The 144,179-nt window shown below is 39.0% G+C and overlaps 3 protein-coding genes and 1 long non-coding RNA gene across 16 annotated transcripts; 2 read left to right on the top strand and 2 right to left on the bottom strand.

Annotated features, from left to right (window-relative positions):
* Positions 1 to 20,750: 20,750 nt before the first annotated feature.
* Positions 20,751 to 21,499, bottom strand: LOC145790523 (uncharacterized). The gene is made up of 4 exons (XR_014329307.1): positions 21,403 to 21,499; positions 21,201 to 21,302; positions 21,008 to 21,080; positions 20,751 to 20,862 (listed from the first exon to the last, which is right to left on the bottom strand). It is a non-coding gene; the product is annotated as an uncharacterized LOC145790523 (long non-coding RNA).
* A 5,182-nt stretch (positions 21,500 to 26,681) lies between these two features.
* LOC145822300 (uncharacterized) lies at positions 26,682 to 51,721 on the bottom strand. Its single transcript, XM_082918966.1, has 4 exons — positions 51,149 to 51,721; positions 50,623 to 51,067; positions 27,259 to 27,733; positions 26,682 to 27,135 (listed from the first exon to the last, which is right to left on the bottom strand). The coding sequence occupies exons 1-4, from the start codon at positions 51,719 to 51,721 to the stop codon at positions 26,682 to 26,684; spliced, it is 1,947 nt and encodes a 648-aa protein (XP_082775092.1).
* A 16,891-nt stretch (positions 51,722 to 68,612) lies between these two features.
* On the top strand, positions 68,613 to 134,408 carry LOC114306220 (uncharacterized). 13 transcript variants are annotated; one of them, XR_014343062.1, is made up of 18 exons: positions 73,218 to 73,290; positions 74,037 to 74,323; positions 75,501 to 75,574; positions 78,075 to 78,148; positions 83,474 to 83,550; positions 83,875 to 84,176; positions 84,341 to 84,386; positions 84,608 to 84,667; positions 84,920 to 85,082; positions 85,409 to 85,503; positions 86,034 to 86,113; positions 88,645 to 88,719; positions 89,114 to 89,218; positions 89,309 to 89,464; positions 89,569 to 89,621; positions 89,755 to 90,082; positions 90,205 to 90,393; positions 99,613 to 99,828. XR_014343062.1 is itself a non-coding variant. In XM_082893159.1 (17 exons), exons 13-17 carry the CDS (start codon positions 89,138 to 89,140, stop codon positions 90,319 to 90,321), a joined length of 735 nt encoding a protein of 244 aa, XP_082749285.1. In that variant the 5' UTR covers positions 73,218 to 73,290; positions 74,037 to 74,323; positions 75,501 to 75,574; positions 78,075 to 78,148; positions 83,474 to 83,550; positions 83,875 to 84,176; positions 84,341 to 84,386; positions 84,608 to 84,667; positions 84,920 to 85,082; positions 85,378 to 85,503; positions 86,034 to 86,113; positions 88,645 to 88,719; positions 89,114 to 89,137; the 3' UTR covers positions 90,322 to 90,777. The 13 variants fall into 13 exon arrangements, 2 of the variants coding, with proteins under 2 accessions (XP_082749285.1, XP_082749297.1); XR_014343060.1 differs by having other exon boundaries at positions 85,378 to 85,503; XR_014343061.1 differs by having other exon boundaries at positions 85,378 to 85,503; positions 99,610 to 99,828.
* Positions 90,340 to 98,474, top strand: LOC145822298 (uncharacterized). The gene is made up of 6 exons (XM_082918961.1): positions 90,340 to 90,393; positions 90,523 to 90,645; positions 90,892 to 91,016; positions 91,102 to 91,228; positions 91,592 to 91,678; positions 91,762 to 98,474. Exons 1-6 carry the CDS (start codon positions 90,340 to 90,342, stop codon positions 91,894 to 91,896), a joined length of 651 nt encoding a protein of 216 aa, XP_082775087.1. The 3' UTR covers positions 91,897 to 98,474.
* Positions 134,409 to 144,179: the final 9,771 nt, after the last annotated feature.

Genomic DNA, 144,179 nt, shown 5'->3' with positions numbered 1-144,179 from the left:
ATCACCTTTATCACCATTGTCGTTATTACCATGAACATCACCAACACACGCCACCACTGCCACCACCACCACTATGCCACTCCACCACCACCACCACCACCATTATAATATAAAAATCAAAACATTCAATTGAAAAATAATAAATTTCAAATTTTATCTTACATATATCAAACAACTTATTTTTAATTTACCACTTAAATTTTTATTAAATAGTTTTTCAACTTAAAAAATTCAGCATTCAGTATTCAATTTTCAATATTTAATTTTTAGTCTTTAATTTTCAATTTTATCAAACATCACTGAAATCGTACACTGTTTACTATTTTCCTATATAGAACTTTCATAGGTAAAATATTTAAATCATACACTGTTGCCCTCGTGTTGTTGCCAACGTCCATCTTATCTTACCATCACATGGTATCTCTCTGTTGTTTTCCTGTGATGTGTAATTTTAATTTTATAAATATTTACCTGGAAGTCCACTAGCTGTTTCTGATCCTACACGAGAGAGAAATATATAGGGGGTGTTTGGCAAAGGCTATTTTTTGGTATTTGGGGTTAAAATTTACAAAAAACCAAAATAAGTTAAAACAACTAATAAGACAAAATGTCACATTAAACCCATAATCATTTCACTTTTTCTCTCAATAACATCAAATCCAACTATAAAAAAATCCAACTATCTTTCTAAACATAAAAATTTTAACCTAATAAAATAGTCAAAAACTAAACAAAAATGATTTAGAGCTCGAATATTTTGGCTCGAAATGGCTTGAAAGTTTGAACTCACTCGCTACTTCTCTATCTTCGTCTCTCAGAGCCAAAGTTTGAGGGCTGATTTCCCTGACTATGCTATTTTTAAAACTTTAGTCCCACTTTAGGGTGTGTTTTTAACTTTAATCCCATAGTAGGGTAAAACGGCTTTAGTAATGCCGTTTTCTAGAAAACGGCTTTTCAAAAACCGTGTTTTGCGATTAAAATAATAATAAATTTTGAACGTAGAAAACGGCTTTAGAAAAGTCATTTTTAATTAATTTTTAATTAATTTTTAATTAATTAAAAACGATTTTGGTAAAACCGTTTTTGCATTAATTTTTTTAATTTATATTTTCAACATAAATATATTTTCATCAAAAATATTTTTAATAAAAAAATGGTGTTAGAAAAACCATTTTTGCATTATTTTTTTTTAATTTATATTTTCAACATAAATATTTTTTGACCAAAAATATTTTTAATAAAAAACGGTGTTAGAAAAACCGTTTTTGAATTAATTTTTTTTAATTTATATTTTCAACATAAATATTTTTTGACAAAAAATATTTTTAATAAAAAACGGTGTTAGAAAAACCGTTTTTACATTAATTTTTTTTAATTTATATTTTCAACATAAATATTTTTTGACAAAAAATATTTTTAATAAAAAATGGTGTTAGAAAAGTCATTTTAGAAAACATATTTTCAAAAGCCGTTTTTACATTAATTTTTTTTAATTTATATTTTCAACATAAATATTTTTTTACAAAAATATTTTTAATAAAAAACGGTTTTAGAAAAGTCGTTTTAGAAAACGTATTTACAAAACCTGTTTTCACAACAAAAAAAAATTAATTATTTTTTCTCATGTGATGAGTAAGAGAGCAGCAATTCCAATACATTCAAAGATGGGTTTCTTTAGAAAATTATAGCACAAATAAAAATAAAAATTAAAACGTAATGCTTGGTTTGAGTTTTCTAAAACATTTTTTACAAAATTCTACTTTCTTATTTTTCATATTTTTTTGTTTTTGTTGAATTTTTTAATATTTTAAGTTTTTAAACACACCTAGCATAAATACACTAAATACCAAAAATACAAAAAAAAAATGAAAATTCAGTACATTTTTCATATTTTTGTGTATTTATTAATTTTTTAAAATATTTTTTTACAAAAATTTTACTTTTTAAACACATCTAAGTAAAATGCATCTAAAAAAGTTTTAAAAAATTGCTTAAAATTTTAAAAATATTCACTAAAAACAAAAAACTCAGTTTTCAAAAAACTTAATTCAGAAAACTCAAACCTAGGGCTTGTTTGGTTTGTATCTTAAGATGTAATTGTTGAGAAATTTTTTTAAAATTTTGTGTAGTTCAAATTTTTTGGAAAAAAAATTCCAAAATCACTTTTCAAAAATTTCCAAAATTTCAAAGTGTTTACAAAACCCACCCTAGAGTGGGAATAAATATTTTATGTTTTAAATATTTATTTATTTTTTTAATGTGCACTATATTTCGGGGCTTTTCCCATATTAAGCGAATTTATCATCTTAATTCCCAAACTAGTCCTAGTTTGGACGGAATTCCCAAACTAGGCTAAAGCGCTATTACAAATCATGCTTTCACTGTTTGGGGCCGAAAATTTGATGAACATTGAAAGCACTTTTAGAAACCACGCTTTTAATTAAGAAAGCGTGGTTGCAAACCACGCTTTTAACATAGTTTTTTTTTAAATTAAGAAAGCGCTATTGGTAGTATAGTTTTTTGTAAGAATGAGAACGTTATTTGTTATATTCAATGAATAATGGTTAAATTATTGGGTTCTCATGATTGAGAAGATGAACAAGTTCAGAGAATGGGTATTTCTCCTAAAATAAATTTTGTCAACATTTTTGTAATAAAACTTAATACATAATATACGAAGTCACTAATTTACTAAATACTCATACAGGCATGAAAACAACATAATTGAAATTGCAAATGTAACAGTTTTCAGTTACATAGGTAGTACAGACATAAGTCTCCCACAAAAATATATTCTGGACACCATGAACTGAACACACAATACATACATCCTAGACACCCTGAACTGAACACACAATACATAAACATAACAGTTAGACAGACAAATATTAGGCAGACAATCTGACAAACTCATTACGGAAACACTTAGTCTAACACAGACATTACATATTAATGCATGACCTTATATTGCCGAAGTGTAGACATTAACACCTAATTCGCGCTTAAATCGGCAGGTGGCTCAGAGTTTGAATTGTAACGCCCTCAAAATAAACCCATAAATCATCCAACAATAGCATGCTTAGACATAAGAAAATAAAGCATAAATATATTCCATCAGAGTAATCATTACAAAATGTATTACATGTTGACAACGAAAGTAAATGCCCTATGGGCTTACAACTTTCCAAGTCAACATTTGGTTACAAAAAGAGAGTACTAACTCTATACAAAGAAAGCCCTTGGCTTGATATACATGTAATACATCAAAAGAAAACAAAACAACAGAAACAATATGTCTGCCTCTAGCCTCCCAAGCTATGTCCTTGGAGGTGGCATGCTACCTGTACCTAAAAACTATGTCCCATAAAGAGTGAGCCACAGCCCAGTAGAAATATACTAAGCCAACTATAAACAATGACTAAAATAATAACATTCAATAGATGGTCCACACTTGTACTTCAACATATGTCGTATTACAGTTTCACGACAATCATGCCCATGGCACACTTGAGTTTCCATTTCTTATTCAACTTTGAGTTTGAAAAAAAGGCTTAGAACCTAGCCAGATAACTTAATGAGATTAAGACTCATCTTTAAAACACTTTCGAAATTCATGATGGATACACATTTTGGTGCTGTATCAATAACACATAGAAACATTTCTATACTTCACAATTGATAACGATATACATTTTAGTGCTATATCAAATCAATTCAAACACTTCCATAATCCACACTTGATACACATTGTAGTGTTGTATCAATGTCACACAAAATCCGGTTTAGAGGTCCATCCCCTATCTTCCCCTAAATCGTGGAGTACATCCCCTATCTCCTCCCACACACAATGTATATAAACCTAGATCATATACACAATCAATCAATACATAAAGTTAATGTTTTATTCCAACCGATATACTCGATGGCATACTCAATCGATTAGTTTTAGTTTGCCTAATCATCATGCATTGTCTACAACAATCAAGACTATCCTCCACCGATAGCCCAAAGCAGTTATTTCTAAACAGAAAATAAATGCACCAAATGGATAAAATATCAACATTTCAACTAGGTGAGTGATAAATGATCCAACTACACCCTTTAATCCCATACGTTCCCAATTTCAACATTCTCAATTCAACTTCTCATTTCTCAAAACAAATTTCACAAATTAATTCATCAATGTAATTAGGGCATTTTCCTTAATTAACAAAACAACCCTAAGGTTCCATTTCTATCAATAACCCAACATTTATCTCATTTCTCCATGCTAAACATGCATATAGGCTTATATAAATAAAACCCCATCTTTTGTAAAATTACACAAAGACTCAAACTTTCTCAAAATTACCCAACAATCCCCAACATATCAAAATGCTAAAATTTAAAGACAAAGCTCATAAGGAGGAGTAGGATATCCCTACCTCGAAGTTAGAGCTCAATTGGAGGAGATGAAGAAAATGAAAATGCTCTAAACACCAAGATTCTCGGATCAAAACGTAGCCTTCAACGATCAACACACTTTTTACAAAGGCCGAAGGATAGGAAGACACTCTAACTAGATCAAACCCTAGAGAGAAGGAAGATCCTAGAGAGAGAGGCTCTCAAAAACGATTTTGGGAAAGTAAGAGAGAGAAAGGAAATGTAAAAAGTGATTCAAAATTACCCAGCTGCCCACTGATATATGACACTCCCACTCGAGCGGATAATAGAACGCTCGAGCGTCAAGCACAAAAATCTGGACACGCTCGAGCGCAAGAAGGACCGCTCGAGCGCCATGACACAAGAATAAAATACATCCGTTCGAGCGCGAAAATCAGTCCGCTCGAGCATAGATTTCTCCCTCTCAGAACTTTCACAGACAAAGCACTACCCGCTTGAACGCCAATATACCCGCTCAAGCACGACCCGCTCGAGCATAGAAAACCCGCTCGAGCGTGAAAAACATACCTGCAGAAGTTTTGCAGGGACACGAGATACTAGGAGTTTGTAAATCCCGCTCGAGCGCAATAAGGCCCGCTCGAGCGGTCAATCAAAAACCAAACTTCGCTCGAGCACAGAATGATCCGCTTGAGCGTAACACCAAAAACCTGGGCAACTACACTTGAGACCAAAACTCAACCTACCTGTTCAGAACATGCCCAACACATCCTATAACTCAAATATAAGGTATGAAAGGATGTAAACAAGATATAAACAATTGCTAACATCCACAGAACCAAGTCCGGATCACTGCACAATAAGGGGTAAAACCCGGAATTGCTATATGAATAATCCGAAAGCTCAGCGTCAGAGACAAGTTCCAGATCCTCCATGATACCCTTGATAGCTGCAACATTTGGTTCTGTTCTGTTCTTCTGGGCATCCTTCTTAACTATGTATAGCTGCATATCGTGGGCTAACCTACGGCGCATTTGAGAAATCTCACGTTGTAGTCTTTCACATAGTCGATCAACATTATCAGGATCTTCCTTTTGGATCTCTACAGAACGTGCTTTTGGCACCTTCAGTCAATTTTCCCAACATAATCTTTCCATTTGCACTCGCTCTATAAATAGTGCGGGCCACTTCAGAAGTCTAGCATTTGCTAAACCATATCCTGTTTGATTATCTGATGGATCCATACATGAACCTCCTTGAACTGGATAATACTTGGGCATCAAAAAATGTCGCTTCCCAAACCTATCATGATAACCACAAGCATAATCTAAAACAGGTATTCCCACTCCCTCCCATGAATCATCTTCAGCATTGCCACGTCCCCTTCTCCCTCCTCGTCGTGAACTGCCACCCCTTTGCAAGTTCCTACCATCTCTGCGATTCCCACTCTCTCCCACGAACCATGTAGCCATGCTAATTTTTTTAAAACAAATGAATGATAATTTCGTAGGGGGAAATGAGTTGTAAGGTTGTGTCTTCGCCATTAGTTGTTTATATAGTTGGTTATGAACGGCTTTAGAAAGATGCCTCTGTATGACAATCCCACATATACGAGCAAGGTATGAGTTGTCACTAGAATGAAAAAATAGAGAAAAGAAAATACTATGCACCAAGTCACGTGACTTGACAATCCATCTACATATACTGACAAAGTAAGGGCATGCTCACTGTAAGGTAAATCAGTGAATTCACTGTTGCCATGTGACTTTCTGAATTGAGAATCCCACATATATCAATAAGAGATGAGTTGTCACTGTAATAAAAAAATCGAGCAACAAATTGAGAAAACCAAAGCCTGTGCACCAAGTCACATGACTTGACAATCCATCTGCATATACGGACAAAATAAGGGGCATGCTCACTGTAAGGTAAATCAGTGAATTCATTATTGCCATGTGACTTTCTGAATTGAGAATCCCACATATATCAATAAGAGATGAGTTGTCACTGTAATAAAAAAATCGAGCAATAAATTGAGAAAACCAAAGCCTGTGCACCAAGTCACATGACTTGACAATCCATCTGCATATACGGACAAAATAAGCGCATGCTCACTATAAGGTAAATCAATGAATTCATTGTTGCCATGTGACTTTCTGAATTGAGAATCCCACATATATCAATAAGAGATGAGTTGTCACTGTAATAAAAAAATCGAGCAAAAAATTGAGAAAACCAAAGCCTGTGCACCAAGTCACATGACTTGACAATCCATCTGCATATACGGACAAAATAAGGGCATGCTCACTGTAAGGTAAATCAGTGAATTCACTGTTGCCATGTGACTTTCTGAATTGAGAATCCCACATATATCAATAAGAGATGAATTGTCACTGTAATAAAAAAATCGAGCAAAAAATTGAGAAAATCAAAGCCTGTGCACTAAGTCACATGACTTGACAATCCATCTGCATATACGGACAAAATAAGGGCATGCTTACTGTAAGGTAAATCAGTGAATTCACTGTTGTCATGTGACTTTCTGAATTAAGAATCTCACATATATCAATAAGAGATGAGTTGTCACTGTAATCAAAAAATCGAGCAAAAAATCGAGAAAACTAAAGCCTGCGCACCAAGTCACATGACTTGACAATCCATCTGCATATACGGACAAAATAAGGGCATGCTCACTGTAAGGTCAATAAGTGAATTCACTGTTGCCATGTGACTTTTTGAATTGTCACTGTAATAAAAAAGAAAGCTTATGTAGGCAATGTTGTGTTTCACTTAGCTATGCGTCATTCGTTGTTACGACCAACAATTTGTATCTCATTGAAAAGTATGACTATTTGAATTTTGGTGTTCATTTGGAATTATTTTAAAATCAACTTTTGAATATTGAATTTGTAATATTTTGGGAAACATTTACAATCTCAACTTTTGAAATAAACTTTAAAATAATGGTGGATCTTGTGAGTGAAATGTGGGTTACATAGGAGTACTTGACTGGACTTCTAGGAATTGGAAGGTGACTCTTTCTTCTTTCCTGATGGAGATTGAAATTCTTTACGTAGAGGATCCCTATTTCACGAGCCCCAGCTAAGGGAAGCTTTTCACCGAGCTACCTGTTCTGTTTTATGTGTTGTTGAAGGCGGTAGTTCGTTTGTCTGAACTTTATTAGTCCCCCAACTGGACCAACCACTTGGCTTTGAGCTTGTTTGTCCAGCCCCCCAAGTTTAGTTTTCTGTCAACCCCCCATTCCTTACCAGAGTCATCATTTTGACTGGACTTCCAGGAATTGGAAGACGACTCTTTCTTCTTTCCTGATGGAGATTGAAATTCTTTACGTAGAGGATCCCTATTTCACGAGCCCCAGTTAAGGGAAGCTTTTTACCAAGCTACCTGTTCTGTTTTATGTGTTTTAAGTATTCACATAATTCAACATACATTAATCTATTCATTAATCCAAAACATTCATTAACTCATTGCAATTCAATAAAGAAAGTCATGAACTAATAAATGTGCAGTTATAAATGTAGTTATTTCATAAACTTCAGGTTCATAAAACAAATACTTGAAATACATCCGTATGTTAGATGAACAACAACATTGACTTACACTCTAGTAACGAAGATACGAGACAACATACAAACATATATGAAAGATAAAAGTGTTTGATTTCTCATTCCTCATTTGACATGTAGTAGTTAGAGAGATATTTTTCATTGTTTAAGACATTGTTTCGCTCAACCACTGTCAAATCTCTATTGCTTGTTTCTGCCATTTCGGTGGCTAGCTGAAGCATGAAATGTCGACATCTCCGCATCAACATTCTGTTATTCTCCTTCTTAATTCTGCTAACTGCTTTTTCATAGTCACTCACATTTCATCTAGCCATGGTCAATGAATGACGATGAGGTATCGGTGCCCCAAAGTTACGTAGATCATTAAACAATCCTTCTTGCTCCATTACCCTGAACGCCCATTCTGCTCGGATACCAGCATAATAATCCTTCGAACTCAAGTACTTTTCGCTCTTGTAGTCATAAGTAAATGGAGGTAACAGCCACACTTTCGAATTTCTTTGCCGGCGTGAACTTTCTGCACCTCTTGAAGACATTGTTCATAAAATGAACAAACAAATAATAATAGTAATTGTAGATATATTACTATTGTTATGACTTGAACAAACATCATACTGGGGGTATCGGTATTTATAGACATCATAGTGGGGGTTAACTAGAGATGATCTAGTGACGATAATGCATGCTGGGGCACTATGGAAGAAGCGATACCCGTGATATTATTTTATGTTATTCATTTCATGCAATCTTGAGTACCCGTGACGAAGTGTACCTGTGATGTTGTAACGCCCTTAAAATAACAACATTAAACCCATCAGATAAGACATGCATTTACATATAAACTAACCACATTCCTTTATTCCTTAGAGTTCCATTACATAAGTATTACATGTTAACATCATAACAAAATGCCCTACGGGCTTACAGCTTTCCAAGTTAACACTTGGTTACAACAAAAGAGTACTAACTCGTTTACACATTAAGCCCTTGGCTTGAGGTTACATGTAATACATCAAAAGTTAAGCAACAAAAGTATGCCCGCCTCTAGCCTCCCAGCTATGTCCTTGGAGGTGGCATGCTACCAGTACCTGAAAATGATATTCCCATATAGGGTGAGCCACAGCCCAGTAGAAATACACTAAACCAACCATGAACAATGACTAAAATGTTAGCAATTGATAGATGGCCAACACAGATACATTCACATAAATTACACATTTATGTCATACAACTTATGAGTCTAAGTTACCTTTCATTTTTCCTTTTTCAACAGATAAGCATGCTAGCTCTATCATCATTTCCACAGATATGTATAAAAACTATATCCCACATTCAGATAAGCATATAAGCTATATCCACATTCTCAACAGATATGTATAACAACAATATCCACATTCTCAGATAAGCAAATAAGCTATATCCACATTCTACAACAGATATGTATAACAACAATATCCACAGATAAGCATAAAAGCTATATCCACACATCACAAAGATAAGCATATAAGCTCTATCTTCACTTCTTTAGACAAGCATATGAGCTGTATCTACGGAGTTCATCCCCTATCTTCTCCCATCACTATCCGGTTTAGAGGTACATCCCCTATCTTCCCCTAAACCGCGGAGTACATCCCCTTTCTCCTCCTCTACTCATAACGTATACAAACACAATGGTTCTATATACAATCACTCAATACATATAGTTAATGTATTCTATCAACCGTCAAATTCCATGACACATTTCATGATTAGTTTCAGTTTGCCTAATCATCATGCATTGTCTACAACAATCACGACTATCCTCCACTGATAGCCCAAAGCTGTTATTTCTAGACAGAAACTAAATGCACAAATGGATACTCAATCAACATTTCATTTCCTCATTTCTCCCAATTAATTATCCCAATTAATTAAACAATGTAATTAGGCCATTTTCCATAATTACCATTTCAACCCTTTGGTCCCATTTTCATCAATGATTTAACATTCATTCAATTTCTCTATGCCAAACATGCATTCAGGTTTATTATGAATAAAACCCCAACTTTTGTAAAATTACACAAAATCCCCAAACTTTCACAAAATTACCAAACCAAGCCCAACATCTCAAAATACCAAAATTTAAAGACAAAATCCATAGAGAGGAGTAGGATATCCCTACCTTGAAGTTTTAGCCAAAAAGGAGATGAAGACTCGAAGATCAACTTGCTCCAAATCCAAACTTTTTTAGATTAAATCGAAGCTCTCAACACTCTCTATCTTTTTAACAAAGGCCCTAGGCTAGATTCACACTCTAGGGAGATCAAATCTTAGAGAGAGTATAAGTGTAGGGAGAGAGAGGCTCGGATTTAGGGTTTAATCAAAGAAAGGAAGTGAAAAAGTGATGTTTAAGACGCTGCTGTCCGCTGATATAAAACACGCTCGCTCGAGCGAAGGCTTGGTCGCTCGAGCGACCAGACACAGAAAACTCTCGCTCGAGCCAAGAAGTTCTCGATCGAGCGAAGAAAAACCCAGACCGCTCGAGCGAAGGAAGCTCGCTCGAGCCAAGAAAGACAGCTCTCAGGTCTAGAACCAGGTGCAACCGCTCGCTCGAGCGAGCCACTCTGGCTCGACCCACCAGACACGAACCCCACTCTCGCTCGAGCAACCAACTCCTCGCTCGAGCGAAGGTCCAAAATTCTGGGCCGCAACACTAGGCTCCCGAACACAACCAACCTGTAACAAACCTGCCCAACACATCCTATAACTCAAATATGAAGAAAAAGGAATGTAAACACGATAATAACCAACTACCAACATCCACGGACACATGTCCGGATCACTGTACAACAAGGGTAAACCCGGGATCGCTATAGATGTAGTCACGGACGTGGTTGTCAGATAAAATCATAATTGTAGGCCAAAGGATCACAATGCAATCCCTTCATATTCGAGTAGTGAGTTGTCAAATAAAACAAATTGCAGTGAGTTGTCACATCGCCACATGAAACTATTTTTTCATGCTTACTTTTTTAATATAGTAAGTAGTCACTTGGAATTGACGATTTCAGTACAAATTGGTGTTTTCAAAAAATTATAAATGAAATTATAAAATGAAACAGCGGCTTTAATTTTCTTTGTTTTAAAGTAATATTGTTCGTAAACAACTATGAAACAGAGTGCAAGTAAATACACAACCGTTCAACTCACTTCGACCTGCAAAACTATCATTGTTTTTTTCACCAAAATTATAAAATGGTCACCTGATATGTAAATACATTTGGAACTTTGCAGCCTATATTTTATCTTATTTTCACTTAATGAACTTCACTGTCATCCTACTTTCTCCTCTTTGCATTTTCTGCTTCTTTTTATATTCGGTAAATTACACTTCAATCCTTCAGTCCATCACATAATTGTTTATCAACACTATTGCCATGTGGTTGCATTAATGTGACTTAGATGAATTCCGAAATGTGAGGAAAAAACAAAGCATGTAAGTTGCGCTGCACAAAGTCACATGCATCACGTAATGTGACGAAAAAAGTCACAACGTATACAAGCATGGCAAAGTCAGAAAGTGACATGCATTACTGCATCACTGCATGAAGTGACATGCATCACTGCATCACTGCACAAAGTCACATGCATCACTGTATCACTGCACAAAGTCACATGCATCACTACATCGCTGCACAAAGTCACATAGCATCTGAGGAAAAAACAAAGTGTAACGCCCTCAAAATAACAACATTCTTTTATTCATTAGAGTTCCATTACATAAGTATTACATGTTAACATCAAAACAAAATGCCCTACGGGCTTACAGCTTTCCAAGTTAACACTTGGTTACAACAAAAGAGTACTAACTCGTTTACACATTAAGCCCTTGGCTTGAAGTTACATGTAATACATCAAAAGTTAAGCGACAAAAGTATGTCCGCCTCTAGCCTCCCAGCTATGTCCTTGGAGGTGGCATGCTACCTGTACCTGAAAATGATATTCCTATATAGGGTGAGCCACAGCCCAGTAGAAATACACTAAACCAACCATGAACAATGACTAAAAGATTAGCAATTGATAGATGGCTAACACAGATACATTCACATAAATTACACATTTATGTCATACAACTTATGAGTCTAGGTTACCTTTCATTTTCCCTTTTTCAACAGATAAGCATGCTAGCTCTATCATCATTTCCACAGATATGCATAAAAACTATATCCCACATTCAGATAAGCATAAAAGCTATATCCACATTCTCAACAGATATGTATAACAACAATATCCCACATTCACAGATAAGCATATAAGCTGTATCCACACTTTACTAAGATAAGCATATAAGCTTTATCTTCACTTCTCTAGACAAGCATATGAGCTGTGTCTACGGAGTTCATCCCCTATCTTCTCCCAACACTATCCGGTTTAGAGGTACATCCCCTATCTTCCCCTAAACCGCGGAGTACATCCCCTATCTCCTCCTCTACACATAACGTATATAAACACATTGGTTCTATATACAATCACCCAATACATACAGTTAATGTATTCTATCAACCGTCAAGTTCCATGACACATTTCATTGATTAGTTTCAGTTTGCCTAATCATCATGCATTGTCTACAACAATCACGACTATCCTCCACCGATAGCCCAAAGCAGTTATTTCTAAACAGAAAATAAATGCACAAATGGATATTCAATCAACATTTCATTCCCTCATTTCTCACCATTAATTATCCCAATTAATCAAACAATGTAATTAGGCCATTTTTCATAATTACCATTTCAACCCTTAGGTCCCATTTTCATCAATGATTTAACATCAATTCCATTTCTCCATGCCAAACATGCATCTAGGTTTATTATGAATAAAACCCCAACTTTTGTAAAATTACACAAAAGCCCCAAATTTTCACAAAATTACCAAGCCAACCCAACATCTCAAAATACCAAAATTTAAAGACAAAATCCATAGAGAGGAGTAGGATATCCCTACCTCGAAGTTTAAGCCAAAAAGGAGATGAAGACTCGAAGATCAACGTGCTCCAAATCCAAACTTTTTCAGATTAAAACAAAGCTCTCAACGCCCTCTATCTTTTTAACAAAGGCTCTAGGCTAGATTCACACTCTAGGGAGATGAAATCTTAGAGAGAATGTAAGTTTAGAGAGAGAGGGTCTCGGATTTAGGGTTTGATCAAAAAAGAAGTGAAAAACTGAAGTTCAAAATTGCTACTGTCCGCTGATATAAAACACGCTCGCTCGAGCGAAGACTTTGTCGCTCGAGCGACCAGACACAGAAACTCTCGCTCGAGCCAAGAAGTTCTTGATCGAGCGAAGAAAAACCCAGACCGCTCGAGCGAAGGAAGCTCGCTCGAGCCAAGAAAGGCAACTCTCAGGTCCAGAACCAGACGCAACACTCGCTCGAGCGAAGCCACCCTGGCTCGACCCACCAGACACGAACCTCACTCTCGCTCGAGCGACCAACTCCTCGCTCGAGCGAAGGTCCAAAAATCTGGGCAGCAACACTAGGCTCCCAAACACAACCAACCTGCAACAAACCTGCCCAACACATCCCATAACTCAATATACAAAGTAAAAAGGATGCAAACAAGATAATAAACAACTACCAACATCCACGGACACATGTCCGGATCACTGTACAACAAGGGTAATCCCGGGATCGCTATACAAAGCATCCAAATTATTACGTCTGTTCAAGTCACTGGCGAGCATCACTGAGAAATATTGGACATATCACTGCGTTGAGCTACAATTTATTATCATACCATACCTACTGTGCCCATGTGAATTATGCAATTCATAAAAATTTTGAGGGGGTGTCAGAACAAAATAACAATAAATTAATAAATATTTCAACACACCTAAAAAGTAAAAAAAAAAAATTGATCGTAAAATATTTCAAAAAATTAATAAATACATAAAAGTAAAAAATATTGTAGAAAAAGTGGTTTGAACAATGGGTAGAAAAATATATTGTAGAAACATATTGTAAAAAGACAAAAAATACACTTATTTAGATCATCCTAAACAACCTCTTAATTTTCAACTTGCCTTTGAAAGAAGGTAAAGTTACATTTTTACACTAGCCAGGCTGACACCATCTACGACACAATAGCCGATGCTACAGGCCTTAGATTCGTTCATGACTTGACAACAGTGGAGCCCTGGCAGCCGAATGCACTGTATAAGGCCAGTGACATGCATGTGATCGAACAGGAAATGCTCTATTAATTTTTTGCACTTGCTTTATTAATTTTTTGAAATATTTTTTCACAAATTTTTTACTTTTTGTTTTGAAATAACAATAAATTATGCAATTCATAAAAGTCGAAGTGACAACTCCTATCAAGTTGATGCATAGTTGTTCAGGTCATAAAAGTTGACGTGACAACTCTGATGCATAGTTGTTTACAATAATTTCATACATACAGCTACCATGTGTATATATGGTATAACTATCACATCATACCACAACAAAAGTTTTACAGCTATTTCGAGCGATATCATCATGAGATATACGGTGGTTGATCTATATTCAGCAATGGGTCGCTATTGGGTTGCAGGTGGAGATGAATTTCAATGCCCATCAAATCCAAATTTGCATTACTCACGTGCCACCATCAATACCATGAGAGTTGAGTCGGAATTTCGCATAACTCGAGCAAACGTTCTCGTTGAGTTATGTCGTGAAGTTAATATTAAATTTCCTCGCCGGTTAGTCATGCGTATGCCAACTGACACTCCACAGTTGTTGCAAAGGGCATTACATCATATCTGCGACGAAGTTAATCGTATGACCCAACGTTTGCAAAGGTCCTCACTAATGAAGACTGCAAATGAGCGTGCCGAAGATGGGTTAATGGATGATGCACACCAGTACTTCACCTGGAGCATGGATGTTATGTATGAATCTGATATTGAGATGTCAGATGATGATGATAATGAATGAAATTGTTTGGATGAATGACCAAACCATTTATATTGTAATGGATTTGTAATGCTTATCCACGACTTATCAATGAAAGGAGATATTTCAATTGTTTTCGAATAGTTCTTGTAATTCTACAAATAGTTCAATTAATGGATTTGTGTACTTATAAATGTAGTGATTTCATAAACTTCAGGTTCATATAACAAGTAGTTGAAATACATCCGTAAGCTAGATGAACAACAACATTGTCTTACACTCCAGTAACGAAGATACGACACAACATACAACATTGTTTAAGACGTTATTTCGCTCAATCACTATCAATTCTCTGTTGCTTGCTTCTGGTTAGAAGATTTAAGAAAAGAAATTCTCTGCCATTTGCTTAGAAGATTTAAGAAAAGAAAAAAAAATATGCGTTGCTGCAACATTTTGTTTGGATATAATAAAAAATACATGAAAAAAAAAAGTGAATGCAATCATATAGAAAAGTGAAAGAAAAGGGAAAAAAAATTATGTGTTTGTTTAGATAGATTGAGTCCTATAAAATAATAGAACTAGTTTGTTAGATAGGCTAACAATTTTTTACAAAATATATATGAAATTTTATTTTTTCTCACAATTGGAAGGTGACTCTTTCTTTTTTCCTGATGCAGATTGAAATTCTTTACTTAGAGGTCACGATTTTGAGGAGCCCCAGTTAAGGGAAGCTTTTGACTGAGCTACCTATTCTGTTTTCTGTGTTGTTGAAGGCGGTAGTTCGTCTGTCTGAACTTTATTACTCCCCCAACTGGACCAACCACTTGTTTTTGGGTAATGTTTGTCCAACCCCCAAGTTTAGTTTTCTGTCAACCCTCCATTCCTTACTAGACTCATCATTTTGACTGGACTTCCAAGAATTGGAAGGTGACTCTTTCTTCTTTCCTGATGGAGATTGAAATTCTTTACGTAGAGGTCACTATTTGAGGAGCCCCAGTTAAGGGAAGCTTTTGACTAAGCTACCTATTCTGTTTTCTGTGTTGTTGAAGGCTGTAGTTCGTCTGTCTGAACTTTATTACTCCCCCAACTGGACCAACCACTTGTTTTTGCGTAATGTTTGTCCAGCCCCCAAGTTTAGTTTTCTGTCAACCCCTCATTCCTTACTAGACTCATCAATTTGACTGGACTTCCAGGAATTGGAAGGTGACTCTTTCTTCTTCCTTGATGGAGATTGAAATTCTTTACTTAGAGGTCACTATTTTGAGGAGCCCCGGTTAAGGGAAGCTTTTGACTGAGCTACCTATTCTGTTTTCTGTGTTATTGAATGTGGTAGTTTGTCTGTCTGAACTTTATTAGTCCCCCAACTGGACCAACCACTTGTTTTTGGGTAATGTTTGTCCAGCCCCCAAGTTTAGTTTTCTGTCAACCCCCCATTTCTTACTAGACTCATCATTTTGACTGGATTTCCAGGAATTGAAAGGTGACTCTTTCTTCTTTCCTGATAGAGATTGAAATTCTTTATGTGGAGGTCACTATTTGAGGAGCCCCAATTAAGGGAAGCTTTTGACTGAGCTACATGTTCTGTTTTTTGTGTTGTTGAAGGCTGTAGTTCGTCTGTCTGAACTTTATTACTCCCCCAACTGGACCAACCACTTGTTTTTGCGTAATGCTTGTCCAACCCCCTAGTTTAGTTTTCTGTCTACCCCCCATTCCTTACTAGACTCATCAATTTGACTAGACTTCCAGGAATTGGAACGTGACTCTTTCTTCTTTCCTGATGGAGATTGAAATTCTATACTTAGAGGTCACTATTTTGAGGAGCCCCAGTTAAGCGAAGCTTTTGACTGAGCTACCTGTTCTGTTTTCTGTGTTGTTGAAGGCGATAGTTCGTCTGTCTGAACTTTATTAGTCCCCCAACTGGACCAACCACTTGTTTTTGGGTAATGTTTGTCCAGCCCCCAAGTTTAGTTTTCTGTCAACCCCCCATTCCTTACTAGACTCATCATTTTGACTGGACTTACAGGAATTGGAAGGTGACTCTTTCTTCTTTCCTGATGGAGATTGAAATTCTTTACGTAGAGGTCACTATTTGAGGAGCCCCAGTTAAGGGAAGCTTTTGATTGAGCTACTTGTTCTGCTTTCTGTGTTGTTGAAGGCGGTAGTTCGTCTGTCTGAACTTTATTACTCCCCTAACTGGACCAACCACTTGTTTTTGGGTAATGTTTGTCCAGCCCCCAAGTTTAGTTTTCTGTCAACCCCCCATTCCTTACTAGACTCATCAATTTGACTGGACTTCAAAGAATTGGAAGGTGACTCTTTCTTCTTTCCTGATGGGGATTGAAATTCTTTACGTAGAGGTCACTATTTTAGAAGCCCTTATTGAGGGAAAATTTTGACTGAGCTACCTGTTCTGTGAGAGCCTGAATATAAAAATTAAGTAAATAATTAAATAATAATCTTATTACAATCTCAAATATTTTGGTGGTCAATCCTAAAGTGCAAATTAAATATTTGGAAGGTCTTTTAATTAATTTTTAAACGTAAAATAAATTTATGGTGGAAATCTCTAAAAAATTTATGGTGGAAATCTCTAATTAATGTTTAATTTAATTATTGAAAATTCAAAAACCAAACATGAAAATTCCAAAGCATTAAAGATACCTGAGAGAGTCCATTCATTAATCTAGAACATTCATTAACTCATTGCAATTCAATAAAGAAAGTAATGAACTAATAAAGAATTGCAATTCAAACAAAAAATGTATACAAATCTATTTGTATGTTTGGTGAGTAAAAATATTGTATTCACCCATTTGAGTAAGATGAAAAAAAAAAAGCTATATAACAACAGCCCAATACAAGTCTACATTAACTTGGAGTTTTTTTGGGAAGCTCAACCCATTAAGAAAAAACAACACGCCTGTTCAAACACCAAATAACACTACAAGAAATAATACTCTCTGTCACCTGTAACCTGTGCATATACAAAATTATTCATCCATCCATCATTCATTCAATTCTCAACCATTGAATAAAAATATTTCTCCACAACCTGTAGCATACACAACTTAACTATTAACCGTACATATCAAAGAAAATAAGAATCCATAAACATAGTATAATCTAACAAATACATATACTATCCGAACCAACAATTACAATTCAAACTAAAAAAAAAAAATCTTAATAACAAAACATATCAGTTGTACATGTTTTCCATAAACAAAAAATATAATGTAAATTGCGCCCATGCAAACATCATCAAGCTGTCCCAAAAACATCACTGTATCCATGCCAACATTTTCAATCTGCAACAAAAACTAGTGAGGTAAGTAATCAAAAATGCAGAGCTTGATTTTTGTTTAAACATAATATGGTTCAATTTATTTAACAAGTAATTTAGCTTATGGAGAAGGAAAAAATTAGATAACTAACTCAGTTGAATTTAGATGAATAACACAACGAAAATACCAATTGATATAGTAAGACTAAATAAAGAAAAATCAGTCAATGATTCCTTTTAGCTTAACATATTGTCATTTCAAAGATTTCAACTAAAATAGGCAAATAACGATTTATGAGGATATAACACACAATATCAATTATACAGCAACAAAGTGAGTTTATCAATTAGCTTTTTCGCACCCTTAACGCCCTTTTCCGATTAAGTTTAATGCATTTTCAGCTGTAACTCCCAACCTACACGTGCTAATTACATTCCGTCTACTGTCACAGGTCCTATTTGTCATGGGAAAGCTGGCTGTGACATCTAAACGGTGGTTCAGAGGCTGTTTCGCAGTTTCGCCCCCTTAACGCCCTTTTTCGGTTAAGTTTAAGGCGTTTTTGGCTCTAACTCCCAACATACACGTGCTAATTACATTCCGTCTATTGTCACAGGTCCTATTTGTTACATAGAAGGTGGCCGTGACATCCGAACGGTGGTTTGGGGGCTGTTTCGCAGTTTCGCCCTCTTAGTGCCCTTTTTCGGTTAAGTTTAAGGCATTTTCGGCTCTAACTCCCAACCTACACATGCTAATTACATTCTGTCTGTTGTCACACATCCTATTTGTCACGGGAAAGGTGGCTGTGACATCCGAATGGTGGTTCGGGGGTTGTTTCGCAATTTCGCCCTCTTAATGCCATTTTCGGTTAAGTTCAAGGCGTTTTCGGCTCTAACTCCCAACCTATACGTGCTAATTACATTCTGTCTGTTGTCACATGTCCTATTTGTCACAGGGAAGGTGGCTGTGACTTCTGAATGGTGGTTCGGAGGCTGTTTCACCCCCTTAACGCTATTTTTCGGTTAAGTTTAAGGCATTTTTGGCTCTAACTTCCAACCTACACGTGCTAATTACATTCCATCTGTTGTCACAGGTCCTATTTGTCAGAGGAAAGCTGGCTATGATATCCGAACGGTGGTTCGGAGGCTGTTTTGCAGTTTCGCCCCCTTAACGCCCTTTTCAGTTAAGCTAAAATCATACTAAGTGTGAAGCTCTATTCCTATTCAATCATCTGTGACCCCAAACAACTAAGCAAGCACTATAATTTATGTAAAGTTGTGATTACATTCTCATGATCCATATGGCAAAGCAATTTGATTTCACGTGACGTCCTCATTGCTAAACAATTTCAAACTCAAAGGCAAGGGATATATCTATTCAATGAAAAAATAATCAAAGCAAAACAAGAAATAAACAAGGAGAATTCCATAGAAAAACTGTCAAGGACGAACTAATGGAAACATGGAAATCTACTGAAGTTATACGCACGGGAGAATGTATAACACGGACCAAGCTAAATTTTAGTGAATGAATGAGACCAAAAAGCTTTGCCCAGTTCAAAAGCTCCCTATTAGATTTAATAAAAAGGTTTCATCATTTATGAATTTAAACTGATTAAATTATAATCATGAAAGGTAACAACACAGTAAGCATTAAGGAAATATATACTGTACTACATTTTATTTGCTGCAAATAAAAAAGTTGTCCAACTTTAAAAAAATAATATGAAACAATAAAAGTTGGAATGATCAAAAAGTGCACATAATTGGGAAGGCCAAGCTTTCCTGTAGCAAAAAATAAAAAATAAAAAGAAGACAAGGGCTACAAATGTCCTACTAGTGGGTTTACAAAGTACTTAAATGGACTCTAGTAAACAAGATTGTAATTTTCCACATCATTCTGTTTTAAACCCTCAGTCCCTCACCAGATATGTGGTAGAAAAAGTTCGAATGGACACATTACGATGGGTTATCTCTTTTTCCAGAATATATACGCTTATAGATTTTGTGCCTTTGACTTGAAGAGGTAAGATCTTTTGCCCTCATGGAGAATTTGAGACATGCTCATGACCATAATGAATTGTAAGCCTCAACCTTGAATCCATGTAGAAAGAGCACAAAACCTTGCTCAAAGCTTAGAATGTGAACTCTTCCATAGAATGTCATCTAGCATTCAATTAGACATCCTAAAATCCAAGAAACCAACCTACTTCACCAAATGAATGTCAATGTGATAACATGACTAACTAGAACAATACCAAACAAACATAATATATATATGTATATATAAACCACAATAAAGAGGTCATGCTAAATGGTATTAATAGTCAGTGAATGGCTTCTCTATGAGAACCCAAAAGAGTTGCAAGTCGATCTGTTGGAATTGAGAAAATGGTATTAATAGTAAAAGACCAGCAATAGTGAAATTACTGAACAGCGACGAAAATATTAGTCGCCAAAAGTAATATTTGGCGACTAAATTTAAATTTAGTCGCCAATAAGTAATATTTATTGACTAAAAAATTTTAGTACTGGTATCTTGAACCAACGCCGACAGATTTGAATTTTAGTCGCCAAAAAATGTGCATCAGGTGCTGTTATATACATGTTGCATACCGAGAACAATAGGCCTCTCTTTTGACCAGGGAAAACTGAATATTTTTTCCATCCTATTTCCCTCCTCCAGTGTTGGAACTCTCCCTGCAAAATAAATACACAACATAATTAAGCCACAGGATATCAGAAAAGGGCCTTCATTTTATATGCATATGGGACTTGATGATTAAGTGAGATGATCAAATAACAGAACCCCATCAACACAGGTGAGTGGGGCACCTGTCCTAACCTGTCTTAAGGAAGGAATCTATAGCCACATTTAACCTGGCTCGATTCAGCGTACGCAACACAACAGATTTAACCTGAGCTAAAACAAAAACAAAAAAATTGAATACTTGGTAGGTAAAAATGACACACTTTGTTCCATATGGCACAAAAGTATATAAAGGGCAAAAAATTATTACTAATATACAAAAGACAACCTCTTGGTAGGAGCTACAAAGGTATCCACATGAAAGGAAGGCAAATGTTGTGACTAGGGAGGGATTTCTTTTTGCCATCATGATGCTCAACCCAGTTCCAAGCTTCAAAAAACAAGGGTTCAGCAACACTAGCTCTGAGTAAAAATGTTCAATGCATAAGTATGTGCATCATGCAAACTGCAAAAGACCATAAAATTCATACCCAATTCTCAGCTCACTGATCCAAGCCAGCAGCAGCAACACACAGTCGGCAGCAACCAGAATCAAGAAACAGCAAGCAACCAGCAACCAGCAACACAACAAACAGCTACCCCTTCCTTCAAAACAGTAACAAAAATAGCAACAACATCTAGAATCTTAGAAAATAAGCCACAATTACAAGATAAGATAAGCCAAAAGCCAGAACTATATAATAAGCCACACCTTAAACAACGTAGACTAATCCAAGTGAAAACACCACCTGAAGATAATGTTTGAATATGCTTACCAATGTTGGTTGTTCCTAATGTCCTAATTTTCCCCCTGTTCCATAACCCCTTCCATGGGTTTGTCTCCTGGGTCTCTTACTATATACTCTATGTATATCTTGCGCAGCTACACGTACGACTCCCTCGCCCGCTTCTGTAGAAGCTGGCTGCACATCACCAATGGCTGCAGTACAATCATTTGATACCACCTCCGGCACACCTTCACATACGGCACTAAGCTGTGAAACGCCATCATCCGCTGCATTACTGTCATGGTCTATTGCTTGGCGTCGCCCTCGCCCTCGCCCTCGGCCTCTACTTACACCACGACGGCTGCCACAACCTCTACCCTTACCTGTCCCCCTGGTAGGTGCATGGACCTGGTCGTCGCCCTTCCCGTCAATGTGAAAGTCATGGGTAATGAGTGGATCAACATGGTACGTGAAGGTTATATGTGGTGTAGGAGATAATGGTGGGGTAGGAGATGATGGTACTATGAAAGGGTCGGGTGCAGTTAATGTCGACGCAGAGGGAATCATAGTAGACAGACATGTAGTAAACAGTGGTGCTAAGGGAGTCACCGGGGTACCAACCGCTGTCCTATATGAGGGTGGTGACCAGGAGGGGTCCAATATATGGCCATAGTGTGTGGAAGTATGTTCAGACATTAGAGGATCTACCTTAGGGGCAAATTGGGATGTGTAATTGGTACATTCAGGTAGGGAAGTCTGTGGTGTATGCATTGCTGTAGATGGACCACGAGGGGACAGGCCCATGGAAGGCCCCTCACCAAAGTGTTCCATATCGAAATAGTCCGATTGATGTGCATGAGGTGCGGTAGGATGTGGTGGAGGCATTGATGTCGATGGCATTGATGTCGATGGCTCAGTGGATGGCATATTCGGGTGCGGCATTGATGTCACTATAATAGCTACCCCCATATAAGGATCCTCGCCAAAGTGGCCGAAATCTAGTCGGTCACGTCGGTGTGCCTGTTGCAAACCATCGTATAATAACTCTCGTATCTCGGCAATGGCATCCAATCCCTCTCTACCATCGCGTGTAATATGGGTAGCGTCTGCCATGTGATATGCCCTCGCAACTCTACGAACCTGTAATGTAATGATAGCTGTGTTACATAACCATCAATGCCAAATAACAAACATACACAAACTTAAGCAAATGTTCATTTTGGAGAATATAAAGAACTTACCAATCCCTCTAAACTACCCCCAATGCCTTGGTATCCGAAGGCAGCAATGTCACTCGGATTACTAAGTACTAGACATGTATGACGGCGAAACCATAGCATGTATGGGTCTGAAGATGTAAGCACTTCATTGCTCCTCTCAGCATGGACAATGGTGTTGCGTCGGTTGTTCCACTCACCAATAAATGTCTGGTATTCCTTTGCCCAATCAATGGACATTTTGCCACGCCTATCTCTAAAATACATAGCCAAGTGGGCGTCAAAGCGATCAGGCACACTCTGAACTCGTCCAAATTGTCTAAGCACCCGGTCGGGGAGATGCCAATCAATGATATCAAAGCATATAAGTGGCACTTGTGCCATCCATATGTCTCGACCAACGGTACAATACGATAGGAAGCTGGTCATGATGTCATCCTCCGTCCTGTAAGACTCCCATATGAACTGCAATTGCAATGCAATAATTTAGAGATCTATTCATACAACGGAGGTTGACAAACAAAAAAATGGGTAAATTCACATGAACAAATTACAAACCTCCCCCTCCACCATGCGGTCGAACTGGTCCCGGAAGATGACACCGACATTAGTCGATATCACCTCATGGCTGAAGGGAACCCTCCACCTGCAAGCTCGCGGGCCAGGTGGTAACAACTGGTCGCCCTTCCCTATGGCACGCTCGCCAGCAGCAATGTTTGACTTCCGACTAGGGGCGATCTTGCTCAATCTCTCCCACGCCCAAACCTACAATGAATGATGCCATTATTAATTTATTACAGTAGGCACTTTAGAAAACATGGCAATTGAGAATATGAGATAAAACTACAAGTCATTGCAACTCACTTGTAACAACACTAGTGGGCCAGCTATCTCCTTTGTATCAGCCTTAGTTGCCCGACACAACATCCTGTACAAACATGCCAATGTGGCACCACCCCAGCTGTACTCCTGCATATGGTCAAAGTCTATAAGTAGTGGCAAAAACATCATCTTGACTATATTTTGTGACTTATCGGGGACGAGCACCCCCCCAATAAGCCACATAATATAGGCTTGAGCATAATAATGAACCGTCTCATCGGATGCATCATGTGGAAGGTGACGGAAATGCTCTGATATCCATTTCAACTTAAGCGATGATCCAATGAAGTCTTCTTGTGTAGGTGCTGCTCCTAACAACTCCACACATAGCGCTATCAAATCATCCAACTTATTTCCTAGGTCTTTTCCAGTAACTGTGTGTCCGTCAACCGGTAGGCCAAATAGAATAGTCACATCTTGTAATGTAACTGTGGACTCTCCAACAGGAAAATGAAATGTGCGTCTCTATGCGCCACCTCTCTACGAGGGTTGTAACGAGATGGTGGTCTAATCGAATAGGTCCGATCCGATACACCCCGTAGAACCCCGCATGGAGTAGGCAACGTAGGACTCTATGGTCCAAGGCGGTGACCCATATGCCCGAATTAGATCGTCGGCATTTCAATTTCGGCTGATCTTTTGCCAGCACAAGACAACGTTGTGTGTAAGAGACATAATTCTTGTACAAATGACAATTGAATTTTCATAATGAACCCATCTTCTATTAACTAAAACAGTGGGTGAGATAACCAACATTTTAGTGGTGCATAGTGCGTAAGTGGTGTAAATGTACAAAGATAAATACATACAGACACAGATTTGCAGTGTCGTGACATAGAAATAAAAGGCTCCATCAAAACTAATATAAGTTTTAGAATGTTTGGTACACCTGTTAACGAAGTTGGGTTGCACCCTTCACTGTAGACTGCAATGGGGGTTTATGTGGTTTTCAGTTAAATTAGAAGGGCGTAAAATATAACCAAGCCGTCATTTCATCATTGAGATAAGAATTAAATAAGTTGGGGATCAAATGAATACAATGACATATTACAGACTAATATAACATATAATGAATATATTTGGAAGAGTTTAAAGTCTTTTATTTTGAAATGAAAAATGTCGCTCGAACTATATTAATGCAAGTTGTGTAGTATGAAATAAGTTAAAAGTTATTTAAGTAAATGAACAAGCTAAAATAGTCACTTTGTCAATAATTGAAATTGTTTGTGTTCTTATTTTATATAATTTTTAGGACAGTAAAAATATAAAATAAGAAATCGCTGGCAAGTAGAAGATTATGTTATTCGGAATTGGCAAAACGCTTCACTGATGAATCAACAAATGAGAAATCATAACATATTAAGTGAATTATTTATTTTTCTTAATTATTTAACAAAAGTGAATCAACATATTTTTCCCCTAGAGTACTACATATTTCTTAATTATTCCATTTAATATAATCTTCGTCGTTCTCTCTCTATGGACTAACGTTTACACTTGGGGAAATTTGTCTAAACAATTGAAATGTCCAAATATGATGATCCATGGACTAACATTTACAATTTCACATTATATTATGTAACAACTATAGTTTGTGTAGTATTCAAATATCGATTTTAGGTAAATAATTCATACCGACTGACTCCATATCGTATCGGCTCGATGCTGATGAATCAATAATGGGATCTCCTTTGGTAAATGAGTCATAGACCGGCACAAGTTTTCATATATGAAATCGATATCCAATGACAAGAAGTTTGACAATAGTACATACATATGCTGACAAAATTAGAATATGACCTGACAGTATATCACAGGTATACATACTGCAACAAGTTAGGGAAAACAAAAAAAAAGGGTTGCCTGGAAAAATTTCTTGATAACTAAAAAACAATTCACCACCTAACAAAATGTGGCTACGCATTGAATATTACATGCATTTATATTGTTGATTAGTAATTCATTTCACATTATTGTGATAGGAGATAAGGTACACATGGTACCTGTGAGTTTAAAGATATTGTCAGCGCATTGTCACGTCAAGATTTATGACATGAAAACCCATGCTTTAAGTAGATTTCAAATCCACTACTCAAACTTTTTAGAACAACTAAGCATTTACCAATATGTACTAAATTTAAGACACATGATTGAATTGATAAAATGGTCTTCCCTCACGTAATGAATTTTTGGAAACTAAAAAAACAATTCATGACCTAACAAAATGTGGCAACACATTAAATATGACATGCATTTATATTGGTGATTAGTAATTCATTTGACATTATTGTCATAGGAGATAAGGTTCACATGGTACCTATGTGATTAAAGTTATTGTCAGTGTGTTGTCACGTCAACCTGTATGACATGAAAAAACGTGCTTTCACTTTAAAGGAGTTGTCATTTGGACAGGAAAGAAGTACGAAGGTTTGAAGAGGGTTTTATGTAGATTTGAAATACATTAGTCAAACTTTTTACAAGAACTAAGCATATACGAATACATAGTAAATGTCCGAGAAATGATTGAATTCATAAAATAGGCCTTCACCCACGTAATGGATTTCGAAAAAAAAATTAAAAAAAAATTAGTTTCCCATATAACAAAATGTGGCAAAACATTGAATATAAAATGCATTTATATTGGTGATTATCAATTCATTCTGTGAATATTTGCATTTTTCTAACATTAGATAAACTAGTGTCCATCGAGATCAGGACACAATCGACCATCAACGCACCAAAGTCTGCACAATCTAGTGCACAAAGGACACTTGCAACAACTAAAGCAATTGAAGAGATTTGCCACATTTGACCAAATCTATGTCATTAGTAATTGAAGTCGTAAATACATTATCAATTTACTAAATACTAATTCATTGAATATTACATTGACTCCAATTCAAAGAAAGTAGCGTGGAACTAATATGTAAAGAAGACAAAAAACTAATGTCGAATCGATCGAATTCTCGCTGGACATTTTGTCTTATCATGCCCTCTTTGCAAACACAAACTACAGTGGTGCAATCCACTTTGTCTGGAAGTATCCATTTCGTTGTGTATGCGGCTATGTTGAGGATAACCCGTTTTAACTTCACGTTGTCGAGCTGGAATAGCAAGCAAAGTTAGGTAATCATTGTCAGGCCAATATTGCTCATGCAGCATGGGCCTAAACTTCTGCGCGAAGATACGCTTGTGGACTTCCAACCTATACTCTAGTGCAACGAAAGGAAAAGGGTCATCGCTCAAGTCTGCTGTCACAGCAAGCATGTGGGAACATGGCAAGTGTAATAATGTGTACTTCCCACATGAACAACTTGGTGGTCGGAGACTAACTATTTGACAAGCACCACCCCCCATCCCATACGGTGCAGTCCTCACCTCATATTCCCCTATTCCCCTGCAGGAAAAATGTATGTACGTGGATTAATATGCATATATGTTTAAATATAGACGAACATCAATGATCGACGAGTGCGAAATGTTAATGTGTAGTGAATTCGGTGCATCCAATAAAAATTACCTATTGATCGGTACCAACATATGCACATTCGCTTTAGCTTGGTGCTCGTCAATCCATCGTTGAACATTAGTCGTGTACAAGTGACCCTGATTACTCGCATTTTCAGCAATGGTCTTGCCCTCGTCAAAATATTTCACGAGCCGATAAAAAGTTATCTCAACTAATGCTGTAATGGGAACACTGCATGCGCCTTTCAGTACACCATTGAAGCCCTCTATATGGTTTGTCGTCAATATGCCCCAACGACAACCACCATCATGGCACAATGTCCAATGAATAGGGTTCATCCGTCTAAACCACCGTTCAATATTCTTCTCGGGCTTGTAGATATCATCCATAATCTTGTTAAACTTCCGCACTTGCCGTGCAAAACCAGCTCTCCACGCAAGATCCTTCGCTACTGTATTACCGAATCTTTCATTGAAATTGCTACATATGTGTCGCAAGCAATACCTATGGTACCCTCTTGGTTGAACTGTTGGATTGTCCCAAATTCTTGACACGACACTAAGCAAAGCTGTGTGTCGATCGGATATCAATGTGACTGTAGACGTCCCCGAACGCCCCGGGAGGATGAGTCCCGTTCTGTTCATTTCGGGGTTACTACAGTTCGGACTCAACTTGTGTCACGGTTCTTAATCTGTACCAAAGAGTCCAAATCTGGCAAATCGTTTTGAGAAACAGATTTTTGAAAAAGTAGTGCCAAACATGGACTGCTTTGCCAGATACAGAGTCGCCACCTAAATATTTTTTTTAAAATGGGGAAATTTAGGAAACCCTGACTCGGTGCCGAAGGCCACATGTCCGTCATCACCGGAGTTGTCTCGGCTCGGGAGCTTGGGTACGATCGGGGAAGGTCAGCTATGAGCACCCCCTTTCGCCCGGTCCGAAGACCGGCCTCTACTAACCATGATATCCGATTTTGAAAACGCTATGTGTTCTTATTCCATTTATTAGATTAGAATTACTATGTTATGCGCGCAGCAAACAAGTATAGACTAGATTGCCTAATTTGGAAACAAACATTGCATATCCGTTCGGTTTGAAAATGCTTTGGAATTTGCTACTCGCAAGTAGGCTAAAATACGGATTTCAACGAGTTTTTCCAACTCAAACAATCCAACCTCCACCCACAGGCATTCAAAACAGTTTAACACATAAGCATCTAGCCACATGTTAAGCATACTGTCATGGCAACACTCACACGCATGCGGGATGTTAAAGCATAAACACTTACATAGTACTCCATGCCAAAACAAAGAACTTATTAGCAAACATGCATGATCCAAGTCCATGTTAAGTGCCTAATGTATTGCATACAGAATGTTGCTAGAATAGGCTCGGCTATCCTAAACATGTCATGTGAAAATGCACAATTATCACATACTCAATTTTTTGAATTGAAGTACGAATGCAGTTAGCGTGATGTACCGAGCCTAATGCATGTAATACAAAATGCATGAATGCACGCATGCATAGCATAAGTTATGCTGAATTAAACGTGCCCTAATACTAACCATTAAAGCAGGTAAGTAAAAGGGAAGAAAGAAGTGGGGATTGGGAGACATACACACCACCCACGCACACTTATTACAGATTTGCCCTCGCTCGGAGGGACCGAATAAATATTACAAATTAATTAACTACGCAAGCTAATTAATATTACAAATTGCCTAATTTAATTAACAAATTAAATAGGCTAAGGAAAACAGTAAAACGCCTCGAGAAGCGCGCCGCCATGCACAAGCTGCCTCTGTTTTCCTTCCTTCACTTCTCTGGAGGCTGTCAAAACCTCAAGGTTACATCCCTGGGCACTGGGGAGTACCACCGGCTGAGTGGGATCATCACCGGCACTGGTATGTGTCCATCGGCACAAAATTGAATCTGTCGGCAGAGAAAAGGTTGCCGGCCGGCACCTTACACTGCCGGTCGGCAAAGAAAGTCTGCAGGACCTGCAACTCACAGCAACAGAGGGCAAAACAAGGCATGGCAGCACAATTCAAGGCATGTATGCACCAACCATGTCTCTTATCATTGTAATGACTCAACGGGACATGTGCCTCGGTTTTCGAACCACCAATCACGTATTTCCATGCATGATGGCCCAAAGAACCAAGTATGCAACTTTGATTTCAAATGCATGCAAACCAATCAAACAAATTAGGCCCAATTCCCATCACCAATTCAAGGAACAAGGCATGCATGCAAGATGCAATGCAACCTAGGCATACAAGCTAAGGATGCAACATGGCATGGCAAGGCACTTATGCAAGCATACAAGCATACATATGGCAATGCAAATAGATGGAAAGATGGCCTTATACACGAATTAGGAAGCTCTAATAAGGCCTAAAACAGTGGCCATTAATGCCTAAAATGGATGCTAAGCACACATGCACACACACACATGTTAAGACCCAACACTTAGGCACAAAGCAAGCAACATTCAAGCACACTTGAAAGAGACATTCATGGACTAAAAGCATGCAACATAAGCTCTGAAAATCATGCTAAAACAAACCTCAAGAATCATTTAAATGGCATTCAAATGACTCAAAACAAAAGCATGAATAAGCACCAAAACATGGAGCATTGCTACACAAGCTTATGAGGCATTAAAGAGACATGCAAGGCAATCCAACAAGCATGGAAATGGGACTGAAATGGCGTATAGGATGATCCCAAATCACCAAAACAATGCAAAGATGGCATGCTACACATGCACATACTCAAGGCTAACAAGCCCAAATACAAAGGAGCTATATCAAGCATGCCAAAATCGACCCAAACACTTATGGACAGACCTAAAACATGGCAAAATAAGCACATAATCTTCACAAGACTAAGCCTAAAACATGCTCCAATAAAGGCTAACAACCTAAGACATGTTAAGGCATAAACAAGGCATTACATGGCAACTATGCTAAGCATGCATGGAGTTCCAAAACCAACTTAAAGTCATGTTATATTATGGATATATAAGCATGAAAAACAAACCAAACATGCTCAACACACACTTAAGCATAGGCTTCCTTAAGAGGCCAAAATGTGTCCTTTTCAAGGACAACAAGGAGAGGGGGTGGCCCTCTCCTTCTTGGGACTTCAAGGCATCATCTTCACCACTGAAATCCCTCAAGATTTCAGTGGTGAAGAGACCCCAACACCAAAATCCCGGAACTAGCACAAAATGGCTCAAAATGAGGCCTTTTAAGGCCTAAGGGTGGTCAACTACCCTCAAACAACAAAACACTCTTAATAAACAATAAAGAGGGCCTAAAAACAAAACTTTTTTATGTTATACAATAAGCACAAAAACAGCTCTAAGATAGGTATAAAATCAATGCAAAAATGGGGGAAAATGGGTCTAGATTCTCACCCTTGAAGCCTTCTTCACAAATGATGCTCCAATGGCCTCCTTTGGCTCCAAACCAATCAAGAAACTCAAGAACAAGCCTTTAGAACCCTAGTTTCAAGAGGAAGGTGAAACACTAGGTGTTTGTGTGCAATAGTAAGACACAAAGCACCTAGTGAACAAAAGGAGATGGAAAGAGAGATAGAGTGTGTATCTAACTCTAACCCTAGAACTCAAACCCTAATAATGGCTGTTCTTGCTCTCAAAAAATCCTAAGTCTCTAACCAAGCCTCCCTTTTTTTTGTCTTAGAGAGAGCCTCTCTCTATATCTCTTGTAAAGCTTACAAGACAAGCTTTGCAAGAGGGAGATCCCTCCATACACGTGTATGGAGGGGAGCAAAAGCAAGACAGCTGTCTAAAAATATCTGCAAAAGCAGATGAACAGCAATCGACCGGCCAAAAATGCCATCTTGGCCAAAAAGAGTGCCGGTCGGCAACAAATAGTGCTGACCGGCAACAAAGAGTGCCGGCCGGCAAACTATATTGCCGATGGCAGCAAAAACCAGCCGGTGGCCTCTAGCCAATGCCGGTGATGGGTGGGGATGGTCTACAAGCCCTACCCTGCCTCTCAAGGGCAAAACAAAAGTGTTTGGTGCAAAACCAGACACTAAACGGTCGAGTTCGGGGATCCTGAAGCAAGGCGCGTGAGCCGAGACTTCCGGAAACTCCAAACGAACACAAACATGGATAATCACCGAGTGTTCAAACGGTGATGTCCAAGTCTTGAGGACGGTCAAAAATGGGGTGTCTACAGTTGCCCCTCTTTGACAGAACTCGAAAGTCATAACAATGACGGGAGTGAATGTCAAAGCCCAGAGACGACCCATTTTTGACAAGGCCGAAGACTTAGACAAACATGCAAGACAATCAAGATATGTGCCCGAAGGCAGGGGCAAAATGCAAGACAATGCACAGAGCCGAGCATAACCTATGATCATGCAAAGAAAAGCTGTAATGAAGCAAACATGCGACAGTTTTAAGCTAGCATACACCGAACTACACTACAATGCAGAAAGGATGTAAGAGAATTATGCAATTCTCAATACGTCTCACTCGGAGGATACAATACCTGTGCGGCTCGTCTGGTTGCACCAGCTTCGAATGAACCGTACATACAATATCGTGCCTGCAAAGAAAACAAACTTAACAGGTACAATATTGTTAACAACATGCATGACAATGCAAGAATAGTGGTGTACTCGAAATGCATGACAGCGCAAAGCAAGTGGAGAGCATAACAATGCTGTGAAGATACAAATAGGTACGTGGAGCAAGCGGTCTACGCAGGCGACGAAATTGATCATAAGCACGCGGTCTACGCAGGTAACGAAACTAACAAGCGGTCTACGCAATTAAAACATGCGGTCTACGCAGGTGATGAAACTAAACATGCGGTCTACGCAATCAAAACATGCGGTCTACGCAGATATTGAAATTAAACATGCGGTCTACGCAAGTAAAGAATGATTACAAACATGCGGTCTACGCAAGTATTGAAATTAAACATGCGGTCTACGCAATCAAAACATGCGGTCTACGCAGGTACTGAAATCAAACATGCGGTCTACGCAAGTAAAGAATGATTACAAACATGCGGTCTATGCAAGTATTGAAATTAAACATGCGGTCTACACAATCAAAACATGCGGTCTACGCAGGTAATGAAATTAAGATGCGGTCTACGCAATCAAAGCATGCGGTCTACGCAGGTAATGAAATTAATAAAGATGCGGTCTACGCAATCAACGCATGCGGTCTACGCAAGTAATGAAATTAAACATGCGGTCTACGCAATCAAAACATGCGGTCTACGCAGGTAATGAAGTTAATAAGATGCGGTCTACGCAATCAAAACATGCGGTCTACGCAGGTAATGAAATTAATAAAGATGCGGTCTACGCAATCAAAACATGCGGTCTACGCACATGCGGTCTACGCAAGTAATGTAATGAACATGCGGTCTACGCAAGTAAAGAAATGATTACAAACATGCGGTCTACGCAGGTAATGTAATGAACATGCGGTCTACGCAATTAATGAAATTAATATGCTAAATATGCGGTCTACGCAAGGAAAGAAATCGAACAATTATGCGGTCTACGCAAGCAATACATGCGGTCTACGCAGGTAAAGAAATTGAACAATAAATATGCGGTCTACGCAAGTAAAGAAATGATTACAATCATACGGTCTACGCAGGTAATGTAATTAACATGCGGTCTACGCAAGTAAAGAAATTATTACAAACATGCGGTCTACGCAGGTAATGTAGTTAACATGCGGTCTACGCAAGTAAAGAAATGATTACAAACATGCGGTCTACGCAGGTAATGTAATGAGGTGCGCAAAACCGCGCAACGGAATGCAATGTACAAAACAGCGTGATGGTTTGAAATGCACAAAACAGTGCGCCGGATATGCGATACACATGGGGCAACTTTTGAATTTAAAAGGATACAAAAAGGATACACCTTGCACGAATTCGAGTGCCACGCACTGGAGACACGGCCCGCGGTCAGAACGGAGGCTGGTTGAGCGTCGGAGATGCACTTTCTTGCACTTTCTTGAGCTATGAAGACCCAAAACAACTCAAATGGCCTGAACAAGGCTGTCGGAACCCCACCGGCCGAAAGGGGAGGCCACCGGCTGGCCATCGGCATAAAAACAATTCTATCGGCACAAAAAGGTGCCGGCCGGCACAAAACACTGCCGACCGGCAAACAGTTGCTGATGCGGGGCAGTTTTGACTTTTCACTCTGGGCATTATAAAATAGGGTTTCTAAACCCTAACCCTCACTTCTCCACCACCGAAATCTCTTCCTTTCTCTCTCTAGAGCATTTCTCTCTCATTTTTCGCCCGTTTCTTCGCGTTCTATGCTCGTTTCGTCGTCGGATTCGCGATTCTCTTCGCGTTTCGGACATTTTCCACCGATCACATTTTTGTTTCGGTGCCTCGTTTGGCGTTCTCGCCTTTTAGGGGTTTGTTCCCCTCAATTTCCTCTTCATTTCCGTGCCTTTTCACATTCCGACCTTCCCGGCCATTTCCGACCCTCTCAGGGGTTGACTTTCCGGTTGACCCTTCGTATTCCGGTCCGGTTTTCCTTTTCCCGACCACTTTCACACCATTCTCTATATGGCGGACGACATTCCACGTGGCGGGACTCCCCCGGACCACGAGATGGATCCCGGGGTCGAGCTCTTACCACTGAGCGAGCGCCCGTTCGACCCGGCGACCTACCGGCCGGCGATCCATGTTCTATCCCCCGACGGCCTGCGTCAGTTCCGGAGCTTCGAGAGGCATGTGGTGCCTGAGCTACTGCTGCGTGAGCCTATCTCCCACCTTTCATTCGGCACTTCCGAGGTAATTCTCTTTCTTCTACTTTACTTTCCGCAATGTAGGATACAAAACTGCCATAGTTAGTTGTACTCTTTAACTGCTGAAATCTGATATGCCGTAGACCGTAGTTGACTGTAAGCATACATACAACTGATATCTGTTTGAGACTGACACATGCACACACACTGCACTAGCCCTGAATCACTCAAACACACTGCACTCACTGTATTCTACTGCACACACACTGGCACCCAGTATTTGTCTGAATCTGTTAGATTTGCACACATGCCATATCTGTTCTGAAACACCCAAACACGCTGACACAGCACACGTATTTCACTGCAAGCACACTGTAGACACCCCATTTTTGACCGACCTTAAGACTCAGACATCACCGATTGAGCGCTTGGTGATGTTGCATAATGTGCTTGTTCAGAAGCTTTAGAGTCGCGGCCGTGAGCCCTGCCTCCGGACTTCCGAACCCTCTTCTGTGCCTTGTCTCGGTTTGCGAACCAGGCTCAGTTTTCTCTGTTTCTTTTCCTGAGGGGGGGAGAGGTCCTGTAGACCATCTCTCAGTGGCCGTAGGCTACATTTGGTGGCCGTAGGCCATTTTGCCCATTTCGGAGTCCGGTTCCCGGTTTTCGGAGCCGTCAGGCCGTGTGCCTCGGTTCGGGACCGCTTAACCATCTCCTATTGCTCTAATTTTTGGCATACTTCCTATTTGCTCCCTTTTGAGGGACACTGGGGGCTGAGAAACCCACTTCGTGGCCGAACGCCACTTTCGGTGCTTGGCAGCCCATTTTCGGGACCCCGAACTGCGTGTTTTGGTCCCCGAGCATTCGTTTTGCAACGGTTTTCGTTCATTTTTGGCAGGTACCTCTGTTTTATCACCGGGGAGGTCACTGAAGGGTGGGAGGCCAGCAATTGTTGCAGCAACCAGTTATACATCCTCCGACGCCCTCCGGCGCCCGTTTTTCGCACTTCCGGGCTAATGTTGAACACCTTAGGCCCATTTTCTCGAACTTTGAACCACATATTTGTGATGTACACACATGAGAGGACCCTAAAAGTTCATGGCTGGCCATTAATTCAACTTGACCCTTTTGACCCCCTCCTTCCGGGCTAATGTTGAACCCCTTGGACCCTTTGTCTTGAACTTTGAACCACATATTTGTGATGTACACACATGAGAAGACCCTAAAAGTTCATGGCCGGCCAGTAATTCCACCTGACCCTTTTGAACCCCTCTTTCTGAGCTAATGTTGAACCCCTTGGATCCACTTTCTTGGATTTTGAACCACAGGGTTGTGTTGTACACACATAGGAGGACCCTACCAGTTGGTGGCCGGCCAGAAAATCTGATTGACCCTTTTGACCCCTAGCCGGCTGGCTAGGGGGTGTGGCCGGCCGGCCACCTGCAACAAAAGTACCAGGCCGGCCGTATTCCTTGCACTGTGCACTTTACAGCTGTGGAGCTTTATCCCCCAGAAAAGATCTTTATCCGGGGGATATTTCTTGGGGGAAAGTTACTCTCCTTTTCCCCCACCTTTACACCCCCTTTTTTACCCTTATAACCAGCTAGTGGCCTCCTTTGTTGGGGTTAGAAAACTTCATCTTCAAGCTTCCATATACAACTCCATTTCTATACCTCTCATTTCCTTGAAAAACCCTAAGTCCCTAACCATTATTTCTTCTACACCACCAAGCTCTACCACCACCACCTCATTTCCAGCAACAAGGAAGGTTTCTCAAAGGCCAAAGAAGCTGCAAATTGATCCAAGAAGCAACAAAAGTTTGAGTCTTCAAGGGTGAGTAACCTTTTCTTCACTTTGACCCTTTTTCTTGATCTATTTGTAAGCCCCACTTGCTTTTTGTTTCAAGCTCCGGCCCTAACTGAAAAAGACCCTCTTTTGAGCTCATCTTCACTTTTCATTAAGGGCTCAACCCTGTTTGAGCCCTCCATGACACACTTGCTTCATTGATCTTCTTATATGTCATAATCTTGCATGCTATTTTTGGCCCATGAGAAATTTGTTTTCGAGCATGTTGTAAACTGATATTAGGCTTATTTTGAGCCCCTCTTCAACATTGAAGAAGGGCTCAACACCATTTGGGACTTCCATGTTGTACCTACCTTTATACTCCTCTTTTCTTCCCCATTCTTGCATGCAATGGCAGCCTACCATGCTTTTGTTTTTGGCCGTTTTACAGTTCTGAAAAGGTGCTTATTTTGGTCCATTATTCATGTTTCATTTAGGTCTTTTCATGGTTTGGGGCCTCCATAGGTCACTTCATGTTATATCCCTCTTTTATTCCCCATTCTTGCATGTTTAGTTAGCCTACCATGCTTTTGTTTTTGGCCATTTTACAGTTCTGGAAAAGTGCTTATTTTGGTCCATTCTACATGTTTTATTAAGGGCCTTTGGCTGTTTCGTGATTATTTTGCATACCTCATGTTATAGCCACTTTTGAGTCTTATTTTGCATCACATTTTTAGCATGTTTTTATACTGATTTTGAGGCTGCCATAAACTGTAAATATTCATATTTTTGGTCCCTCTTCAGTGTTGTAGAAGGAAAATTTTCAGTTTGGGTTTTTCTTATATCACTTACTTCATTACCCCTCTTTTGGCCCCTATTCTTGCATGCCATTTTTGCCATACCTATGCTTGCTGTTTGGCCATGTTTATAACTGTGAAAGTGCATTTTTTTGGACTGTGTAGCTTCTGTCTTTGCATTGCATGTCCATATTGTGCACGTTTGGCATAGCTATAGGTCATTTCGGGTGCCTAAATTCACATTTCGGGACAATTCCATGCATTTCATGTCATTTCGCCTCATTTCGGGACTGTTTTCCCCCATATTTTAGTGCTGAAATTCCATTAGCATGCTTGCATATCATTTTTACCATATTTCATCGCATTCTGTCATTGCCTCGGTTTGCGTGCCCGTGTGCACGCATTTCGAGGCACCCATTTTTATCCGCCGGCATCCTATGAGAGTGTGGCTGAGGCTCACTCATGTTGGTATAAGCCCATATCACGTTTTCATGTCATTTCATCGCATTCCGCCATCGCCTCGGTTTGCGTGCCCGTGTGCACGCATTTCGAGGCACCCCATTTTTATCCGCCGGCATCCTATGTGAGTGTGGCTGAGGCTCACTCATGTTGGTATAAGCCCATATCATGTTTCCATATCATTTCATCACATTTTGCCATCGCCTCGATTTGCGTGCCCGTGTGCACGCATTTCGAGGCACTTCATTTTCACCCGCCGGCATCCTATGTGAGTGTGGCTGAGGCTCACTCATGTTGGTATAAGCCCATATCATGTTTCCATATCATTTCATCACATTTTGCCATCGCCTCGGTTTGCGTGCCCGTGTGCACGCATTTCGAGGCACTTCATTTTCACCCGCCGGCATCATATGTGAGTGTGGCTGAGGCTCACTCATGTTGGTATAAGCCCATATCATGTTTTCTATGTCATTGCATCGCATTATATCATCGCCTCGGTTTGCGTGCCCGTGTGCACGCATTTCGAGGCGCCTCATTTTCATAGCATTTTACCATTGCCTCGGTTCGCGTGCCCGTGTGCACGTATTTCGAGGCACCTCATTTTCATAGCATTTTACCATTGCCTCGGTTTGCGTGCCCGTATGCACGCATTTCGAGACACCTCATTTTTATAGCATTTTGTCATCACCTCGGTTTGCGTGCCTGTGTGCACGCATTTCAAGGCGTCTCATTTTCATTGCATTCATGCATTTTCTCGGTTTGCGTGCCCGTGTGCACGTATTTCGAGGCATCTCATTTTCATAGCATGGTGCATACTAGGTTGTATCTTAGATTGCATTTTGTCATTTACCCGGTTTGCGTGCCCGTGTGCACGCATTTGGAGGCATTTCATTTCCATAGCATTGTATATGTTAGGATTGTATCTTAGTTGCATTTCATGCATATCATGCATATTGCGTCATGTCCGGAATAAGAGTTAGCCCGGGCACGGGAAACGAGGTACATTTCGTACTCCGAGTGACGGAATGTGTCTCAATTCCCCAGTCACCGACACTCCGGATTATCCATGATGGAGTTAGGTTTTAGCTGTAGTTTCATGTGCATTCATTCTATATTGAGTTGTGCATTTCGACTCCTCGGCCATCATGCCTCGGTATCCGTGATTGGTGGCACGAGGATCGAGACATGCATATATCTGTGCAAATACATTGCTATGCCCCTTTCCTGCTCTCTGTTGCAGCAAAACGAAGAATCAGCAACCTTTTGGGGCTTGGCACGCATTTCAAGAACAGGTGTAAACAGAGACTAATTGGGGCATTCCGGTGGATTTCCGCGCAAGACAATCCGGACATGCATCATCCGTCAGAAGCAAGGCAGTCCCTGGCTTGCACGCCAGTTTTACTTGCTTTCTTAGTTAATTTGTTAATTAATTAGGATTCTGTAATATTTTGGACTGTAATATTCTTTTATTCGGGACTGTAATATTTGGACTGTATTATTTATTCGGACCCTCTCTGCGAGGGCATAATTGTAATAAGTGTGCGTGAGTGTGATGTATGTCTTCCAACCCCACGTCTTTCTTCCCTTTTATTTATCCGTTTATGATGGTTAGATTAGGGCATATTTAAATTAGCATACAGTATGACAGCATGTTTGCATTCATTCATCTGTATTGCATGCACCGGGCTCGGCGCATCATACTAACTGTATCGTACTTTCAATTTCAAAGTTGAATACATGATAGTTGTAACATTTCATATGCCATCTTAGAATAGCCGAGCCTGCTATAATTGCATTTTGCATGTGTTGCATTAGGCATTTCTGTATACTTAGGATCATGCATGATTTCTAATGAGTTTCTATTTTGGCTTGGAGTACTCGGTAAGCTTTATGCTTTAGCATCCTTGCATGCGTGTGAGTGCTGCCATGAATAGCATGCTTACCATGAGGCTATGTGCTTATCTGATATACCTGCCTGAATGCCTGTGGGTGAAGGTTGGGTTATCTGAATTGGAATAAATCATCAAATGTTTCAAGCCTACCTGCGGGTAGCAAACCATTTTCAAAAACAAGCATGAAATGTTTTGTTCCAATTCAGGCGACTCGGTCTATATTTGTATGCTGTGTGCATCACATAGTAACCTAGGCTAATAAACCGGAATAAGAACTCACAATGTTTTCAAAACTAGATATCATGGTTAGTAGAGGCCGGTCTATGACCGGGCGAGCGGGGGTGCTCACGAAGTGACCTTCCCTAATCGTACCCAAGTTCCCGAGCCGAGGCAACTTTGGTGATGACGGACACGTGGCCTTTTGGCACCGAGTCAGGGTTTCCTAAATTTCCCAAAATAAAATATTTAGGTGGCGACTCTGTATCTGGCAAAGCAGTCCATATTTGGCACTACTTTTTCAAAAAATCAGTTTCTCAAAACGATTTGCCGGATTTGGACTCTTTGGTTCAGATTAGGAACCGTGACATTTAAGAGTCCGAGCTGTAGTGGCCCCAAATGAACAGAACGAGACTTAACCCTCCCGGGGCGTTCGGGGACGTCTACACACACCGGCACCCGGTATTTGCCTGAAACTGACAAACTTGCATACATGCTATATCTGTCCTTTCAAAACTGCATTTTGAATGTTGTCTCGCAATTGTTATTTTATGTTTATAGGAGGGTTCCCATACCATTCGCGGGTATGGGAATACTGGTGCACGGGAGTGGTATGATGAGCTCCCTGACGCAGTCCGACGCATCGTAGACCGAGCGGGCTTCGGGACCTTCTGCTGAGGGCTCTCCAGATTGTCCACATGCAGACCTCTCCTCGCCGCTCTGGTGGAGAGGTGGTGGGACACCACCGATTCTTTTCATTTCCCTGCAGCAGGGGATATGACGATGACCCCTCATGACTTCTCGATGCTCACTGGCATCGGGGTATGGGGGGATCCGATCCCTTTTGACACAGACATGGATGAGTGGACCGCCGCTCAGGTCCATCTACTGGGGGAGGCGCCACCCCTAGCTCGCCCAGGTTTCGTCCGATACTCCTGGTTCGAGGTCCAGTTTCGGGTCCAGCCCGTGTTGGAGGAGGAGGCGCAGATGACCCCGGAGGACGAGGAGAGGTATGCTCGCGGCTTCCTCATGTTCTTGTTCGGGACTACCATCTTCGCCGACCGGGCGAACACCGTGCCTCTCTGTCTTCTCAGCGCACTGGTGGACGTCCGGGATATTCTGCACTACGACTGGGGCGGCGCTGCTCTGGCCACCCTTTACGGGTACATGAGCTCGGCTTCTCGCGGCAGCGGCCAGCTGCTTGGAGGCTACTGGCGGGCTTGGGAGGTACACTTCTTCTCCGCTTTTTCATTCATGTCTTGTACTTTCTGTACTCTGTACACTGCACACACTGTAGTCTACTCTATACTCGCTGTATACTGTACACACGGCACACACATACATTCTGCTTTACACTGACTGTACACTGCTCACACTGTACACTGCACGCAATACACGGCTCTGCCATTTCTGTTTTATTCTGTATATCCTGCTTTATCTGATGGTCATACTGACATCTGTTTTGCAGTTGTGGGTTTACGCCTACTTTCCTAGGCTTGCCCCCATGCCAGTTGCGGAGACTCCCCTGGCCGTTCCCTTCTCGAGTCGCTTCGACGGGAGGTGCACCCGGCGACCACGGGAGACGTTCGGCTTCTTCCGCCGATATTTCGACACCATCACCCCCGCGAAGGTATGCTTTACTTTCAGTTCATTTAAGCTTCGCTTTCCAACTGTATATTTCAATAACAGTAGATAACAAACTGTCTGTCATTTTCAGATCACATGGCGGCCGTGGGCTCCTATGCCGGCGGCGATGCGGGGTCGGTTCCCTGGTGCGGAGGAGACCTCGCGTTTCCGGATTCTGCTTGAGGGCCCGGTTTGTCGGGCTTGGTACCTGGGGGAGCGTTTTCTACGCCAGACCCTAGGGTTACCTGAGCAGATAGTCCCGGTTCCCCCTCCTGCAGACATGAGGGAGACCGAGGGGCTGACCACTGAGCAGTTGGATGATTACTCCATCGGCTGGGAGGAGGCCGGCTTCCGAGGCACTGGAGACTATCAGGAGTACGTGCGGACGTACCTGATGCGCCCCCTGAGCGGCCGTCGAGCAGATGGGGCCAGGCCTGTGGCATCGGCGGCTGGGGCCGGAGCAGGAGCAGGGGCTGGATCTTCGAGGAGGGCCCGGGTCCGTGGTAGCGGCAGAGTGCAGGGAGGACGAGGAGTTGGCTGGCCTGCCCTGCCCGCTGTACTGACTTTCCAGGGGCAGGGTGGGTCGACCTATCAGATCCCCTTCGCCCCTCCACCGGCTGGTCACGAGTTCATCGATGTCCCCGATCTACCACCGGTACGTATCACTGCATTTCGTACAGTCATTTCATTTCAGTTTACTTGATATTCCACAGAATACTAATGCATCTGATATTTTGCAGGCCTCTTCTGAGTACACCCGTCAGTCGTTGGCGATGAATGCCTCGATGATGGGGATGCTTCAGCGGACTTTTGATCTCCTGGCCCTCTACAGCATACCGGTATGTCCTTCTAACATTGGCCTCAAACCATTCATACACTGCTTTACATAATCTGATGCACGGCACAACACCTAATACACTGATCCCACAGTATCTGATACACTGCATACACTGCATTCTGCACTGCACTCTGTACTGATAAACTGCTCACGGCATCTACACACTGTACTCATACACTGCATTCTGCACCATTTAAACTGCTCACGGCATTCATACACCATACTCGGCATTGCATTCTGCACTGTTAAACTGCTCACGGCATTCATACACTGTACTCGACATTGCATTCTGCACTGATAAAATGTCTACAGTATATTGATGTATTTCCCTTTTGTGTACTTTTTCAGCCTCCTTTCCAGATTCCCATGGCAGGAGGTGCTCCAGCTGGGCCTTCCGTCCCTGCCCGGGGGAGAGATGAGGAGGGCCGGATATTTCCCCGTACCAGGGGAGGGCGTACTCATGTCGGGAGTAGCTCGTGAGCTCCAGTCCTGGACGATGATGATGACGAGGAGTCAGAGGCGGAGGCAGAGGCGGAGTCAGAGTCATCAGAGGAGGAGACCGGAGGCGGTTCTAGCTCGGGTTCTGACGACGATGCTAATGATGCTCCTGGACCCTCGTCCAGGAAGAGGACTAGGACGGACTGACGGCCCCCCGGAGTGCTCGACATGGATGCAGATTTTGCTATCTTCTTCTTTTTGTACTTTTCCTCTTTTCTTTGGTAGTTAGATTACCTTGTACTGCCGCAGGCAGATTTTTGTTTCCAAAACTTGTACATTTGAAAAGATAATGAAATGAAACGGACTTTTTATCTGAAAAAGTGTTTACATTTACACATTTCATGTATTGCATCGCATCTCATCATGTTACACCTCAATGTAAATGAAATTGATTGGTTATCTGAAAATTGAACACTCGCACTGTAATAACCAGACAACTTAAACAGCCAACAGCAAAATAACCCAAGCAACCCACCGCCTGATTCTTGGACACACAGCCCTTGCTCTACTGGGGGTTAATCTGCATACAGCCCATAACACAGCATTCAATTCATTCTGCACACGGCAAATTCTGAACAAACGGCCCAATCTAACAGGACGGACCTCAAAGATGGAACCGCTTGGAGTCGAAACACGTTCAAATGTAGAGAATGGCACAACATTCTGAGCATAAATGATTTTTGAAATTGAATGAGGTTTTTTTTCAAACCGGGATATCGAGCCTACAACTGAACACAGCAGGGAGGACTCAAATATAAAGGTACACGACCTAACACAACGAGACTCGCTCGGAAAAGACCTAAAACAAAGGTTGAGGTAAACAAAACCAAAGACACGACATACAGACGCATTAGCGAAGATGGGGGACCTTGGACCACGAGGAGCCAGTTTCTCTAGGCATTGTTTCCCACCTTTTCTGATTTGTGATTCTCACATCACTCGGCTCTCGAGCTCGGATTTTTTTTCTCAAAAACCCTTTTCCTCACTTTTCTCTCAACTTACACCTCTCTATTCTTCATTCTCTCATTTTTCATCCCTCCCCGGGGTGATTGATGGATAAATAGAACGGTGTGGGTTCATTCTCAATACCGTTAGCTCACAGCTATTTCTTCTGGCGGGCAGAGCGCTTTTCTGGCAAGTACGTCGATGACGGGGGAAAGACAAAACGCCTGGCTCAACTGTGCCCCTAGTTCATCATTTTAACCATTCTTTGTTTTTGCTTTCTTCTAAAACAACTTTGATCAAAATGAGAGTCGGATTAACGTACTTGTTCGATTTTTGATTTGAAAAGTATGCGAGTCAGGCTGCAAGCACTGAAAATTTTCCTTTTGGGTCCAAGACAATGGTCCAGTTTTGGAAAATGGAATAGTTTTCGAGAAAATAGTCAACCTCAGTAAAAATTTTCAAAAACTGTTTTTCAAACAGCTGATGCTTAACGAGCATGGCGCTTACTCTTCGAGATGCGCAACCTCGAATCGGAGGCAATGGAAAATTGCCCCTGGTTTGAAGAGGGGTGGGAGGCAACGGAAAGTTGCCCCTAGTTTGAATGGCGGCTCACGGCGGCTCGTGGCAACGGAAAGTTGCCCCTTGTTTGGGATGGTGCCGCAGCAATTCGCAGACAGTCTTCGTTAGCGGTGGTCAAACTCTCGGACACAGAGATAACGAAGACGGTCACAACAAATATATGGACACAGTCGCCTTGGAAGCGTTGGCGACTAGACTTTGGGGATGAAATCGAAACCATTGCATGGACTGAGACGCTATGAAAGCGTTAGGGGCTGGACTTCATGATGAAGTTGCCTACGTATCCCAAACATGGGAATCAAGCCTCACATAGTTCCGGGTAAGGTACACTCGGGTATTTTAACCTTTACTTTTTTTTAGGCTCTTACTTTTGCCAAGGCGCCCAATGCGGGTTTTCGACCTTGCGAGCTTCTTTTCATTTTCTATTTTTTCCCTTTTCATTTCTTTTTCTTCTTTCCCTTTTTTTTTCTTCTTTTTCATTCATTTTTCTTCTTTCTTTTTTGTATTTTTCTCTTGCTCTAACTTTTGCCTGGGTCGCCCTTCCGGGTTTTCGGCCCAGCGAGCCTCTCAAAGGGTAAAAGTGTAGCAAGTCCATGCCAAATGGTTTTTTGAATTGAAGCCCCTCTGTATCTAAGAGAACGGCTGTTGCAATGATTTGCGGAGAATCCATCTCGGTTACTCCACAAGCTTCTTCCGGCGAGATCCACTCCTTTTGATTTGGCTTTTGGTGCCTCTTACTCGAGGGCTGCTTCGAAACTGGCTATACGAGCCTTTCATGGCGTTTGTCCGTTGAACTTCCTGAACGTTCTGAACGGGCTCAAAGTCGGAAAACAAATAGGTTGAATCTTGAGGCTGAGAGCGATCCTAGGCTGCGCGACCTCAAGAGGGATTCCACACAAGTCTTCACAGGGTCGCGTAAAACATTTGTTTTTGAAAGTTTTTAAGAAAGCGACAAATCGCTCGCGCCGAAGATAGTGTGGAACCAATCTGGATCAGGCCAGGATCCTTCTCAGTACTCACGCTGACAAACATGGTTTCATTCATAAAAAGGCTTAGCACGCCTTTCTTTCTCTCAAAATGATCAAAATTTTGCAAAAGCCGAGGAATTCCTTCCTCTTCGTTTTTATCACCGCAGTGTTCAAAAGGTTTGTATTTTGAAAAACTTAGGTTAATGCAATGAGTTTGGCGCGTAGGAGAGCAGGCGAGATGTACTGTCAGCCCAATCAAATTCTCTGGCACTTATGCTGAAAGCAAGCATGAAGTTTGAGATAGCAACAGCTGTTTCATTCGGCTTTGTTGGTGCAACTGGCCCCTCGGCAGAAACAGACTCAAAACAAAAAAAAGATAATTACAAAACAAAACGGTGTTCGGGACAACAACCCCAGAATCACCTGGTATTATATACAACGGGGACTGACTCGATACAATCAGACAGACCCTTAAGCAAAAAAGACTGACTCAAGACAAAGAGACAGACTCAAAATAAAAGACTGACTCGATATCCAAGCCAGGATTTACAAAACTCGGTTTCACCGACGCTCAAAAATGCGTGCCAGACGCTTCAAAAATACACCAAATGTTGCCCGCAGGCGGTTCACTTTACATACTCACAGTATCTGAGCCCTCGAAATCCAACAACTGAGTGGTGACGGGCTTGCCTGAGGTGGGTGGTAGGATAACCTTGTTATCAATCAAATCCTGCACTTCATGACGAAGGCGGGAACATCCATCGGTACTGTGGCCGGACTGTTGGTGGTACGCGCAGTACAATGTAGCATCATGGGTGGCGGGGAGATTCTTCGGGAGTGGCCGGGGCTCCAAAGGCTTAAGGTGCCCATTCTTCGCCAGTATTAGCAATGCCCTAGATAAAGGCATGTGGAGGTCGTGAAAGACCCTACGCCCTCGGGGCAGATACTTTGCAGTTTGAGGATTCTTGCCAGATGCGCTGGCGAAAGGATCGGCTGGCACTGCCTTGGCTTTTTGAACCTTTCCCGGTGCAGGGTTGGGAACTACAGGAACTGTCTGGGCATGACGGGGCCCATCCCGGTTTTCTGCCTGGCTTGAACTGCCTTTGATTGGAGCGGGGAAAGCGTCATCTACAGCTTTGGTCACTATTGCAGATGTTTGTTGCTTGCTCATTCCGCTGACTTTCAGAGCCTTGACTGCCCACAGCAGTTGTTCAATAGGATCGGCGTCTACCTTTGCCTTGTCTTTTCCTCTGGCCTCAGCCTGATCAAGGGTCTGGGTTGGCGCTGGCATGCCGTGGCTATAGCCGGGAGCCACCTCTGGCTGGCTGAGCTCTATCACAATCCGCCCCAGTAGCGGGGGCTCCTGTGGTACGAAATTCCCGGCATATGGCGCCGCTGGCGGTGAAGCCGACATTCCATAGGCAAGGTCTGCCACAGACCTTTGGAGGTCACCTATCATTCCCATCAACTCAAAGGTGGTGGGCTCACGAGCCTGGTATAACTGGGGAGCCCAGACCGGGTGCACAACGGGCGACCTGGGCGGGTATGACATACTGATGCTGGCCTCACTCTGCGGAGCGGTCCCCTGCTCCAATGCAGCCGTCATAACCACAACTTCTTCTGAATTTTGTGCCGCCATGAATCCTGCCTCAGCAAGGGGAGACACTGGCTATTCTGTATCAATTCTGCCACTCTCTGAACTGAAAGAAAAACAGATATCATTTCAGCCCAAACTGATCAAACACGGGTGTAGCCAAACAACTGTACCCTAGTGCTGATCATTGTTCCCAGATTTCTGTTCCCAAAATACTGAATCTGATACCCGCGGATAACTGATTCTCACAACTGATACTGATACTGGTGTCCCCAGGTTTGATACTCAAACTTGCAAACTGACATGTGCGTTCCTGTAGAGCAACACTCTAAAAGCACATAGCAAATAAAGAGAGCTCAATCACCCCTATATTGGGGTATGGTTTCCCTGTCCTATTTTGTCAGGAGCTAGGGTTTCACTACGCACGCAGCAGTTCTCAAACAACCTAATATCGGGTAAGCAGCCTGTCCTAGCTTGGAATGGTCACTATGGATCCGATATGCACTAGGTCAAATGGTCAAAAAGGGTGCCCCGGTAAACCGGGGTTTGTGTTCCCACACTGTCAGAGCCCATAGCCGGTCAGCCTTATGGACATGCCTTGACAAGACAAGCCTCCGGCAAACCGTTCAGGAATGGCAGATGGCAAACACCGTGTTCCTAGGCGCACCAATGCACATGCAATGCAAAGAAACACACAAATGAAATCAAAACAGGATATCATGAGTTCGAGTCAAGCTCTCTAATTTTCCCCAGCAGAGTCGCCAGAAACTGTAGACGTCCCCGAACGCCCCGGGAGGATGAGTCCCGTTCTGTTCATTTCGGGGTTACTACAGTTCGGACTCGACTTGTGTCACGGTTCTTAATCTGTACCAAAGAGTCCAAATCTGGAAAATCGTTTTGAGAAACAGATTTTTGAAAAAGTAGTGTCAAACATGGACTGCTTTGCCAGATATAGAGTCGCCACCTAAATATTTTTTTTAAAATGGGGAAATTTAGGAAACCCTGACTCGGTGTCGAAGGCCACATGTCCGTCATCACCGGAGTTGTCTCGGCTCGGGAGCTTGGGTACAATCGGGGAAGGTCAGCTATAAGCACCCCCTTTCGCCCGGTCCGAAGACCGGCCTCTACTAACCATGATATCCGATTTTGAAAACGCTATGTGTTCTTCTTCCATTTATTAGCCTAGAATTACTATGTTATGCGCGCAGCAAACAAGTATAGACTAGATTGCCTAATTTGGAAACAAACATTGCATATCCGTTCGGTTTGAAAATGCTTTGGAATTTGCTACTCGCAAGTAGGCTAAAATACGGATTTCAACGAGTTTTTCCAACTCAAACAATCCAACCTCCACCCACAGGCATTCAAAACAGTTTAACACATAAGCATCTAGCCACATGTTAAGCATACTGTCATGGCAACACTCACACGCATGCGGGATGCTAAAGCATAAACACTTACATAGTACTCCATGCCAAAACAAAGAACTTATTAGCAAACATGCATGATCCAAGTCCATGTTAAGTGCTTAATGTATTGCATACAGAATGTTGCTAGAATAGGCTCGGCTATCCTAAACATGTCATGTGAAAATGCACAATTATCACATACTCAATTTTTTGAATTGAAGTACGAATGCAGTTAGCGTGATGTACCGAGCCTAATGCATGTAATACAAAATGCATGAATGCACGCATGCATAGCATAAGTTATGCTGAATTAAACGTGCCCTAATACTAACCATTAAAGCAGGTAAGTAAAAGGGAAGAAAGAAGTGGGGATTGGGAGACATACACACCACCCACGCACACTTATTACAGATTTGCCCTCGCTCGGAGGGACCGAATAAATATTACAAATTAATTAACTACGCAAGCTAATTAATATTACAAATTGCCTAATTTAATTAACAAATTAAATAGGCTAAGGAAAACAGTAAAACGCCTCGAGAAGCGCGCCGCCATGCACAAGCTGCCTCTGTTTTCCTTCCTTCACTTCTCTGGAGGCTGTCAAAACCTCAAGGTTACATCCCTGGGCACTGGGGAGTACCACCGGCTGAGTGGGATCATCACCGGCACTGGTATGTGTCCATCGGCACAAAATTGAATCTGTCGGCAGAGAAAAGGTTGCCGGCCGGCACCTTACACTGCCGGTCGGCAAAGAAAGTCTGCAGGACCTGCAACTCACAGCAACAGAGGGCAAAACAAGGCATGGCAGCACAATTCAAGGCATGTATGCACCAACCATGTCTCTTATCATTGTAATGACTCAATGGGACATGTGCCTCGGTTCTCGAACCACCAATCACGCATTTCCATGCATGATGGCCCAAAGAACCAAGTATGCAACTTTGATTTCAAATGCATGCAAACCAATCAAACAAATTAGGCCAAATTCCCATCACCAATTCAAGGAACAAGGCATGCATGCAAGATGCAATGCAACCTAGGCATACAAGCTAAGGATGCAACATGGCATGGCAAGGCACTTATGCAAGCATACAAGCATACATATGGCAATGCAAATAGATGGAAAGATGGTCTTATACACGAATTAGGCAGCTCTAATAAGGCCTAAAACAGTGGCCATTAATGCCTAAAATGGATGCTAAGCACACATGCACACACACACATGTTAAGACCCAACACTTAGGCACAAAGCAAGCAACATTCAAGCACACTTGAAAGAGACATTCATGGACTAAAAGCATGCAACATAAGCTCTGAAAATCATGCTAAAACAAACCTCAAGAATCATTTAAATGGCATTCAAATGACTCAAAACAAAAGCATGAATAAGCACCAAAACATGGAGCATTGCTACACAAGCTTATGAGGCATTAAAGAGACATGCAAGGCAATCCAACAAGCATGGAAATGGGACTGAAATGGCGTATAGGATGATCCCAAATCACCAAAACAATGCAAAGATGGCATGCTACACATGCACATACTCAAGGCTAACAAGCCCAAATACAAAGGAGCTATATCAAGCATGCCAAAATCGACCCAAACACTTATGGACAGACCTAAAACATGGCAAAATAAGCACATAATCTTCACGAGACTAAGCCTAAAACATGCTCCAATAAAGGCTAACAACCTAAGACATGTTAAGGCATAAACAAGGCATTACATGGCAACTATGCTAAGCATGCATGGAGTTCCAAAACCAACTTAAAGTCATGTTATATTATGGATATATAAGCATGAAAAACAAACCAAACATGCTCAACACACACTTAAGCATAGGCTTCCTTAAGAGGCCAAAATGTGTCCTTTTCAAGGACAACAAGGAGAGGGGGTGGTCCTCTCCTTCTTGGGACTTCAAGGCATCATCTTCACCACTGAAATCCCTCAAGATTTCAGTGGTGAAGAGACCCCAACACCAAAATCCCGGAGCTAGCACAAAATGGCTCAAAATGAGGCCTTTTAAGGCCTAAGGGTGGTCAACTACCCTCAAACAACAAAACACTCTTAATAAACAATAAAGAGGGCCTAAAAAAAAAACTTTTTTATGTTATACAATAAGCACAAAAATAGCTCTAAGATAGGTATAAAATCAATGCAAAAATGGAGAAAAATGGGACTAGATTCTCACCCTTGAAGCCTTCTTCACAAATGATGCTCCAATGGCCTCCTTTGGCTCCAAACCAGTCAAGAAACTCAAGAACAAGCCTTTAGAACCCTAGTTTCAAGAGGAAGGTGAAACACTAGGTGTTTGTGTGCAATAGTAAGACACAAAGCACCTAGTGAACAAAAGGAGAGGGAAAGAGAGATAGAGTGTGTATCTAACTCTAACCCTAGAACTCAAACCCTAATAATGGCTGTTCTTGCTCTCAAAAAATCCTAAGTCTCTAACCAAGCCTCCCTTTTTTTGTCTTAGAGAGAGCCTCTCTCTATATCTCTTGTAAAGCTTACAAGACAAGCTTTGCAAGAGGGAGATCCCTCCATACACGTGTATGGAGGGGAGCAAAAGCAAGACAGCTGTCTAAAAATATCTACAAAAGCAGATGAACAGCAATCGGCCGGCCAAAAATGCCATCTTGGCCAAAAAGAGTGTCGGTCGGCAACAAATAGTGCTGACCGGCAACAAAGAGTGCCGGCCGGCAAACTATATTGCCGATGGCAGCAAAAACCAGCCGGTGGCCTCTAGCCAATGCCGGTGATGGGTGGGGATGGTCTACAAGCCCTACCCTGCCTCTCAAGGGCAAAACAAAAGTGTTTGGTGCAAAACCAGACACTAAACGGTCGAGTTCGGGGATCCTGAAGCAAGGCGCGCGAGCCGAGACTTCCGGGAACTCCAAACGAACACAAACATGGATAATCACCGAGTGTTCAAACGGTGACGTCCAAGTCTTGAGGACGGTCAAAAATGGGGTGTCTACAGTGACCCCCTCTCGGTCACGGCACACATGTCGCCTAAGCAGAGTAATGAACCAACCCCAACTCTCGATCATCTCCTTGTCAACAATGGCAAAGGCATGAGGTACAATCTTGTCCGCAGCAGTCACTGCAGTGGCCGCAACAATCTTCCCTTCGTATTTCCCATACAAGTGTGTGCCGTCAATGCATATCACTGGACGACAATACTTGAAGCCTTCTATTGCAGGTTTAAATGCCCAGAACACATAGTTCATGTACATTTCAGTTCCGATTGAGGTAGAGTGCAAATTCAGAATCATGTCCCACATGACAACTGTGCTTGGATTGAATGCCTGCAATGCAGCCATATATCTATGCAACCTTCGGTGTGACTCGTCCCAGTCACCAAACACCATTGCAACTGCCTTCGTCCTTGCAAGCCACGCTTTCTTATATGATATAGTGAACTGAAACTTCTCCTTCATGACCTCAATTATGGTAGCAAGAGGCAATTCTGGTGATATCTGCAAATATAAATTATATTTGAATACATTACAGTCCTAATGAAATCCTAAAAACAATAATGTATCTAGCATGGCACTTACCACAATTTGTGCCTTGATGAAATGAGCAATGACCTCGGACTTGAGGTTGCAATTGTCCCTATTCATTCTAGGGTACACACACTGATGCGGCGCTTCAAACCTTCTAATTTGAAAGAAATCTTTGTCTTTCAACTTCGTTGCCCGAACCCTCCAGTTGCAGCCGTGCTTGCACTCGGCCACCCAACTGTTTCCTTTGGATTCTACGACCTTGCATTCTCGATTGCGCTTCAAGTTATACAACTGAACAGCGTGCACTAGTCTCTTCTTATTAGTAAATATCATTCCTTTCTCCAAATTAGCAGTTTCGAAGTCCCACAATGGCCAACGTTCGACAACATCACGGCTAGTGATGGAACCATCATTATCGAAGTGCAAATTATGGTAGAAAGGGATATGGACATTTGTGTGTACCTCCTGCATATCATGATGCCCTCCAACTTCGTCATCAGCGGAGTCATTGTCTGCACCTTCCCATGCGCCATCCACATCTTCCACAGAATCTTCGTCACTTACTCCAACCTCGTCAAACAATGGCACTGTATCATCGAAGGATGCATAATTTTGGACAGCCATCTCCGTTGTACATTGAACATTACAAACCGATGGACATTCTTCATTCTAGTGGGGGTATGGGGTTGTAAGAACCATCGAATTATACGTTGTCGGAGCACTTGAACCTGCTGTGGCACTGTAATAACCATCTACGTTCTGTGATGCATTAAATTGATTGTAACTTTGAGAATGATTGAATGAAGGGTAATCTTCAGGGAACACGTGTGCAAACTGTATAAGTGTATTGTCAGGGGATTGCGATTGTGTCAACATTTGAGTGAATGTCCCACCCACTAGAATTGGCATCTGTGTGCCACCAAAATTGCTATCCTTCTCCACATAGATTTCCAAAAAATAATCAGGGCCTAATTTATGCGGGAGCTCTAAGACATTACTTAAGGTCTCATTATCTTTGATTGGCAGCAACCTATACTTCCCCCGACATGGGAGTCTACATTTAAACTCTAATCGCATTATTTCCCCATGCGTACCAACCTTCGGCACCATCATAGCCTCCAACTCGCCCAATGTTATCCCCTAGTGCACATTATACAACCCTTGAGGTTCGGTGTCGTACAACACATTTTCATCGCGATTGCGCAAAATCTTTCCACCCCAATAGAACATAATGCTCACAACTTCCATACCAACACTTTGCATTCAAAGTAACTCAATTATTTCTAAATAATAAAGTAAACACATTTGAGAGCAAACACCACATATATTACACAGGAGTGCCTTTAGGCATGGGTCTTTTGGTATTACAAAATATTTAAGTGGCATATCGACATGAACATGGAAATGAAAGTTATTTGCTCCATATATAATAGCATCCTACATGACTTATATTTCTTGTATTATTTAGAAGGATTATCTATTTGTACATTTAAACAAAAAATCATGTGTCGGATCATTTCTCCAATTATCATGAATTAACATTTGAATTCTTTTGTTGTGATTTGTCATGATTTCTTCATCCCTTCTTACGAGCTTATGTTTTCCTTTACTCTTTGTTTTATGTTGTTATGCTTTCCCTTTGGTATTATTATTATTTTTTTAAATAATTTTTTCAATTAAAACTCTTTTTTTGGGGCTTTCATGGGTGGGTGTTTTCAAATGCTTTGAAAGAACCTTTTCCATATCTTTTATTGACATTTTGTTCAGGTTTATCAAACCCGTTTTCGTCATGTGTTCCGTGTGTAGTTGCTTTCATACTTTGATTTTTTTAATTTCACATTCTATGAAATAGCATGCACACACTGTAAGAACTCTTCCCACAACCTCACTGTGCGCACCATAATTTCTCATTTCATCTTCATGTATTGAACCATCCATGTAAGACATTATAACCAATAGGCCTTTGACACAGAAAAACTCTATTAAACTAATTCTTCATACTATAAGAACCTAATTTTACAAGCCCTAATTTTTCATACTATAACAACCTAAGAACTTCCAACAGGAAAATCCTAAATTGTTCACAAGTTCAAACTCTAAACTACCATGCCCACAATTGTTCAGTCTGAAACAATAGTATAAAATATTGAAATTCCAACTTTCCATGAAGAATAAAAAGTATCTTGCCTTCTAAAAACATAAACACATTAAGCTTTTGGGTCAATCGCTATTCTAATAGATTCATGTAGTTACAGCTAATCAATTCACGCATGGAGTTACAACACCTCAGTTTAGAAGAAGCTCTGAGGATTGTTGAATAAACATTTGTTTTCTTAACTCCGTTTGATTGGGCTAATTACATTGATAAAGAGGTTATCTTTGCAACTTGGTAAAGTAAATGCCAGTCAAACAGATGTCAGATCAAGTGCAAATCAATGACACATAGACCCTTTGAACTTCTTTTGACTAAAAATCACCACAAGAATTAAGACCAACCAAAAAAGATTTTTTGAGACTTTATTGTGATAACAAATTAGCTACCAATTGTGCTCGTAGTCTAGAATCCATTAAGGAGCAATGCACCGATTGTTTATTTTTCCATGCCTACTGTTACAAGAATTTCGCAATTTCTTTTAATATATTATTCTTAAAATGGGAAACCCCTTTATCCAACTAAGCATTCATAACACTCAACATGTTCAAGTAATTAACTATTCAGACTTTATTAACATCAATAAAAGTTTTTGTTTTTTTCCCTAAATATTTTCATACACTTTCAAATCCTTTTGTTATTTCTCATGTTTTCGAAAAGTTTGAAACGTTTCCAATTCTATTTTCATTTCCAACCTAACCGAAAGAACGTATGGAAACGAAATTTTGATCCTATTAGAGAAGACGTTAAAATTATCACATTTTAATAACAACATTTGATTTCTTTAACATCAATTTATAACCAAAGTTTGACATCACATATACACACCCATACAGTACCAGCGAACAAAGTACTAGCCAAAATTAACAATAAACAAAGAAAAAAGAAAAAAAAAAGCTTACTAAAAATAAAAATAAAAAGAAGAAAAAATAAGCACTTTTTCATATTTTTTATTTTTTAGTGAAATTTTTTTTAGACTTCTCATAAATATTAAAATTTTAAGTATATTTATATTAGGTGCATCAAAATAAATAGATTTTTAATTAAAATCTAAAAAAAAATCAAAAATAGATGAAGACAAAAATAAAAGCTCATTTTTTTTTTTAAATTTCTAAACTCTATTAGAATGTGTGTATTTCTTAAATTTAAATTTATCACAATAGTACCTGTAACCCCGTGCAAGGCATGGGCATTTTACCCTAGTATCTATATATTTGGCCCTAAAGGGTTGCACTCTATCACAAAAATATGGTTTTACCATAAAATTGTGTAACATCAGTAACAAAATGTATAATCTCGTTACAAATTAGCATAATAAAATGTCCAAAATTTTGTGGTTAATGATGTAAAAGTTTTTGGCTTAGTTACGATACTTTTTACTATGCCAATTTGTAGTTAGGTTATGCATAAAGTAAAAGTTTATGGTTTTGTTGCGGCATTTTTTGTTACGTCAATTTGTAATAGGATTACACATTTTGTGGCACGTGCATATGGTAGCATTTTCCATATAGGCTTGAATAACTCGATTTAGATCTGTTGTTATTGCATACGATGTAATGGGTTGGGCTAGGCTGTGGGCTCATACAAGAAAATTGTGGGCTTATTGTAGGGCTTGGTCCAAATGGGCCAGACTTCTATATCTAGAGGCTCTGAATTATAGGATTTTCCTTTTTTCAAAAAATGTTTGATTCCCTTATTAGATGTGGGCTTTTTCTTTTTATATTTGTTTTGAGGATCTTTTTTGCACATATTTATAATTTCCTTTTTATGTACTAAAAAAATGTAATTAAAATACAAGGAAAAATATGTTAAGTTTGTTGTGAAGTTTTCTCAAACCTATTATATTATTATTTGAAGGCATTTGTTATTCCCCAACTTTTAGATTTATGAACTTGTTCATCTTGTTTTTTCTTTTTCTTTTTTGCCATTTCTATTGACAAATTTAAAATCCAAATGTAGAAATTAAAATTAAATCTTCTAAAATATGCCCCTCTATTCCTCGGTCATTTGGCATATTAATTCCATGCTGATCATTCAAGAGGTAAAGTCTCAAAAAATTATGAAGTCCAAGTGTCCATCAATGGCCGTAGGGGGTTCGAGGACAACAATGTGATGTTGAATCACCAAAAACTCCAAGCAACTCATTGTTGTCCTTTGTTTTTAATCTTTCCTCAACCCACTTACAAAAATATATATATATATATATATATTTGTGTGAGTGATTTTCTGATCACACTGCCCAACTCAGTAATCAGCTAGAGAGCACTAACAGAATAGATGAGACCTGGCTGATCTGCAACAGAAAGAGAAGATTCCGACGGTGGTTCGTCCACCCGGGGGCACTCCGACGATCAAGTCAGTATATCTCTCAAAGATAATCAATAGTGCTAAACTTACTGTTCAGAATATAACTTGCGTATCTTAGACCCATGGGGGTGCCTCTCTTTTATAACAAACTCAATCCTTGTCCCACTAGAAGCCAAGCTTCAATGGACTCTTGCATAGTGCTTATCTTGGACTCCCTAAGAGATAAAGATAAACTCCCTAAGAGATTTATCCTTGTCTATGCCATAGTCCTTCATCATTCTAGGACTCTTGTCCCCTATCCGCTTATCTTAGATTCCGATATCTTTGGAGATAACCTCGGCGTCATAACTTGGACACGTGGCACCTCGGCTGACACGTCGGCGTCACCTTGGCCACGTGTTGGGACTCAAAAAATATATCCCCACAACTGCCGCTAGGTTCTATTACCTCGACATTCTGAGGTGATGGAACCTATATCAGTACTTCTTGCCAATACATCGGTTTAAGCCGAGCTCTTTACTATAAGCCGACATGTCTTCTTAACGACCAAGATTTTCAAGAACTTCTTCACGCGCATGAGCTGTCATGCATAACAACTCGACCATTTCTAACCACGTACTTTCCTCCTACTAGATCGTGCTTATGACGCACTTCTAAATCGTCTCACGCATACGTGCGCCGTCTGACGCTCACGTTGTTTTAGGCGCATTAATTCCGTCTGCCGCCGTTTCAAGTTTTAACAAAAACTTTTTCCCTCTCTTCGTCGTTTCACTGTTTGTTCAATCCTCTAGCTTTTTCTCTCTCTAGCTCCCTTCCTCTGATCCGCCATTACTCAAGCTTTCTGAGCTCTGTGACTTTGCTTCTTTTACCACCTCCGGCGTGATTTCCACCGATCTCCCGTCTTTGCAACTGTCGTCAGACTTCGGCAAATCCCATTTCGGCTTCCCTCTTTCTGGTAAGCCACTGTTCCTCCTGGTTTTTTATTTCTTGTTGCTTTACTGAACTTCACTGTTTTTTCCTGCTGTCTTTGCAATCTTGTTCATATTTCTGGTATTTGCATCTTGTATTCCATCGTATATTTGGACATGTTTGTTTCATGATTCTGTTTTAACCCAAATCATCTTCTTGAATGCACACTATTCACACACCAGTTGATTTCTGCCACTGTTCTTGGCCTGATACCTTTTTGTTCTTTCAATGTTCTTGACAATCCATCTTTGTTCTTGATTCTGAACCGCATCCCTATTTTTCTGTTTTCCAGATCCGTGTATCCAATCTTCGTTTCCATAGATCTAGGTTTGGGATTTACTTGTAGAACCTTTGATTTTTAGGAAAAACTAAAACTATTTCCACAAATCTTTACCCAGTACATTCTTTAGGTTTTTTGCTGAGGTCCCAATAACCCTTTTAAAACACCTTTCTGAAATCCAACCCCTTCAGTTACGCCGATATCATGGGTATGTGGAAGCATAGGGTAGACACCCCGACAAAATTAGACTACTTTAGGCAAGAGTTTTCCATCCCTGCCGACATTCATCTGAGGTTGGCTGGGGATGACGACTCCATCATGCCCACCACTGATTCTATGCCCTTCCCTGTAGTGGCCTTTATCGAGTGTGGACTTTGGCTTCCACTCAACATCCTTTTTCGTTAAATACTTCATTACTATAAGTTGAACCCTATGCAACTTGCCATTAACTCATACTGAGTTATTCATGGTATCATAGCCTTAGCCAAACAAGAGAACGCTAGGATCACCTTAGCTGACTTCCAGTTCTGCTACACCATGTGTGGCCTCAAAAAAGATACGGGCTATATTTACTACCTTAAGCCAAGGTCCACTAAATACAAAATCGTAGCCGACCTCCCAGACTCCAACAAGGGAACTGGAGACGATTACTTCATTACCTCGGGGAACTGGAAATTCACTCCAGACGAGGACCTCCATCTCTATCCTCTTCCTCGATCAGTTTTTGTAGAGGGCAATGGTAAGAGCCCTGTGTCCATACTTACTTGTTTGTTTCAAAGTCTTTGATACTCTTTATTTGTTTCTAATGTCTGTTTTTTCTTGCAACTCTTCCTCAGCCTCCAAAGGGTTTCCGTCAGTCCTTCTTTCCCAGCAAAGGCTTGAGGAGACTTTTGGATCTGCCAGTTCTCAAGCGAAAGGCCCCTTTGCTGCTTAATTTCATTCCGACGTATAAGTCGGCTCTTCCCGACGTCCCAAAGAGGAAGAAGAAAAGCCTTTCTCCACTTTCTGCCATAACTCCACAAGTCGCGTCCACATCTCGAGCAGACCAAGGATCAACCTCTGATCCTGCTGAGCAGCCGTCAACCTTGGCTCCATACCTGATTCTGATATCCCAACGACAACGCCGACAACGAATCATTTTTTCTGCTGAGATGGGCCGTCAAAAAGCTGTTGCAAAAGATCTCCTGGCCAGCATCCTATCAACTGTTGACGCTCAGCCAATGCAAACCCAGCCTCCACCAAAACAAAAGAGAATTAAAAAGGCTCAACCAAAGGCCAAGGTGACTCAGATTGACACTGAGGACACTTTGCCAATCTCCAAACTGGCTGGAAATGACAGGTCCCAGCCTACCACGGAGAAGAGGCGTGCCGAGGCCCAGCCATCTGATTCTCCGAAATCAAAGAGGCCGAGGTCATCCTCTGCAACCACCTCGGGGTCCAAAAAACATGACGCCTCCTGGGCCCCAAAAATCACTCTGGAAGATAAGCTAGTTATGGCAAATGATAGCGCTGATGACATCAACGTCGGCGTAGCCCTCAGTATTGCTCTGCTTCTCCCCGGCGATCTCGACCGAAACGCCGAGTTAAGCGAGTACGAAAACTACGCTCTGATGCTTCAACGCTCCATTCAAGTAAGTGTCTTTATCTGGCAACTTTTTTCTTTCTTTCTGTTCATTTCCACACTTTGTAATTTTTTCTAACAACTTTTGTTTTGTTTACTTTCAGGCCATCCAGCATGCCCATTCTTTCTCAATCCAATCTCTTGAGAATCGGGAAAAACTAGCCAAAATGAAGAGAGAGGTCTCCAGTCTTCAAAAGGCCAACAAAATTTTACAATAAAAAATAAAAAAACTAGAAGACCAGGTCGAGGCTGCCATCAAGGACCAAAACGATGCTGAAGAAAAGGTAGAATCTATTGAGGCCATCAATAAGGTTCTTGAGGCCCAAAAGAGAGAAGCCGAAGAAAAGATGGCCCAGGCCCAGATAGAACTGCAAGACGCTCTGGCCACAAAAGAGGCCGAAGTCAAGGCAGCCGATGAAAAGGGTTACAACGAAGGGGTGGCCGACATCACGGCGGATTTTGAAAAGCAAGTGAAGCTGGCATGCAACAAGGGTTTCACCCTTGGCTGGATGACGTTGCTGAAAAGGCTTGATGTCCCCGAGGACTCCCCCCTTAGGAATGCCGATGTCCTTCCTCTGCCATTCCCTCCAACTCTAAGCCAAACCGCCAACGATGACTCTGAGTCCGAGGAGGAGGTTTTGGTGAGGAAGCCCAAGGAAGCTGCTGGGGCCAAGTCACCTACTCAAAATGAGCAAGTCCTGGACTTGACTCAAGATGAGGAGGATGAGGAAGTCTCCAAGGATGCCACTCTAGAGAAGACGTCATCGGACGTGCCTCTTGCCGACAAGAGCATAGATGAAACCCTTCAAGAAATTGATGCTGAACTTGCGGCCGACAAGGTTGCCGAGATGTCTTCTCAGCAGTCTTCCGAGGTCCAAACCCAACCTGCTGCTGAAGACTCTTGATTTCATGTTTTTCTCTTTCTTTTGTGTACTTTGTTTCTTCTTTTAAAGTAATGTAAACTCTTTAAGTTGCCGATGTGCCTTTTAATGAATGTAACTTCCTTCTTTCTTGAATGTTTGCATTGTTTGTCTTCCATTTATTGCTTCTTGTATGACTTTCATACTTAGAATAATTTTGTGTTCTTCAAGATGCGCCATTGTCTTGTGCAATCTTCTCGGGGTGAAACACTTTAGTTTACATCGGCAAGTACATAAGTATTTAGCTCAATACTTCTTTGGTTTTAACTTGTAAATTTTTCTCAAATTTCAACAAGTGTTTTAACATTATCTCGGTTTTAACTTCAACTTGTAAACTTTTCTCAAGTTTTAAGAAGTGTAAAACATCATATCGGTTTAACTTCAACTTGTAAACTTTTTTCAAGTTTCAACAAGTGTTAAACATCATTTCGGTTTTAACTTGTAAACTTTTCTCAAGTTTCAACAAGTGTTAAACATTATTTCGGTTTAACTTCAACTTGTAAACTTTTCTCAAGTTTCAACAAGCATTAAACATCATTTCTCTTCTCTCTACCCCCTAATGTGAACCTAAGTTCCACTTAGGGTCTCATTATGCATGTATTCCAAAACAATCGTTATGTATCTTCATCAGTCACAAATATAGAAGAATTTTGCTAAAATTTTATTCATGACTTCGGCAAACAACAAGGAAAATTCAATGATAGAAAAACTTCAGATTACAAGTATTCCAGGGACTTGGCAACTCTTTGCCCTCATTATCTTCAAGCCGATATGCCCCATTGCCTAATATCGAAGTGATTCTGTAGGGCCCTTCCCAGTTTGGGCCAAGCTTGCCCTCCATGGGATCCTTCTTGTTGCCGACGACTTTTCTCAAGACTAGGTCGTCGGCTTGGAATTCCCTTGGGTTGACTCTTTTATTATAAGCTCTGGCGAGCTGCTGTTGGTAGGCTGCGAGCTGAATTGTAGCCTTCTCCCTTCTTTCTTCTAGTAAGTCCAGATCTCGGGCTAAGAGTACATCATTAGTCCCGTTCTCTACTCCCAGGGTTCTGATCCTAGGGATGCCGATTTCAAGCGAAATGACGCCATAGGTCATGGCAAAGGGCGATTTCCCCATTGATCTTCTCGGCGTAGTCCGATATGCCCAGAGTACATTTGGTAGTTCATCCACCAACTTTCCTTTTGCTGCTTGCAACCTCTTCTTTATCCCGTCTAGGATAACTTTGTTAGATGCTTCTGCTTGTCCATTGCTTTGAGGAAAGCTTGGGGTTGAAAAGTAGTTTTTGATCTTGAACTTTACACAGAAGTTCTTGATTAGTTTGCTGTCAAATTGTGTTCCATTGTCAGCAACTATTGCTCTCGAAATCCCAAATCTGGTGATGATGTTCCTCCATAAGAAGTTCTTCACATCTACATCTCGGATCTTGGCTAGGGGCTTAGCTTCTGTCCACTTGGTGAAGTAATCTGTTGCTACCAGCAGGTACTTCCTTTGTCCAGTTGCTTGGGGCAATTGCCCAACAAGATCCATGCCCCATTGGGCAAACGGCCAAGGACTGGATACTGGGTTAAGGTCTGCTGCTGGTTGGTGTATAAGTGGTGCAAACCTTTGGCATTTTTCTCACTTCTTGACATAGGCTTCTGCGTCCTTTTGCATGTAGGGCCACCAATACCCCTGGGTAATGGCCCTATGGGCTAATGATTTGCCCCTGGTGTGGCTTCCACATATTCCTTCATGTATTTCATATAAAAAATCTTCAACTTGTGATGGGTGTACACACCTTAAAAGGGGTTCAGTGAAAGATCTTCTGTAGAGATGTCCTTATACTGTTAGACTGAATCTTGTCGACTTCAATCTGACCTTGTGTGCCTCCTTGTGGTCATCTGGCAGCTTTCCTTCTTTTAGGAATATAACAATTGCATCCATCCAGCTTGGTCCCATGTCCACACACATTGTTTCACGCTCTGTGGTCAGTGGTTCGATGCTCGGGCCCGACAAGTATTCGACCATGATCATCCTTGCTTTTCCAGGTTGTATTGTACTAGCCAGATTGGCTAGTGCATCAGTGTGACTATTATCATCTCGGCTAACCTGATGTAGTCGGTAATTCTGAAATAAAGCTACTAACCTGTTGACTTCCTTTGCGTAGGCTGACAATCCTTTTATCTCGGGCTGCAAATTCGCCTGTTGTTTGGTTGACTATGAGCTGGGAGTCATAGAAGACTATTACTTCATTTGGCTCTGCTGCTACCGCCAGCTTTAGTCCTACAATCAATGCTTCATACTCTGTTTCATTGTTTGAGGCCTTGAACCCCAATCGAATGGACTGTTCCAATACATCTCCATCTGGAGATACCAGTACTACTCCTATCCTCGCTCCTTGCCGGTTTGAGCTCCCATTGACAAACAGTTGAAAGGAGTCACCGATGTAAATGCTGCAAGGTCTGAGTTTTTCCTTTTTCTTTTGTTCTGTTGCATTTGGCTGGGCTTCTCCTTGCTTGCTTGGACATCGTTCATCTCGGCTCAACGGAGCCCGATGTGCGATGGATTCTGGTGTGAACTCGGCCATAAAGTCGGCCAAAACTTGGCCTTTGATTGCTTTTCTGGGTTTGTACTCCAAGTCATACTGGCCCAAAGTGACTGCTCATCTGGCTATTCTCCTTGTCAAGTCTCCTTGTTGTAGTAAGGACTTCAAGGGGTGCTCAGTTAGCACCACAATTTTATGGGCCTGGAAGTAATGGTTCAGCTTTTTGAAGCCATTACTAAAGCCAGTGCCAATTTCTCTAAGGGTAGGTACCTTGTTTCTGCATCGGCAAGGGTTTTGCTTACATAGTAAACAGCCCTTTGTTCCCCTTCTTCTTTTTGGATTACTACCGCGCTTACTGCGTGTTTTGAAACTGCTAAGTATAGGAACAGCTCCTCCCCAGGTTCTGGATTTGAAAGAACTGGAGCTGTGGTCAAATACTTCTTCAGGTCGGCCAGGGCGGCCTCACATTCTTCCGTCCATAAGAAATCTGTGGCTTTTTTCACTAAGTTGAAAAAAGGTTTGCACTTGTCTGAGCTTCTACTTATGAACTTGTTCAGGGCTGCGGCCCTTCCAATCAACATTTGTACCTGTTTTGCCGACGTCGGGCTCTTCAATTCCAGGATGGCCTTAATCTGATCTAGGCTGGCCTCAATGCCTCTTCTAGTCACCAGGCATCCTAAAAACTTACCAGATCTTACTCCAAATGCACACTTCGTCGCATTAAGTCGGAGCCGATATGTTTTAAGAATGTCAAAGACTGCTTTCAGGTCGGCTAGATGACCTTCAGGTTCTTTGGTCTTCACGACCATGTCATCGATGTAAACTTCTACCGTTCTGCTAATTAGGTGTTTGAACATCTTGGTTACCAGCCTTTGGTAAGTCGTTCCTGTGTTTTTCAACCCGAAAAGGCATCACTCTGTAGTAGTACAGCCCTTTGGGAGTGATAAACGTAGTCTTCTCTTCATCTGGGGGGTACATGGCTATCTAATGGTACCCCCTATATGCATCCAGGAAGCTCATCCTTCCATGCCCCGAAGTGGCGTCTACCAGCTGGTCAATCTTGGGTAGAGGGAAGCTGTCTTTAGGATAGGCTTTGTTCAGGTTAGTAAAGTCTACGCAGACCCTCCATTTACCGTTCTTTTTCTTCACCACCACTGTGTTTGATAGCCATGTCGGGTAATCTACTTCTCGAATGGCCCTGGCCTCAAGAAGTCTGTCTACTTCCTCTTCCACTGCTTCAACGTGTATCAACGTCGGTCTTCTTGCTCGTTGGACTACCGATTTGGCCGACCTGTCAACGTTCAGCTTATGGCAAGTGACCTCGAGGTCAATTCCAGGCATTTTGTAGGGCATCCACGCAAACACCTCAATATTTGCTCTTAAGAAAGCTTCTATTTCTCTTTCTTCTTCTTCGACTAGGCTCGAGCTGAGAAGAAAGAAGTGTTCCTCATCCCCCTCTTGGACGAGAATTTTCTTCAGTGTTTCTTCACTTTTTTCGGCCGGCTCCTTGCCGACATCCTCTAGGACCTCCACGTCCTCATCTTCAATCTCTGCTTTCTCTGGTTTTCGAATGCTGCAGGTGGATTTCATTGCTGCCATGGAGCAATTCTTTGCCTGCAGCTAATCTCCTCTGACCTCCTCAATCTCATACTCTGTTGGGAACCGCAATAGTTGATGCAAAGTTGAGGAAACAACCCTCATTGCATGCAACAATGGCCTTCCCAAAATGATGTTGTAAGGGGAGGGTGTGTCAATCACTGTGAATTCTGTTGTTATCTTCTTGGTGCCTGCCTGCACCTCCAAGCTAGTTGTTCCCAGTGGCCATGTCGGCGTTCCATTAAACCTGACTATTGGGCTATTGGATTACTCCATGTCGTTTGGGTGAAGGCCGAGCTCCTTGTAACATCGGACGTACATACTGTCACAAGAGCTGCCTTGGTCAATCAAGATGCGCTTTACTTGGCATTCCCCAACCTGAAGGGATACAACCAAGGCATCATTATGTGGGTGCTGCACCATTTCAAGGTCGGTTTCGGAAAAGGACACTACTGGCCCTTGGCACTCCTTTGGCCGATGTCTCTTCTCCCCGACTTGGTAGACATGTTGCAGATGTTTTACCTTCTGGGTCTCTCCCCGAATCTCATTTTCGTTGACCTTTGAGTGAATTACATTAATTACCCGAGGTCCTCCTGCTTGTGGTTACTGCGCTGGGGGAGGTGGAGCTGCTGTCGCCTGAGGCAATCTTGCCTGTTCTTCCTTTGTTTTGGCCTCATCAACAAGGTCTCTCACATGGCCTTGCCTCACTAGGTCTTCCAAGTGTGTTTTCAGGGCTCTGCAGCCTTGAGTCATATGCCTGTTTTCATTGTGGTAAGCACAATGTCTACCAAGGTTTCTTCTCATGAATTCTCCTGGTGTTTTTGCAGGTGTTCTGAAATAAGGTTGATTCTGAATTTGATCCAGGACTTTGCAAATTGGGATTCGGAACACGGTTGTCACTGCCTGTGTTGCCCTCAGTTCTATCTCCTGTTTGTTGGATCCGTTGTTACCTCAGCCTCGCTTCGACGAGCCGTTTCCCTTTTCTTGCTTTACCTCCTTGGTCCCCGATGTATCTTCTTCAGCTCTGGCGTATTTCTCGATCCTCGTCATGAGCTCTTCCATGCTTTTTGACAATGTCTTCGCCAAAGATTTTCGTAGTAAACAGTTGTCATTGAGGTCGTTCTTGAAAGATACGACTGCCACCTCTTGATTACATTCTGGTATTCGGTTGAACACCTCGTAGTACCGTTTTGCATAGGCCCTATGGCCTTCATCCTTACTGATCTTCAGAGCCATCAATGTATCCACTCTTAATGGCTGCAACTTATTTGTTACGAACCTGGCCACAAACTTCTCAGCCAGGTCTTCACACTTCCCTTCGGTAGTTTATGAAACCAATCTGATGCAATCTCCCCGAATGATGAAGGGAACACTTTGCAAAGCAACGACTCGTTCCCACTATATAATGCCATTGAGTTCAAGTATAATCCAATGTCAAAGTTAGGGTCTGACTTACCATCGTATATTTGGAGCCTCGACATACTGAATCTCTTTAGCACCTTAAATTTGTCTAACTCCACTGAGAACAGTGTTCTCGGCTTTTCAGGGGAAGTTACCTCGGTATCGGCATTCTGCTGTTTCCTCTTGAGGTAATCTCTTAAGTCTTCTTTGCTTCGTCTAAGAGCTCGACTATCTCCTGACTTCAGTCTTTTCGGTATACTACTCTCAGCTTCATGGTGGATCCTCTTCGATCTTTCTCTGTGGGTTGTGTCGAAGCAGAGTGCCTGTCTCTGAACATGCCGATGTTCTTTGGGGTCAGCCTCCTTGGCGCGGTGCGTCCTCCGCGACTCTTCTCTTCTCTCCTCTCCTCTCCTGACCTCCCTGAAAGGCTAGTGAGAGTGTTTTTCGCTTCTGGTGTGCTGAGGGGCTATTGGGATTGTCTTCTGCCCTTCTTTCTGGGTATTGGCCGCTGGAATTGGCGTGTCTTGCAGCGGGTATGGTGGCTGCATGACATTGTTTTGCATCATAAAATTGACGACCAATTGCAGGTCTGCCAATTTATTTGCCATCTCTTTTACCTCTTCGTCCCTCCGCAGGCATATGTCCTTCCATACCTAGAGGCCATCCTCATGGTAGTACCCACTTCGATCTGGCTACTTTGGTACGTCTCTATCTTGGCCGACGTCTTTCTTGTTGTGATTCTGGTTACGAGTTTCTATGTTGCGGTTGCCTCCTTCGACGTCAAGGTCGATAGGTCTGCCACTCCCAGTAGGAGTGTTGTCCCCAATCTTTTCCTTCTGTCCGTCACTGGCCATCTATTCTTCTTTCTTTCCCATAGACGGCGCCAAATTGTGTGAGTGATTTTCCGATCACATTGCCCAACTCAGTAATCAGCTGGAGAGCACTGGCAGAATAGATGACATCTGGCTGACCTGCAACAGAAAGAGAAGATTCCGGCGGTGGTTCGTCTACCCGGGGGCACTCCGACAATCAAGTCAGTATATCTCTTAAAGATAATCAATAGTGCTAAACTCACTGTTCAAAATATAACTTGCGTACCTTAGACCCATGGGGGTGCCTCTCTTTTATAACAAACTCAATCCTTGTCCCACTAGAAGCCAAGCTTCAATGGACTCTTGCTCAGTGCTTATCTTGGACTCCCTAAGAGATAAAGATAAACTCCCTAAGAGCTTTATCCTTATCCATGTCATAGTCCTTCATCATTCTAGGACTTTGTCCCCTATCCGCTTATCTTGGATTCCGATATCTTCGGAGATAACCTCAGCGTTGCCGAGATAACCTCGGCGTCATAACCTGGACACATAGCACCTCGGCTGACACGTCGGCGTCACCTTGGCCACGTGTTGGGACTCAGAAAATATATCCCCACAATATTTTTTGATTGGTATCCAGCCGTAATGACTGACTAATATGATCTAAAAAATACATATATATATATATATATTTATTTGGATTGGTATTCGGCCGTAATGACTGACTAATATAAGAGATCAATCCCAACGTAGTGAACAGTGGGACAGTGGGATTAAGGGAAAAAGAAGAAAAAGAAGAAATCATAGAGTCCACTCTTTTGCTTATGTCTCATCTCTTTACTGACTGACTATAAAAAGCTAGTGTTTATATGGGTCAATCGTAAATAAGATAGTCTCTTGCTTAAAAATGCTATCTATATAATTTGCATTTATTGAGAGAAAATTATACTATTAATACGTCTTGAATGTGGAGATTTAAAAGGTTGAATTTGGATATTTTAAAGGTTTGGAATCACTAGAAACTCCAATGATGTGTTAAAAATACCAAGTAAAATAGATGGACTACTTGAAATTGACAAGTTGAGAGTTAGCGAGTTAGCAAAACTCTTGCATCAATTCGAAGAGAAGATCGAAAGCTTTCACGAGGGATTTGCGTTAAGGATGTGGTCGTATTAGGCGGGGAATAATGTCACAACTTGGGAATTTTATCAAATATTTGAGTTACAAATTCGATTTTAGATTTATGTAAAATTTTGTAGAAATCCTTATAATTAGGTAGATAATTGTAGAATTTTTTCATCATAAGGTGGTGGAAGGATGTAGATAGCTTTCATACTACTAAATCATTGAAATTTATACATATGTAGACTATTAATTAAAATATATAATAGGCAATCATTTGGTTATAATGGAAGAATTAGATAGTTTCCACACCATTGGATTGTTGATATTTGTATATATATCTAGACTATTAATTGAAGATTTGAAGGCCAAAGGCATCATTTGGCCAAATTAACAAAGCAATGGTAAACTCTCCGTACTTTCAATTCGAACTTTACTTCTTGTGAACTTGCTATTTTCAATTCAAACTCTCTCTACTTCCAACTCAAACTCTATACCATCCTGAAAGTCCATCAGGGTGAATACCACATGCACACAAACCATGGAAGGCCATGGCCTCCCTGCCTAGTATATATATATATATATATATATATGGGTTTATTTTATGATACATGAACTACCTTATCTAATTTTCAATTTTATGCTCACAAGATATACGACTATGCATTTAAAAATTTTGATTTTTAGAATTTTGATTTTTTAGGTGTATATATAAAATTTTGATTTTTATAAAATTTTGATTTTTATAAAATTTTGATTTTTTAGGTGTATTACCCTAGTATATATAAAATTTTGATTTTTTAGGTGTATTAGCTTATGGCCAAACGTGTGGTGTGTATACTTGTATAAATCTGTGTGTAGTGTGCTCAGCATCTCCATTGGAGATGCCCCAAGGATCCTAATAATGAGCCAAGGCCAGTAGTACTGCCCCAACTAGGAATGGTATAGGAATAGAACACCACAAATCCAATCCCACTCTACTTCATTGCTATTCCTACTTTTGTTCTAAAATTTTGCCCTATATTCCCAATACATTTCCAAACAGAAGATTATGTCTCAAGATTTCAATATTTCAAACCGACATACAAACAAGGATATTTCAATATTCACAGTATTGAAAAAGAGGAAAATAAGGATATTATATGATAAACAAAAAAGGAGTGAACAGAGATACAGAAAAAGTGAACTGAGATACAGAAAATCGTAAACTATATCCTACGAATAACAAAATTTGTAACTTTTCAATGCCCTAGATTCAGCAATCCCTAATTTCGAAATTTAAAATCCCAAAGTTGAAATGAAAATCCTAATTTATGCGATACAAACCTGAATGTGGGTGTTTGATGAAGGTGTTCCTTGTTTTCCCGGTGGTGTACTGTTGGCCGTTGTTTGTTGCTTCCTCTTCGTCGTCGGTCTTCCCTTCGGAGTTCGGTTGAGTGAGGGAGAAGAAGATGGGCTGGAAAAGAAGAAACGACTTTCGTAAAGGGAGAAGAAGATGGACTTTGTTTAAAATGAAACGGCTTTCCAAAAATCATTTTCTATTTATGATAAAAATATTATTTTAGGCAAACAATATTTCTAAATTAAAAAAAAAAATTAATAAAAATAAAAACGGTTTTATAAACTTAAAATGATTTTATAAAAATCATTTTATATAAACTTAAAATTAATTAGGTTAAAAATTATTTTTACGAAGAAAAATTCTATTATTTTTTTATTCATCAAAAACGGCTTTGCCAATACTATTTTAATGAAAACGATTTTGCTAAACCCGTTCCACCTTATATTAGGAATAAAATAGAAAACATTAGAGTCGGACTAAAATATTCAAAATGCCACAACCAGGGAAATTGGCCAATTTGAGCTCGTTCTCTCCTCTCCACCTAAGACCTCTATCGCTCTCATCCCCTTGCTCCTCTCCACCTAAAACCCTCTCATCCCTCGCTCATCCGACTACCTCTCCGACGTGCCATTCCGACTCCATTCGACTACCTCATCCGACACCACACTGGAAAGTTCTCATACTTTGCTCAATGCTCATTCTCCTTCGACTTGGTGGTCAGCGAGATACTCCTCTCATGCTCCTCTCGTTCGACCACGCTCATCTGACTCCTCTCAGTGCCGGAAACTTGTCATACGCCGGATTACCGACCAATTGAAAACGAATCTCAGGTAAACCCGACATCGCAAAACTAGGGTTTGAAGATTCAAGAAATTAGGGTTTCGTGTTTTTCCTTTTTGCCTGACTCTCTAATGTATTGTATGTATATATGTTCAGTTGTTTGAATGAAGAATTTGATGGAGTTTAATTTATGTCAAAATGTGGTTTGATTTTGCTGTGTGGGTTGTACAGTTAGTTCTTCTGGGGATGTTCAAATTAATTGTGGTGATGATCTTGTAGGGATGTTCATTGCCACACATTTAATTTTTTTTGCTGCTTCTTTGTTTCCAATGATTTTTGCTGTTACATATTGGTTTGCTGGTGAATTTTTCCCCAAGAATGTTTGATGCTAGAATCATGTTTTGCCGCTGAATTGTTTGCCGATAATGTTTTTCTGCTACAAATTGGTTTGCTGTTGAGTTTTTGCTCAAGAATTTATTTGCTAAATCTTGTTTTGCTGCTGAAATTTTCCATAACAATGTTTGCTGATAAATGTGGTATTCTTGCTGAATTTGTTTTTGCCTTTGGTTGTATACAAAGTCAAAAACAAACCCAAGTTCTGGGCAGTCCATTTGATACAATGTCTGAAAGTACAATCAAACATGACAACAGCAAGCAAGCACATCTCAGATTATCAGGAAGATATGGAAACTTAACATACGGATTTAAGAAAAAGAAATCTCAAATACTATTTTGTGGAAAACAAAAGCAGATCGTTACGAATTAGCCACACTAACCCATTGATTTAAAAATAAAAAAAATAAATAAAGAAAAGGCAGTGGCTGTCATGTACGGACAGCCTACACTATGTTAGTGTAGGCTCAGGCTACCACTGCCATCCCATAGGCAGTTAAATTACCATTTTGCTCCTGCAGATCAATTTTGGAAAAAATAAGATTAGGGACAAATTTGTCATTTCAACCTCAAATGTCATTTCAACCTCAAAAATTTAACCTAACCTCCCAAACATAACTAAATAGCCTACTAAAATAGCCAAAAAGCCTCTAAAATAGCCACTTCCCAAGCACCCACATATTACATTCTCATTGTTTAGTTGCAGATTAAAAATGGCTTCTTCTTCTACGAACAATAGCAACATTACATTAAAACCAAGAATGTGTGACTGTGGGAGAACAGTTGCAATGTATATTGTACAAACCAATGAGAATGGAAATCATGGGCATTTGTTCTTTGTTTGCCCATCAAAATATGTAAGTATGTGTTATGAAGTAAACATTTTCGTATTTGGAAATTATTTGTGTAATCGGACTACATCACTTCAAAAACTTGGAATGCATCAGATCATAAACCAGTTCTGAAGAGAATCAGAATTCACTATTTTCATTAACAAAATTACAAACCCTATAAACCATCAATTGCCCACAACATAAATTCCTACAATTGAATGCATCACTACAAAAACCTGGAATGCATTAGATCATAAACTAGTTCTGAAGAGAATCAGAATTTACTATTTTCATTAACAAAATTACAATCTCTCTATGTGGACTTTCATCAAACACCTGGAATGCATTACTACAAAAACATTGGCCACACAACCAATGAAAAACAAAACAAACCCAGAACCATTGCAGACATCTCAAATTCATCACAAAAATCAATAGATTTGCACCTATCACAAATGCAAAAAAAATCAGAAGAGGAACTTACCTAATCTCCAATGCACGACGGTAGGGATTTCGAATAGAAGTGGTCGTCATCGGAGAAGATGTTTCATTGTCACAACTTACCTAAGTTGGTCGTCAGCTAACACCCAAGTCTGTCGTCGTCGTGGTTGTCGGAGAAGATGTTTCACTGTGGCAGCTTTGCTCTGCTCTCTTGTTTCCCATGCTTTCTCTGTCCTCTCCTCTCTCTTGTGTTTTGTTTTTAAATTGTTATACGTTTGTTTCTTTTCTTTTAATTTACTAAGCACGTGACAGCAAAGGCAAATCATACTTTCGAGCCATTCGGGTAGCTCGTTTCGAGCTACCTAGTAGCTTTGTAAAAACAAAAACAAATTTTAGCACACCAGCCAGTACTCAGCATAGTATAGTCCCCTGCGGAGAAGACTACATACATCTATAACCTATTTATAAAAGCAACAAAATTTGAGTCTAAATAGTGCATCTAACAAACAGGAAATTATGAAATCACCCTCGTTGAAGATTGCTAGGGAAGCTACAATGACACCGGCTGAGTTGTATGCGGTGCTTCTCCAGCAAGCTCTTCATTAATTCGAGATTTGTGCCGCTATAGATTAGGCAGTGTGCTTTTCACCCAAGCTTGTTCCTCAAGTCGTGAGATATTAAGAGGTGTAAATTATTCAATTTCGTTGTTGCAAATTACTCTCAGGTTTATCAAAGAAATTGTTCAATTTTTTACAATGAATGTTCGTTTGAGTGTTGTATCTTCCTTTATTCTCCAGTTTGTATTTGGGCTGAACTCTGTATGCTTTTTTCTTTCACAGACCAGATGCAAATCCATACTATTTGGTATGTAATTTTTTGGTTTGCTATTTCTCTGTCTTCTATGGAGATGTCAATACCTGATTTCTATGCATCTGTATTAGATTGATGTTTGTTAGTGCATAGACAAATTATGCATACCATCTGCTTGACAATATGGCTGACTAAGCCTAACCAAGTTTAGCAAAGGCAAAAATTAATTCAAGTTTTGTTTATTTTGTATGAGAAAGTAGCACACTTTTTGATTCCTTATTAAATTTAGACAAAATTGTCTCCTTTATTCGTGTAAGGAAATTAGTTGGACAAGACATGGTAAGAGTGAAATCGGCACACTCTTTCTGAATACTTGTCAATTGGGCATGCTTGGATCAAGCACAAACTGGGATTTTCCACCACAACCATGATCCTCTGATCGCCACTTACTATATCAAGGATCGTTGGTGAAAAGGACCAAACCTTTAGAAGAAGGATAGATGTGAATATGAAAAGAGAGGAAGATGTCTCAAACTCTTCTGGATAGATAACAAACTCAAGTAATGAAATAGAAGGCTTTAGGGTGATATTTGATGCCTCTAGAGTGGAGACGTATACAACAATTTCTGTATGCAAGTTTCAGAATAATCCTCTTGCATCTTAAAATGTACCAGTTATGTTCACAACATAATCTCCCACAAAACTTCAATCTGAACATCTATCTCCCTACTACTTTACATCGGTAATAAGTTTCAAAACTCACACCAAAATTCAATAAACCAGGGAAAAGTTTAGAATTCTAAAGTTGAAAATCAGATTCAAAACATCTAATCCTAACCCAGATATTTGATTACAGTAAAACTGGATTTGTGGGTGCCCCTGAAATCACCTATTATAGACCAAACCTACCAGCCTTTGAACCCCAGATTTGTTAAAGAGGAGAGATTACATATGAAGTTGATGAGATATTTGAAGAATTCAACCAGATATCTAAATTCATGTATGCAAACATTTTGTATCCCACAATGAGTCACTTTGATTGTCTTCTACAAATTGAATCTATTCTTTTGTTTGGATTGCATCCATTGTGGATTAGAGGGGTGGTGTGGCTTTTATGTTATGCCAAATATCAGCCTCTCCTGCTCTATTTTGGAATTGATTAGATTTTACTTCTCATGTGTATTTATCTCCTCCTGAATTAATAAGGGAGACACTTAGGCTGTGTTTGGATAGATTTTCAAACTATAATTCCACCCCTGCATTCCAATGCCATGTTTGGATATATTTTTCAAATTATATTTCCACAACAAAAAGAAAACTCTGTGTTAGGCGGGATTTTTTTTTTTTGAAATTTGGCTAAACTAGTCGTCCGACCAGTCAACCGGAACAGGACAAGGTTTTTTTTTTTTTGGTTGCAATTGGCATTTTAAAAAAAAAAAAAAATTTAATAAAACAATATTTTTGGAATTTTTAAAATTTTTTTATGAGCTTTTAATAGATTTTTGAGTCGTATGTTTGGTTATGAGTTGTAAGTTTTTGCATCAGATATCATATATCACATCAAAAATTCCCCACTCAATTCAAAACTCTTTTCAAACTCATAACCAAACAAATTTTCTACACTCGAATCATAATTCCAAAACACACAAACTCAAAATATAACTTTATTCGCAAATCATATTTCCCAAACTCTTCCAAACACTACCTTAATATGACAAAATCAAAAGTCAAGGTTTTTGTTAATGCTAATTTTAGATTTTTTGTTTCTTTATTTCTCTCAAATTGCTTTCATGTATTTATCCTTGTCTTCATTTTTCAGCATCACTGTCTGATGTTTATCCCTGCATTCAACTTGATATTGTAATGCTCTTCTCTCATGGCTGCAAATTCTGGTATGTACATGCCTACCTCCACACTTATTTGTCTTGTATGATATCCTAATTTCCATGTTCCTATTTTCTTTTGTATTTATGTGCACTACATGCAAACCACATATTTGTCAATATGCCCGAAAAAATGAAGAAAAAAGAAAAATAATATACTTCAGATTGCCTTTACATTCTTTATGTTTCTCTTTATTTGCTTTACAAAATTTTCCCAACTCAAGGAAACAAAAGCGATTGTTTTACTAAACTGGTTTCTAGATGTTTATGTATGATTGGAAAAGACGTTGCTCTTGTATTAGCTGAACTGGTTTTGGATTAGGAATAATGTATGATATTTTAGACAATACAAATGATCGGTGTAGTATTCCAAACTGCTTTTAACTTGTGGAGAATGTAATTTAGATGTTTGTGTATGATTGTCAACACCTTGTTCAGTTATTCATTGAATGTTTTTTCAATTAGGAATGACGGATATAATTATATTGGAGGTCCATGAAACAAAATCGAATAATATTGACAACACAAGCGATGCTTGCTAATAATAAATACTAAAGTTGTGGAACTTGAGGGAATCTAATCTAATTTAAATGTTTGTGTGTCTAACATGAATTTTTAAAATTAAACTCAAATTCAAATCTTAAAAATTGCAGATACTCGAATCAACCTTAAAAAATTCAACTACTCAAATTCTAATCAATTTTAAAACCACATGTAAACTAAATCTAAATTTTAACTATTTTGATTTTCTGAAGTTCACTATGGTCTAGCTCGAAGATTCAACAACAAATGAACTGAAAAATGATACAAAGGAGGTGATGTACACAATTTTTGTTCTCCTTTTTATTTTCTTTTCCCGGAAGCATAAAAACTTCATTTAGGTAAACTAAATCAGGTTTTTAAAAGCTATTTGTTTGCTAAACGCAAATTATCAAACTTTAAGAGCACTAGATTCTGATAATGTTCCCACGGTTTCTTCAATGACTGAGGAAGAGATAAATGTTCTTCCTGTCCATAAGTACAAAGTTGCTGGCTCCCAAAGGTTAGTTATCAAGTACTACAATAATTCTTAGTATATCTGCTTCAAAGAGTCTCCTTTTCATGCTGTCCGCATCCAAGTAGCAGGATCGATTCTTTTTTTTTTTTCTTTCTTCTTGTTGGATTGAATACGTCCCTCATCATACATACTTTCTGAAATGCAATAGAAAAAAGAAAAAGAAAAAATGCACATGCAAATTATTGGATTTTTTATTTTTGGAAAATTAAAAATTAAATTGTTTTCAATTCACCAGCCTCTCCACTTATTGTTGTCTTGGTCCACAGGCAAAATAGATTGGTGACCTCTACATATGGACTTTTGTAAATTAAATTATTATTTTTTTAAAAAAAAAAACAAATAAAACAAAAAAGAGTGGATTTCTATGTGAAACTCGTTTTCTGGACCACTTCCTTCTTTCAAAGTGTTTTCCCAAGTGAAGCCAGCATAATTGCATTTGTCACATAGACTTCAAACTACACACCTAGGTCCTATCAAATATTTGTATTTGTCGTTGATAAGTGGTAGTTTTACTATCTATTGACAACTGAAGAAAATGTGAAAGTCAGAGTGACTTTGCAAACTGCAAGAAAGATTTCACGTAACTCTTAGGTCTGTTTTTCAATCCAAACACTTTTTTTTCCCCCTTCAAATGGATAAAGATTAAATTACACTTCTCCTTACAAATTTTAAACTTTTAAAAGAGTTAATGGTTAACAATCTAATATGTTATTAGAACAGATTAAAATTTTACCACATTTTCGGTGCACTACAAGAAATTTTTCCAAAATAATTTCTTTCTCAATGTGAATTCAAGGTTGGGGAAAGACAGTTGAATCCAATCATCTTCCCAAATACAAAAATTTTAGTTTTCTAAAATAGCCAAAAACTAAAGTAGCCTACTAAAATAATAACTTCCCAAACATCCACATAGAGGGACATATTGATTTTGTTGCCATTGCTGCAAGGTATCAGCAAGTTATTGAATTGTGTCGAGTGCTCGGTCTCATCGATAGGATTTCTGGTGAGGGTTTTTAGTTTTTCTTTCAATATCTACTTTACACATTTGCATATTATTTTGAGTCGTACGATATGAATTTTGATGTTTATAGATAGGAAGCTCAATGGTTATTTATCATTATTATTACTTTGTTGCAAATGATAAGTTATTATCAAATTTTAGTTGAATGTGAGGATGCGAATCTTTTCACAAGTGATTTCATGGTGGCGATGGTGGGACTGTTGGTTTCATCAGAGGTGTGGGATCATTTTCCTCTACATATTCTCCTTTCATCTTCTCTCTCCTCCTTTCTTTCTTTCTCTCTCTCTCTCTCTATATATATATATATCTATATGTGTGTGTGAAAGTGAGTATAAGATACTAGAACAGAGAAGGATGAGAGAGGTTAAAGAAGAAGTAGAAGTGGTTTTGGGGTTTGGATTTGGAGAGGGTTTTAGGAGATGGTGGATTTGAGTAGAAGAGGGTGAGTTTGCATCTTTCTTTTGAAATCGGGGTCAAATTGTAATTTTTGAAATTTTTCCATTTCAAATTTGACGGTAGGGGCTAAATTGATACGATTTCAAAGAGTATAGGGATAAAATTGACATTATTCAAAGTCTAGGTGTGTAATTGATCATTGAGACAAAGTATAGGGGCTAAGAAATTCTCTGTGATTTGGATGAACAAATGAGTATGTCCCTTTGGTGTTATTCTCTGTCTACCCTTGGGACATCTCATATTTTACATGTACATTTCAATTATCGACGCTAACAATGTCGTGACCCCCACGTGCTCCGCACGTGGGGGTCTAACTAGTATAAAAGAGTAAAAAACACACCCGCTAGTAATTCATGGAACTGAGAAAAATTATACCTTTGCTTGTAGTGGAAGAATAAGAAATTGAGGACCTATGACACAAAACAAAAAATGAAGATGTGAGTTAGTACATGGCAGCTAGTGCATATTCTTAGTTATGTTCTTTGAAAGGATCACAGGGGCCCATGGTGCCCCTAGCCACCCCTTGTGTCCACTGGTGACTTGAGTAATGTAATGAGTAATGTTTATCTCCTTTCTAGTTTGATGGAAATCTTTAATAAGGAATGCCCGGTGTTAGTTTTGGGGGATTTGTTTATGTAATATTCAAAAGTAGATTTTAAAGGGAATGCATAAGTTCTTTCAAAAGCTTACTAATTTAAATAATAAAAAAAAATTATATTTGTCAAAAATAGAAAGCTGCAATTATAGTTCACATTCCCTTTTTCTCAGCTGATACTGGACAAAGCAAATATATAGGACCAATCTAGCAATAGTTCATAAGACATGTTTCTAATTTCCAATTTCAGGCTTATTGTTTCCTGGGTAATTCTTTTATTGAATAAACATATTTGCCCGAGTCAAGTTTCCTAATTGAATCTTAGGAGGACATTATTTTGTTTCCATTCATAGTCATTTGAGTTGGCAAAAGCCAGGAGTACTTTGGCAAGAGAAAGTCCCAAATCACACACCCACCTAACCTTGTACTTACCCACCTTGCTAGTATGTGTGCACACATGCCAGCTAGAATAACCATACAACTCTTGAACAAAAATACTGGGGTTGGTGTGTGTTTGTTTATGTCAAGTGGTACTATGACATTCTTATCTCTAGCATCAACATGGAGACATGGGACAATGGAAAACTTTAAGCACCCATACAAATTTTAAAGCAAATATAAGCTTAGAAAAGCCATCCATTTTAAAAAAAAAAAAAAATTAAATTAAATTAAAATTAGCTCCCATGGAACACTTTCGTATGGCAAGCCATAATGAACGACCTTCAATTGCGAGAGAGAAAACTATACCAAAGTGAAGAAGATTACAACAAACATAGCAGCTAAGGAAAAAATTATATGTTCACCTTCAAGAAGTAAACGGGAACAATAGTACCTATCAATTTGTTTTCTTCTAAAAAAGTAACTAGCACTACAATTTATGCCTTTTTTTTTTTTTTTTTTCTCTAGAAAGATAGATATAACAAAATATATAAATAAAGCACGATTACAATGTAGCATACAACATTGATTGCTTGGAGATTTCAAAAAATCCAGAAGAGGCACATTTCAAAAAAAGGCCATATGCTTTCAACGTTCAATGCATACAAAATATTATTTTAAAATGGAATCCAAAAGGTTTTGGCTAAAAATTAAAATAAAAACATTTCTACAACTTACACTAGAATGTTGAATTGGAGCACAAATTCCCATTAGTCCACGTCCAAGATGCTGTATACCATCTTGAAATAATTGGACAATGTTATAAGTCAATTTTTACCCTAGGTGCCTTTTCTCTTGCTCTGTTTGCTGGCTACATTATGCTTTTGGTTTGATCATTTTCAGTTAGTTTTGGTCTTTCTTGAATGGCTGCTATGGCCTTGGTGTAGCTTCAGAAAGCTTTGCTTTATTTTTATAAAGAATGTTTACTTGCCATGGTTGTTACTATTTTTAATTTGTTTAGTAAACAATCAAAACCCATCTTTTATTTTAAACACTCATTCTCTGTAGTAAAATTTTCTCTTGCACTATATTGGAGGTCTCATTCACAATTTTTCTTGGAATGTCAAATTTTCCTAGATGACATCATTGTTCTCTGGTGATGTTGGATTCCCGTTCACTTGATTCATGTATTTGCTGAAAAATTTATGTGAGGATCATTGATCAAAGTAATTTTCAGGCTTTTAAATTCTCTTTGATATGATATTCATAAGTTACCTTCATGGCAGGCATGAACATCTCGATGACCCTAAAAGAACAGAATGGCAAGGATTTCCTTCAGGGACTAGAGCGGCTACTGCTGGTTTGTGTTAGAATAGGAAATAATTGACTGTAATCTTATTTATTCTCTTGATTGATTGCTCAGAATTATGCCTTATGGCACTCCTGTAATTGCTTAGAATTATCAATATAAAAGGGAATGAAGTCTAACTCATTCCCTAACTCTTTCTCTTCTCTAAAACTATATGGTATCAGAGCCTAAACCCTAGCCCACACCTTTTTCCTGTCTGCCGGCAGCTCTTTCTTCCCCAGAAGCCTAGTTGGCCACAGCAGCCTCTCACCTAGGCCATCGTCTGTCATCCCATAGTCCATCCAAGCCATCGTCAGTCCACTAGGGGGTCTGTCCGCAGCTTCTCTGGCACCCTAGGTCCTGTCGACAGCCCCTCTGGATTCCTTGGCTTCTGTCGGCATCTCCTAGGCTGCCGTCGACTCTCTCTCAATTGAATAGTCAGTGTGTTCTTCTCTCTCCCTCTTGACTTGTAATGGTTCGTTTGTTACATAAAAAAAAAAAAAATGTTTCTTACTTCTTTATGAGTTTCTAGTTATTATTGTGCTTATCCCTCCACTCTCATCTTCTAGGTTTGTGATTGGCATTGTGGTTGAGGAGTAGTTAGTAGCATCCCATGGCAAACCCTTCTACTATGACTGATACCCTCTACACTGGCCTTAGAATCACCACATCTCTATTCAATGGTCAGAATTATCTAGCGTGGTCGCAGAGTTTGACTATTTTCTTGAAGAGCAATAGGAAGATGGGATATGTTAATGGGCGGGTTCAGGCACCCTGTATCACCGACCCTCATTATGACCAGTGGGAGATTACTAATTCTTTGATTATGGACTGGTTAATCCATTCTATGGTTCCGGAAATTGGAGAGGGCTACTTGTCTATGGACACTGCCCAGGATATGTGGGAGGCCGTAGCAACTACTTACTCCAGGAAGGGAAACTTTTCAAAGGCTTTCGAGTTATGTCGCTCTATTGAATGGATGGTACAAGGTGAGAAGACTATCCTCTAGTAGTTTATCTTCCTTAGCAATGGGTGGAAGTGGCTTGATCACCTTCAGAATTACAAGCCTGTCTGTCCCACTGATTCTGCTAGTTACCAGAAGTTTGTGGCGCAAGAGCGGGTCTTCAAGTTCTTGGAAGGCCTAAATGTGGAGTATAATCCAGTTCAGAGCAAAGTACTTGGCATAGATGTGCTTCTTTCTCTCTAGGAAACCTTTGTTTTTGCGCAAAATGAGGAGAGTTGCCGTTCTGTGATGCTTCCTTCTACTACTACTGATCGCTCGGCCTTGGTTTCCGAACCCTCTCGCGATGGCAACTGTGTGACTCGTGGTTCTCGTCCTTCCTTTGAGAAGGATAATCTTTACTGTGACTACTATTGTCGACCTCGCCACACATGAGAGACTTGTTGGAAGCTGCATAGCACTCCCTCTGGTGGCCGAGGCGACTGTCCTGGTACTCGAGGGGGTCAGTTTGGTACTAGAGGCCGTGGGGCCAATGCACGAGCCCATCTTTCAGACATTATTGCGCCACTATCTTCATCTCCAGTTGTCTCCTCCGCTGCTGATGTTTCAAGGTTATCTGCCTCGGATTTTGAGATTGTTCTTTGCCACTTGCTAGATCGTTGAGCCTCCATTTCTGCTACAGGTGCACTCTCTTCTTCCTTTGCCAATTCAGGTAACTTAGCTTCCTCCCCATGTGCATTGCCATCTCATACGACTGTACCATGGATTATTGATTCCGGTGTTTCCGACCATATGTCTGGCTCTTCTAATTTATTTTTAGAGTATATCCCCTTCTCAGGTCAGGAAAAAGTGCGTATTGCTGATGGTACCATTTCCTTTGTGTCAGGAAAATGTTTAATTCATGTCACTTCTTCCTTTCCTTTGTCTTCTGTCCTTCATGTTCTCAATTTTAGTGTTAATCTTTTATCTTTGAGTCGTATCACCCGTTACTTAAATTGTAATGTGACATTTTTTCCTGATCGTTGTCTTTTTCAAGACCTTATCACGAGGAAGAGGATTGACAGTGGTAGAGAGGAACATGGGTTCTACATTCTAGATCAGACAGACAAGCTGACTCATTAATCTATTTAGTTACCATCCACCAAGGAAGACAGTTGGCTGTGGCACCGTCACTTAGGACATCCCTATTTTTTATTACTTAAGCATTTATTTCCCTCTGTTTTGGAGAAAAATAATGTGTCAGATTTTCAATCTAAGTCTTGTCAACTTGGAAAACAACACAGAGTCTTTTTTGCTCCTTCTATTAATAAAAGTTTAGTTCTCTTTTCTTTGATTTATTCTAATGTATGGGTCCATCCCGTTTTGTGTCGTTAATTGATCAAAAATGGTTTGTTACCTTCATAGATGATTGTTCCAGGGCCACTTAGGTCTATTTGATGAAAGATAAAAGTGAGGTTTTTTCTGTGTTTCAAAACTTTCATAAAATGGTTTGTACTTAGTTTGGGGCGGTTGTCAAAATTCTACGTTATGATAATGGGGGGGAATATATTGGCTCTGGTCTTGTCACTTACTTCGCCACGCATGGCATTATTTACCAGACTTCATGCACTAATACCCTTGAACAAAATGTTGCTGCGGAACGCAAAAATCGCCATCTCTTTGATGTTGCCCATTGTCTATCCTTTGAGATACGGGTTCCTCGATCCTATTGGGGGGAAGCGGTTCTCACTGCCGCTTGTTTGATTAATCGTCTTCCTACCCAAGTCCTTCAAAAACAAACACCTCTTCAAGTTTTGTTCGGGTCTCTCTCTTTTGGGTTCTCCATTGCTCCTAAGATCTTTGGCTGTGTTTGCTTTGTCCATAATCATTCTCCCACTCGTGGTAAATTAGATCCTAGGTCACTTAAGTGTGTTTTTCTGGATTATTCTGCCACCCAAAAAGGTTATCTGTTATCACCCTCCCACTCGCAAATGGTTTGTCTCCATCGATGTCACGTTCTTTGAGTCTTAGCCTTACTTTCCGCCTTCCCCGGTTTCTCAGTCATCTCTTCAGGGGGAGCCTTGGCGTGAAGAGATTCTTTTTCCGCCTGTTTCTCTTCTGCCAGTGGTTGAACAGATAGAGGATGATGAGCCAGCAGTTGTTGAGGACAAGGAAGCAGGCAAAGTTTATATTCGGGACAAGGACAAACAACAAGTCACTTAGATACAAGAGCCTACTCTCCCTAAGAGTCCAGGTAATTCTAATTCTAGTACTCCTATTCTTGATGTTCCTGATCTTGATGTTCCTATTGCTAATAGGAAGGGAGTTAGGTCATGTACTCAGCATCCTATTACTAATCATGTCTCTTATTTTAATCTGTCTTCCTTATATAAAGCCTTTCTGTCTAATGTATCTTCTGTGAATCTATCTACCACTTTTCACGATGCTCTCTTTATTCCTGAATTTAAACATGCCATGATAGAAGAAATGCAAGCTCTCAGCAAAAGTGGCACTTGGGAGTTAGTAGAGTAATAGAGGAAAAAACCAGTTGGGTGTAAGTGGGTGTACACGGTAAAACAGAAAGCATATGGTTCCATAGAGCGGTACAAAGCAAGATTGGTTGCTAAAAGCTTCACTCAAACTTATGGAGTAGATTACCAGGAGACATTTGCATTGGTTGCTAAGATGAACTCTGTGAGAATCTTACTCTCTCTTGCTGTCAATTTGGATTGGTCATTTCATCAGTTTGATGTGAAGAATGCCATCTTTCGTGGAGACCTAACAGAAGAGGTCTATATGGATATTCCTCTTGGTTTTTCAGATGCTAAGTCCAAAGGTAAAGTACGCAGGCTCCGAAAGCCGCTTTATGGACTAAAGCAGTCCCTTAGGGCTTAGTTTGAAAGGTTTGCTCAAGCTATGCTGAAATATGGGTTCAAGCAGAGTCAAGCTGATCACACCTTGTTTGTGAAACACTCCTCACATGGTAAGACCACAACTCTCATTGTTTATGTTGACAATATTGTTTTGACAGGGAATGACGTTGAGGAGATCCCTCGGTTGAAGGAATATTTAGTCAAGGAGTTTGAAATCAAAGACTTGGGTAGTTTGAAGTATTTCTTAGGTATTGAAGTAGCTAGGAGCAAGGATGGCATCTTTATATGTCAGAGAAAGCATGTGCTTGATTTGTTAAAGGAAACTAGACTGTTTGGAGGTAGATCATGTGATACACCTCTAGAACCAGGTTAGAAACTCAGTGAGGATCAAGAGGGAGAGCCAGTGGACAGTGGGAGATACCAAAGACTAGTGGGTAAGCTTATATACTTATCCCACTCACGTCCAGACATTGCCATTGCCGTGGACATGGTGAACCAATTTATGCATGCTCTTAGAACTTCCCACTTAGAGGTAGTTATGAGAATCCTGAGATACCTGAAGTCTTCTCCTGGAAAGGGTTTCTATTTCTCAAAACATGGCCATCTCAGTGTGGAGGCATTTACTGATGCAGATTGGGTAGGATCAGTCACTGACAGACAATTAACTTTTGGATACTGCATATTTGTTGGTGGCAACCTAGTCACATGGCAAAGTAAGAAACAGAATGTGATTGCTCGATCAAGTTCTGAGGCAGAATTCAGGACTATGGCTCAGGGTGTATGTGAGTTACTATGGATTAAACTATTATTGGGAGACTTGGGAATTCATCAAACTAACTCCATGTGACTATACTGTGACAACAAGGCTGCAATCAATATTGCTCATAATCCAGTTCAACATGATAGAACTAAGCATGCGGAGATTGATAGGCACTTTATCAAGGAAAAACTTACTAGTGGCACCATATCTATTCCATTTGTGAAGACTGGGGACTAACTAGCTGATGTTCTCACCAAGGGACTAGGAAGCAAATCCTTTCATGGCATTCTCAACAAGCTGGGCATGAGAGATATCTTTGCACCAGCTTGAGGGAGAGTGTTAGAATAGGAAATAATTGATTGTATTCTTATTTATTCTCTGGATTGATTGCTCAAAATTATGCCTTATGGCACTCCTGTAATTGCTCAGAATTATCAATATAAAAGGGAATGAAGTCTAACTCATTCCCCAACTCTTTCTCTTCTCTAAAACTACAGTTTGTAGATCTTGGTCCTTTATATCTAGTCTTGCTTTGATCATCTTTAAGAGAATAGTTCATAGATTTCTCAAAAGCTAATGCTTTAAAAACCTTTTGAGTACATGTCTCATTCTATAATAATTCCTAACCCTATTGGTTACCTTATATATACAGAAATAATAATTCATTTCTTTGTTGTATCTAATTATATTTGGTCGTTGACTTTGTAAATCAAACTTTTATTGGCAACATGTAACTAACTACTTAATTAACTTCGTTTATACAGGTGGGTTAATAACATTGGTTGACATGCCTCTTAATAGTTTTCCATCTACAATTGCCGAAAAAGCTTTTGAACTCAAGGTATGGATGGTTAGCACCATTAGTTTTTCATTTTTCACCATGCAGACTGCTTAAAGTTAAAGCATGCTTATATCTTTATGTTTAGCTCTTCAATTTTCATTTTAAAAATCATTATAGTAAGCTTGCAATAATCATCATAAGCCTATCTCAACTCACTTAAAGAGAAATTTTGGCAAGGAAATTTGGAACAATTAAAAAATCAGACTTGGTTGGATTTTAAAAGCCTATTATTGATGAAAACTTGTAGTGAAGTGACCTTGAAGATGGTGCAATTTATAGTTCTATGAGATGTCTAATAAAGTTTCAGATTCTGTTTTTCTGCAGAAGAATTGTATCAACTACAGGCAGTAATGGATTCTTTTTGACGTGAATAGTCTCCCACCAAAAACAACCCATATCCTGCCAAAATAAGAAAGAAAAAATCCTACCAAAACAGCTTGTATCATTTACTCAATTCCATTCATAATGATGATATTGGTTACAATTTACAAAAAATAAATTATTATGTTGCTGCCCTTTATGGAGAGAGAGAGAGAGAGAGAGAGAGAGAGCAGAGAGCCGCGGCACATTTTGAGGATCCAATCTGGTTGCCATCAGCGAAACCTCCTGACAACCCATATAGGAAGGTATTTGCATCACAAATAACTAATCAAAGGTGTATTTAGTCAAATTAATCATTGTACTATTCTGCCAATTATTTGAGTGGATCGAGTTGATAGCTCACACATAACTTCTCATATAAAAGAACATTTAAATACTTCTCTTCTTACTCTTTGCCAATTATTTGTAGTGCTAGCTCTTTTAGTATGATCAACGCCAGTGTTCTTGGTTTAAAGGTAGGGAATTATCCGTATTCTTTTTCTTTCCCTTTCATTTAATGTACTACTTGTTGCTACAATGTTGCTCAATACGTGGGATATCAGAAAACTTTTTTTTTTTTTCTTGGCTTGATTGCCAATTCTCTTTGATAATCTGTGTGCATGTGTTATTCTTTCCCATTCTTCCAGTTGTTGGAGAATCATGTATTAAATCTGACATTTTTTGCTCTTTGCTGTAGTCCTTTATGTGTCCTTTGGGGATCAATGACTTTCCCATGACAAATGCTGACCATATTAAGGTGCGTTTGGTGATATGTAGACCACATATTACAATGATTAATTGTTTTTCATATGAAATAAATGACAGTGTTATTTGCTGCCACTTCTTTGATGTTTACTGATGCATTTCCAAATTTATCCACAAGTTCACAGATTATTTTTTTTAATGTACAGTGCAATATACATTTTTTTTTTTTTTAAACTTAGATGCACTCCCCCCCCCACTAAATGAATAATTTTCTAATGAAGTTGATCTTCTTATTCACCTGTAGGAAGGATTGTCCATACTGGCAAAGTATAGAAGACTTTTACCTGTACATGCAGAGATTCAACAAGAACTTGAAGATATTGCAGATGACCCTCGATCCTATTCAACATATCTCAAGACTAGGCTTGCTTCGTTTTAAAATATTGCTCAAGTTCCTTTCCTGAAAAGTAAGTTGATTTCTCTACGTTCTACTAAGCACCCAAATTATGTTTTTTTATTTATTTATGAAATTAACATAAATCAAGCAAATCATAGTACATAAATACATTATTTTAAAGGCTGCTAGTTTTCAGAGTCATATTTGTGTTTATCTACTTCTACCTTCAAAGTATGAAAAGAATGCCTCGTGTGAATTTTAGGATGAATGTATTTACATACTATGGTTTGCTTGATTTATGTTAATTTCATCTTAAATGGATGGATAATGTTCTCCTTCTGCTCATTTTTACTATGATGACTAAGGAAGAGGCAGCTAATAGAGAGCTCTTAACAGTAGCAAACGACGCAAGGGCTGGTGGCCCTGCTGAAGGAGCGCATCTTCACATTGTTCATCTGTCTGATGCGAGATCTTCCTTAGATCTAATTAAGGTATGCTAGAGTTTCTCTTTGTTCTTATAGATATAAAATTCTAATCCAAACATAAAAAATGAGTTTTAAATAATAATAAAAAATGATAGTTTTAATAAAGTAAAGATGTGCTATTTGTAATAAAATTGAAACTGGGACCCCCAACATTGCATCCCAGCTATTATTAGATGACCCCTGTATTAAATTCAAATCTAGAAAAGGTCAAGGTCCAATCCAAAATATTTTTGGGACCACCTTTAGGCTCTGGTTATTCATCTCTCTCTCTTTTGGATCAATTTCCAAATTTTTACTACACACATTCTGAAGAGTTCTATCAAGAAACAATGTTTCAAAATAATCTTCTACCAGGCAGATGAATTTTAGTTACTTTTTAAATGAAGTATAGTGGAAAATGATCTAAAAATTCTGAAAATGGAATTTTTCTAAGTCCATAGCCTCATTGTTACTTGTTCAAAGTTTTGGAAAGTTTTACCAGTACTTTTATGAAGAATTAAAGATTCTATTCTCATTTCACTTCCTTGTTTGTCTAGGAAGCAAAAAGTGGTGATAGCAATGGTGATAGCACAACTATTGGATTTGGAGCATTATCACATCAAAAGTCGTTGCACAGGTATGGATAGTTTTGGATATGACTTTGATGAATGGATTTCTATAATCTTTGGATAGTTTTGGATTTGTTTAAAAACCTAGATAAGAATAGAGTTTTTGGGTTGTGTAGAACTTTTTGGATGGTTTTGAACTTAAGGATAGTTTTTAAAGCTTCACGAACATAGTTTTTGGATGTTTGGAATGTATAAACAATTATTGGATGTTCATGATTGGATATAATTTGTTTTTGATATTTTAAAACAATATTTTGGTAGTTGATTGATGCTTTGTGAAGCTTGTTTATAATGTTTTCTTAGATTATATAGAGCAAGTCAAATAGAACCTGCCGAATTAAAAAGTACATATACATATTCTACGGCCAGCAAAAAAGTCCGTTATATGAAATATTCAACAAGCAAAGAGTGTTGTGGTTTGTCCCACGAATTAACAGCGTGCAAAAGTAGTAGTAGAAATCTTAAAACACTACACACAAAATATATTGTTTAAGGCTTTTTAACGGCGTATTGTGACATGCCATTGAAGTGAATGACTTTCCATGATTGGTTATTATACGACTTTACAGCGCGCGTTGTAGAACCATCATCATGGCGTGCATTTCATGTCGTTAAAAGTGAGTATTATAAATATAAAATTTCATTCTCATGCCAACACATTTCATCTTCACAAAACTAAATCATTTTATCTATTTTTCTCAACACGTCATTTCATGGAAATCCACTTATTGAAACATCATGTGATTGTATTCTACAATATTTTTTCATGTCGTATTTCAGGTCTTCTTGTACTTCATCTTGCATTCGAATTCTTGTCCTCATTCCAAATTAGGAATATGTTTCACTGGGCAAGCCAAAAATTGTTAGTAGAATTTTTGTTAGGCTTAGATCGACAGAGACTTAACTAAAATCTCACCAAACAACATGATGATCAAGCAATTGTGTTGAGGTTTTATGTCTTGAAAGTTTCAAGGACTTCCTTGGAGTAAAAATAATGACAAAACAAACAAGAGAGAGAGAGAGAGAGAGAGAGAGAGAGAGAGAGATGATGATGAAGTAAAATGATTGAATAAACAATCAAGTTACAAATAAAATACATTAAGACTACTCCTATCTAAGTTTGAACTACTCCAATGTAGATTAGATCTACTCCTAATATGGAAAAGAAATAAAAATCAAGTCATGTATTTGATTTGTTGGTGCCCTCTACAATAGAGCCATCAATGGCAATTTATACAAAGAAATGTAGGAAAAAACTTCTATTAACCATCAATATAACTTCCACCTTTTTACATTGTCATTTGTCCTCCATCCCTTGAACCTTCAAAACTTGACTTAACTTCTCTTAATTTTTAAGATTTTCCTGCATAATCATAATAATAATAATAACAACAATAATAATAATAAGTAATAGAAAGTTTAAACATAGTCATATTTGACGGAAAATTTATTTATGGTGCAAACAATGCCCTCCAACTCTTTTAGAATGAGAGTACTCAAATTTTTGAAGAGTTGTATGAACATAAATATATAATATAAACTGTGAAAATTATAATCGATTGGCCATATATATAGTTTTTTTTTTTTTTTTTTGTGGCCACATCGAAATACTCCTCCATTACTCTTATATAAGAAATAGAAATAAAATTCAGAATTTCTTTTCGTAAACCACTTCATCAAAATTAATTTTTGATGTGAACCACAAAGCCATTCTTGTTGTTGGATGACAGAAATCATAATGTTAATTGACTTTAGAAAATTAATTTTTTTAACAAAATTAACAATGTCAAAAAGTTGAAATTCATCAAATGTGGGTTGTTCATAATTTGTAGCTATGTTTGGCTTAAAATCATACCCCCTAATTGGATTTTCACCATCATTTTGTGATGATTCATCGAATTTAGCAATGTTTGGCTAAAAATCAGGCCCTCTAATTGGATTTTCAACATCATTTTGTGATCGTTCATCAAATTTAGCCATGTTTGGCTTAAAATCATGCCCTCCAATTGAATTTTCACCATCATTTCGTGATGGTTGTTCAATAGTCTTTGTCATATTTGACTTAAAACCATACCCTCTAATTGGATTATTAACTTTAAAATGCTCAATATCCTTTTGGCAAAAGAAGTTGGTCTTCTTTTTCAATTAATGGCTTGAAAAATTGCCTCCTAGCCATGCCATTTTCAAAACTTAATTTTTTCTAGGCCATGGTTTCTGTGGATGGAAAGTTTTGCTTGGAAATGTCTCTTAGTAACTCATAAAATTTGTGCTTTTTAAGATTCTCTAATTTTTTACTCTAATGCTGAATTTCTCCATCAACTTGATAAACTTGACAACTAAGTTGATGGATTTTTCCATCAAAGTAATTTATATTTTTTTGCATCAAATAATATGGTGGTGATGAAATTATTTGAAATTTTTTCCAATCAAGAGAATTAATCGCTTTTCTTCCAATCTAAAAATAAATAAATAAATAAGTTAATTCTATACCCTCGCCCTTCCTTGCTTTCTGGCATCTGATATCAATTCTTTTTTTCAGGTCCTCAAGATGGCGGTTACAGATGCTGGCCACTAGGTCGTGGGCTCGTTTCTCTTGGAAAGTTTACAACAGCAAGTATGGTTTGTTTCTTTGTGTACATAATATGATACTTGACCTCATTTGTCTCTAATAATGAAAATACAATTTACAGAGCCGAGGCTGTGGATTTCAACAATTTGATATGAGACTAAATTTGTTGACCATAATGTTTAATTTATAATTTTGGAGCAAAATGCGTCCTTTCTATTTTTCTCATTTCTGAAATCTCTAAAAAAAATTTGATGATTAATTACTGTTCTTTCTGATTACTTATTTTTGTTTTTGAATATTTATTTTCATAATATTTTCCTTTTTCAACTTGTTTATATTGCATATTTCTCAGGCATGATTCCTGAGCTTTGATTTTTCTCAAGTATAGTTTTGTTATATATATATATTTTTCCTGTGCTCATTATGCTCAATCCTGCAGTTTAGCAATCGTCTAGCATCGGTCATGAGGATTCTTAACGTTATGCAGGCATCTACGCTTGACTATCAGTTCATCATTCTGCCCCTTCTGAAGTCATTCATGCGGGTTTGACTTTTTAATGCAGCATAATTCTCTGCAATGTTATCCAACTTTCTTGGATCTAAATTTAAATTAGTCAGAATTTTTCTATTCCAGGAACTATTTGAGGTTTTGGTCGACAAAGACACAAAGAAGAAGGCAGATGCTGCAAGAGAAGCACTTTTATCAGAGATTGAACTGGAAGCCAAGAAGAAGAAAGATTTTGAGTCCAAGAAAAAGAATAAAAATCAGAGAAAGAATAAGGATCCAAAGGTTTTTAACTTTAGACTCTGGTTGTGTTTTTTACCATCAAGGTTGCTGTCATGTATGTCTTACATGTTTTGTACAAGTTCAGTCTAATACTCATAGCATTGCAGGTTACTCAAGGTGATGACCTGTATGTACCGCAAGAGGAAACTGAAGAACAAGTGTAAGTCCTCAATTGTCTCTCAGCCGCAGATAGCACTGTAGAAAATTATTAAAAGATCACAGCTTTTTTCTAATATCGGCTCTAATGCACATTTTAAGTTTAATCTGGGTTTTCGATCTTTGTCTTCCTCCAGTCACTTTCCTGTTAGCTACAATGGTGATTATCCTAGTTCTGTGATTGTTGTTGCTGCAAGAGCTGATGAATTGGGGCTACAGGAAGAGGAACTTAAGCATGAAATTGAGCATGATGTGGAGGAAAGAAAGCTTGAAGAGAAGTTGGAGTATCAAAGGCAGATTGCGGAAGAGGATAAGCATACAAATCTAGCCAAGCAAAATAAGCATGCAGTTGCTGCATTCATAGCAGTGGAGGTGGAAGAAATGGATGTTATTTGCGCCACTGATTTAGGGCCAGGACTGAGAAATGTTGGTGAAAACAATTGCTTTATCAATGTGATTGTACAGGTTGGTGTTCTGTTCAAAGAGTTTTCTTTTTTTGGGGGTCTTGGTATAAATTTCATTTTCTATCCCCTTTAACCAAAGTATGATAATGAATTCATTTTATCCACCTTTTTGTCAATATGCAGTCTCTCTGGCATTTAAGAACATTTAGAGGCAAGTTTTTGAGAAGATCAACATCTGCTCATGCTCATATCAAAGATCCCTTTATTGTTTGCGAATTACATGGTATTTCACTGCCCTAAGAGAAGCTAAGGAAGGTGATGATGCTGTTTCTCCTACCACTTCAAGAATTGCTTAGAGCAAATGGCAAGATGGTAATTTCCTGGGAGTAGACAATTTTGATGGTCTTGTCATCATATTTTCACCCTTCTTCAAAGTTATAAATTTAGACGTCACTTCTGTTTCCTATGCAACTTCGGTTGCTGATTTGCTTGATTTTACAGGGACAAAAGAATGATGCTTCTGAAGCTATTTTGGATGTTCTTCATTGGTCATTTACTTTTGGTTCTGATACTAAAATTACCCGGAAGCAGTTACACAGACTCGGAATTGTGATAGTGATGCTTGTATAGCACATACAGTTTTTGTAATGAACATAATTGAAAAACTGAACTATAACGCTTGTAGTACTGCTGAATCCCGACAAATGAATTATCTTTGGAAATGGACAAATGCGTCTGCAATCAGACAATTGAAGACATGTTTTTTCTGAAGCATTTTATGATAAATTGTCAATTTTTCCTGTTATAGCGAAAGAAAAAACAAGTCCATTTTAGATATGTCTTTTAAAGTTGTGTTATTTCCCAACTCAGCATGATCATCCGAATGAGCTTTTGAAACGCGATATAAGGGAAAAACATCAGAATAGTTGTGGCGGCTGTAGCAAACAAAATATTCCTCACTGCATTCTTTCAACTCCTCCACGTGTTCACAATAGGTAAATTATAAGTTGTTTGAAAATATTTCATTACGCTTTGTGTTTTTTGTTTACTAGTTTTTAATTTGTTAATTGCAATTCTTAGTTGGGAGAGTCTTGAAGAGCCTGCACATAAAATATCTGCAACATTGGGAGCTCTAAGTACCAAGATAGATATTGGTGTCATCTACGAGGGTTTAGATCCAGGAAACACACATTATCTTATTTCAATGGTAAACTTGCCTTCGCTTTATACTCTTCTATCATTTAGTTCCATTTTTCATGATGGATTTAGTAAACAAATTTCCCCAAGTTCTATTGCTTATGGGCTTCATTTAAAGTCACTTTTCTTCTTCTTCTTCTTCTTCTTGTGAAATGTTGGTTTAGTAGAATGATAGAGCTGATTTTTTTTTTTTTTTTTTTCTCTTTTCCATTTTATTGAAGAATGTCTTCTTGCTTGATTGATACTCAATTCTCATTCCTTCCCTGTAGCATAGCAAATGCACTATTACTAGTTTGGCATCACTATTTATATTTTTGGACTAAATCAATAATATGACACGAACAGTTTATCTCATTAACAAATTTCCTTTTAGGTTTGCTATGGCCTAAAGCACTACATCTGCTTTGTTTACAACCATGCGAAAGAAATTTGGATTTTGTATGACAATGATAAAGTGAAGGTACATTCAATTAAGTTACAAGATTTTATTCTTATATCTTACCTTTCATTTAGTTTGTGTAATTTATGTTTAAATTTGAACAGGTTATTGGTAGTTGGGATGGTGTTCTTACCATGTGTTCAAGAAAGCGTTTGCAACCCCAACTTCTATTTTTTGAAGTGAAGGGAAGTGTCTCTGTAACTCCTTTGGAGGAAACCAAGGTGCCTGACAATCCTTAGGAAGTACGCAAGGCTAAAAGGAAAAGATCTGGCAACCATGGCAAGGCCAAGCAAGGTAAGCAACCTTTTTTTAAAGCTAGGCTATCCTGAATATCATTCTAATCTGTAAAAAATTGAAAAAATAATAAAATTGACACGGCATCTGCAAATCTCCAGGACTTGTTTGGATGGTTATATTCCCAAAGAAATATGTAGCAGTAAAAAGGGCTTTATGCCTACTTATAAAGTGACTTATTATGTATTACATACAATTATTGTTGTTTACCATCTAAGGTTGTTTTAATGCCATCATACATCTTAAGATATAGATAAAATGGGGCATATACAGGCAAGTGCTTGTGTTTTGGATTGTTGCTCTTTCATGGGTGGGGAAATTTGATCCGACGAAAGTTTCTCTGAATAACTAACAAAAAAAATAAAATAAAATTGATGAAGTAAAATAAAACCAAATATTGAATTCAGTGTTCCATATTCCTCCTGAAACATAAATGAGCAAATATAAGCTTGCCACATTGAGAGGTAAAGTAGTTGAAAACTATGGAAGGGCCTTTGCTCGGATTTCTGGTTTGTCCACAATTTTTAGAGACATCATGAGCACCATAATGAGCCAAAGGGTGCTTCAAAGCTATCCTTTGGGTTGATTTGATATTTAGAAATATTGATTTAACAGACACATTAGGGCGAGATTGTTAAATTTTGGTTTAATTTTATATTTTATTACTGTTTGTTTCTATTCAATATTCAAATTTGTAGTTTAAATTCTATAAAATTTGTGGGTTATTGTTGGTTAGTGATTTTTTAACTTCTATTATTTGTTGTAAAATTTGTTATTTGTAGCAATATACTTTATAATTTTTTATTTTTATTTTTCTGTAGATATGGATTTGGGTGATGAACACCTATCTAGTCATCTTCTTCAGAGACAGTCTAATTGTGTTATTTATGTACTTAAGGGTGACTTGGGAAACCATTCCTATGGTTATACCTCCATGCAAAATTGTGTTAAGGATTAAACTTTTAAAATTAGCATACTGGATTATAAAACTGATGAGGAGGCGTTTGAAGGGTTTATCTGCTTGAAGTCTTGCAAAAGGTTATATGTCTTCGATGGTTTCACGCTAGATAACAACATTTTATTAGTAGAAAGATTAGGGCCCAACTTTGCAACGTTCTTTGACGATGAATACACAACATTTGTGAGAAAGGGTTAGCCTCACACTCATTCGTTTGAGTTTATCAAGGACAAATTTTGTGCAATTTTCAAGTATTGTTTTTCTTCTAATTATTATGTTTAATAATAATATTTTGTAATTACTATTTTTTGCAATTAGTTATAATTGTTGTTATGTAGGGATATGATCAACGGATTATGGCGCATATATTCATTACAATTTGTGAGTGAAGTGAGGGTTGGCGGTACTTCAGTAATCAATAATTGTGCGAAACTTTTTTTTATTCATAATCCTAACTCTGGTATGTTTAGCAAGTTATATTTTTTTATTTTTTATTTTAGACTCTTTATTTTAATCATTTCTTTTCTTGGTATTGAAGTTTTTTTTGTTTTATAGAATTTTTTTTTTTTTTTTTGTACGAAGTATTTGAGGAGCTTGTTGAACTAAAAGAAATAATCATTGAAATTTTATTGAAGTCGTGTGGTAATTGGGATGGTTCTATAAAGATGTTGGAAAATTGTTTTCATCAACTGGCTGTACCAGGTGATTTGTATTGCTTTGTGTATTTTTTTGTGTGATGAAAATTATTTGTAAGTTTTATTTTTTTTTTTTCAAAACTTTGTATTTATTTATATATTTTTCACTTCACTTTTTTTTTTTTTTCTTTTTGTAGGAATAATGTTAATTTGGATTGGTTACTTGATAATTCTTTTTTCTAGAATACAATGGAGAAATCTAAGTTCATTCGTAAGTTGGGTAACATTTTACACGTGCAGCAAAGGTTAGATACATATTATTGAATATCTTTGTGATACTTATGGTATTATTGCACATTCTAGCTGGGAGAGTTTGGTTCCAAAGTCATGGTCGACTTGGGATGTCTATTGTCGGTTTGAAGCAGATATGAGAAAGGATAGAAGCAACAATAGTAATCGGCTTCAAAGTGTTAGACGTAAAATAGTAAGATACATGTGCAACTTGTTTGAACATGCAAATTCGAGCTTCCCTGTACTTGTATATTTTTTTTTTGTCCTGTGATTTGACTTTATTAAAAATTAATTCTTCTTTTAAATTTTTGATAGATGCGTGTGAAAAAGGAGAGAATTATTCAGGGGGAAGACAATATTATGTTTGTGTATGGAGGGATTGCTCTCCTCTTACGCCGTGCTTGCAACCACCTTTTTTTTTTTTATCTCCTGTCAAATAGCCCCCACCAACACTAAATGATATTTAGTGTGGTTGTTTTTTGTTTTGAAATACTAAATGGTATTTGGTTATTTATCCAAAAAACAAAAAAAAAAATCAAAAACAAAAAACAACCAGAGACACAATACCGTTCAGTATTGCTGGGGCATAAAAAAGTGGTGGTTGCATACACGGCGCAAGAGGCCAGCAGTCCCTCCAAACATATCATCTTCCATCTAAACAATTCTCTCCATTATCACACGCATCTATCAAAAATTTAAAAGAAGAATTAATTTTTAATAAAGTCAGATCAGAGGACAAATAAATAAATAAAGACAAAAATTATATATACATACATGTACAGGGAAGCTGGAATTTGCATGTTCAAACAAGTTGCGTATGTATCTTACTATTTTATGGCTGACACTTTGAAGCCGATTATTATTGTTGTCGCTGCTGTCCTTCATATTTGCTTCAAATCGATAATAGACATCCCAAGCCGGCCCTGACTTTGGAACCAAACTCTCCCAGCCAGAAGGTACAATAATACCATAAGTAACACGAAGATATTCATGTATATACTCGTCAAGATACGAGGTATCTAACCTTTGCTGCACGTGTAAAATATTATCCAACTTACGAATGAACTTAGATTTTTCTATTGTATTCTAAAAAAATAATTATCAAGTAGGCAATCCAAATCAACATTATTCCTACAAAACGAAGAAAAAAAAAATAGTGCATTGAAAAATATATAAATAAAAAAAAGCTTTAAAAAAATAAAAATAAAACTTACAAATAATTTTCATCACACAGAGAACACACAAAGTAGTACAAATCAACTAGTACAGCTCGATGAAAACAATTTTCCAGCATCTTTATAAAACCATCCCAACTACCACACGGCTTTAATAAAATTTCAATGATTATTTCCCCTAGTTCAACAAGCTCCTCAAATACTTCGTAAAAAAAAAAAAAAAAATTGTAAAACAAAAAAAACTTCAATACCAAGGAAAGAAATTATTAAAATAAAAAATCTAAAATAAAAAAATATAACTTGCTAAACATACCAGATTTAAGATTATGAATAAAAAAAAAGTTTCGCACAATTATTGAATACTGAAGTACTGCCAGCCCTCATTCCACTCACAAATTGTAATGAATATATGTGCCGTAATCCGTTAAATATATCCCTACATAACAACAATTATAACTAATTGCAAAATATAATAATTACAAAGTATTATTATTAAACATAATAATTAGAAGAAAAACAATACTTGAAAATTGCACAAAAATTGTCCTTGATAAACTCAAACCGAGTGTAAGGCTTACCCTTTCTTACAAATGTTGTGTATTCATCTTGAAAGTACGTTGCCAAGTCGGGCCCTAATCTTTTTACTAATAAAATGTTGTTATCCAACATGAAACTATCGAAGACATATAACCCTTTGCAAGACTTCAAGCAGATAAACCCTTCAAACGCCTCCTCATTAGTTTTGTAATCCAGAGTGCTAATCCTAACACAGTTTTACATGGAGGTATAACCGTAGGAATGGTTTCCCAAGTCACCCTCAAGTACATAAATAACACTATTAGACTGTCTCTGAAGAGATGACTGAATGGGTGTTCATCACCCAAATCCATATCTACAGAAAAAAAAAAAAAAAAATTATAAAGCATATCGCTGCAAATAACAAATTTTACTGCAAATAATAGAAGTTATAGAATCACTAACCCACAAATTTTATAGAATTTAAATAATAGAAGTTATAGAATCACTAACCCTCAAATTTTATAGAATTTAAACTACAAATTTGAATATTGAATACAAACAAACAGTAATAAAATATAAAATTAAACGAAAATCTAACAACCTCGCCCAAATGTATCTGTTAAATCAATATTTCTAAATATCAAATCAACTATAAGGATAGCTTTGAAGGCACCCTTTGGCTCATTATGGTGCTCATGATGTCTCTAAAAATTGTGGACAAACCAGAAATCCGAGCAAAGGCCCTTCCATGGTTTTCAACTACTTGAGTGAATGAAATAAATATAAATTTTAGAAGTTCGGAATCTCCTTTAGCTACCTCTCAATATGGCAAGCTTATATTTACTCATTTATGTTTCAGGAGGAATATGGAACACTAAATTCAATATTTGGTTTTATTTTACTTCATCAATTTTATTTTATTTTTTTTGTTAGTTATTCAGAGAATCTTTCGTTGGATCAAATTTCCTCACCCATGAAAGAGCAACAATCCAAAATGCAAGCACTTGCCTGTATATGCCCCATTTTATCTATATCTTAAGATGTATGATGGCATTAAAACAACCTTAGATGGTAAACAACAATAATTGTATGTAATACATAATAAGTCACTTTATAAGTAGGCATAAAGCCCTTTTTACTGCTACATATTTCTTTGGGAATATAACCATCCAAACAAGTCCTGGAGATTTTCAATTTTTTCAATTTTTTTACAGATTAGAATGATATTCAGGATAGCCTAGCTTTAATAAAAGGTTGCTTGGCCTTGTGTCACGGGCCGACTCCTTTAGAGGTGCAGCGGATCAATTTTTGCCCGTGTGGCGCTCAAACTCCACCAAGTTTAAGCCCGCCATAGCTCATTGACAAATCGAGTGTTGATGGTCTCACCCGTTTGAACATTAGGGCCTATGCTTTGTCAAGCAAAACAACTTCACATGGAAGCTCCGTCTTCACCCGGATGCCACAAGTAGGCCTGACACCTCCAGTGCACCAAGCACGGCATAAGTCGCTGCATAGCGCCAAGCTTAGCTCAAGCAAGGTGCTCGCCCAACTTAGGTTCATGTCATCAAGGTGCCTAGCCACACAACAATGTGCTAGCAAAGGTCCTCAACTTAGCTGACAAGCCAACGTTGCATGTTGGGTCTTTAGTAGCATCTCGAAGTGTCGTAGGGTCTAGCATGCCTCAATAGATGCATATTGGATGGCCACTCGGTCATGCGAAGCCCGCAAGCCATCGAGGGTCAATCTCTTGCCTACGGCGTAGTCCTTGTGCCAACACGTGTGCTAGATTTCGCCTAAGGCCATTGCGCACCTTAGCGTTGCACCAACGTGTAGCATGAGTAAGGCGATGTCTCAATCCGTAGTTTGCATGTAGCATAATGTAGTCCCTCAATGGACGTAGTCATTGCATAACTTGATGCTTTCATTCGATAGCCCATATATGCGGTGTCGTCGTCCAACCGCTTAGCTTAAGCCACAGGATCCCCTCGTGCAAGGTTGAACCCAAACCAAGCACTAGAGTTGGCACACGAGGCTTTCAGTGGTGCCTCGATAGCCCATTCGGTCCAAAACGAGTCCCAAAGATATCATATTGCGTGGCATAATGGAAACAACGTAGTGGACCTCCCCTTGGGAGGACAGGCGCAATGCTTACATCATTGCACCGTCCACGGGGCTCCCAAACCCACGTGGAGACTCTAGACACCCCTCTGGATGCCTAAAGCCCGCCCTTGAGTTGCCCCAAGGTTGCTCACTTCAAGCCCAGTTTGGGCGGGGAGGCAGGTAGGTAGCACACCATGCCCTCTTATAATAGCTTGTTAAGCAATTTTCCATCTGGTAGGAGGAAACATCATACATGTCCGAGGAGTCATAATGACTTATATGGGCTGTGGCTTTGTCTTTTGTTGGCTATTAGTGGCTTACATGCCTTGGGCTACTTGGGGCCAATGTTAGGCCACGTTGGGGCACTTCCAACGGCCACTCTTGAGCACTCAAATGGCCACACCACCGTGTGCGAAACGTCACGGAGTTAGCCTTGCAAGGCAACCCGTGACACCTTGCCATGGTTGCCAGATCTTTTCCTTTCAGCCTTTCGTACTTCCTAAGGATTGTCAAGCAACTTGGTTTCCTCCAAAAGAGTTACAGAGACACTTCTCTTCATTTCAAAAAAATAGAAGTTGGGGTTGCAAATGCTTTCTTGAGCACATGGCAAGAACACCATCCCAACTACCAATAACCTGTTCAAATTTAAACATAAATTACACAAACTAAATGAAAGGTAAGATGTAAGAATAAAACCTTGTAACTTAATTGAATGTACCTTCACTTTATCATCGTCATGCAAAATTCAATTTTCTTTCGCACGGTTGTAAACAAAGCAGATGTAGTGCTCTAGGCCATAACAAATCTGAAAGGAAATTTGTTAATGAGATAAACTATTCGTGTCATATTATTGATTTAGTCCAAAAATATAACTAGTGATGCCAAACTAGTAATAGTGCATTTGTTATGCTACAGGGAAAGAATGAGAATTGAGTATCAATCAAGAAAGAAGATATTCTTCAGTAAAATGGAAAGAGAAAAAAAAAATCAGCTCAATCATTCTGCTAAACCAACATTTCACAAGAAGAAAAAGTAATGAAGCCCATAAGCAACAAAACTTGGGAAAATTTATTTACTAAATCCATCATGAAAAATGGAACTAAATGATAGAAGAGTATAAAGCGAAGGCAAGTTTACCATTGAAATAAAATAACGTGTGTTTCCTGGATCTAAACCCTCATAGATGACACCAATATCTATCTTGGTACTCAGAGCTCCCAATGTTGTAGATATTTTATGTGCAGGCTCTTCAAGACTCTCCCAACTAAGAATTGCAATTAACAAATCAAAAACTAGTATACAAAGAACACAAAGCATAATGAAATATTTGTAAACAACTTATAATTTACCTATCGTTTACACATGGAGGAGTTGAAAGAATACAATGAGGAATATTTGGTTTGCTACAGCGGCCACAACTGTTTTGATGTTTTTCCATTATATCGCGTTTCAAAAGCTCATTCGGATGATCATGCTGAGTTGGGAAGTAACACAACTTTAAAAGACATCTAAAATGGACTTTTCTTTTCTTTCGCTATAACAAGACAAATTGACAATTTATCATAAAATGCTTCAGAAAAAACATGCCTTCAATTGTCTGATTGCAAACGCATTTGTCCATTTTCAAAGATAATTCATTTGTCGGGATTCTGTAGTACTACAAGCGTTACAGTTCAGTTTTTCAATTATGTTCATTCCAAGAATTGTATGTGCTATACAAGCATCACTATCACACTTTCGAGAGTCTGTGTAACTGCTTCCGGGTAATTTTAGTATCAGAACCAAAAGTAAATGACCAATGAAGAACATCCAAAAAAGCTACCAAAGCTTTAGAAGCATCATTCTTTTGTCCCTATAAAATCAATCAAATCAGTAATCAAAGTTGCATAGTGGTAGGTTCCTACTTATTGCTAATTCTGCGAACAAGCTTCGGTTAATCGAGTTGTATTTTTTTTTGGTGTTTTGGTCTTCCCGTTCCAGCAGGAAAAGTTGCGCTCGAGCGGAGTTTTCACCTTCTCAGTGATTTTATGCTTGAGTGTAAGTTCCAGCGCTCGAGCATGGACCTTGGTTTAGAACACGCATTTTGGTGACACCGCACGAGCGGCCACTAAATAAATGTGCACAATATTTATATTTTGCTTTAAATGTAATTGTACGATCATGATTATTTATAAATATTTTTTCAAAATATTTTCAAGCACTACTACTTCTACTCTTAGATGATGATCCAACCGTTGGAAGAGGGATATTAGAAAGAGAATCAACAGATTCATGTTGTGTGGTATATATATCAACTTTGACATAAGCATTAAGAATATTAAGATTCATAGTAATGTAAGTAAAACAATATATAAGAATTAACAATTAATTTAAATAATGTGTAAATACAATCAGTAAAAAATAATAATTAATATATGTGCACAAATAATTAATGAAAAAAATGAGTAGCTAATAAATTTGATTAAACTAATTAATGTTACCGACTGGCAAATGCGATAAGAAATTAGGTTCTTTTGATAAAATTTTCTTCTTGCACAATTTAGGGATGACACTTTAAAATTAATTGAGAGTTTAAGAGAGATTGAGAGAATTTAAAAGAGAGAATTATTTGTTGTGAGATTTATTTTAAAAAATGAAAGATAATTATAATTGTTTTAAAGAGTGAAATAAATTTATAAATATATATTACCGTTTGAATCATGACTATTGGTTTGCATATAGCATTGGCCGTTGGTTTGAATTATGACTGTTGGTTTGTTAATTTGAATTATGACTGTTGGTTTCTTATTACACACACACACTCTCTCCCTCTCTCTCTCTTGTTCCATTATTTCGGTTGCTATAGCATTGGCAGCCACAGTGCCCACTCCACTCCCACACTCCATTTCTCTCTCTCTCTCTCTCTCTCTCTCTCTCTCTCTCTCTTGTTCTTGTGGTTAGCCTAGGGGTGGGTAAACTATTATAAAAAAAAAATAAAATTCTAAATTATTAATGTTATTTATTTAATTATATAATTTTTATTTCAGTTCTTGTAATTCAATTGTAGATAATTGTACAAATTATTAACTATTATGTTATTTTGTTTTTGTTTTTTTATTTTTTTATTTTTGCAAGATCAATCTTTTATTTATTTTATTTTTTTAATTATTTAACCATTGCAAGTTTTTTATTTTTATTTTTTGAAATTTGACCATTGGTAGAGAGAGGGCCGGATGGGTGGGTTGGGTTGGGCCGCCGTTGGGATTGAAATTTTTTGGGCCGGGCTGGGCCACAAATGGAAGGCCTAGGCCCGGGCTGAAATGGACTGGGTCCACCTCGAACCTTTGGCAGTCTTCAGGCCGCCCACGAACGTCGGACCATGTTTACACCCCTACCTAAATGTACGCCAAATGTTCCATTCCTAATTATTTCTCCTAAAACTCCCCCCAAACGATATGGCAAATAATTTGAAGAGAATTGATTGGTTTGTTTCTCACATCATTAGGAAGGAAAAAATTAGAATATGTAGCATTGCTCCTTTGATACCCAACTACATAAGTTTCTCCTTCTATCCTATATTAATAGTGTTTTTTGAATTCAAACTTTAAAATACTATTTTATTTTTATTTTAAATATATTTATAATTACTTATAAGGGATGATCTTGGAACTTTCAACTTTAAATTTTAACTTTTCAAAGTGAATATGTATATTAAGACAACAAAATTGAAATAATGGACCAACAAATTCGAACGGAGGTAGTACATTGTTTTTTATTTTATTTTTTTGTGATTTTTTTATAAAAAAATTGTGTCAAGTTTTTTTTTTTTTTAAAATCTTTTTCAAGAATTTAAAAGTAAAAAATCTTTAAAAAAAATCCAAAAAGTTTACTAAAAAACTTCTTTTTTTTTTTTTGTCATTAGTGGATTTTTAAAAAAATATTTATTTTTATTTTTTGATTTGTCTAGTTGAATAGATTAGGAGAAATTATATTTTAAAAAAACTAGATTTAAACGTTATAACAAAATAAATTCTGAATTTTTTATTTTATCAGTTTAAATTATAAAGTTTTGATTTATTGTCAATATATATCATTTGCCTATTTTCATGAAATAAAATCAATAAAAATAATATTTTAATCATTAAACTCAACAAAAAAAAAAAATAGTACTTTAGATATTTTAAATACTATTTTTTATTTATCAACGTGTTTTTGAAGGGAAGATGTGTTCGAAGAGTTTTATATATTAAACGATTTGAAATATCGAGACAGATACTGGACATTTGCAAATGCCGTGTCAACATGTATAGCATGCCAATTTTATTATTTTATTATTTGTTTACAGATTAGAATGATATTTGGGATAACCTAGCTTTAGTGGGTGTTTAAGAGGTTGCTATTTTAGTAGATTATTTTTCGTTTTTGACTATTTTAGTAGGCTAAAATTTATGTGTTTGGGAAAATAGTTGATTTTTTTGTAGTTGGATGTAATGTTTGTGAAAGAAAAAGTGAAATGATTATGGATTTGATGTGACATTTTATCTTATTAGCTATTTTAGCCTATTTTGTTTTTTTGTAGATTTTAGCCACACACAAAAAAAGAGGGGCTAAAATCCAACTTGCCAAACACCCCCCTAATAAAAGGTTGCTTACCTTGCTTGGGCTTGCCATGGTTGCTAGATCTTTTCCTTCATCCTTTTGTACTTCCCAAGGATTGTCGAGCACCTTAATTTCCTCCAAAGGAGTTACAAGGACAACTCCCTTCACTTCAAAAAATAGAAGTTGGGGTTGCGAACACTTTCTTGAACACATTGCAAGAACACCATCCCAACTACCAATAACTGTTCAAATTTAAACATAAATTACACAAACTAAACGAAAGGTAAGATATAAGAACAAAACGTTGTAACTTAATTGAATGTACCTTCACTTTATGATCGTCTTACAAAATCCAATTTTCTTTCGTACGGTTATTAACAAAGCAGATGTAATTCTCTAGGCCATAACAAACCTAAAAAACAATTTGGTAATGAGATAAACTATTCTTGTGTCAAATTATTGATTAAGTCCAAAAATATACATAGTGATGCCAAACTAGTAATAGTGAATTTGCTATGCTACAGGGAAAGAATGAAAATTGAGTATCAATCAAGCAAGAAGACATTCTTCAATAAATAAAATGGAAAGAGAAGATAAAAAAATCAACTCCATCCTTCTACTAAACCAACATTTCACAACACGAAGAAGAAGAAGAAGAAAAGTGACTTTAAATGAAGCCCATAAGCAACAGAACTTGGAAAACTTTGTTACTAAATCCATCATGAAAACCAATATAAGGACTTTTTACATACTTCTCATATGTTTAATGACTCCCTCCCTGTGTATGTGTGCTTGGATGTACGTGGTTTTGTGGATGGAGACAATGAAAGTCAACCAATGTGGTTCATGTTGTACAATACGTATAATTAAATTACAGACAGATTCAGAAAAAGGATATTTAAATTATAGAACAAGAAATCATGGAACTAATTTATGTTGGACATTACATTTTGAAGAACAGAAATATAAAACACATACAACATGGAATAAAATAGTAAAGTAAAAAAAAAAAAAAAAAAAAAAACAGGAAGTAAACTAAAATCCGTGTAATACCATAGTTTCCTTAAAACAGATTCACCCCAAAAATAATACAATAAATACAACCCATAAGCGGAAGGATAAAATAAATAATATGACTTCATTCATCAAAGTTCGTATACAAGAGATAACACATGCGATATACATTCTCAAACTGTTTTTTCTGAATCTACAGCATGTATTACAATGATGAGAGAACTAAAAACTAAACAGGTAATCATATGCCCTATAGTGTTACATCTTTCAAAGTCATTGCTTGGTTACAACAAAAGTGAGCCTAGCTCAATACAGTTAAAGCCCTTGGTTATACAAAAGAATACAACAAAAAAAAGAAGCTCTTGCTCCCTAAATGTCCCTCCAACCTATTGCCTTGGTAGAGAAATATCACCAACACCTGAAAAATATTTTTTTTTCCACATAGGGTGAGCCAAAACCCAGTAGGAATAATCTAACACAATATATGAGATTTAACAAAGATATAAGTACAATGTGCATATGTAATGCCTGTAACAAAACATTCACATTTTATATAATCATAAAGTACCAAGTTCATATCTTAATCTATTCTCCTTTAATTCATTTCAATTCATGTGCCAATTTCATTATCTTTCAACAATCCAACTGAGGCTATAACTCAGTAGTTCTCCACTCAACACAATTATCGCACAAACACTTCAATCTGCCATTTTTCGAAAATTTCGTCCGCGGGATCGGCACCGATGTATATACGCGGTTTCGAGACTTTCACCCATGACACTCCGGCCAACTTAATTTCAATAGAGTCTATCCCCTATCTCCTCCCAAACATGGAGTACATCTCTTTTCTCCTCCCAAACATCATACATATACAATGTGTTTAAAACATAGTCATATTCAATGACAACCAACAATAGATTAGTTTTAATTCACCTAATCCTCATGTAATTTCTACAACAATCATAGTTATCCTTCATCGATAGCCCAATACAATTATTTCTAAATAGATATTCAATCTCAAGACAGATAATTTATTCAAAATTTTCAAAGGTGTGAGGTAATACATATCCAACTCCACCATTTAGTTCAATATTCGTCCAATTTCATATTTACAACACCAATTTCATTTATTTATATAAAATAGATATTTGAATCATTTTAGAGCAAACTCCCCTCTCTCTTTTTCCAAATATCAACCCAAAGGCCAAGGTTAACTACTTTGCCACAAGATACCTCATATTCAAACTCCATAACCCTTTATATCATACTCACTCAAAAACCCCTCTTTTGATTTTAAATCCAAACCCTCGGTTTGTCCATAACACTCCCATATCCCACCATTGTTACACAACAACGAATAACTAAGTTAAAAACCATATGAAAATATAAAAAATCCCTACCTCAAGCTTAGAAGACCAAAGCAATAAAGAAGAAACTTCAAAGACGTCGAAACCAACTTCTACTCGGATCAAAACGGAGTTCTTGAGGTGCTCTACCATTTTCTCAAAGGCACTAGGGTGAGATCTCAATGGATCTAGGTGAAATAGTAGAGAGAAGATGAGTTTTAGAGAGAGAAACTCAAGATCTAGGGTTTTGGAAAGTTTTAGAGAGAGAGAGAGAGGAATGAAGAAATGAGCTAAAAAGTTGTCTAGGGTTCATGGACTGATATACACGCAGTTCGCTTGAGCGCAAGAAGTGACGCTCAAGCGCAGAATACACACTTTAAGAAGTTTTACAGACGAAGGACATCGCTCGAGCTCAAGATTGGACGCTCAAGCACCCATCCGCTCGAACGTAGGAAACCACTCAAGCATAGAATACACTCTTCCAGTATTTGCAGGTCTGCAAAAATACTGAGAGTTTGCAAAGCCCACTTGAGCAAGCGGAGGAGCAAAAATCTAGGCAACAAGGTTTGGAAAAAATCAAGCAACCAACCCGTTCCAAACACACAACTACAATCCAATAACCACATTTAAGGAGGAATAAAGGAAAAAACAACAATGAACAATATTCAGAAATCATAAGCCCGAGTCCGGAATGCAACAAGAGTTGGGTCAAAACCGAAATCACTATAACGTCCCCCCCTTAAGGAATTCAGTCCCTGGAATTTCAAATCAAGTTCAAAGTCATTATTAAACCATTCATAACAATGTTAATCTAACAAATTCAACATCATGACCCACTCTCCGACCATTCATTCCCATCAACTCGATACACAAGTTCCAATATTGAAAGTGCAATTTACAATTTCCCAAAACATTTACAATGTTTAAAATTTACACAACATATACAATGCTTCCAAAAGTGATACAACATGCACGATATTCCATATTCTCAAAACATATACAATGCTTATATTGAATCCATGTTTCCAAAATACCCCATAACATATACAATGTTTTCGTGTTTTAAAACATATACAATGCTTTTACATTTCATTTGCATAATCAAAATCTCATTATATATATTCAAACACCAACAAATAAGTCCGGATATTTCTCTCGGACTTCCAATTCATGTTCCCAAGTTACTTCCTCAACTCCGTGGTGTTTCCATAATACCTTAATCGAGGGAATCGTCTTGCCTCGCAAAACTTGGTCCCTAGTATCCAAGACTCTCAGTGGTCTCTCCCCATACGAGGCATCATCATCTATCTCTAAGTCGATCCAATCCAACACATGCGATGGATTCGGCTCATACTTTCGGAGCATACTAATGTGGAACACATCATGAACCCCGGAAAACTGTGGCGGTAACGCCAAACGATAAGCTACCTCCCCAATCCGCTCAAGGATCTCAAAAGGGCCAATAAATTGAGGGGACAACTTCCCACTCTCCCCAAATCTCATCAACTGCCTAGGTGATATCTTCAAAAAGACATGATCTCCTACCTCAAAAGACAAAGGTCTCCTCCTACGGTCAGCGTTACTTTTCTGATGACTCTGAGCCGTAACCAACCTCTTACGAATAAGTTCCACTTTCTCCATCGTTTCCCGAACTAACTCCAGCCCCAACAAAGGTGCATCACCCACCTCGGCCCAACACACTGGAGACCTACACAATCGGCTATACAAGGCCTCAAATGGCACCATGCCAATACTCGATTGGAAGCTATTGTTATGGGCAAACTCCACTAAGGGCAAGTGCCTTTACCATGACCCCTTGAAGTCAAGGACACAACCTCGAAGCATATCCTCAAGGATCTGAATGCATATCCTCAAGCATCCCGTCGATCTGAGGATGATACGCAATGTTAAAGGTCAATCTAGTGCCCAAGGCACTCTACAAGCTTTGCCACAACCGAGTTATGAAACACGGATTTCTATCTGAAACAATTGTTACAGGGACCCTGTGCAACCTCACTATGTCCCTAATGTAAAGGTCTGCAAGATAGTCTACCGAATTGCTCACACGTATAGATATGAAGTGCGCCAACTTGGTCAACCGGTCAACCGGTCAACTACCACCCAAATGGCATCGCTACCCCGTTGAGTCCTCAGAAGACTCACAACAAAATCCATCATGACATGCTCCCACTTCCACTTAGCTATAGGCAAGGGTTGCAACCAACCCACTGGCCTCTGATGCTCGGCCTTTACTTGCTGACAAGTAAGGCATTTCGATACAAACACAGTTACATCCTTCTTCATACCTCTCCACAAAAACTGGCGACAAAGGTCGTGATACATCTTTGTACCTCCCGGATGCACCACAAAGCGTGAATGGTGAAACTCTTGGAGTACTTCCTCTCGGCAAGACTTCGGTACGAACAAATGGTCACGGTATCTCACACTCTAGTCGGGATATACATTCAAGCCCTTTTCTACTTTCCCACTAGAGATCTTCTCCCAGAGTGATTCTACCTCAAGGTCCCTCTTATCCACTTCTAACACTCGATTCACAAGTGTAGGTTGGACAACTATCGTAAACAAGGCCGCAGATTTAACAGATTTGCCAAGATACAAGTCAAACTCTCCAAGAGCACCCAACATCTCCCACTTCCGGACGACAATACTAACCACACCGCTAATAGACTTTTTACTCAAGGCGTCAGCTATAACATTGGCCTTTCTCGGATGATAATGCAACCCCAAATCATTGTTCTCTATGAACTACATCCACCTCCTCTGCCTCAAATTCAAGTCTTTCTGTGTAAACAGATACTTCAAACTTTTGTAGTCAGAAAACACCTCAAATTTCTCCCCATACAAATAATGCCTCCAAATTTTTAACGCAAAGATCACCGCTGCCAACTCTAGGTCATGAGTAGGGTAGTTTCTCTCATGTGTTTTCAATTGCAGTGAGCCATAGGCTACTACCTTCCCTTCTTGCATCAAAACACAACCAAGACCTTCTTGTAAGGCATCACAATACACCAAATAACCTAAACCCCTCTCCGAAATAATCAATAGTAGAACAGTGGTAAGTCTAACCTTAAGCTCTTGGAATGACTTCTCGTAAGTCTCATTTCACACAAACTTAATTCTCTTCCTCGTCAGTCTAGTTAGTGGTGAGGCTAGCCTAGAGAAATCCTTCACAAACCGAGGGTAATACCAGGCTAACCCCAAGAAACTACGGATCTCAAAGGCATTCTTAGGTTGTTCCCAATCTTGCACTGCCTCTATCTTGGATGAATCTACAGTCACCCCTTCTCTGGATACCATATGGCCTAAGAACTTAACCTCTCTCAACCAGAATTCACACTTCCCAAACTTAGCATATAACTTGTGGGCTTTAAGCAACTCAAGTACCACTCGTAGTGTTCCTTGTGCTCCTCCTCAGAGGGTGAGTAAATCAAGATGTCGTCTACAAAAACGACCACAAAACAATCTAGGAACTCACGAAAAATCCAGTCCATCAAATCCATAAACACAGCCGGTGCATTGGTTAGCCCAAAAGGCATCACTAGAAACTCATAATGGCCATACCGCGTACGAAATGCCGTCTTCGGGATATCCTCCTCCCTTACCCTTAGCTGGTGATAACCCAATCTTAGATCTATCTTAGAAAAGTAACAAGACCTCTTCAACTGATCAAACAAATCATCTATACAAGGCATTGGGTACTTGTTCTTAATAGTCACCCAGTACAACTTCCGGTAATCTATACAAAGTCGCAACGCCCCATCTTTCTTTTTAGCAAAGAGAGTCGGTGCCCCCCAATGTGAAGTACTAGGGCGGATAAAACCCTTATCTAGCAATTCCTGGAGTTAAATCTTCAACTCACTCAATTCAGCAGGTGCAGACCTATACGGTGCCAAAGAAATCGATGCCATACCAAGCACTAGATCAATAGAGAACTCGATCTCTCAATGAGGTGGCAAACTAGTAAGATCCTCGGGAAAGACATCTAGGTATTCGCAAACTATCCTTAGCAACTCCACCCGGACCTCATCACACTCACTACTCAAGAAGCTAGCAAGAAGGCAACTAAGTTCACTCTGCCCACGTGGATCATATACTAGTGATAAGACTCTATCCACCCAGTCCCCCAAGAAATAAGAACAATCACCACTCAAGGTACATACAGTAACCCTCTGATGGTAGCAATCTATAACAACCCGATATGACGATAACCAGTTCATACTTAAAATAACATCAAAACTAGACATATCAAGCAATACAAATGCAAAAGGAAGCCGACAACCTCTATGTCACAATGCCGGCATCCCTGTTTCAAGATAACCTCACCACCAAAATGTGACTCTACACAAATAGAAGATGCTAACTGTGCCAACTCCAATCCCAAAATCGATGCAAATACAAATGAGATAAAAGAATGGGATGCACCGGTATTAATCAACACATTAGCAAGAATTGCAAAACAAGAAGGTACCTCTCACTACCGAGGGTGCTGGTACAAGATCTGGCGTGGTAACAGCATACACGGGCCCTATAGGCCTTTGGTCTACCTACTCACCTCTCAGAGCATAGGCTTGATGCATTGACTGAGCTGATGATTCCCCATGATTAGCCCTCGAGGCCTGTGCTGACTGTGCTGGCTGGTGGCTCTATGTCTGTCTCAAACTAGACGCATTGGGTGTGCTACCCAACTGTGGGCAAAACCTCCTCATGTGCCCCGCCTGCCCACACTGATAACAAGTGAGTGGCTGCCCTCTCCCTTGACTCTGGCCCTGAGAACAAGCCAAAGACGGTACATACCGTTGTCCTCCTCCTCTCTACAGGCAAGCTAAAGACTTGTGGCCCAACTAACTACACTTGAAACAAGTAAAATCTCCCTGGACACCCCTCTCAGAACCCGAACTCAGTACTGGAAAGGTGGATATAAGCTGAACTCCCTAGGACGACTGGGGGTTAGAACCTCCCTGTCTCTTGCTATCCCCTTGATTATCCTGGCTCCTTCTAGAGCCCCTCATTCTCTCATCTTCCATTTACATAATGGTCTCTAGATGGGCCGCCGCCTCCGCAAGGCACCCATAATCTCTAATCATGGACTCGGCCACTCGAAACATGAGCCTAGTCCTTAACCGCTTTTCAAACTCCAAGTAATGGCGCTCTTCAGTTACCACAAGCTCAGGTGCAAACCTAGACAAGCTAGTGAAGATGGCCTCAAATTCGGCCACTGGTGTGTTCAACTGCACCAACTTGGAAAACTGGTCTCTTAACTTTTCTAGAACCGTGGGAGGTAGAAACTTGTCCTGGAAGGCACTGACAAAAGCCTCCAAAGTCACCCCAATGCTCCCACGCGCATACTTCCACCACTAACCCGCGTCCTCCTTCAGTTGGAAAGACGCCAACGTCACCCTCAACTCGTCGTCCTCGATGCCAAGCATCTCGATTGTCTTCTCTATTTGCTCTAGCCACTCATCTACCTTCAGTGGCTCTTTAGGATCACCCAAAAACTCATCCAGATTCAACCGGAAAAACTCTCTCTTCAAGAAAGACGGCCTTGCTTCAGCTACTTAGGCCTCGAAATGATTTTCAACCCTGAGAATGTCCATAGATTCCCGCAATGCTCTGGCCATTTCGCGGGCTAAGGTGCCCATGGCCTGTTAACCCATTGGTTCGGCCAGATTGGCCTGAACAACTCTTTTTTCCTGTGCCGGAATATAGGCCGGTAAAGGCACTTCATGTCTCCTAGGCGTACCACGCCTACCACGACCACGACCATGTCCTGATATCCTAATGAAGGCTACAAAGAGATTAGCACATTTACAAATGTACCAAAGCTAACTCACTCGTGTCCTAATGTGATAGACAATAGTAATTCACTCCACATAAACACGTAGTCATGTAAACACGTACGAATTTCCTTCCTAGATAATGACCGCCCCGCAGTGTTGCTAGAGTTCCAATTAGAAACAGTAGTGATCAAGTGCTCTTTTAATAGGACTTCCAAAAACCCGTAGACCCGATCAATATCTTAAGAACTAAATCCCATACCCAAATAATCATATAAGCATGTTACACATAAGCATACAATACATACTAATGTCTCAACTAAGCGAGACAAACCCATTGTGGTAATAACCACTTCCTACGTACCCAAAGTATTCAAACCCGGTACGCTCTGATACCAAGTTGTAACGCCCCAAAAAATAATACAATAAATACAACCCATAAGCGGAAGGATAAAAGAAATAATATGCCTTCATTCATCAAAGTTCGTATACAAGAGATAACTCGTGTGATATATATTCACAAACTATTCTGCCTGAATCTACAGCATATATTACAATGATAAGAGAACTGAAAACTAAACAGGTAATCATATGCCCTATAGGCTTACATCTTTCCAAGTCATTGCTTGGTTACAACAAAAGTGAGCCTAGCTCAATACAGTTAAAACCCTTGGCTATACAAAAGAATACAACAAAAGAAAAAAGCTCTTGCTCCCTAAATGTCCCTCCAAACTATTGCCTTGGTGGCGGCATATCACTAACACCTGAAAATGATTTTTTTTTTCCAAATAGGGTGAGCCAAAGCCTAGTAGGAATAATCTAACACAATATATGAGATTTAACAAAGATATAAGTACAATGTGCATTACAATGCCTGTGACAAAACATTCACATTTTATATAATCATAAAGTACCAAGTTCATATCTTAATCCATTTTCCTTCAATTCATTTCAATTCATGTGCCAATTTCATTATTTTTCAACAACCCAACTGAGACTATAACTTAGTGGTTCTCCAATCAACACAATTACCGCACAAACACTTCAATCTGCCAATTTACGAAAATTTCGTCCGCGGGATTGGCACCCATTTATACGTGCGGTTTCGAGACTTTTACCCAGGACACTCCAGCCAACTTAATTTCAATAGAGTCCATCCCCTATCTCCTCCCAAACATGGAGTACATCCCCTTTCTCCTCCCAAACATCATACATATATAATGTATTTAAAACATAGTCATATTCAATGACAACCAACAATAGGTTAGTTTTAATTTATCTAATCCTTATGCAATTTCTACAATAATCATAGTTATCCTCCACCGATAGTCCAATATAGTTATTTCTAAATAGATATTCAATCTCAAGATAGATAATTTATTCAAAATTTTCAAAGGTGTGAGGTAATACATATCCAACTTCACCATTTAGTTCAATGTTTGTCCAATTTCATATTTACAAAATTGATTTCATTTATTTATACAAAATAAATATTTGAATCATTTTAGGGCAACCCCCCCTCCAATTTCTTCCAAATATCAACCTAAAGGCCAAAGTCAACTACTTTGCCACAAGATACCTCACATTCAAACCCCATAACCGTTTGTATCATACTCATTCAAAAATCACTCTTTTGATTTTAAACCCAAACCCTAGGTTTGTCCATAACACTCCTATATCCCACTATTGTTACACAACAACGAATAACTAAGTTAAAAACCATATCAAAGTATAGAAAATCCCTACCTCAAGCTTAGAAGACCAAAGAAATAAAGGAGAAACTTCAAAGACGTCGAAACCAACTTCTACTCAGATCAAAACGAAGCTCTTGAGGCGCTCTACCCTTTTCTCAAAGGCACTAGGGTGAAGATCCCAATGGATCTAGATGAAATAGTAGAGAGAATATGAGTTTTAGAGAGAGAAACTCAAGATCTAGGGTTTTGGAAAGTTTTAGAGAGAAAGAGGGGAATGAAAAAGTGAGCTAAAAAGTCGTCTTCACAGACTGATATACACGCAGTTGTGGCTCGCCTTTTTCGCGACCCCTTTTAGAAATTTTGAAACAAGCCCACAGTTCGGACTCCCGCGGTTCTAAATCTAATCTCACAAGTGCAATGTGAAACTGATAAACTCCAAAGAATCCAAATCTGGCAAATTGTTTGAAAAATTGATTTTAGGATCAAAAATGCCAAAATTGGACTGCTTTGCCAAATACAGAGTTGCCACCTAAATATTTTATTTTGGAGAAATTTAGGAAACCCATGACTCGTACCAAAGGCCATGTGCCCGTCATCACCAAAACTGTCTCGGCTCGGGAACTTAGGTACAAGAGGGGAAGGTCATGAATTGAGCACCCTCGCTCACCCGATCAAAGATCAGCCTCTACTAATCATGATACGATTTTTTTATAAACATTATGCGTTCTTATTCCGGTTATTAAACTAGCATTACTATGTGATGCGCACAATCAAGTATAAACTAGTTTGCTCAATTTGGAACAATTCAACTCATGTTTGTTTGCAAAAATGGTTTGAATTTGCCACCTCAAGTGGGCTTAAAGATTGCGGATTTGCCACCAAACATAGTCGGCTTAAAACATGATTTGACACTCAACAAAGTGGGCTTAAAACACACATTTGTTGAGCTGTTCCAATTCAAACAGGCAGCCTCCATCCACAGGCATTCATGCAGTTTAGCATTTAAGCACATAGCCTCATGGCAAACATGCTAATGATGGCAGCATTCACACTCATGCAAGTATGCTAAAGCGTAAAAACTCACCTAGTACTCCAAGCTAGGAAAACATGAGTTAGAAAAATATGCATGATTCCTAACTATGTTGAGTGTCTAATGCAACACATGCAATATGCAATTAATAGGCTCGGCTTCTAATATGGCATATGATTCAATTTGATACCATGCGATTAGACACGTATTCAAAGAAGTATTGAAATAATAATGCAGTTTGAATAATGTGCCGAGCCTTAGTGCATGCAATACGAATGAATGAATGCAAGCATAAGGTATGCTAATTAAAACATGTCCCTAATCTAACCATCGAAAGCGATTAAATAAAAGGGAGAAAGACGTGGTGTTGGAAGACATACACACACGCACACACACTTATTACAATATTACGCCGTCGCGAACGAGGGTCCGAATGAATGAACGCTAACTAGCTACGCTAATTAAGATACCTAATTATTACAAAACTCGAACTAATTAACTATTCTAGTTAACTAATTACAAAATGAAATCGAATAACTAGTTAAACTAGCTAATTATTTACAACTCTTAATTAGCTACAACTAATTAATTACAACATGTATTTAAGTTAGATATTTAAACGTTAAATAAGCTTGAAATGCAAAAGAGGCTCATGCACGTGCTCGGTTTCCACTCGAAAAGTCGCTGTTTTGCTACTGTAAGCCTCTATTTGCACATTTGATTACTAAAAAATTGTACCCACTTCCAGAACACCTCGGCTCCATCTTACCAACACACTATGCAAATTTCATTGGTGGCCAACAGGGGGCCAGTCGTCTACCACTGGTGGCTGGTTAGCTACTGGTGGTGGCCAATCGGCCACTATTGACATGGACTCCCTTGCTACAACAGAGAGCAAACAGAGCAAAGCAGTGTATTTCTCAAGGGTTATTTGCACACTTTGCCCCTCCTTTTCAAGGAAAAATCAAAGGAAGGACAAAATTTGGTTCATAAACCATCAATCAAGCAATTTCATTGCATGATGGCTTGTGAAACCAATTGTGCAAGTTCAATAAATGCAAAATGAGACCAAAATGTCCATCACCCTATCATGCATGATCAAGGGCAATGGAGACCTAGGAAAGTGGCACATTTCATCACTTTTGAGTATGAAATATCCCATTTTCCTTGTGTTCAAATTAACGTCCGATTTGAGCACATGCAATGCAACACAAAGAGATGCTTATCTTACCACTTTTACTTGCCAATTTTGTTTACTCATTTTATTTACCAAATTATTCCTTAATCCATTAAGTCCATTAGTGAGTGTTCTCTAATGAAAAGAGGGCTCAAACCACAAGTTGCTTTGGGAATGAAAGAGGCATTACACTGTTGGTAATGAACCCCCTAAGGGATTAAACCATTGGGTGTAGCACCTCCATTTCACACTTAGGCAAACAAGTGGTTTGAAACCACTTTCAAAGCAAAACAAAAGAGTGAAGAATTGAGGGGGATTGCAGAAATTGTAGTGCTAAAATTAGGTGAGAAAAAACACTAAAACATGCAATCAACTCAAACCAATGATGGTTAAAGCCTAAAAATACCAAGCTAGTGAAAGGATTTACACTACAACTATGCAAAACAAGACTCAAATGAACTAACCAGCCCAAAACAGAGCTAAAACAGGTTATTTCAGAGACTAAAACATGCTGGACTTAAGTTAAGTTAAGCTAGAAAAACATGCTAACATGTGAAGCTAACCAAGCATACAAACATGGGACAAGGAGGAGAGGCTAACCCCTTCAAATTTGGACTTCAAAATAAGTTTTTTGCCACTGAAAAAACTTTGAAATTCAGTGGTTAAAAGGCCCAAAAAAGTTGGTTTGAAAGTGATGAACAAAGGCACAAAAACTTTACAAACTAAGAAGCAAGAAGGGTGAACCACCCCCTAACTGAAAATGACCTCAAACCACCACTTTTAAGCCATAAAAATACAGCTTTTTACAATTCAAAACCAGGCCAAAAACAATCCAAAAGATAGTAGAAAGAGATAGGAAAACAAATGTGCAAAACAAGCTTAAAGGACAAGTGTTATACTTCTTGAAGCCAAGACACAATTTGGCCAACAATCCAAGCTAAAACCACCTTCAAGAGCTCAAAACAAGTCCTAAGGAACCTCAGCTTAAAGGAGAGAGGATTTGGTTTAGGATGTGTATGCAAAAGTGTAGAGAAACTAGACAAGTACGCACAAAATTGCAAGAGAGAGAGAGAGAGAGAAATCTACAGAGAGAGATTTTTTGTTCCAAAAATTCCAACTCTCCACAATGGGGGAGGAACCCCCATATATATAGAAAAACAAGCCTTGAGCTTAGAAACATCCTATCATACACGTGTAGGGAGATGTAGCTCAGTGTGCTAACGGTTGTCACAACTGTCAACAAATATCTAGAAAAAGACACTGGTGGCCGACCGGCCACACCAATGGCCGACAACCGTGAGGCATAGCCGACAGGCTATGGTGGTGGCAAATAGGTCACCAAAAGGTCCAGACACCAAGTTTTGGTCCAAAACAAGGCATAGAAAAGACAAGGTTTAAAGGCTCAAAGACAGGGTGTTCTGCCGAGGACTTCGAGCACTCAAAACGAACACATGCAATCACAATCATCATATGCACAAGTAATGACATCCAAGTCTTGGGGACGGTAAAAAATAGGGTGTCTACAACAGTCTGCTTGAGTGCAAGAAGTGATGCTCGAGCGCCAGACATATAGTTCCACTCAAGCATAAGAAGTGACACTCGAGCGCAGAATACACACTTTTAGAAGACGAAGGACATCGCTTGAGCTCAAGATTGGACGCTTGAGCACCCACTCGCTCGAGCGTGGAAAACGTCGCTCGAGCATAGAATACACTCTTCCAGTATTTGCAGGTTTGCAAAAATACTAAGAGTTTGCAATGCTCGCTCGAGCGCAAGAATGACCGCTTGAGCTGAGGAGTAAAAATCTGGGCAACAAGGTTTGGAAAAAATCAAGCAACCAAACTGTTCCAAACACATAACTACAATCCAATAACCACATTTAAGGGGGAATAAGGGGAAAAACGACAATAAACAACATTCAAAAATCATAAGCCCGAGTCCGGAATGCAACAAGAGTCGGGTCAAAGCCAGAATCGCTATATATGCCAGCGTCTATCTCCCAAGATGCTACGGTCGAAACCAGCAAAGTCAGAAGCACCTTCTGTATAGCTTCGGTGAACTGACAATGGCAGCACTTTCTCACATAGGAAGAATATAATATATATAGACTGACTACATAACCTGAGAGCAAAAAAATTCTATGTGAATTCCAAATAGGGTGGTCTCTATTTATACACAAAGAGGAGAGATAAGGAGCCTCCCAAACATGAAGGCTAGCAACAAATGCGTAAATGAATTCTGCAAAACTGTCCAACCAATGCAGAAAACCGATGGAGTAAAACCCATCATTCAATGTAAAGGTTACACACTTTTGTGTGTATATTTGTATCAACAGCCACCAATCTGCCCTAACCCAAAAAGATTAGGTTGGTGGGTCACCAACCCGGCCCAACCCAAACCTTATCTAGTCCAGCAAACTTCAAGCCTCAAGCCCAAGCCCAAACCTAAGTCTAAGTCCCAAGAACCATGGATGACAGACCACAACCCAGCCCAATCCGGTCCGGACGAGCGACGATTCATGGTATTTTTTGCATAACTAACTCGGACCATAGTCTTGGTACAAACCCATCCTTGAAGCATCCAAAATTTGGATGCCCCAAAGGGCTCACACTCTTATTAAAAACTTGAGATTTAAATACCCATCAATGTGTTCCTTTACAATCAATGTGGGATAGGTGGTTACACATCATTCCTAATACCTCATTCATGAGACCAACTTTATGAGACAATTTCTCATTCAATTCTTAATGATTTTTATCATTCTTTTTGTGGTGTAAAGATCTTACTACAAAGAATCTAGACCCATTTGGTCCCACCTCAATTGGTGGTTGGGACCCACTTTAATTTCACATTAAAGTCACCATAAATTATTTTTTTCTAACAATCCCCCACATGAATAAAAATTGACCGAACAAAGAAAAACGGACAACGTTTAACAACAAAGACCCAGAGAGAGAGAGAGAGAGAGCATACAGACTAACCCTGCATCAAAAAAGATAGTTGTTAGCCTTGAACCTTTCGTAGTGAAAGCCTATCGAATTTACTAGCTGACCTATGACGCCCCAAAAATCGCGAACTTCAAAGAATATATTATCAATTAAATATAGGGTTTATCTAAGGTTAGGAGTCTAGGAAACGGCACTAATGAGTCCTATGGCCAATAACCGAGTAAGATCCCAGATCGCCAGAGGAGTCAAATTAGCCTCCCTTCTAAGTCCAGCTTTCTTAGGTAGCGCACCACCTTTTTGACAGATCTTAAAAGGCATTAACACAAGGTCTCATAAGCAATGCAGAGATAGACATAGGATTACAAAGTAAATAATACTCAAATTTTAAATTTACAAAATGAGTTCCATTACTATTACAATCCAAAAAGAATAAATAAAAGCACAATTAGACTAATGAGCGAAATGGTTCCAAACTTTCTCTATGGAAAACTTAAGTCTTCAAATGTCTTTGACTCTTCGTTGGCTTCGTACATTTTTTCGATACCTGGTATGAAACACCATGAACTTTGAATGCCCAATAAACGCACACACACCCCATCCCTTTTTCCCAATCTAATACACCATCACAATTATAACAAGCAAGTAATAAAGCATGATAATCATTCAATAATAAAGGATTACAAGGTTAGATGTAGAAATCTAGAAATCCCCCAAAGAGACTTCATTCTCCCAACCACAAGAATCGGATGCGGATTATTCGGTATGCCCCTCTTTTGCTGCTTTGTTGCAGAACTAACCTTGGATGTCTACCAACGGTTATATACTGGGTAGCGCCAACCGCAGGGCCTCAAAAGAGACGGTAATAATGGGTCTTGCCCAAATCCCTCCTTACACCAAATACCTAGGGTCCGAATACAACCGCTCCGTTCAAGGGTTCTGAAAACCACTTGCGCAAGATTTTAACTTCCAAATAGCGAATGCAACCCGTCAACCAATCAATATCTTAGTAATTTTGTCCAAAAATTCACAACCCATTACCACCCATTAAGTTTCCCGCTTGAGTTAGATAATTTAAGTCAGAGTTAGGACATGCTCTTGAAACAACATCTATTGCACAAGTTTGAACAACTAAATAGTACAAATAGAAGGAAATAAGGTTACAACATATAAGATTCACATATGAAGATAGGCACAAGTAGCTCTAGGCATATTCAAGTAGTTAAGGGAATAAATTCACACATGAATATAATTTCCAGATTTGCATAAGTGTGAGCACCATCGAAGGATTAAAATAAAATACATAAGCCTATGACATGTGAAATATTATATCGAGACATGATCATAAATTAATAAGCATATTCATGAACACAAGAGCATAAAACACCAATGAAAACAGAATTTTTAGATTCAGTACTACCTAAAGATTATGCACAAAAGGGCTATGTCAAATTTTTTTCAGAGCCCGGCCTTCCTATGGTTCGTAGGGAATTTTATCTAGTTTTCAAAACATTTTTTGGAAATGGAACAGCTTTTCCAGATTTGTAGTTATTTCAGAAATACTCCAGCTTTGTCCATATTCGTCGACCGTTACGAAAATCAGATTTTCTCACAAACCGCTCACTCATTTTCAATTAAACCAATTTTCCTTGAAATATAACTCCTTAAGAAAGATTTTGACATAAAATGGATGTCCATAATATTTTTATACATTTTCTACAATTTTCGTAAGGTGGATGTAAAACAGATTTTTCTGACACAGTTCTTGAAAATAAAAAGTTGGTGAGAAAAGAGGTCAGCTAGGGGAAATTTTCCACTTATCTTGTGATGAAAACATGCTGAATAATATCTATTAAACTCAAAAAATTAAGGTGAAGGTGTGCCTTTGAAAATTTTGAGAGATTGATATGGAAAAATGTAGTCGTATACCGATTAAGAAAAATAGAAAAAGGGTAGAATCAAGGTTCAACTCCTTTCATTTTTGACACAAGAATACCATTATAACACATCTGAAAATACCATTTTAAACTTCTAATAACATGTATTTGAAAAAGAAAAATGGAAAAGAGAGTTGTGTTGTGACTTACTTGAGGGTTGTTGGAATTGCTAGCAAACTTTTTCTTCCTCTTCTCTCTTCTACCAAGCTCACCCTCCTTCCTTTCTTCTCTCTCAACTGAATATAGTGTGTATAAGTGTTGTTCTTGTATGTAAAATTCTAAGGGAGGGGTTGTTTATATAATGAATTTGGTGCAAAAGGTCCTAAATGCCCCTTGGTTGGAATTGGATTGGATAGTTTGGATTTAGTTTGAATTCAATGGAATAGAAGAGGATTAAAGGTCTTAATTAGGTTCCTAAAAATGATCTAGTCAGGGTTTTCCTTCTAATCAAACCAACCTAGTTGCATAGATACATATATATAAAAGTTTGTACCAAGTCAAAGATTTTTCTTCCTTAAATCATGGAAAATTGTCTCATAGTACATTCATTACACCTACAATGGTGATAGCTAGCCATGTGATGGTGAATTGATGGACTTGTTTTATATTTTTTTTGTGTACAATTGTTGAAATTTGTAAAAGAAAATGTTTTAAAAAAAGATTTTAGGGTACAAGTGTATATAAATATATAATGGTACTTGTTTTGGGTCAATTTGTGATTTAATAAAAATGTGAGGGCTTGGGCTCAATTAAAGTATCTATTTCAAGTGTAGAGTTAATAAATTAATGTTAGGAAAAATAATTCAGTTTGTTTTATCTTGCTTCGAATTTAAAGGTAAATAACCGAACGAAAACTGTGAAAACCGGAAGTTAAGGTTTAGAGTGATTAATCTAAAATTTGAGAGTTAAATAATTAATATTAGAGTGTTAGAAATGATTTCTAAGCTTCCAGGGTCGATTAGGGTTTGTATGGGTTCGTCCGTGATGCATTTTCGGTTCTAGGGTTTAATTTGCGAACAATCAACGAATTAAGGGCTTTATTATAATAACTCAAAATTTAAGGACCTAATAAAGTTTACAAAAGTCAAGGGTCTCACATGACCAATGAACGTGATGTCTTGAACTGCTATGTTATTTGTGTAAACCGAGATAATAGACCTCACACAATAATTACTCCAACCATTGTTCTTATTCTCACTGGTGTGTCTGGTTTGGCCCTGGAACACTAGCCTAGTTCAATGAGTATTTTAAAACAATTTGGCCTTGTCAATTCTTAAAAAAGTGGCCCCACTTCGCACTCATATAGGTGACCTACATAAGGTATCTCGCTATACCAAGGTTGACTATTCATATGACTTAGGTCATTAAAAGCATTAGCTTAACCTTTAACTCCCATAGAGTATCACTGTATAAAGGAATGGGCAAGATGATTTACCTCTTAGTGACTTACCCATTACATGCAATTACGTTGTCCCTTTAAACCAAGATATTGGGATCTCTAGTCAACTAGGTTGGGTTTACCGTTCTAGTGACACCTGCTAAAGGCCTTAACCCTATTCCGCTAGACGACGTTTCTACTAACTCTCAAGTTAACCTTTTGGTTAGTAGATCCGCAATGTTGCATTTAGACTTTACAAAGTCTAGAAAGACAACTCCATTAGAGAGTAGTTGTCGTATGGAATTATGTCTACAACGAATATGTCTACACTTTCCATTATATATATTACTCTGTGCTCGTCCAATCGCCAATTGGATATCATAATAAATATAAATAGCGAGCATAGGTTTCAGCCAACGTGGAATATCTTCAACAAATTGGCGTAGCCATTCAGTTTCTTTTGTTGCTTTATCCAAAGCAATAAACTTAGATTCTATCGTTGATCTCGATATACACGTTTGCTTGGAAGATTTCCAAGACACAGCTAACCTTCTAAGGGTAAACACATAACCACTAGTAGATTTGGAGTATTTCATATTAGATATCCAATTCGTGTCACTATACCCTTCTAATACTACTAGGTATTTGGTGTAATGCAGCCCATAATCTCGCGTGTAGCATAGATAACTCAACACCCGCATAATGTCCTTCCAATGAGTAGCATTAGGATTACTTGTGTATCTACTAAGCCTGCTAAAAGAGTAGGCTATATCAAATCTTGTACAACTTATCAGATACATCAAGCTCCCATTGACCCGAGAATATTCTAGCTGAGAGACACTCTCACTATTATTCTTGGTCAAATATAGACTCAAGTCTATTGGTATTCTTGACACACTTGTATTTGATTTACCAAATTTATCAACATAATGAGACTGAGAAAGTACAATACCATCAAATGTTCTTGATCTTCTGATTGCTACCTAAAAAAAGGATGAACACTCTAGTAGGGGGTGCCAAAATTAGCACTCCGACGGACAAGTCAATATTCTCTCAATTTACTTCTATCTCAAGTTATCTTGTATATTCACACATACCTCTCTTTGGCTGATGCTTCTCTTTTTTATATTGCTCTCCAGGGGCACACCTTTTCATCATCTGGGACCTTCAGATACGTCATAAATTATTCGGCATATTCGGCCCACAGACTGGATTTTACTCGGCCTTGTTCTCATTCAATGGGTTTGATCACGCCGAGTTATCCTTACCAGCATCCTCAGCGCTCTGTTTGAACCTCTTATGAGCACGTAATTATTCGGCTCCCACAATTGCCCCCCAAACACCCGAATAAAGTTTTTACTTGGTGTGTTTGGTTTCTCAGCCAATCAAAGCAAAAACTCTCGAAAGATAGATACAGCGGTTGGACTCCTTTTCGTATTGATTCGTCAGAGCCGTCAGAGTAAACGCGCTACTTGAATCATTACAGCTTCCCCCCCTTCGTATTTGACATTCATTTAATGCATTTTGAAATCTGTACCTCCGTATACTTTTGAATCGAAAAGCCCTTGACATTTTTTACGCCCGTATACTCTTGAATTGGAAAGTTATTGCCATCCTTCGAGCATCCTTTATATCAACCTCCTTCCAGACCTCTGCAACCCGCCTCTTACCGTTTGTCTCCTTCCTCATCTTGTAAGTCCCCTCTCTTTTCTCATTCTATTCCTCATTCCAGTTTCCCTGCGTATTTTTCTTTTTGTTTTTTGTGTACGTTGTTCTCGTTTCATCTCGAATGGCAAGACACTTGAAAGCCCTTCTTTCTGAGGATCGAGTTGTAGTCTTCCATTGTCATTTTTCCATTCCAGACGACGTTCACCTATCCCTTGTTCCAGACAACGTAGTGGACATGGAGAGATCTAACACCAGCACCATAAACTTTCCTTTTTTGGCAATTGCAGAGGGTGGAGTTCGATTCCCCCTCCATCATCTCCTTAGGACAGTCCTACGTTACTGGGGATTAATTCCCTCCCAGCCAAACGTGAACTTTTACCGTATTGTTATGGGCATAGTGGAATTGAATCGCCAATTGGGTCTTAACTTAGGAATCCCAACTATTCGGTACTGCTACGTTATGGCGAAATCGACTGGTTGGCAAGGTTGTTACTTTTTAAGAGCCAAGGACGTTGACCATCATTTCGTAACCATGCTTGCTAGCTCTGGCAAAAGGGTTGATGATGATGTCATGGTCACCACCCGAGTTAATTGGAAATTCGGCGAGAGAGAAGATCGCTAAGACCCAATTCCCAGGCAAAAGGGAGAACCAGGTTGCCAGCTAGAATTGCTAACATCTCTTAAAATAAATGGTTTATTCAGCTTAAATACTGTTCTGATCATTTCTTTCTTGCAGTCAACGATTTGAAACAAGCATTGTCGTTTTTGGACGAAGCCGCTTTGGATCAAGTGAAGACGGTCCTTAATTACAAAGGTCGTGTAAACCTCTAAGGACAAGGGTGTGCAACCATGTTTTGTTGAGATATGACCTAACTTACTTCACTTTTTTGGCTGCAAATAATATCCCTGTGCCGACACACGAACGACAGCTTACTGCGCTCATCTTTCCTAGCTACAAAAGTCTACGGGATATTGGCATCGAAGGTTCTAATGCCGGTGAAGAGGTCGGTAAAGACGCACAATTAGAGGGTCATGTAGGGGACTATGAGTTGAATAGAAAAATTGAGTTAGCGTTTGAGAATATCGGCGTAGACCAATACGCCGACTTTCCTTCTACTTCTGGCCGAGTAGATTTAGTTACTCCAGAGGATGATATCTTCACCGACTTAGAGAATCTACCTGGAGCTGAATCTGAAGCTGAAGAGATGAGCTCGAAGTCATTTGCCTAGTTTGCCAGGCGACAAAATGCGAAGAAGATGGTGGCAAGGAGGCAGGCTGGCGGGTCATGGGGAAGCCAAATAATGCCAACTCGCGAGGTGCGTCAGGAAGAAACGGCTTGCAAAACAACATTGGCCGAGTTGATTCCTGAACAAAATCAAGTTGAAGTCCTAGAAGCCGATCTCACAGGGCAGAAGCGTCCTGCCAAGACTGTGATCGATTTGCAAGAGACGCCGATCGAAAAACGGCCAAGGATGGATATGCCGCCCCTCGAAGATGATTCGATTGAGGCATTCGTTATCCAACCAAGGATGAAGAATGTTCCAGTGCTCTCCAGTGGCTCGACGGTCAAAGATCCCACCGTGGCCCTGAGTATAGCTTCAGCCCTCTCTTTGTCTTTAGACCAAGCGACTTTTCGTGCTGAACCAGACATAATCTCAATCGCTCTAGCCGCTCAGCCGATCATTTTGGTAAGTTAAAACCTCAAATTTCCAAATAGCTTAAATACATATTCCTGTTCAAACTAATTTATGCTTTTCCAGACGGCGAGAAGGCTCGCAGAGATTAGCCATCGTCACTACAATGTTGTGGAGCGATTCGACGCCCTTAAGTGTCAGCAGGAGGGAGAGAAGGGCAAGGTCACCGTAGCCCTTGCCGATTTGTCTGCAACGACTATAAAAGCTAAAAAAGAGCAAGCGAGGGCAGTGGCTGCTCAACAGAAAGCTGAACACGCCGATTTGCTCCACAGGGCTGCCGAAAAGAGAGCAAACTTTATGGACGGCTCTCTGAAGTTGGCTCAAGAAAAAGTCTCAATGTTGAAAGCCAACCTTGAATCTGAGAAGAAGGCAAAGGAGCTCGCTGAGGCGGACGCGGCCAAAGCCTTTGATGCGGCCTGCTAAAGGCCATGGAGCTTTACACTGATGAAGCCTTGAAGTTCAAGAATTGAGGCTTCAAGGATGGATGGCTGAAGGCTTTGGCGGCCACTAAGGTGACTCTGGATTAACCGATTCCTTTCGAATAACTGGAAGTCGAACCGTTGGAATCGGATCTAGAGGATTTGGACCCTTGATCGGTAGTTTTGTAATGGATCGTCGTTATTTGTTTTTTGTTAGTTTTTATTAGTTTTTTGTTAGTAGTTTATTTCAAATTTTGGACATTTTCATGTATAAAATGGATGTACGCAGTTTATTAATGAAAATGTCCATTTTGTTATTGAATGTTATCATTAAATGTTGAAAAACAAAAGTATGTCGTTTCAATTGAGATCATGACCTGTACATCTTAATTCGGCAAAATGATGAGAGTATAAAGTGGATGTACACAGTTTATTAATGAAAATGTCCATTTTGTTATTGAAAGTTTATTACATGTTGAAAAATAAAAGTATGCCATTTCATTTGAGATACACCGAATATAATAAATCTTTCCTTGCTCCAGCTGATCACACATTAGAACCGCCGAATATGTAATGAAACGTTCATGGGATCAGGTGGAGCATTGTAGTTATTCGGCGAAATGCATGAAAATAAGCGGAATATAGTAATAATTCTGCCCTTGCCCCAGCTCACTAAATAGAACCACTGAATATGTAACAAAAAGTTCATGGATCAGGTGGGGCATTGTAGTTATTCGATGAAATGCTGTGAGAATAAGCCGAATATAATAATAATTCGCCCTTGCCCCAGCTCACTAAATAGAACTGCCGAATATGTAACGAAAAGTTCATGGATCAGGTTGGGCATTGACAAAATACATGAAAATAAGCCGAATGTAATAATAATTCTGCCCTTGCCCCAACTGATCGTTGAATAGTTATTCGGTGAAATGCTGGAAGCGGTCACTTCGTAAACACTGCATTCGTAATTAATAAGCCGGAGGGGGGGCCAGGCACGCGTGGGTTCTATGCTGTCGTTAAATATGCTTTGCTCAAATTCAACGGAGTGCGAGAGGGAAAAGAAGAGTATATTTTGCTCAAAATTGTATGTCAAAAAGAGTATTCTTTAACAGTAGAGGGAGGGCAGGATGCTAACTGAACTGGATTTAGAAATGAATCGAGGGGCTAGTGGCGAACCTGCACGAACGAGTAACAGGACGTCAGAGGAGCGTGAGAGGTGTCGCTCCCCCGTCGTCGAAGTAGGTCTGCAAGAGGGGACGGGGTAGAGAAGTCACCAAGAAAAGAGAGGCAACAACGAGGGAGCTCCCCTCGTCCGTGGAACGAAACCAGCAGGCCACCACGCCCGTTGAGTTTTTCAGTTTTCGTTGAGAATAAACCGATGACCGAAGCGGATTCAATTATTCGTGATCCAAATGTGGCAGTAGAGTTTACTCGACAAATTTTTTCGCTCGAAGTCTAACAATCAATGGTCGGTCGGCCTGATTATAAAATTTTTTGAGAGAGCGTCCATGGAGTGATAAAGAGACTATATGCCTCCTACGAAATTGGCATGCACCTTCGTGCTGCGCAAAGAGAGATAAAACAGAAAGACAGCCGTATTCAGAGCTTGGAACATCACGCAGAAAAGGCCAAAAGCGAGCTGAGAAAAGCTAAGGCTTCCGAAACGCAGTCGACGGGTCAAACGAACCCGATTATGACGAAAAAAGTAAACCAGCGCCTTCTTGACCATGCCATTACCGATCGTGATACGATGAGCATGTTCACAAGAGAAGCGATAAGAACGAGGGCCTATGAACAAGCCTTTTTTGACTGTTGAAAAATTGGGTATTGAAAAGACTAGGGAAAAGTTAGCTGATGATGTTTGTCGATGTGAAAATCATGGATTTAAGCATAGATGGATTAAGGCTCTACAAGCCGCGGGTGTCAATTCGGCATCACCTCTATTTCAGAATTACAAGTTTCCCTTCGAAACTTGCGACGCCGAAAAAACTGGCGACGAAGAGGGTGTTGAGCCGGAGAAGGCTTAGATATCAAGAAACATATTATTGTACTTTTGAATTTCTCAAAAACCATATACTTGTACTTCAATAAATAAATATTTGTTACATTGTTTTGTTTAATGCTTGTATCAACTTGTGTGATAATTGCATATTTGTTGGTCCATGCTGCTGTATTGCCAAATACAAAGGGCGTTTCGAATTTGAGGGATTACTAGGCCGTTCGTGGTCATACACGAAGGGCGCTCCGAATTCGGAGTCCCTTCAATCATGATCCACGAAGGACGCTTCGAATTCGGAGGCTTATTTGGCCTAAACGTGATATCCATAAAGGGCGCTCCGAATTCGGAGGCTTATTCGCCTCAATCGTGACATCCACGAAGGGCACTCCGAATTCGAAATCTTTGTATTGGCCAATCGTGACATCCATGAAAGGCGCTCTGAATTCAGAGGCTTATTTGGCCCAAACATGAAATCCACAAAGGGCGCTCCGAATTCGAAGTCTTTGTATTGGCTAATCATGACATCCACGAAGGTGCTCTGAATTCAGAGACTTATTCAGCCCAAATGTGATATCCATGAAGGGCGCTCTGAATTCGGAGTCTTTGTATTGGCCAATCGTGACATCCACAAAGGGCGCTCCAAATTTAGAGGTTCTTTTTTTTTTTTATATTCAACCATTATTAATGAGACAGAGGTAAAAAGGGCATTGCATTGCGAAATTCCTAGATGTGTACATGTTAACATAACAGCCAAAATTAAAAACAGACTAGCATGTCATACAAGTTAGCTTAATGATAAAATTTATGTAAATGTGTGGAATTCCAGGGGCGTAGCAAACTTTTGTCAGCCATGTCTGAAAGCCGATATACCCCTGTTCTGGTAATTGAATCAATCTGCTAAGGTTCATCCCAGTTGGGGCCTAATGTACCGTCTGCCAGATTCTTAGTAGCAGAAAGCACTTTCTTGAGAACCAGCTCTCCAGGTGTATAGCGACACAACTGCACGCGTTGGTTGTATGACTTGGTGAGTTATTATTGATACCGCGCCATGCATGCAACAGCACGATATCAGTGTTCTTCAATCAAAGTCAGGTCCAAGGCCAACATCATGTCATTATGGCCCATATCAAAAACTTTGGATTTCAGTGTAGGCAGGTCAATTTCAAGAGGGATAATTGCCTGTGTCCCAAAGCACAAAACGAATGGTGTTTCCCCAGTAGATCGCCTTGGAGTAGTGCGATGAGCCCACAACACACTGGGCAATTCCTCAACCCACCTGCCTTTAGCTTTTTCCAACCATTTCTTGATGCCGTCCAAGATCACTTTATTGGAAGCCTCCGCCTAACCGTTGCTTTGTGGGATGTCGGCGAGGAAAAGTAGGGTCGGATACCATATGTACTGCATAACTCCCGACAGATACCATAATCGAATTGGGTGCCGTTGTCAAAGACAAGTGCTCTCAGTATGTCGAATCGCATTATGATGTTTTTCTATACAAAACCTTTAACATCGACGTCTCGAATATGTGTTAATGCCTCTACTTCGACCCACTTTGTAGAATAATCTGTTGCGACGATCAGGAATCACTTGTGTTAGGTTTTATTCTTGGCAACCCCGTTTGACAAAACTCCTTTCAGTTGTATTTATTTTCGCACTTTTATTTCAGTGAGGCTATGAGTGTTTAGATGCGAATCCAACCCGAATTGTGCCTTTCAGAGAAGTTTGTGATGCTAATACTTTCAAGATTGCCACTTCGCTGATTATGACGGGGATCGAGCTGCCCAGTCAGCTCGCGGGGGTCCAGGGGGCAGCGTCCCTTGGTGGGTCCGGGGCAGTGCCACTGCGAGGTCGAGGGGCAGCGCCCTCGAAGCAAAATGCAAAAATGCATTCCAAGTTGCCTGTCCGCTCGAGCGGACATTACCCCGCTTGAGCGGAGAATACTGGGTTTCAGAAGTTTGTCAGGTCTGTAAAAATACTGGAAGGTGTGATTTCGCGCTCGAGCGGGTTCTCTAGCGCTCGAGCGGACCTCTGTTATATCACACGCATATTTTGCTGAAGTCGCTTGAGCGGGCTGTTGGGCGCTCGAGCGGAGATCGCGGGACAGATTCTATAAATTCGCGTGTTGGGTCAGATTTTAGGATAACTACTCCAGATCTTCTTTTTGGGTTCTAGGGTTTATATCTGGGGATACTTTGTGAGTTTTCTTTGATGTTTTGATTGAGTATTCAACTCATGTTTTAAAGAGTATACATCAAAGGTTTTGTTTGTTCTACAACAGGGAGAGTTGTTCTTCAGTGGATTCCGAAGAATTCGAGCCTAAAGCTTTGGTGGATTCCGGGGTGGCTCATCGTAAAGACAATTCCGAGGTGAAGACGAGTTGGAAGAGGCACATAGAGGTTGGTTTAATTAGGCGTGGATTCGCTAGGTAATTGAGAGTATACCTGTGTAATTCCTTTAAATCTTCTTAGTTGATTGTTTTGTGGCTGTTGCCTGTGGTTTTTTAATCACAGTTGGAGGTGTCCAATTGTGGTTTTTTCCACGTTAAAATCATTGTGTTGATTTGTCTTGATTGTTTGATTGGGATTGTTATATACTGCTTAAAATTGTTACATAATCACAAATCAATATCTAGGGGATTTCTAGATTTTTCAATTGGTATCAGAGCAGGTCGTTCTATTTTTTAAAAAAAAATTCTTTTAGAACGAGATCTTGTTTGATTTGTGATAATGGATACAATTCGTGAAGGAAATTCTATGGTTTGACCACCCTTACTTGACGGATCCAATTATTCTTTTTGAAAAGCTTGGATGAGATCTTTTTTAAAATCTATTGATGAAAAAGTTTGACAATCCGTCATGAATGGGTGGACCGAACCAACAATTATCGTTGATGGAGTTACAATGCCCAAACCAATTGATAAGTGGGACACAATTGATTACCAAAATAGTAGCTGGAATAGTAAAGCCATCAATTCTCTCTTTTGCGTTGTCACACCTGAAGAATTTAGTCGTATTTGTAATTGTGAAGTCGCAAAAGAGGCTTGGGATATCTTACAAACTATTCATGAGGGCACTCCTTCTGTTAAACGCTCAAAACTTCAAAGGCTCATGTCTAGTTTTGAAAACCTTTCAATGAAAGATAGTGAGACCTTTGATGAATTTTATGCGAAGTTGAGTGACATTGTAAATTCCAGCTTCAATTTAGGGGAAAAAATTCCAGAATCCAAAGTTGTGGAAAAAATTTTGAGATCCTTGCCCGATCGGTTCCAACCAAAAGTTACAGCTATTGAGGAGGCTCAAGATGTTGACAACCTCAAGCTAGATCAGTTGGTTGGAAATCTCCAAACTTACGAGGCACACAAGAATTTCAAAAAGAAACAAAAAGATACTATTGCTTTTAGTAGTGCTCATAGAGTTGGAGAGGATTCTGATGAGGATTATGAGATAGATTCCAAGATTACAGCTGTTTTTGTTAAACAATTTAAAAAATCTTTTTTGAAAAAGAATCCTAATCTTTTGGACTCTACGCATACTCATAAATCTAAAGGCAAAGATAAACTCAAAATTAATTCTATTGCCAAGAAGGAGAAAGGAAAAATACAAGGGAACTCTGAAAGACTCCAATGCTATGAATGCCAAGGATTTGGCCACTTTGCTCAAGAATGCCCCACTCGGTTGAGGAAAAAGAAAGCCCTCGCCATCACTTGGGATGATGAATCAGAATCTGATAAAGATGAAAGTGACAACGAAGATCAAGGCGAAGAGGGACATAAACAATTCCTTGTTTTCATGGCGACTTCCGAAACTGAAGGACAAACAGAGTCTTCGAAGAGGTTAGTTGAGAATACCACTGATGATGAATCCTCGGAGAGTGATCATGAAGAGCTTGAGCAAGCTTATGAAAAGTTGTATAAGGAGTCTCTTAACTTATTCAAATTGAATGACAAACTCACAAAGAAACTCAAAGCATGTGAAAGTGAGAATGTCAAACTGAAGGAGGAGATTTCCGAGGCCAGGATTAATGCCATTAAGGTAGCTGACGATCGACAAGTTCTTTTTGCAAAACTGTTGACTTGTGAGACAGAAAGGAATGAGCTACTGCAAACCCATGCCATGTATGAAGAAAAGATTGAATCTCTCGAGATATCACAAGTTGCTTTGGAAGAACTAATGATCAAGAAAGAGGAAGAGCTCAAGTGTGCTATGGCTACCATTGGTCTTTGGAACAAAGGATCAAAGACTTTGGAGGATATCATTGGGTCTTAACAAATGAGTTGTGACAAAAGTGGCATTGGCTTTGGTGGTAAGAAAGAGCAAAACTAGAATGCTTCAACATCTCATGATACAAGAACTCAAGGAAAGGGAGAACAAAAAATTCAACATAAGGATGGACTTCTCAAACTTCCTAGAGTTGGTAAGGTAAAAGAAAAGAAGGTACACCCTGTTTTTATTTGTCATCATTGTGGTCTGCATAGTCATATTCGCCCTTATTGTTATAAGTTGTATGGGAAAGTGTATTTGCCTAGACCTAGGAATAGGAAGTTGGAAACCATGTCGAGACGGGTTCCTATTGCAGGGGAAAGGAACCACAACGTCAAGACACTACCCAAGAACTGCAATTCTCACAACTTTGTTCGTACTAAAGCAGTTTGGGTGAGAAAACTTGACTTGTGTTAATTTGTTTATTTGTTTTAGCTTTTGGGTTCTTGTGTGTTGTTTTTTTTTTAAAAAAAAAAAAAGAAAAAAAAATGTGTGCTTGTTCATTTTTTTTTTGTCTTGCTTTATTTTTGAAAAAAAGAAAAAAGAAAAAAATCCCAAAAAAATTTTCTTAGTATGGTTTTGCAAGCTTGAAATTTTTGAGTGGTCCTTGGTGCATATTGGATTTGATGAGAATATTCATTACATGTTAATATATGTGTGCTTTCTGTGGTCATTACTCATTTTGGAGTGTGTGTTTTTTGATTAGTATGTCTCATTCTATACACACTCTTGGATTAGCAAATTTTGGAGTCTTCCGCCTTAGTGATTTTTTTTTTTGGACTTCTGGCATTGTATCTTTTGCTTTTCTCGAGGAATTGACCTATACTAGCATATCTTGGGTGATGTTGAGTCTCTTAACCACCTACCATCCTTTTGCATCTCCGTGGCTTTCCCCTTAATTCTTTGCAATCTAGCCATGAGGAAAAGGCTACCTCAGAGTCACCAACCAGGCCATCCTTATTATATCCATGCTTCTCTGGTTCGGTTTCCATACTCTTGAGCGTGTCAGCCACCAATGATTGTGCAAAAGAAAAAGAAAAAGAAAAAGAAAGAGAAGAAGACAAAATATGCAATAGAAAGAACAAAAAAATGTGCAAAAGAAAGAAAGAAAAAAAAGGGGAAAAGATTCATTAATTGAGGGGGATCCTCCGCCTTTACTCACCAAATACCCCTTGATTCCTAGTAGTTTGACTTTCCTTTATCGTGCTTAAGATTCTCTTGTCGGAGGTCCAGCTTTCATATCACTACTAGGATTGAATCTAGTGTTTGTCGAACTCCAAGAGTCACACACACACTTTTATCATGGGATCTATGCTTTTCACATAATGCATCACTTTCTTGCATGAGGAATCTTCTACAGACTGTGCACATTGTGTTTTCTTGTAATGGTACTTCTTGGATAGTCTTGTGTGTTTCAAGGTACAAATCAAAAATTCCTTACTTGTTCCACCATAGTATTTTTTGTCGTTTTCTTCTTGTTCATTGTTATATAGTGCTTTTAGTGAGGGGGAGTTTGGTTCATCTTGATTTGGGTTGGTAAGGGAGTTTGTTTTTTCTTTGCAAGAGTTGTTTAGCATGAACACTTTGATATGTTTGGTAAAGGAGATTGGCTATATGTTTTGCATGTTGCTATGCACTGTTTGCTATTTATTTCCTTCTTGCATGCTCCTAGTATTTACATCGTCATATCATTGCTTGTGTGGTTTATGATCTTGCTTTTGTTGTTTGAGAATTGTTTTTCATGAGTCTTAATTTTCATCTATTCATGTTTTCCATCTCATGTTTCAAGATAATCGTGTCATAAGTCTATTACTTTTTCATATACTCTTGTGGGACTAATAGTTGTTTTGGAGATTGTGGTACTAATAACTGTTTTGCAAATCAAGACCTTGAGAAAGAAGTTGGCTTTTGTTGGCTGTAATGGGTTGGAGTGTTTAGGATTTTATTTGTTAGGTGTGTTTTGTCACGGCATTGCCAAAGGGGGAGATTGTTAGGTTTTATTCTTGGCAACCCCGTTTGATAAAACTCCTTTCAGTTGTATTTATTTTTGCACTTTTATTTCAATGAGGCTATGAGTGTTTAGATGCGAATCCAACCCGAATTGTGCCTTTCAGAGAAGTTTGTGATGCTAATACTTTCAAGATTGCCACTTCGCTGATTATGACGGGGATCGAGCTGATATTACCCCCCTTGAGCGGAGAATGCTGGGTTTCAGAAGTTTGTCAGGTCTGTAAAAATACTGGAAGGTGTGATTTCGCGCTCGAGTGGGTTCTCTAGCGCTCGAGCAGACCTCTGTTATATCACGCGCATATTTTGCTGAAGCCGCTCGAGCGGGCTGTTGGGCGCTCTAGCGGAGATCGCAGGACAGATTCTATAAATTCGCGTGTTGGGTCAAATTTTAGGATAACTACTCCATATCTTCTTTTTGGGTTCTAGGGTTTATATCTGGGGATACTTTGTGAGTTTTCTTTGATATTTTGATTGAGTATTCAACTCATGTTTTAAAGAGTATACATCAAAGGTTTTGTTTGTTCTACAAAAGGGAGAGTTGTTCTTCGGTGGATTCCGAAGAATTCGAGCCTAAAGCTTTGGTGGATTCCGGGGTGGCTCATCGTAAAAACAGTTCTGAGGTGAAGACGGATTGGAAGAGGCACATAGAGGTTGGTTCAATTAGGCGTGGATTCGCTAGGTAATTGAGAGTATACCTGTGTAATTCCTTTAAATCTTCTTAGTGGATTGTTTTGTGGCTGTTGCCCGTGGTTTTTTAATCACAGTTGGAGGTGTCCAATTGTGGTTTTTTCCACGTTAAAATCGTTGTGTTGATTTGTCTTGATTGTTTGATTGGGATTGTTATATACTGCTTAAAATTGTTACATAATCACAAATCAATATCTAGGGGATTTCTAGATTTTTCAACTTGTGTCCTGGAGGCCACGGTAATGGTCCAACGATATCAAGTCCCCATTGAGCGAACACCCAAGGACTAGTAATGGAATTTAATTCTTCGGTAGGCAGATGAGTTAAAGGGAAAAAAATTGGGAAATTTAGCTATAAATCCCCTTTACCTTTCTTTTATTGTTAAAAGGACTAAGAAAAAAATTATATTTTCTAAACCCCCTCATAATTATAAAATTTTGCATAAAGGACAAAATTTATTATTTAAATATTTTATTAGACTATTATACCCTCAACTAAATTTCCTCACCTTCTCCACTCTTTTTTCCTTCTCTCTTCCATTCCTAGGGTTTGGATTGGATTCGTTCGAAGCTCTCGTGATTTCAACCAAAACTGTGAATATACCTAAATCACTCTCAGTTGCAGAGAATTTTCTTTGAATGGCGCATAGGTTTCGCAGTGGAAGAGATCGTCGGAGATGATCAGAGAAAGCTTCGACGACGTCGACGTATCGCCTTCCAATTCTCATGAAGTTCATGTTTTTGCCGTTGATGATAGTCTCGTCGATCAAAAATTCAAATTGTGAAAGAGTATAGAGACGAATCGCGCGACTGTTCAAAATTTTCATATTTGAACACAGTTCTTCAGATTTTTCATATATATATGTGTGTGTTTGTGTGTGTGTGTGTGTGTGTGTGTGTGTGTGTGTGTGTGAGCGAGAGATTTTTCATTTGGATAGTGTTGTTAAGTTCTTAAATTGATCTATTGATGAGTTGTTACTATGTTCTCTCAACTTTTTGTTGTAAAATTGTTTTTGATTTTGATAAATTTTTGTGTCGTGAGTGAGCAATATGGATTGTGTATATGTAATAGATAACAGAGAAGCCAAAGAGGTGATACGAAAGAGGCAAGTAACTGTGAAGAAACAGAAGAACAGTGGCTGTGAATGATCTAATTTCATTTGATAGAACCAGAGTAAAATTTTACTCTGGTTCTATTGCTCTGTTTTTTTCATTTGACAGAACCAGAGTAAAATTTTGCTTTTATACAGAGTAAAATTTTACTTTTAGCTTCAGAGTCTCACAGTTTACTTGTTTTTCAGAGTAAAATTTTACTTTTATACAGCGTAAAATTTTACTTTTAGTTTCAGAGTGTAAAATTTTACTCTTATTCAGAGTAAAATTTTACTTTTAGACAGAGTAAAATTTTACTTTTAGTTTCAGAGTGTAAAATTTTACTCTTATTCAGACTTTCATACAGAGTAAAATTTTACTCTGAAATACATAGTGAAGATGGCTTAATAGGAGAGCTGATAGATATGAGGGTAATATAGTAAAAAAAACAAGTTTTAAAATATCAGGGGGTTTTGAAAGTACTTATATAATTCTTGTCCTTTTAAAAGACAAATTAGATAGTGAGGGGGCTATTACCAAATCCCCCAAAAAAATTTGGCATTGTTCGCACTTCTTTACGTAGTTCTAGACATCTGTACGCATGGTTAGCCAATAATACCCCTATGTTACGGCTCGGTGGGCCAATGAACGTCCTCCAGAATGGGCGCTACAGCTACCTTCATGTATTTCGGCCAAGAGTTCCTCAACTTTATCTGGGTGAACACATTCCAAGTACGGCCTAGAGAGAGATTTTTTGTAAAGCTTTCCTTGCGGATCCAGACAGGATCGCAGGGCTTTATTTTGCAGCATGTGAGCTTCTTTCTCATCCGTTGGGAGCTGTTCTGAAGAAAGGAATGTAGCAATAGGGTCCATCCAATTTGGTCCTGGTTCAATGATGTTAATCTGAACTGGTTCAAAAGAGGTGATGCTCAGCTCTGGGATGAACCCTACTTTGATTGTTCGCTTGACTTCTGAGTTAATGGCAGAGGCTAAGCGAGCAAGGGCATCTGCATGCTTGTTCTGATCCCGGGTTATCTGATTCAATTCATAGTAATCGAATTTCATGAGCAAGGAATTCGCCGTCTTCATGTAGGCTGTCATGCAGTTATTTTTAGCTGTATACTCCCCTTTTAACTGGTTGATGACTAGTTTCGAGTCACAAAAAATAAGTAACCACCGTGCACCAAGGTGAAGTGCGTTACGAAGGCTGGTTAGCAATGCTTCTTATTCAGCCTCGTTATTTGATGCATTAAAGCCCAATTTGACCGCCTGCTCGATTATTACCCCTTCAGGGGTCATGATTACTGTGCCTGCCCCGCTCCTACATTGGTTGGATGATCTGTCACAGTACATTTGCCAAATGTCTCCAACATATATTCGCCAGTCGGGTTTAGGTTGAACTTGATCGGACTTGAAGTCGACATGGCATCCCGTGAACTCAGCTACAAAGTCGGCGAGTACTTGCCCCTTGATGGCATTTCTAAGCAAAAACTAGATATCATATTGGTTGAGTTCCAAAGCCTATTTCAAGACTCGCCCTGATGCTTCCGCGCTGCGGAGCGCTGTCTAAAGGGGAGAGTCCGTTAATACCCCTATAGTGTAAGCCTAAAAACAGTGCATTAATTTTCTTACATCCACCACAAGAGCAAGGATGAGCTTTTCCAGTGGTAGATATAGCGTTTCGGCGTCGACCATTGCCTTGCTTACATAGTAAATTGGTCGCTGCTCCCCGAGTTCTTCTTTTAGTAGTACAGTGCTGACTGCCTGGTCGGATACTACCAGATACAAGATGAGCGGATCGCCTGCCGATGGAGTTTCCAAGAGTGGTACTGATCAGAGATAAGTTTTCAAGCCGTCCAGCGCGACATAGCACTCGGAAGTCCATTCAAATGCTTTGCCCTGCCGAAATGTGTGAAAGAATTGTCGGCAACGATCTGAGGAATGACTGATAAACCTATTGAGGACGGCGGCCATCCCTATCAACTTCTGAACTTCTTTGACCAACCGAGGGGAGCCGAGTTCTAGAATTACTGTGATCTACCTCGGGTTGGCCTCTATTCTGTGATGGTTGACAATATAGCCGAGGAATTTTCCAGATCCGATGCCGAATACGCTTTCGAGGCATTCAGTTCCATCTTGTATTTTCGAAGAATGCTGAAGGTCTCTGCTAAATTGGCTAGATGGGCGTGCTTTTCCTTGGACTTCACCACCATGTCATCGATGCATAGTTCCATGGTGTGGCCGAGTTCTTCCTTGAACATAGTAGTAACCAGTCTCTGGTAAGTTTCCCTCGCATTCTTCAGTCCGAAGGGCATGACCTTATAACAATAGGTTCCCCTTGGGGTAAGGAATGCGGTCTTTTCTTGATCCTCTGGATGCATGGCAATTTGGTGATAACCGTTGTAGGCATCCAAGAAACTCATGCGCTAATGATGTGCCGTTGCGTCCACAAGTTGGTTGATTTTGGGAAGAGGAAAAAAAATCCTTTAGACAGGCCCTGTTTAAGTCTATGAAATCGACACAAACACGCCAAGATCCATTTTTCTTCTTTACAACCACGATATTGGATAGCCATGTGGGATAAGTGACTTCACAAATTGCCCCGGCATCAAGCAATCTGTCAACTTCATCAACAACGGCCGATGTATGCTCTGCGGCTGACCGCCGACTTTTCTGAATGATTGGTTTGACTTTTGGCTCGACATTTAAATGATGTTGGGCCACGACTGGATCCACCCCCGGCATCTTATATGATGTCCACGCAAACACATCAAGGTTGCAGAGTAAGAAGGACATCAGCTCGCCTCTATTAACTTTGTTCAAGGAAGTGTCGATCATGAAGAATCTGTCAGGACTCCTACTGATTTCGATCCGGTCAAGGTCTTCAGTTGCCTTTTCACTAGGGATTGTCCTAATGTCCTCGAGGCTCTCTCGGTCCGGTATTTCAATCGAGTTCACTTCCAGTTCCTTTGGTCTCTTTGCAGCATCAATAAGATAGCATGCCTGTGCCAATTTCTGAGAACCCTGAATTTGCTCAATGCCATACTCAGTTGGAAAGCGGAGTAGTTAATGGTAGGTGCTCAGCACAGCCTGCATAGTATGCAGCCAAGTCCTTCCCATGATAAGATTGTATGGTGAGGGGAGCTTAACAACCAGAAATTCCACGTCTACTAATCTGGTGCCCGCCCGTACTGGTAATGTGATCTTACCCAAAGGATACTCGGGGTTAGTGTTGAAGCTAAACAATGGGTAATCGGCTGGTAATAGATCTGAATCAGTGAAGCCGAGTTTAGCAAACGTCTTGTAATACATTATTTCTGAGGTGCTTCCCTGATCGATGAGAACGAGCTCAACTGTGAATCTATTCATGCGTAGCTCGATGACGAGGGGGTCAGTGTAGGGGAGAGTTACTCCATCTAGGTCGGTGTCATCAAAGCTTAGCCTACTAGTTTCATAGAGCCGTTTGGCTGGTGTGACTGGCTTGGGCAGGCTAGTTTGCAGCTAAATTGTATGTACCTCGGCTGACAACAGTAGGCTGTATATCATGTGAATTACACCAAGTGGAGGTGAATTCGGCCGTAGGGCTACCGTGTTCGATGGATTGTTCTTTCGGACGTGTTGTACCAGCCGGCCGTCTTGTACCAACTCCTCCAGGTGATCCTTCAGTGCATAACAGCTGTCAGTATCATGGCTATGGTTCTTGTGATATTCGCACCGCTTATCCCTTCTCCTTGTATCAAGGGGTCCCATCATCTTGGACAGCTACTTAAAGAACGAAAAATGTTAGACTTTGGGCAGAATCTTACTGATTAGCTCCGCCAATTCTGTATACTTCCTGTCCGAACGTCTTGTGCGCCTGCTATCCACTTGATATTGTTCGTTTGAATGGTGCAAACGTTGGCCGCTTGAATGGCACGAATCACGCCGGTTGTCTCGTTTAGTCCAAGTCTGAGGTTCGGGTCTCCTTGATGGCACAATGCTTATCGGTTGAACCAGACTAGATGGAGCTGATTTAACGACTTTCTGTCCAGCCTTGACGCGCAAAGCATCATTTTCCACTTACAGTATTCTTCAACTTTCTTCATTAGCACCCAGACTGTTTTGGGAGGCCGTCTGGTCAATGAACTGCGGAGAGGTCTATCAGGGTGTAATCCTATCTTAAAGGTAGTAATGACCATTGAATCATTGTAGGCATTATCCACCAAGTTGAAACATTCCTAATAGTGCGTTGAATACTTACGGAGGGTCTCTTCTGGTTTAATTTGCATTGCCCAGAAAGATTTGGCTTGCTTTTTCTGAACTTCGTTGGTGATGAATCTTGCCCTGAAGGATTTTTGGAGTTAATGAAAGCTTCTTATTGACACCGACTCCAGTTTATAGTAACATCTGATGACCAACGGTCCCAAGCTGCTTAGAAACATTCGACACATGAGGGCTTCATTATCAGCATGCAACGTCATCGCTTGTTTATAATGACGAATGTGGTCAGTGGAATCTGATTTTCCGTCATATAGGGTGAATGTTGGTGCTTTGAACTTTTTAGGCAGCACAGCCCTTACAATGCGTCGTACAAAAGGGTTATGCATGTCATCTTCATCCGAATCATCACTCTATTTCTCTCGCCTATGCCGTTCATATGGACTTCCTTCGGATGAGCTCGACACATTGACTCGTCCCTTTTTTCTAGGTTCCTGAGATGGTGAGTCGGAGTCATTGTCATTATCATGTTTCCAAAGTTGACACCGTCGATCATCTTTCTTCTTTTCTGGGGATCAACCCCGGTCATGGTATGCAGCCTGTTGGGATTTGGCTAACTCCAGGGCCAATTCCTTATGCAAGCGCTCGTTCTCAACTGTCATATCTTGTAGACGCTGTTCATTTTGTTTTGCTTGATCTATGATCGTCTGTATAGTCTCTTGCACATAAGTTGAGGGTAAGGTTTGAGCTACTGGGTCGAAGTTCAAGGCCCGTTGTGCAGTGATATTCTACGATCCAAACATGTTTCTTGGAGTAATGTCATCTCTTGGTGTAACATTGTCAGCAGCTATCGAAGGATCATCTGTCACGCCTGCCATGGACACACTTGAGTATTCCCACAAACGACGCCAATTGTGGTGAAGTGGTTTGGAAATACTCCAGAATCCAGTTAGACGTCCTTGATCTTCTGATTGTAACCTGAAATGATGAACACTCTGGTCGGGAGTGCCGGAATTAGCACTCTGACGGACAAGTCAATATTCTCTCAATTTACTTCTATCTCAAGTTATCTTGTATATTCACACATACCTCTCTTTGGCTGATACTTCTCCTTTTTATATTGCTCTCTAGGGGCCCACCATTTCATCATCATGTCTGGGACCCCCAGATACGTCAAAAACTATTTAGCATGTTCAGTCCACGAGCCAGATTTTACTTAGACTTGTTCTCATTTAATGGGTTTGATCACGTCGAGTTATCCTTACTAGCATGCTCGGCGCTCTGTTTGAACCTCTATTGAGCACGTAATTATTCGGCTCCCACAAACACCAATACAACAAAATAATATTCAAGAATAAGAATTAAGTCTAACCTCAAAAACTTTAAAACCAAACTAACTTGGAGACAAATTAGTCCTCAATAATAGTTGCTTCTTGTGTAGTAAATGATGCAAAAAAATTTGAAAAATAAAAAATATTTTTAATGTTATTCAAAATTACATAAAAGCTAAAATCAATGTTGAATAATTAATTTAAAATAAATACAAATCAAAAAAGTTATCTGATTCAATTTTTTCATATTGTTCAACATCATCCATACATTCTCTAAGGTTGATTGGAATTGATGAAGACCGTAACCAATTTTGTCCACAAATTAGAGCCTCTACCATCTTCGGAGTTAAAGAACTCCTAAATGGATCAAGCACACATCCACTAGTATTAAAAGCTGACTCAGAGGTCACTGTAGAAACTGGATCAATACTGCATCTCCTTTTTTATTCAATTGAACCAATTTAGATTGCACCGAGACAAGTTGATGACAAATAGACATTAGATGTCACATACAAAGGCCCTGAAAGTTGCAAAGTCACAGTATAAAAAAGTCTTAAAAATTCCACAAAGACTCTAGCTACTCTTAATCTTCTTTTTTAGGATATGAAATGAATCTTTTTCCTTTCCGTTTACCTCTTCTACCATCATTCTTAGTTGCATTCTCATTTTCATCATCATTCTCTATGAAAAATAACTTGAATCGTAGGTCATCCTTTTCTCAATACTCAAAAGTTTTTTGGAATTTCTCTGCTACCTCCAACATCAAATAGGTGGAATTCCACCTTGTTGGAACATCAAGGCATATCAAACTTTTACAAATAATCTTTTGATGCTTCAGACAATTTTTAAAAGTTTGTAGCCTAGCCGAAGATGACTTAACATATTTCACAGCTTTTCTAATCTTGGCAATTGAGTGATTTTGTTCTTTTAAACCATCACAAACAATTAAATTCACAATGTGTGCACAACATCTCATGCAAAAACTTGTTTTCCAAAATAGTGGAATGCCAATCTTTCATTCTTCTCTTCAAAAAATGCAATAGCACCATCATTAAAGCTTGCATTATCAACTGTAATAGTGAAAATATTATCAATCCCCCAGTCTTGCAAGCATTTGTCTAATTGTTTACCAATTGTCTCACCCTTATGATTAAGAACTATACAAAAACTAAGAATTCTTTTGTACAAATTACAATCATTATCAATCCAATCGCCAATGACACACATATAATTTAGACTTTGAATTGTTGTCCATGTGTCAGTGGTTAGGCATGCTTGCTGCTTCCTTAGAATTTTTTTCAATATTTGCTTTTCGTCAAGAAATAATTTCAAACGATCACGAGCAACAGTAGTGCGAGAAGGGACATTAAAATTAGGTTGCATAACAAGACAAAAATTTCTAAACCTTTCCTTCTCCACATGCCCAAAAGGTAATTCATTAATTATAATAATCTTTGTTAGTGCTTCCCTACAAACTTTTTCATCATATCCTACTACTTTGAAAGATCCAATGCTTTAATCATCATGTTCCTTCCCATCTCCTTTTTTTAACAAAAGAGAGACTTTTTTTTTTTGCTTTTTGGGGTAAATTAGAAATACAACCCTTGAGGTTTTTTTAAAATAAAATTGCCCCCTGTGGTTTGAAAAATTACAAATAGCCCCTTATTAGAATTTTTTATATAACAGAATTCACTACAAAAATTAAAATTCGTAATTGCTCCCTTATACAATAATAAAATTACCTAAATTATTAATTGAAATATATTTTTAACATCATTAAAAACTGTTAATTGACTTAATGATTTCTTAATAAAAAAGGCAATTTGTTATGAAATTATAAACCTCAGGGGGTGGAATGTAATTTTTAAAATCACAGGAGGCGATTCGTATTTTAATCAAACCTCAAGGGGTGTATTTGTAATTTACCCATTTCCTTAATAAGAGACTTTATACATTGATGCTTAAGGTGGCTCCACATATTACGAATCCAATCTTGTTTTCCACGAGCACCATAATCCTTATTACAATAATTACAAGCAACCCTAGGTTTATCAGGTTCATAATCATCAAGCAATGTGCAGTGTTCCCAAACCTCAAATTTCTTTTTATCCAAATTAATAGTAGCGCATGGACGAGTTTTACTAGAATTTTTGTCAGGCATTGTGGTTGTGGTAGAACTAGCAACAGTAGTTGATTCTACAGTTAGGACTTGGGCTATTGCAGGAGGGTTTCCATCGTCAAAGCAACCATCACTCGTATTTCCTTCATCCATTATCTATTACAAAATAAAAAATTTACAATGATGATAAGTAAAGATATTTAAAACTGAGAAAACATGTAATATTTCAATTTACTTTTTAGCAATATAATGCACTCAGAAAAAAAAATCCAAAATTAAAATATATGGATTGTTTTTTTATTTTGCTCTTTAAAATAATAATAAATGGGCTAACTATGAACAGCAATATCGTGTTTTCATTTGCACAACAATTGTCAGTAATATTGTGTTTTCATTATGCACAATTCATGTGTTGTTACTCAAAGTTTTTTTTCCCCCTACACTACATGCATGAACTTAATCCAATATTAAATAAATAAAGCACTTTGATTAAAGTAAAATTTCTCTTAAATTACAGGCATAAATATAATCTATCTTGTTCTTTTTTTTTAGGCAAGCATAACAACTCCTTTTAATGATACAATGATTTTCTTGCTTCTTTAATACCAAAATGGCAAAATGTTAAACTTTAATAAAAGACAAATAGTGAGAGTATATAAGAGGAGTGATAAATTATAAAGTATCTTGGATTGTTCACGTGCTCACCAGACCGTATTATGAGAGCATCACTAAGAATTTATGTTTTATACAACTAGAAAAGCTTTGATAGGACAAATAGAATGGAACAAGTAATAAGCAACTGCCTATTTGTCCACTTTGGCAAAAGATACATTGAGGAATGGAAAGAGAGCAAAGAGAGAGAGAAGGAAAAGAGCCACATACCAAACAACTCGAAAAAAAGAGAGTAGTAACGGTGAGGAGAGAACAGCGGCGGTGAGCGGCGGTGAGTAGAGAGCGGCGATAGCGAGCAGACAATAGTGGCAGAAAGGCTAATGGTAGTGATAGCAAGGTTAGGGCAGCGCCGATTGGCAAGGTAAGGAAGGAGGTGTAGGAGCAAGAGCAGAGAGCAACGGCGATGAAAGAATGAGATGAGCTGTTTAGGTGTCAATTAGGTTTAATTAAGAATTTATTGTGTGTGTGTGTGAGTATACGTACATTTGGTATGATAGATGTAATCTAATGGTTGGAAATGTAACCTGGACAAATATATAGTGACGGGAGGAAATTTTTAGCAAAGTGTCAGGGCAGTTCGATTTATTTGGTGGGCTGGCATATTCAAACCACCACCCGCGCCGACCCGCCAACCCTAGAACCCCAACCCGCCCGCTAGAATTGAAAAAATGTACAGTTCGGAAGCGTTCAGTGAGGTTTTAGTAGTATTTTGCACAACCCTATCTGCAAAGCTCATATTTTTCATGTCAAACTTATAGTTTAACAACTTTTTGGTAGTTTAATAATTTCATCATTACTACCAACAATGAGTATGTCATGAACGTATAGACACAAAATGACATAACCTCTGTCAGTGTCTTTGACATATACACATTTGTCACATTTATTGATTTTAAACACATTTGAAAACATAACGTTGTCAATGCCATTACTTAGGGACTTTCTTCAAACCATACAATAATTTGACAAGCTTACAGGCTTTTTTACCTTACCCTGGAGTTGAAAACCCTTTCGGATTGCTCTATATAAATTTCTTCATCTAAATCTCCATTTAAGAAAGTTGTCTTTACATCTATTTGATATATCTCTAGCACAATAAAGCTACTATCACAATCACCAAGTGAATGGATATAATCCTAGTCACAGGTGAATACGTATTAAAATAATCTAGGCCTTCTCGCTACATATATCCTTTGATAACTAGTCTAGCTTTATATTAATCAATTGACTCATCAACCTTCATCTTCTTTCTAAAGATCCACTTACTCTCTAAAGCCTTACTACCTGGGGGTAAAGCAACCAACTCTCGGGTATGGTTCTGTAAGATGGAGTTAATTTCTCTTTTAATTAATTCTTTCCACAAAGGACTTTCAGGTAAAGTCACAACTTCATGGAAAGTACGAGGCTCTTTCTCTACCATATAAGTCAAGGAGTCCAAACCACAGGACTTGAAAGTCCTAGACCTCTTACTCATTTTTAGCTCATCTACCTCCTTATCTTGATCACTATC

The sequence above is a fragment of the Camellia sinensis genome, chromosome 1 (assembly GCF_055761805.1).
Source record: "Camellia sinensis isolate YWXY chromosome 1, ASM5576180v1, whole genome shotgun sequence".
NCBI classification, from domain to species: Eukaryota; Viridiplantae; Streptophyta; class Magnoliopsida; order Ericales; family Theaceae; genus Camellia; species Camellia sinensis.
The sequence above is the reverse complement of the archived record's forward strand: the minus strand, read 5'-3'. Positions and strand labels throughout refer to the sequence as shown.

Excerpts from the sequence above, each read along its gene's own strand:
- LOC145822300 (XM_082918966.1), bottom strand. The coding sequence starts at position 51,721 with ATGGCTGTCCAAAATTATGCATCCTTCGATGATACAGTGCCATTGTTT. Across the intron at positions 51,068-51,148 it reads TCATCAAGGCACAAATTGTG|ATATCACCAGAATTGCCTCT; the intron begins GTAAGTGCCATG and ends TTATATTTGCAG. Across the intron at positions 27,734-50,622 it reads GGAGATGATCGAGAGTTGGG|TTCAACCAAGAGGGTACCAT; the intron begins GTTGGTTCATTA and ends ACAATCCAACAG.
- LOC114306220 (XM_082893171.1), top strand. The coding sequence starts at position 89,138 with ATGAGGATTCTTAACGTTATGCAGGCATCTACGCTTGACTATCAGTTC. Across the intron at positions 89,219-89,308 it reads TTCTGAAGTCATTCATGCGG|GAACTATTTGAGGTTTTGGT; the intron begins GTTTGACTTTTT and ends TTTCTATTCCAG. Across the intron at positions 90,083-90,204 it reads TTATCAATGTGATTGTACAG|TCTCTCTGGCATTTAAGAAC; the intron begins GTTGGTGTTCTG and ends GTCAATATGCAG.
- LOC145822298 (XM_082918961.1), top strand. The coding sequence starts at position 90,340 with ATGATGCTGTTTCTCCTACCACTTCAAGAATTGCTTAGAGCAAATGGC. Across the intron at positions 90,394-90,522 it reads TTAGAGCAAATGGCAAGATG|GGACAAAAGAATGATGCTTC; the intron begins GTAATTTCCTGG and ends TTGATTTTACAG. Across the intron at positions 91,017-91,101 it reads CCTCCACGTGTTCACAATAG|TTGGGAGAGTCTTGAAGAGC; the intron begins GTAAATTATAAG and ends TGCAATTCTTAG.